This window comes from Panthera tigris, chromosome B1 (genome assembly GCF_018350195.1).
Source record: "Panthera tigris isolate Pti1 chromosome B1, P.tigris_Pti1_mat1.1, whole genome shotgun sequence".
Taxonomy (NCBI): Eukaryota; Metazoa; Chordata; class Mammalia; order Carnivora; family Felidae; genus Panthera; species Panthera tigris.
Window position 1 is genome coordinate 184,148,965 of NC_056663.1, and position 143,417 is coordinate 184,292,381.

At 46.9% G+C, this 143,417-nt stretch overlaps 2 protein-coding genes across 6 annotated transcripts; one reads left to right on the forward strand and one right to left on the reverse strand.

Annotated features, from left to right (window-relative positions):
- The first annotated feature begins 17,285 nt into the window (after nt 1-17,285).
- Nucleotides 17,286-109,725, forward strand: CCDC149 (coiled-coil domain containing 149). Of its 5 annotated transcripts, none has more exons than XM_042984842.1 (13): nt 17,286-17,395; nt 50,159-50,320; nt 52,552-52,590; nt 57,393-57,452; nt 65,918-66,025; nt 80,346-80,462; nt 81,257-81,429; nt 82,173-82,245; nt 83,662-83,746; nt 85,793-85,937; nt 95,482-95,558; nt 102,681-102,797; nt 109,096-109,725. In XM_042984842.1, the coding sequence occupies exons 1-13, from the start codon at nt 17,348-17,350 to the stop codon at nt 109,527-109,529; spliced, it is 1,638 nt and encodes a 545-aa protein (XP_042840776.1). In that variant the 5' UTR covers nt 17,286-17,347; the 3' UTR covers nt 109,530-109,725. The 5 variants fall into 5 exon arrangements, with proteins under 5 accessions (XP_042840776.1, XP_042840778.1, XP_042840779.1 ...); XM_042984845.1 differs by lacking the exon at nt 17,286-17,395 and adding an exon at nt 26,409-26,710; XM_042984843.1 differs by lacking the exon at nt 17,286-17,395 and adding an exon at nt 33,517-33,796.
- A 7,541-nt stretch (nt 109,726-117,266) lies between these two features.
- SOD3 (superoxide dismutase 3) lies at nt 117,267-122,428 on the reverse strand. Its single transcript, XM_042984847.1, has 2 exons — nt 122,238-122,428; nt 117,267-118,642 (listed from the first exon to the last, which is right to left on the reverse strand). Exon 2 carries the CDS (start codon nt 118,624-118,626, stop codon nt 117,886-117,888), a length of 741 nt encoding a protein of 246 aa, XP_042840781.1. The 5' UTR covers nt 118,627-118,642; nt 122,238-122,428; the 3' UTR covers nt 117,267-117,885.
- Nucleotides 122,429-143,417: the final 20,989 nt, after the last annotated feature.

Below are 143,417 nucleotides of genomic sequence, written 5' to 3' on the forward strand. Positions count from 1 at the left end.
GGCATGTGAAAGTAGTCCTGGACTTAATTGGCCCTTCCCCTCCTGCTGCAGCACATGAGAAGGCTTTGCATCCCGGATTTTGCAGCTACAGATGGTGGAAAGTCTATCACCCTGGGTTCCTGAATGGCAGTATCGAGGAGAGACACCTCCTCTGACCGAAACACACATTCAACCCCCAGAATGGATGTATAGCATGGCCAAAGAGAAATCTTTCGTATGAAAAGCCTACTGGGAGGCTTTTACACTGGGAGTGTAGGCTTCATTTGTCACTGTAGGGTAACCCAGCCTGTCTTGACTATGTATATGTCTCTCTGTGTGTATAATATGTGGGCCTTATATGAGTAGACAGAAACAATTATTATATATACAAATATATAATTAAAATGATGTAAAATTCAAATCTATATACATAACATGGCGGTGGAAGAACCCAGGGAAAGATGGGAAGGATGACAAAGTTTACAACATAGTGAACAAATGTTTGTTTGATTGGAAAGAAAAACCGGGGTCAGATCATGGAGGGCCTTACAGTCCGGACCAAAGAGTTCAGACTCTATTCCAGAAGGCAACAGGGCACCATTCAGCATGTTTCCTGGGATAATCACACCAAACAGGCAGCACCAGTGAGAGCTCTTTGAAGAGCAAGAGACTTCCATGAGGTCCGATAGTCTCAGGTGGTACCTGCTTCAGCCAGAGAATCCCTCCCTTCCCCAAACAGCTCAGAACACTACAAGTTTGTTCTCTACGTCAACACCAAGAAGAACGGGGGGCTATGATCGCTAAGACGGAAGGTTTTTTTTTTTTATCATGATCCTTAACCCATCTCCATAAACTCTCCCCATCCAGGGTAGCAGGATGCCCCCTCTGCATTGGCTGTTGGAACTGGAGGAATATCTCAGACAGCTTCTGGAAAGAACCAAAACTCTTATGCTCCCCTTCATTTATGGAAGTGGAATGGTTTGAAATACCTTGGCAGCCAAAATTAAAAGAGGGTATGTTTGTGCCCCAAGTGGAAAAAAGCCAATTGCCTAAGAAAACCAAGAATTACGGTTTTTTTGCTTTTTCGGAGAAACCCTAACACCTATGATATTGGTTAAGGCAATCATAGCTACTATAACAAATAAACCCCTCACTGTGTAATGGCTCCAACATGGTAGACATTGGTTTCTTACATAAAATCCTAAATGGCGTTTCTGATTGGTAGGTGGCTTCTCTCCATGCGATGGTTCAAGGATCATGGCTCCTTCTATCCTGTGGCTTCGTCATCTGCCAGATGTAGCGCCCAAGGATACCGTGCTAACCAGCACCAAGCTGGCAGAAGGGGCAAGAGAATGGAGGGTCAGGCATGGGGGTTTCACAGACCAGGGAGCGTCATTTCTGCTCCCTTTCCACTGGCCAGACCTCAGTGATAGGGTCTCCCCTAACGGCAAAATAGGCAGGTGTCACCCACCTGTCCGTCCAGGAAGAAGAGAAAAGGTGTTTACAGAATAATAGCCATACCTGGTATTGTTGCCCTGGGCACCTTTCCTCCTGATCCATGTCTATGAAAAGAATGAGTTAGTGAATTAAACTTCTGGCTTCTCATTCTTTCAACAGATATTTATTGAACACTCTTTGCGTCCAAAGCACATGCTTGGTGGCTGGGGTTCCGGGGGATGCAGAAAACGTGACAGAAAGCCTCCGTGGAGGAGCGTATGAGGCGGAAAATGACAAAGTATCCAGGAGAGGTTCAGAAGGGCTTTTTGTACGCTCGGCAGAGGGGACAGGTGGAGGCTTCTGCGATGGGAGTGGGTGTCGCAGGCTAACGCGAGCAGAGGCACAGAGGTAGGTGATCATACAGTCCTCACCGGCAGGAAGGGGGAGTTCAATCCGACCAGAGCGAAGGGTATAAGAAGGGGAGAGAACAAGTGTAGTTTGGACAAGTTTGCCAGCGTCCACGGCCCTCAGACGCTCTCTGATCACAGGTGATGATGTGCATTCCCGAGAAAGGCCATTCAATCACCTCTCTGTTTTTCATTAAGCAGGGACCCCGCTCTCTTTCCACTTGAAATAATTATAAAGATGATTATGGAAATGATAGTCGTGGTGGTGCTAATGATTAGGAGGGAGAAGAGATTTTGTAAAAATTTCCTAACCTACTCAGAAATCTCTGTCTCCCTCAGAAGAATCCTTGAGATCATCATTCATAAGCTGTCGTGGGCCGATTTCCACTCCCTGGGAGCTCACACGAGAAGAAGTCCAGCGGATTCGGGACTGCTTTTGAGAATCAGCAGAGCAGGGCATCTTGGCAATCACTTTGGAGAACAGAGAAGTCACAGAGCAGCACATTTAGGCCACCTCTGAATGGGCCCCAACAGCTTCCCCAGACCATGGGACTGAAAACCATGGGCGTCGTGACTAGTTTTCCCCACCCTCAGCCTTTCAGAAAAACACCCCTGGATAGAGGTAGAGTACTGTGCTAATCAGGGTGCTTATTCTTCATGTAGGCAGACGGACCAGCTAAGTGCATGACACGGTAGCAACCTGGCAGATGGAGTTGAGCAATAATTCAAATCACTTCAGTGGATCACAGATGTCAACGAAAATAAAAGGGGGGTGTGTACTTCCCAGCCTGTTCTGTGGAGTGCGGCCTGCCCCTCTTGCCCCCCGCCTGCCTTCCTTTCTGGACTCAAGGCAGCTCCCAGATACATTAGGGGATGACAGGAAAATGGCTCTATCTGATGCAGACCACGGGACACCTGTCTGCTAGTTTGCTAGGTCAGGCTGCCACAACAATGAACCGCAAACTTGGGGGCTGAAAACAAAGGCAACTTATTCTCTCGCAGTCTTGGAAGGGCGTTCAAAATGGAAGACACAAGAATTGCTAAGGCTCCGGGGTGGGAAGGTGCATAGGCGGTATGATGGCCATTCAGAAAGTAGGAGAAATACAGGAGGTCAATGTCAAGCCTTCTTCCACTGAGTCCACCATCCACTCTGTTGGCATTCCTAGGCATCCTTCACAATCAACCTGTACCCACTTCCTTTGGTTCTGCCTCCACCACTGCCTCCTCCTTCCTGGGCATCTACTCCGTCTAGGCACACACTCCTAATCTTGACCTCTTTGATGCCAAAACATCCAATGCACATATCTCCAGGAAAGCACCTAGCATGTTGCTTTGGACACAGCAAGCACTGAGTGGCGTTCCCCCTTTATCTCTTAAAATCCTTACCACAACGTGAGGGGTTTTCATTGCAAATCAAATTTGAACTGAGTTTTTAGAGAAGATCTGGTTTATGTGCAAAGACACAAAGGTGCGATAGAATCCTTTCAAAGAGCTCTCTTGCTAATGCTAAATCGTGGGGAACGATGCATTTCCTGACATTTTTGGACTCCCAGACCAGAGATAGAATATGATAAAGCGGGGAATAGGGGTGAGCGGTTTTATAAAGGTTCTTTTGTCCCATCTTTCTTCCAGACTATATTTTTATTTGTGATGCAAAAGGAAAGAATTCACTTACAGCTCATGGATGTGCACAGGTGTGCGTGCCCTGACTTTTGTCCAAGTCAAGTCTCACCTAAGGAAAACATAGCTGCCCTGAAAAGAATCTAAGGAACTCTAAAGAACTTCGGGGAGATAGAAGATAGTCTGTGTGTGCATATGTGTGTGACTGTGAGTGTGCGGTGAGAGAGAGAGACAGGGAGAGAGAGAGAGAGAGAGAGCACAAGTGTGAACAAGCTTGAATTTGGGTATGTTGAAGAGGGGAGGGTGTGGTGGATCAAGTTAACATAAGGAAATTTAATCCGCATTTGACTGCTTAGCCAAACATATAAGTAGTACCTAGAGAATGACATCATTATAGGGGAAGGGGATTGTCTGTGAGTGGAATACTTGAGGCTTGGAGAAGATTTCAGCACCTGCTTTAATCAACCTTAAAACTATTTTTATGAAGATTTATACTTATAGAAATTTGAGTAGTTTTCCTGAGTTCCTTCCTTTTGCTTATAGTTTGGAACCTTTCCATGGTTTTGGACGCAAATAAATGCAGCTGTTTGCTCTGTGAGAGCAAGGGAAAACATATTTATGCTGCATTTGTAATACAGAGAATGTTCAGTTGAGAGTGGATGCGGCTTCGTGCCTTCTGTTTCAACTTTGCTTTTTAATAACATAAGATCGTTTCTTCATGCGAATGATGCTGTTGACTCGTCAGCATGGCAGAGTGAAAAGAAGAGGGGCCTGGGCATAAAAGCAACTGAGTGTCAGTCCTGCTGTATCGGGAATGACCTTCCTGAAAGTGGCACGTTGTATTTTCCAAAGCTGGCCCCGAAGTCTCACATCTGTGGGTCTGTGTCCCTGTCTCCACGGTCCAAATGGGCTTGCCATTTCCCTGTAACCAAAAGAATGCCACGGAAGTGACCATCACGTGTCACTTCCGAGGCTGGGTCATAAAAGACAGAGCAGCCTCTGCCTCATTTCTAGAAAGGGAGCATGAGGAGCTGAGCGGCCAGGGGAGAAGTTGGCCTCTCCTGAGGTCACTATGCTGTGGAGAAGGTAAGCAATGTGTCGTGACCACGGACAGGCACTCCAGCCAAAAGTCCTGGTCGTCGATGGGCGATATTTGGAAGCGTGGAATCACTACATTGTACCCCTGAAACTAATATAACACCGTATGTTAACTGACTGGAGTTAAAATAAAAACTTAAGGGGCGCCTGGGTGCCTCAGTTGGTTAAGCGTCCAACTTTGGCTCAGGTCATGATCTCGCAGTTCGTGAGTTTGAGCCTGGCATCCGGATCTCTGCTGTCAGCCCGGAGTGTGCTTCAGATCCTGTGTCCCTCTCTCCCTGCCCCTCCCCCACTCGTGCTCTGTCTGTCCCTCTGTCAAAAATGAATAAACATTAAAAAAAAAAAAAAAAACTTGAACAGAGTCCTGGTCTTTGAGAAAGAGAAACACCATATAATTTCACTCGTGTATAGAATGTAAAAAACAAAACAAATGAAGAAACAAACAGAGGGTGGCATCGGACCAATAAGTAAAGAGAATAAACAGATGGTCACCAGAGGAGAGGGGAGTGGGGGGGATGGGCAAAATGGGTGAAGGGGAGCGGGAGACACAGGCTTCCGTTACGAAATGCACAAAGCATGGGGCTAAAAGGCACAGCATAGGGACTATAGTCAATGATATCGTGAGAGTGTTGGATAGTGACAGAGGGTAGGTACGCTTGGGGTGAGCGGAGGGGAATGCACAGAGAAGTTGGATCACTCTGTTGCACCCCTGAAACTAATGTGACATTGTCAACTATACTCACATAAAAAAATTTTTTTTCAAAGTCCTGGTCTTTGAGTTCTTGAAGCCCAGGTGCTGGACAGATGATTGAAGAAGCCTTCGGATGATTCAAACTCTCAGTCATGAAACTTCTGCAGACCTTCAAGTATTTGCAGCTGAGGAACCAGACCTGCCAGAAACCAGCTACCCCCGTCATGCCCTTTCTGCCCGGCCAGCCTGCCACGGGAAGGAGAAATTAAATTCCTTCCTATTTGAGTCCCTGTATATTTGGCTCTCGATTACTCAAGCTCAGCTTTAATCCTAATACACCCTTCAAAGGCTGCCGGTACTTGTATGATAAATTCCCGCTTCCAGAATGTGGCTAAGGCTCTGGGCCTCCTTCTAGCCTGATCTCCTGTCACACTCTTTCCCTCCTCTCTGTGCTCGGGTTCAGCTAGTCTCTGTGAAGTTTCTTTGTTTTCGTGCAGTTCTTTCTACCCGGGTGGCCCGGCTTCTCAGCTTGTCCTCTTGGCTAGTTCACCAAGTCTGATGTTAAATGACACTTAACATGGATTCCCCTACAATGTACTCTTATAGTGACCCTGTATTTTTCTTTCGTGGTGCTTATCACGTTGGTGATGAAATAATCATTTGCATAACTGATACCTGCTGCACCACTCCACTGGAGATATTATGGGGACAAGGCTCCTGTCCCTGTTTCCGGCTCTGTTCCCAGTACCCAAACAGTGCCTGGCACACAGTCGCTACTCAAAGAGTATTTATTGAATTTTACTGAATCAACTTGTCAGACAGCTGACCAAAGTTTACAGGATAGGCTTGTGGCCGTAGAAGTAAGCAAAAGATGAACCTGCCCATATCGGGAGCAACCTACAACCTTGACTTCTCAGTTATTATGCTCACAAATCAGCTGAGCTCACCCCACTGGGCTGCGGGCCTCCTGAGTGTGTTCCCTATAGGCTATCTTGAGTGTCATCGGGGACACGTCGGATAATAGAATCTCTCTCTTTAAAAAATTGGTTTATGGATGAAAAAGTCCCAAGTATATAGGATGCTGAGTTTAGCAGAATCTGTATGTAAATTGGTATTTTGCTGGTGATCAATCTTGTGCTAAAAATGGAAAATCAATAAAAAAAAAGAAAATCTAAGGGGAAAAATAAGTTGTAGACATTTTTGGTCCAATGAGTTTCCAAGTCCGAGGACACCGCATCTGAGACCAAGGTTACTGTCTATTTCGAAGGGGTGTGCAAGAACACTGGACACCCATCTCGTATACACAGAATATGGCTGAAGCTCTCAGTGAGAGAAAAGTTCAAAGACAATGCTTCCCACCACACTTCCTGGGAAAGGCCCTGGCAGTATCTCCTTGAGACTGAGAAGGAATTCATCATACGTGAACAGCGGTTCCGGAATCTCTTGAGCTGTAGAGTTCACCCAACTGTTGAAGGACAAGAGTTGACTTCACGTGCCACGTAGTGGCGACAGAACCAGCAGTGAACTTAAGGACGCTGAAGTCGCACAAAAAATAATAAAAATCAGTAAAAAAAACCATTTCTTCTCAGATCTTTCAACTAGATGCTAAAATGGATTGGCACAATGGAAAGATACGGGCGGCACTGAGCAAGGGCAAACGTTGCCAAGTGGCACCGATTCAACCCACTTCTGACTGAAGTAAGGGGGGAAAGCCTCGGGGCTGGTTAAGCATTAACGGGAGAGCTGGTAGACCTATACATCATGAACTTTCTCCAGATAATTTATGTAGACACCTAATTAACTTTGTTCTACATGAGGGAAGAACATGGGGGAAAGAACATGGGGGAAGACATGGGGGAAGTCTCAACAACAACAAAAATAGTTGTTATGAGCTGAACTGCATGCACCCTGCCCCCCAAAGCATATGCGGGAGTCCTAACCGTCAGTATCTCAGAACGGGACCTTATTTGGAAATAGGGTCATTGCTGAAGTAATTAGTTAAAATGAAGTCATTCTGGAGCAGGGTGGGTCCCTAATCCAATATGACTGGTGTCCTGTTGAAAGGAGAAACTTGGACGTAGTGACAGATACGTGTAGAAGGAGACACAGAGAGAAGCTGGTCACCTACAAGCCCCAGAGAGAAGTCTGGAACAGATCCTTCACGGTCAATTTTGATTTCATACCTCCAGCCTACAACTGTGAGGCAGTAAATTTCTGTCGTTAAGACCACCCGTTCTGTGGTCCTTGGTTACAGCATCCCTGGCTAATATAGTAGCAAAGCGCCATAGCAGAGTGTGCGGAGCTCAGAGAAGGTCCTGGATCCACCCTTACTAGCTATGTGACCTTGGTCAATCATTTAAAAACTCTTTAAAATTCTCAGCTTCCTCTTCTTTCAAATGTACATCATCGGGAATGATAGTCAAAACATCCAACAACCCAGAAGGTACAATACAGAGGCTGCCACTCACACAGGCAGCCACGGGAAAGCCACTGCGGACGCGTTCACTCTTGAAGACTCGTTACAGCCTTGGACAGCTAGATGGGCGCCAAGCACTTAGCGCCACCCGGGCTCTGTCTACCCATGGTCAACTCTGGCTGGGAAAACCCACGGGGATCGAGCCACTGTGGGGAACCACACAGGGCTCTCAGAACACAATAACAGCTCCCTGGAAGTGCCCACCTGGGTCCCTGCTGGGCTGGGCTATCAGGTGAGGGAGAGGTGTAAGGTATGAGGTTCATCCCAGGGGCACAAGGCATCTGTTATTTACCCACCTGCATGAAAGTATTTTACAATTTCAGGAACCTCCCTGGCTTTTACCTGCTGCATATCAGGTCGAGGATAATTACAGATATTACATGGTTTTGTGAACGTTAGGTGAAGTGACACACATCAAGTCTTCAGCAAAGTGCCTGGCATGTGGCAAATGCTCGATAAATGCTAGTTTACATTATTATTGAGAAGGATGGCATTTAAGTAGAACTCAAGGAACGTTCACTTAGCACCTACTATGTGCTGTGTTCTGTTCTGGGCACTAGAAATACAGAGACGAATGTGGTCCAGTCCCTGTCCTCAAGGAATTTATTTTTATTTTTCTAAAGGTTTTAAAAAATGTTTGTTTATTTATTTTGAGAGAGTGGAAGAGAGCATGGGCAGGGGAGGGGCAAAGAGAGAGAGGGAGAGGATCCCAAGCTGGCTTCACACAGTCAGCACAGTCAAGCCTGATGCGGGGCTTGAACTCGCAAACCGTGGGATCATGGTTCGAAGAGGTAGATGCTGAGCCGAAACAAAGAGATGGATGCTGAACTCACTGAGCCACCCAGGTGCCTCTCAAGGAATTTTACTTTATTCTTTGCTACTTCCCTGCTCTTCATAATGAAGGGAAATGGAATCTTTCAATGTTTTAGTACCTGTCTTCATAGGTTCCACTGCCCTTTCCGCACAAGATGTACTCACACCTTCATCATGAGAGCATTTCCTTAGGGACTCTCCTATGCCATGGTTTGGCTTATGGGATTCCTGAACTGATAGAATCTAAACAAAACAAAACAAAAAATTTATACTGAGGTGCCTGAACTCAATTGATTTCATTGCCATTAAGGTAAAAAGAAAAACGTCAAGCTTGGTTGATGTGTGCCCAGTATTGTTTTTTCAAAGAGGGCATCAAAGGATCATTTGTGATAAAAATCAGAATTGCTCCTGTGGTAGTTTGTTTCCAAAGACGATGGAATTCTTTGGAATCCTTTTGTCCCATTAGGCACATGGATGGCTCCATCCCGTCTTTATCTAGAGGTGAGGTCTATGACTCTCCTCTCTTGAAACTGGGCTGATTTGTGACTCCTTTGACCAAAAGATTGTGGGGGAAGTGATTCTCTGCCAGTTCCAGGACTGGCCTTTTAGAGGACCAGCAGTTTCCACTTTGCTATGGTCTGGATGCTCTGTCTCCTCAAAAGTCACCCCAAGGTGATGGTATTAGGAGGTGGGGCCATTTGGAAGGTGATTAGACCATGAACACTCAGCCCTGATGACTGGGATTAATGTTCTTATACAAGAGACCCCAGAGACCCAATGCCCCACGGCATTAAGATAACAGTGAAAAGATGGCCATCTAAGAGGTGGCCCTCTCCAGACACTGAGTCTGTCTGCACCATGGCCTTGGACTTCCCAGCTTCCAGAAGTGTGAGAAATAAATGTCTGTGGTTTTTAAGCTACTCAGTTTATGGTATTCCATTATAGCCTCCTAGATGAACTAAGACATAGCACCTGCTCTTGAGAAGCTCCTTCTGGGAACCTGGCTTCCATGTAATGAAAAGCCCAACATGGAGAGACAGGAGTAGGTGTTCAACTTGCCAGCTCCAGCTGAGTTCTCGGTTGACAGGCAGCATTGACTGCCAACATCGACTGCCGGCCATGTTAATGAGCGTCTTGGACGTCCAATCCCGTTGAGCCTTCAGGGAACCACAGTCCCAGCCTCCATCTGACCTCCACACAGGAGACTCCACATGAGAACGACCCAGATGAGCCCAGTCCACCCACAAAACCCCAGGAGACAATAATAAATCAATGTTGGAACCACCGGGTTTGGGCTGTTCTGTTGCAAGGCAATAGACGACCAGAATTTCAGTCTTCATGAACTTCAAATATTCTCAACTTCAAAGCATCGTGAAGAAGTTGGAGCATTGGAACCGGAAGCTGGGCTGCGGGCACAGCTCTGTCCCTGACAAGCTCTGTTACCTTGGACAAGGTGCTTTATCACTTTGGGTCTCTATTTCTTCCCCTGTAAAATAAAGGGTCCAGATCTCTGAGATTCCTCATATCTCTAACACTCTATGGTGCTGTCTGGGATGATGCTTAACAGCACCTTCACTAACCTTTTGGACAGAGTTCCACCCAAATGTAAAATTCTGCTTCATCTCATAGAACTATAGACCCTCAAGGTCATCTGGCTCAATCTGCTCATTGTATAGATGAGGACACCAGTTCACAGAATGGTGAAAGTGTTCCAGCTCCCACACTCACTGCTTCCGTTCTCCTGCTTTTGTCCAATTACTACTTCCTTCACCTTGAAAAGGAGTCATCGCTTTATCTTTTTCAAAATGATCTGGGATTTGGTGAGTCAACTCACCCACTCATGTTTTCTGTATTTTTGTAGTCTTTGATCCTGCCCTCTCACAGCTTTCCAAATGGACCTAGTTTTTCTTTTTTGTGTGTTTTTAGTCTTTTTTTTTTCACTTTTTTTTTATTATGGTAGAATATATAGAACATAAAATTTGCTGTATTAACCATTTTTAAGTGTACCGAATGGATCTAGTTTTCACGATTCATTCCCGATTCCTGAAAAGGGTGACTATGTGACATAACATAGCCGTGAAGGACGATTCTGGAACATTCCTCCATGGTTCTGCAGTGTTCAGCTGCTTGGGGGACTTGGCCACTAGACTAAGAGCCTTGAGGACAGAAGACAGGGTCTTAACCTGGCTGTTAGAAGACCCTCCTCAGATCTCTTATACTACCTTAAGATTGCTTTTCCTGTCTCATGGGAACAAACAGGTTAATAAATGGCAACTGTCGTGTCAAATGTGTGCATGCATGTGCCTTTTCCCCCAAAGGTAAGCTACTCAATGGAATAGCAGGGACGTGGTAAGCTCATAAATACCCTTGTTGACAGTCTCGCTTTAGAAATCGTGTCTCCTTGCCAAGTTGTGTTTCTGCTAGAGAACAAAGAGAAATCTGCCCTTTGGTGACTGAATGAGGTCAAAGCATTATAATCAGTGTCACCAAGGGCTGACAGCTTCTGCCCCGCGGATGTAATAAAAGTGAGCGGATCGCTGCCATTCTCGGAAACATTTGCTCAAGTACACCCACACACCATGGCTGTGGGACTGCAGGCAAACACCTCTTTGTCTGCCCCCAGACCAGGGAAGTGCAGCAGCTCAATCGTTTGGACTCTGAAAAGAATCACAGCTTTGGTGGAAAGCAGGAAGCAGGGCTGGTACTATCTGTCTCTGACGGGAATGACACGGCAGTAAAACCCTTTGGTTGGCCTTGTATCTTGGGGTCTTGAATCTCCTTGTCTCACCGCCACTGCAAGTTGCAGAGGAAGGCCGGGCTCAGAGAAGCTATTCTCACACTGGGAAGGGTTCTCTTTGCGGTCACGGTCATGGCCAGGCTGGAGAGGCTGCTACCAACTGGGAGAAGGCACATCATTAGACAAATGTCATGACCCCGTATGAAGGGAAAAGATAAAAATCAACATCCAGGGTTCTGAAGGACAGCCTAATGGGCAATAAATATTTTACTGGCTCCCGCCATTTATAGGGAAGGCCACCTTTTCACCCTGTCAAATTGTTTCCTTTGTGGGTTTTTCCCCCCTCCCCCAAGTCCCATTACTTTTCCAGAGTGGGGAAGGAAAAACAACATTGTTGTCACTTCACTAGTGAATTCTGTACACACAGTAGCTTCTAGATAATGTTAGTTCTCTTCCTTTGGTGTCCCTTTTCATTGAAATAAGCCTGCCCATCTCTACTGGGTAAAAACTGTCCCCCTTCCCCCCCCCCAACCCTAAGAGAAAAATCAGACCCGAGGACAATGTAGGTGATCCTATTTTAGACCATCATCAGACTTTTTTTTTCCTCTTTTTTTTTTTTTTAATAAGCCTTGCAGAGCGACAAGGTCAGTGCCTGTCTTGGCCTGCAGGAGAGGCCAGTGGCCCCCAAATCAGACGTTTCTATTTTCAGATCCCCAAGTCCGGAGAGCGCTAACCTCCAGTGTGCTGAGGGCCACGCAGCCAACCCGCCCGTGGCTCAGGCCCGCAGCCTCTCTGCATTTATATTTCCATAAATTTACATCAAATTTGTGCTGAATCATATCCCCCCCACGCAGAAGAAATGAACTACATTATCAATAAGTAAAACAAATTTGAATAATCTGAGAGCAGAGTGCCTCTCCCTGTATCTTTTCTGTTTAACTCCTTCCTTGGGCCACCTCTCACACCACTTCCCCCACCAGCCTGGGGCGTTTTTCTCCCTACTCAGCCCTGCCCCACGGTTTTCCGCCCTTCTCTCCCCTACCTTCCTGATTTTCTGGCCTCTCATCAAGAGCCCCTGCATCTCCCTTTGTCCCTCCTTGCCTCCCTTTCCTCCTCCAGCCCTCCTTGGCCCCTTCCCTGGACCGACTTCTCAGTCCCCCTTCTCAGAACTCCTCCCTCGCAGGAGCTGCCCCTCTGCCTCGGCTCATCCCCATCCCCTGCCCCGCAGCGCCCCAGCCAATCACTCCCCGCGCCCGCGCCCCTCCAGGATGGCAATTGCGGGGTCCCGGCCTGCCAGGCCATCATCAGCCCCACTCAGTCATTTGAGCACCTCAGCGGTGGTTCAGCGGGGAGTGGAACTTCCTTCCACCCCCCTGCTGCCCGGCTGATTGGCAGCCAGCGGGGCTGGAAGGGGGAGGGGAGCAGGAGCATCTGATTGTTTGCTGCCCGGCGAGCAGGGCTTAGTGGTGGCAGAGAGGGGGCCCAGGAGCTCAGGAGGCTAACAGACAGAGGATGCTCTGAGTCAGGAACCCCCGGACAGAGTCCAGGTCTGTCTGTTGTCTGGCTCCTGGCCCTGGTAGGGAAATGATGGATGAGGGGCTTTGCAGAGCATCCCCAGGTAGGGGGAAGAGAGGAGGCTTGTCTTTTACAGAATTGAGGCCAGTGGCCCAGGGGACCTCAGGTCTCAAGGCTCCGTCGGAGGCCTGACTGCTGTAGACCTGCAGACCTCTGTCCTCTCCCACGAAAATCAAGAACAAAGGAATGCACTTAGCAACCAGGCCAGGGGGACTCCTGGCAGGATCTGTCTAAACGGCCCTCCTTTGACAAAGGTGAGAATCGGGGACCCTGGCTCATATGGAGTTAATTTTTAAAAATGATATAAATATATAATGCATATATATATATATATATATATATATATATGTATATGTATATGTCAAATAGGTCACCGTAAATCACTATCGTTCTGAATCATTTTCTTCCCAGGCTCATCAGACTGGGTTTCCTAACTCAGGCCAGAGAAGAGCAACTGGGGGAAAGGAGTGGTCATGAATGTTGCCCCAGTTGTGTAGTTCGGAGAAAAGCTGAGCCAAAGATCTCAACTGGAGATTTGCTGCTAAGTTTCCTTTAATGAGAACACTGACATTTTTGCTTGGGCAGCCAGAATTTGAATTGGAAATACTGTCTGGAAAAGTTGGATCAAAAGCTTTAGGGCCTTCCCATGTGTCTGGGGCTGTTGGGACTTGGCCAAAGTCATCTTGCAAGTCAGTAGAGACGCTGTGACAAGAGGCTAAGTTTCTAACAATAAGTTCCAGTCGTCCTTTCTTTCCAGGTCTCTCCAGAGATTTTTTTGTTTTGTTTGCATCAGAATCTGCTGGCTCCGTTTCTCAGATGAAGCTATTCTGGATTGCCACATCTAAATCCCTCTCAAACTTTTGAAAGTGAGAAGCATCACTCAAAAGCATCCAAAGCATGCTCTTCTAACACTCCATGTACATATAAATAAATAAATACAACTGGCCCTGGGGCTATGAATAAATATGGAAAAATTGAGACCCTGGAGACTTTTCAGAGCGTTAGGGGTGGGTGTGGAAATAGAGGCTAAAGCCATCATTTCATTACTTAGTGCCAGGGTGGCAGATTTAAGACAAGGGCACCTGGTTATAAATTGGTCCCGTGCAAATGGACTGTGGGGCGGAACATTTAATGTACCGCTTTTTATCAGATATGAGGATAGTTGGTGAGCGGTCTTATTTTTTTCTTTGAAAAAAGTTAACCACAATATAATTAGCTTTGTTTTTGTCAGCCTGGGCTGCTGTTGATGAGGTATCTAGAGGCCTTCTGGAATAGGTGCCTAACAGCTTAAACTGCATTTAATTATTATTATTACTCAATGTCAGGCTACATAAATGAAAAGAGATAAAAAAGAATCGCTTGCAGCTACATTGCCTTGGTTGGTGATTTCATCACATCTCACAAGCTAAGCAGGTTCGAGCTGGCACTTGGGGCATAAAACCTCTAAGGAAAAGCCAGGCAACTGTAGATGCCATTTCAACTGGGTCGGAAGTTTCTCCACGCGCTGGGGACGGTAGAGGCTTGCCACTCTTTGATTTTCCTCCCCAATACCTCAATACCTCAATAACTGGCTGACTTTCTGCAGGGAAGGAAAGCACATAGGGGAAACAGAGTCACACGGAGACTTGTCTTAAAGGTACATGGTCTCTCCTGTGAAGATCCCTGGGCTCCCAACTGCTCACTGATTATCCTGCCACCAGAAATACTAGCTGAGTCTCCAAAGCAGCAGGGGTACCGTGAACCTCAGCTATACATGGTAACTGGAAAGGAAGGGCTGCTTTCCTACCTGAATGCACAGACCAGGAAGCAGCGGAAGGCAGATGGACCACGTTATGCCTGCTCTTCCTACAGTTTGTTTCATCGACAGGTCGGATGAAACCAGATGGTTTGCCAGAGGGCAATATATTGGCAGACGGTACCTTGATTCGTAGCGTAAGGCATTGATCAAGGCTGTTAGGAACAAGTGCCTGGCACCGAGTTAACCCTAGACATTCAGCTCAGGGATGAACCTTCTTTCTATCCCTTTGGATTAAAAAGAGAGTGGATTAGGTGGTCCCAGCATGGTCAGAAAACCGGAAGCCTTAGGCTGCATTCCAGCCTCTATTTTCTCTTCTTGTTCCCTAGAACATCCGCTTGCAAAGCCTTGATGGTAAGGCTTGCAAACCCTCCAGGACAGGGCCCATGGTCTACAATGTCGTTGAACATTCCCAGGATGTGTACGGTATTTGTACATAAAAGGCACTGGATAAATGTGCGACCTGGCAGACTGGCTCCTTGTCATAGCCCCTGGCCTGCCAGATTCTATTGCAGAATCTTCTCTAGATGAAGGCCCAACAGGTCCTGATGGCAGAGGCTGTTGCCTTCTACGGGGCCACCAGGGAGAGTTCAGACCATCCAGGCTCCTCGTCAGGAGTAACACCATCCACGTCAGTTATCTGCTGATGCATGGGTTGCAAACCACCCCAAACCCTAGTGGCTTCAAACACAACAGCCATGTGTTTCACCATGTGGTCTGTGGGTCAGCAGATTGGGCAAGGCTCAGCTGGGTAGTTCGTCCACCGGTTTCAGCTGGGCTCCTGCGTGAACCTCTCATCTGTGGCACCTGGGGGTCACTGGCTTCACGCACAGCTGTGGCAGCTGGCCGGTTGTTGGTCATGAGTCCATCATCCAGCAAGCTCTTCCGGGCTCGTTTCCACGGTAGTGATCACAGGTTCCCAAGAGCTTAAGCAAGGAGCCCCACTACACAAGCGCTTCTTCACGAGCTTCTTTGTGTGCACAGTTGCAAACACAGCAGTAGCTAAAGCAGGTCACGTAACTGAGCCTGGAGTCAAAGTTATAGACAGTGGCTGGGACACCGGCAGGGAATTATTAATGCCGTTTTCTGAACAATGTACCGTGCCAACAAAACAAGGCTGACAATAAAATGCAGTATTTCCATCTCCCAGGTGTGGTACTTCTTTTTCAGGCTTCCAAGATGCTGAAGAGGCCCTCTGGGAGCCAGAAGTCCTAGCTGAGTCTCTGTGTCTCCACGTTTCAGATCTCGGTAGCCACATCTGATAAATGAAGAAGACAGCCATCTCACAGGGTTGATCCAGGATCCACAGGGAGCTAGAAATCATAAAGCAATGTTGGCAGTCAGGCTTCCACAATTGTGCAATAGGTTCACAACTCCTTCTCAATGTACCTGATCATTTGCACAGGTCGCACTTCCGCGACTGGAAAGCTCACCATTGGTGGTGGTCCGTGAGAGTTTAGGAGACCTCGGGAAACCATCTTGAATAATAATGATTCATATGTTGAAGATTGCCTGCCCTCTGTAACTCTCTTCGGTCCTTGCTCTCAGGGGAAAGTCTCGTTTGATGCCAGTAGGGTTTTGTTTTTCTTTTTTTAAGCTTATTTATTTTGAGAGAGAACGAGAGAAAGTGACTGCAGGCAGAGAGAGAGGGAGAAAGAGAGAATCCCAAGCAGGCTCTGCACTGTCAGCGCAGAGCCCCTCGTGGGGCTCGAACCCACCAACTGTGAGAGATCACGACCTGAGCCAAAAACTGAGTCTGAGGCTTAAGTGACAGAGCCACCCAGGCGCCCCATGATGCCAGTAGGTCTTAAACACCTCTCCTGACACATGTGCAGCATCGTGCTCAGAGCTTTTAGTCCTACTTAGAATTCATAGTGTTTTATTTTCAATATTTTCGTTTGCTTCCTATTTATGACAGCTGATAATTTGAAAAATAAATATAAGTAAACACTGGAAGCTTTGAAAACAATGTTAACTATATAATAACAGGAGGTTCGCTCATTCATGTGACCAACACATACTTGTAGAGCACCTACTATGTGCCAGGCCCTACACCTAACATTCATTAGAGAACAAGGCCACCACCCTGTCCCGGTGACGCTTACTTTCTGGAAGTGGGTCAGGGGCTGGTTAGACAGTTGGGGGGGGGGGGGGGTTGGTTCTTGCAGGGGACACGCAGGTGTCTGTTGAGCCCGCCTCCGACCCAGGGAGAGCAAGGCATCCAGGACACAGGAGTCACCTGCAGGTTGAGACCGCCGGCTGCCGTCTGTCCCTTCCCTTCGAGGTCCCGCACGAGGGTCGAGGGTCGGGGGGCCGGGGCTGGCGCAGGCGTCAGGGGTCCCGGAGTGGTGGTCAGGGGTCGGGGGCCGGGGCAGGGGTCAGGAGTCCCGGCGCGGAGGTGGGGGGTGGGGGGGTCAGGAGCCCGGGCGCGGAGGTGGGGGGTGGGGGGGTCGGGAGGCCCGGCGGCGCGGGGCGGGCCGGGGCCGGCGGGGCCTTGGCTGCGGGCCGGGAGGCCGCGGCTCCTCCTCCCCTTCCTCCCGCGGAGGCGGACGTTGAGTCAACAGCGCGGGCGGCCGCAGGCGGCGGCGCGGCGGCTCGGAGGCGCCCGGCCCTCTCGGGGCCGCGCGGGGCGCGGGTGGCGGCGGCGGCGGCGCGGCGGGAGGCGGAGGCGGAGGCGGGCGGCGTCCACGAGGCCGGCCCGCGCCCGCAGGAGGAGGCCATGAACGGCGACCGGACCGAGAGCGACTGGCAGGGGCTGGTGAGCGAGGTGAGGCCGAGGCGCCGGCCAGGCGGGAAGGGCCGGGCCGCGCGTCCCCGCCCCGCGCCCGCAGCACGTCCCCCCTCCCCCGGCCCGCGCCCCCCTGGGTGGCCGAGCGCGGCGCGGGGACGCGCGGGGGGCGGGGGACGCGCTGCTCTCCGCCCCCGCCAGGTGCGCCGCTCCTCGCGCGCCTCCCGGGCCGGCCCGGCGCCGCTTCCACGCCATCTGGTGCCGGCTTCAGGGGAGGGGCCTTCCCCCTCCCGCGGGGCTCGGCCCTGGATTGGAGAGCGGAGCGCGGGGGACCCGGCAGGAGAGGAGCCAAGCCCCACCTGCCTTCCCGGTCACCACCGTTGTGGAGCCCAGCGATTGGACGGCCCGCGCTGAAGCGGAAAGGTGGTGCCGGGGAGGGGTGGGGGGAGATCCGGGCCCTGGGGTTCCCCCCCGGGCCAGGTGGAATTACCTGCGGTGGAGGTTTGGGTGGGGGGAGTTCGGGGTCCTCCGTAGCCTTCATTCAGTCACTTACTTCTGTCAACAGTGTGTCTTGCGGGCCTACTCTGGGTAAGGTGGAGAGCCATTTATCAAAGGAGCGAACGACAGGTGCGAAAGGCACTCGATTCCTGCAAGCAGAAAACACCAGCCCTCTTCCCCCCAAAGCCCTTTGTCACAACCACCCCGGGGTTGGCTTTTAGTCTCCTGAGCTATTGCCTCTTCAGCCCAGCCTGAGTTTTTTGGCCTGGGAGGGGCTGTCCGGCTTCTGCAGGTGACAGTGAGGGCTGATGTCTCCCTGTCACAGGTAGGTCGCTCGTCCTGACTTACCGCCATATGTGATGGCAGTTCCCGGTGCTACCTAGCCTTGCTGAGCACCCCCCTCCCCCCAGTTTTCCATTCTCTCCGTCGGGAGAACCATCCCTTTGCCCAAAGCCAACTTGGGGCCTCTTTGACTTTACTCCTGTGCACATAATGCAGGGTGTAGTGATTTGCTCTCTTCCTTCCCCTGTGGGATGTTAGAAGGGAAGCCCTTATACTTTCTCCTGTAATCATTTCCAGGGCCTCCAGGTCAGGCGGATAACAGTACTTCACATCTGGTGTGTGCAAAACGTTGTATTTCTGAAGAGGAATAAGGTGTCATAAGTTCTCCCTGGTTTAGTTTGTTTACTCTTGGTTTAGTAGCTGAAAACTCCTAACTAGACAGTGTTCGGATGCATTGTTTTGCGGCCTGCGCCCTCCTGTCTCCTCTAACTCCCTGGCTCTATGTCAAGGGACAGATCCTCCAGGGAACTTTCAAGAATCAAGAATCATACCCAGTAGTCAAGGAGGCTTGGGGTGCCTCTTCATAAGAGTCCAGGGTTTGGCTCTGAAATGGCAGCAGAATGTTCTCTACTCCAACAAATATGTATCGAAGGTCTATTAGCAGCCAGGTATCTCGCTAGGTGCTTGGGATTCAGCGGCAAAGAAGGCAGACAACCCCTTCTGCTCTTAAAGAATTTCTGGAACCTGTGCTACAGTTTGGGAGAGTTACGCGATAAACATGAAGAGAATGCTAAAGGGTGGAAAACCAGAGGAAGGAAGTGCTTCATTGCATCTGAATATGCCTCCCCGAGGTGGCCTTCCTTCTGCCTTGCACTGACCACACTACTGTGGCCTGGTGGTCTCCCCACCGGGATGTGTGTTTTACTTGGTTTGATCCAGGGTCCTACACACCGAGCTCCATACACAGCAGGTGCTCAAAAAAATGCTTATAGAATAAATCAAGATCCTGACATGTGCCTTTTAGGAGTTGCCTTGCCTATCCCAGCTGGATTTCTTCAGGGTAGTGCATTCGTGCCTTCCACAAACACTCAGTAAAGGCTCTAGGGCGTGGAAGGCACACAGCAAGGAGCTATGCTTGCCCCTCTCCTAATACCTCATGGCTGTTTCTTGAATCCTTCATCAGTGTTAAGTATTTTACATAGCCTCATTCTCATAATGTTATAAAGTAGGAATTATTTCTCATTTTGCAAGTAAGGACACTGTGGCTCAGATAGGTTAAGGAGCTTGCCAGAGCCTCACAGCTGGAGCGGGCAGAATTTGAACCCTGGTCTGACTCCAGAGCTTGGAATCATTAGGCCATACTTTGTATGTTAATCATTGGTTCATCTCTGTGTATCTTCAGCTAGACAGCAGGTTCTCCAAGAGAGAGGACCATGTTTTATTCACCTTTGAATCCCCAGCGACTAAATCAGTGTTCTTCAGAGTACGATCTACAGATCACCTGCACCCCAGTCATTTGGGGAACAAAGAGCGCAAAGAGTCACTCTGCATTTTTGGGAAAAATGCAAGTTTTAAAGTCTCTCCCCGGATCCGTTGTGCATTCCCCCCTCTTCACCGTGGATCCTTCTAAGTCTTAACCCCCCAGTAGCTGTGAATGGGACCTTATTTTGAGATCGGGTCTTTGCAGATGTAATTACGTTAAAGACTGTGAGATGAAATCATCCTGGATTTAGGGTGAGCCCTGAATCTAATGACTGGTGTCCTTATAAAAGAAAGTAAAGATAGATTTCAGACACAGAGATACAAGGGAGAAGACAATGGGAAGGCACAGAGAGGGAGGCCATATGAAGATGGAGATCGAGATCAGAGTTGCACATCGAAAGTCCTGGAATGTCAAGGTTTGCCAGCTGCCACCAGAAGCTGGAAGAGGCATGGAACAGATTCTCCCTTAGAGCCTCCAGAAGGAATCAGTTCTTCTGACACCTCTTGACTGTGGACATCTGGTCTCCACAGCTGTGAGAGAATACATTTCTGTGTTTTAAGCCACCCAGTTTGCGGTAACTGGTTATGGCAGCCACAAGAAACTGATACACCGATGGCATGAAAATGCCCAGGGATATAGCCTAAAATCTACTCTTCTCAGACACTGAGCTACCCACGGGATTCCCCTGCCCCACTCAAGTTTAGCTGGCCAGGTGCGGACTGGGCCTGGCGTGGAGATGCCTGCTACGTAGCCAATAGGATCCAAGGGAGAGAGTGGTCAGTGGCTGGTGGTGTTTCAAAGTGATTTTGGAATCCAGCCAGAAGAACTGGGGAAGACAGTCACCAGACATCTGACCTGAGCTGAGTGGGCCTTTTGACGGCTCACATCGATTTCTGCAGAGGACCTGGTTTCTGCCTCCCGCCCTGGACACGCACTCCATTGCCCTTCCTGCCCAGAGCCCTGTGCTGCCTTTCCATCGGTCTGCTTCCGCGGCTCGCCTCTACCAAGCCGTCTTCACTTAAAATGATCCTACAGAGATCAGTTTTATTTTCATATTTTTAGTATAACTAGCTGAAGTTGCAGCCCACTCGTAGGCCCCAAAGTAAACACGGCCATGCATGTGAAAGAAGCCTGGCTGACGTTCTCTTTTAGAAATTAAATGTCTGGGGAGGGGAAATGTTCTTCCTAGCACCACCTGAAGTGATCTTCTAAAAGATCTCTCTCTCTCTCAGGGAGAGATCTTGAAATGCAGCCATGCAGATAGTCAGTAATTTTTTATTTCTAAAATAAAAATCCTGGCCACCTCTTGGCCCGCTGCCTTATGATAACCCATGCCTAGTTCAATTTCACTATTTTCACCATTTGAATTTTGGTTAATTAATTAGATAGCAGTCAGCGTCGTATTCTTTGAGTGTGTTGTGTAACCCTGCACCTCTACCCAGAATAGAGCCACTGACATTGGAAAGACAGAGATTGAATAGGCCCTATGATTAATGGTGTGGCTTTGGGTCTGCGTTGTTGACTGAGCTCTGTGGGTGAATCTTGGCTCTACTTCTCTCTGGGTGCAAATGATCAAAAACCCAACCCAAAGCGGTTTAGCTCAGGGAATTTATCGGCTGATGTTGTGGGTTGAATTGTGCTTCCCAAAAACATATGTTCAAATCCTAACCTCCCAAAGCTGTGAATGCAACCTTGTTTGGAAATAGGATCTTTGAAGATCAAAGTTAAGGCAAAGTCATTACAGTGGGTTCTTAATCCAATGACTAGTGTCCTTACAAGGAGAGGAAAATTTGGATGTAGGGATGCACAGGGAGAAGACACTGGGTGAAGTCACAGAGGAAAGGCCATGTGATGACAGAGGCAGAGACCAGGAGTTATGCAGCTAAGGAGTTCCAGAGATTACTGGAAACTACCAGAAGCTAGGAAGAGGCAAGGAACAGTCCTCCCCTGGAGCCTTATTAGGGAGCATGGCCCTGCTGACACGTTAATTTTGGACTTTCAACCCCCAGGAGTACAAGAGAATTAATTTGTGTTGTTTCAAGCTGACCAGTTTATGGCCGTTTGTGACAGTGGCTGCAACAAACCAATACAGCTGACCTGTCTAGTAATTCCAAGAGAGGAGTGGTTTGGGCCCCAGCTGGATCCCACACTCAAATGGGCACTTTCTCTCTATCCATGAGTCTCCTTGCTGTTTGTCTTAAGTCTCAGCCTCCCGTCCTTTTCAAGTTCAGAGAGGAAGACAGCAACCCTTATGTAGTACGTCCCATACAACCGCAGGCGTCCCTCCATTTGAACCCACCTAGATCACTCACCTGGCCTGGAAGACAGTGGCTCAGGAGTGTGGTAATCTGGTTGTGGGCCCTGCCCAGGAAGGCCACGTGGCCTGAGAGCAGGCAGGCAGCAGGGGCTATTTGCCCGAAGCAGAATGGACCGGAAAAGTCCCTGCACTGTGCAGCTTCTCTGAGCCTCGTTTTCCTAATCTTCAGATGGGTAATGAGTACGTACCCTGTAGGTGTGTGAGGGGCTTGCTAGTCCTTGGCCCTCTGCCTGGCAGGTGGTGTTTAGTGAACGTTAATACAATGAGCATGAACCTCAGGACAGAAACTTAGGCATTCATGAAATGAAAACGTCTATATTTTGCTACAGCATGTGAATTTTGATTACACATTCCCATTGTAAGGGTGATGGAAATGTACTTTGGGTCGGAGTCCTGTGTCTCCCTTTCCCCCAGCCTGTGTTTAAGTTGTAGGGGGCTTAAGTGGTTCTCAGCCGCTGGCAGGGGTGACGGGGTAGGGGTTACGCATCCCGTCTGGGCTACTTTCATATAGTCACAATCCCCTCATGTTTCATCTAGTATCTAGTCATAGGTCACGGTTGTGTCTCTCCTTGTCCCCCTCTCAGCAATGGCTTGTACCCCACCCGTGCTACTTTGGGTGAACGAAGAACAAGTTGATATATTTGCTCCTTCGCAGCTCTGAGCCTTGCTCAGAGGACCTTGCTGAGCAAGGGGGACCTTGCTTTCTTGCCCAGGGTAAAGGCAAGGGATTCATATTCCGCTGCCCCCAAATCACTCCTGAGCTGACGGAAACTTTTGGAAACTATTGTGCAGTTGTCTGCATACATACACCACATGACACTGGGTGGGTCCAAGACCCTTGAGGTTATTGTCTACTTCCCCAGAAAGAAGGGTGAATTTTTTGGGTTAAGTTTAAGCTACTTTAACAAAGATACCTACCCTCAAAATATGTTGTTTTAAATAAGGTGGATCTGTTGGTCTCTTTCATGTTACAGTGTGGTGGTCCAGTCTGGGAGGCCCTGCTCTGTGAGTCATCTAAGAACTCAGATTTTTTTTACACCTTCTTACTCCAGTGTGTCTTAGGGGGTGGTCCCCAACTGTATGTATGAAGCTGGTTGTTGCCATGTTTTTGTCCCAACCCATGAGAATGGGGGAAAAAGGGCAGGGGGAGTCCAGGGTGAGGGGCTTTTTAAAATTAGGGATGACTTCTGCTCACATCCCATTAGTCTGAGTATAGTCACGTGGCCACACCTAGCCATGGAGGCTAGGGAGGCTAGGGAATGGAACCTTATCTGTGCCCAGCTTGTACTTGGGAAGGTTCTCTTATCACCACTGAGATGGTTTTTCACAGTTTGGGAGGTTCAAGAGTAAGAAGGGTACATAGGACATGAAAAACATAACCACAAAAGGAAAAAAGAATAAATTGTATTTTATCAAAACTTAAAACTTCTGCTCTTTGAAAAACTCCTTTAGGAAAATGAAAAGATAAGCCACAGACTGGGAGAAAATTTGTGCAGAACAGAAGTCTTATATCTAGAATATATAAAGGACTCTCACAACTGAATAATAAGAAACAAGCAGCCTAATTTTTAAAATGGCAAAAGAGGGGTGCCTGGGTGGCTCAGTCAGTTAAGCATCAGACTCTAGATTTTGGCTCAAGTCAAGTTCATCGTTCATTAGTTTGAGCCTCGCATCGGGCTCCACGCTGGCAGTGTGGGATTCTCTCTCTCAAAGTAAACAAACAAACTTTTTTAAAAAAAGAAAATGGCAAAAGAGTTAAATAGATTCTACACTCAAGAGATTTGGATGGTGGGGCACGTGGGTGGCTCAGTCGGTTAAGCATCCAACTGTTGGTTTCAGCTCAGATCATGATCTCATGGTTTCATGAGTTCGAGCCCCTCATCGGGCTCAGAGCCTGCTTGGGATTCTCTCCCTCTCCCTTTCTCTCTGCCCCCCCCCCCCCACTATCTCTGTCTCTTTCAAAATAAATAAAATAAACTTTAAAAAATTAAAAAAAAGAGATTTGGATGGAAAATAAGCACATGAATATATACTAAACAGTGTCAGTTAGAGAAATGTACATTGAGACCGCAATAAGGCTCCACAACACAACCTGTCAGGAGGGAAAAACAAACAGATAAAAAATGGATAAACCGAATGCCGCCAAGGATGCAGAGCACTGGAAGCCCCATGCGTTGCTGGAGGAATAGAAAGTGGTTACGGCCACTTTTGAAAACAGTTGTGCAATTTCTCATACAGTCAAACAGACGCTTAACCGAACAACCCAGCCGCCCTGCCCCTGGGTGTTTACCCAAGAGAAGTGAGGACGCACGTCAACACCAAAGCCTGTATGTGAATGTTTACAGCCCTTTTTTTTTTTTTTTTTATAATCACTGAGAATGGAAACAGCCCTAGTGTCCGTGAACTGACGAGCGGATAACTGTCGTGCGTCCATGTAATGAAATCCTGCTCAGCGTTACGAGGGGACAGGTTACTGATCCATGCAGAAACATGAATGAGCCTCCACAACATTTGGTACACCTGAAGCTAGCGTAACATTGTGTGCCAACTATACTAAAAAAAGCAAAAAAAATTGGCAAGTGATGGAAACCAGAGGCTCGAGCCAAGCGTACCTACTGTAAGATTCCATTAATACGAAATTTCTGGGGAGGCGCAGCTAGAAGGACAGGAAACAGATCAGTGGTTGCCAGAGCTTGGGAACAGGGTGAGCAGATTGACGGCGGGAGGGCACAAGGGAACTTTGTGGAGTGATGGACATATTCTGTGCCTCAGCCGTGGTGATGGCTATGTGACTGTACAAGTGTAGTGAAATTCATAGAGCGGTACACCCAAAAAAGATGAACCTTTCTCTGTGTGAATTGTGCCTCAAGAAATCGAATGTTTTCAAAATCTTTTTTTAATATTTATTTTTGAGAGACAGAGAGAGACAGAGCGTGAGTGGGGGGGAAGGGCACAGAGAGAGAGAGGGAGACACAGACTCCGAAGCAGGCTCCGGGCTCTGAGCTGTCAGCACAGAGTCAGACGCAGGGCTTGAACTCATGAACCGCGAGATCATGACCCAAGCTGAAGTTGGACGTGTAACTGACTGAACCACCTGGGTACCCCGAAATCTAATTTTTTTTAAAGGGGAGAGATGGATATTTGAGATAGACATTGCTCTGGAGAGCTTTATTCCTTACCTCTTCACATCCCACTTCATCAGGTTTCCAGCACGACTAGCCGTGCTCCCCACCCTGGTCCCGGGGTTCCCCCTCCACTGCCCTCACCCAGGCGGATTAGGCAGAGGCTCTGTGCTCATTCTTAGAGACTCACTGATAGCCAAACTCTCTTTCTTTGCCCTCTGATTCTGCCCTTTCCTCAACTTTGGAGATCTTTCTAGTCTTTTGGGAAGCCATGGGGGAGGGAGCTCCTGGGGAGACTGTTCCATGCCCTGATGTCTCAAGGACCAGACTTCCAACACTGAAGAGCCAATCGCTTTGTTACCTGTGTTTTGCTGGATGCTCCCTTCCTTGGAACACAAAGGCAGAATGTCTGGTTTCTTAAAAAGGCAGAGGGATGTGTAGGGAGAAACAGGGTAGGAATTATAGGAAATGGAGGCAAGGTGGGTAGATAGGACATCAGTTAATATTTCAAAGTATTCTTCATATTAATAATAGTATTAAATGAAAAAAACCAGTACAGAATAGCAGGCACATATATAGACACTTGGTCAGGCTTGAGAGGTGGGAAAAAGCTTCCTAGAGGTAGTGGAACTTGAACTGGGTCCCTCCCCTTTGGTTGAAGAGGCCATGGGTGATCATGATAGAAGCAGGCATGAACACTGGGCTGGCAGTTGACCTTTGAGGAAATGCTTCTGACCTTTGAGGAAAGGCTGGAACTAGTGGGTTGAGGTATAGCAGACATGAAGGTTGGAAGAGCCAGGGTGGACCAGATGGTGAATGACCTCAAAAGCAAGACAGAGGGCGTGCTCTAACATAGCTGGTAATGGAGAGGTGCTGGACACTTTTTTAGCTGGGGTACAAGTCGATGAAACTATCTGGGATAAATCTGTTTCCACCGAACTCAGTGATCACTGAGCCTCTAACAGAGTCTGCGAGGCACTATGCCAGGCAGCGGGGATGTGCAGACAAATTTGGTAACTTTGCCAGGAATCGGGGACAGACAAGATGAGGGACTAGCAATCTAGTGTTTTCTGTCACCATCAGCATTTCCGATTACTCCTTTGGCACCGAAGCCATGCCACTTACATGGTTGTCTAACTAACCTATAACGTGTCTGTCTCTCCGCTGAACCCAAATGATCTTGAACTCCTTGAGAGCAGGAACCATGTGTTGTTAATTTGTGGCCTTAGCTCTCTTTGCACTGTGCTTTGCCCTTTATAGGAATTAAGTAATTGTAGAATATATGAATCTGGATGTTTGAATAAATGAAGTGGTAAGGAGATAACAGCGTCCGTGGGAATAGAGGAGAAGGGATGGCTAAGAGAAATATTTTGTTTTTAATGACCCCGACAGGATTTCATAGCCAACTGGATTGGGAAGATGAAATGGAATGGGTCCAAGATGACCCGTGATGGGTGGCTAGAGAGAGGCCGGGCTGGGCATGATAGAGGATTGGGAGTGGCCAAGTCTGGTGAGAAGAGATGAGTTCCATTTAGAACTCTGCATTGTTCAGAGTTTCCTGGGAGTACTTGAACTCTTGCAAGGCGAGCTTAGTGCTTACTGGGAGCATTTTGGATGAGCAGCTATCTGCATAGTGGCAGGCTAATTTCAGAGTAAGTTTATTAAAATTAGCATGTGGGGGAAAGTGAGCACAACTGCTATTTTTAACTAATAGGATTCATGTTCTCTCCTGTGCAGGGAAATTCGCATATGCGCTTCTAAAATTGACAATTTCTACTCTTATTATGTTAAAAAATTAATTTAGTGACTTTCACATTGAATAAAATACATTGGCTGAAGATTAGAAGAGGACTTTGGCTAGTCCCTGAATGAAAATGACCAGAGTGAATGACATTTCTTACTCACCGCCTGGTTTTCCACTAATAAAACCACACTGGGGCTTTGGGTACCTCATGGTGGAGATCTTTGCTTAGTGGAGAGTCTGCATCTCTCTGTGACCCATCAGGTGACATGGTGCCCGTGGGAGGGGATAACTGGTTCCCAAGGAACGTAAACCTTGGTTGGTTTTTGTTTTGAAGTCTTCCCATTTTCATTTTCTGTATAAGTTTGTTCAATAATCTACTCTGTTTCTATCACCTTATGCTGTTTTATTGTGACGTGTCATTTATGCCCCGGATATCAGATCTTCTTCAAGACAGTCTATCCTCTGTACAACTAATCTATTATGCCACCTTAAGAAGAAAAGCACTTTTCACTAAGTCTTCTTACTCAGAAACCTTCTTGGCTCCCCATTATCTGGTATTCAAAGGCTCCCCTCAAACTGGCCTTGAGCTTTCCAACTTTATGTCTCATTGGTCCCCTCAGAAACTGAGTGTTCCAGACAAACTGATCCATCCTGCATTCTGGTTCCTACCTCATTCCCACATCCTGATCTCATCTGGGTGGGCCTTCTACTTCTTCCCAGACCACAGCCTTTACTAGGCCTCCAAAATGGAATAGAAGCCCGCATCCCTCATAAAATCGTCCATGACCACCCAAGCTTGAAGTGAACTCTTCAGCCTGTTGCGTTACATAGCTTAGACTCCAAGCCACTCATATAGCACTAAAATGCTCCCAGAGAAATATAGGGACCTTCTCTGTTTGTGGATCTCAACTCCTACACAAGGTAGTGAGCTCCTAAGAGCTCCTAAGCTCAGCTGGGTCACGTAAGTCTGTGCTTTAGGAAATGGTGCTCTGGTCTTTGGAGCCATTGCTAACTCCTTCCCACGTTTGGTGGGGTCCTGAATAAGCCTCTTAGTAGGCTGACATCAGTTCTCAGGACACAGCACTTGCTCACAAAGAACTAACAGTAACCTCCTCCCTGGAGAACATGCCTCCCTGCCTCCTGCACCCATTTCTGCCCTCCCGCCCTCTCCCTCACTGCCTGGTCAAGTGCCTGGAAGCAAAACTGGGATCTGACCCTTCCTTGGTCAAAAGCCTCCATAGCTCCTGCTGGCTCTCACTTTGTCTCAGACTTTATTGTCGTTTAAGGCCTTTCTTACTTTCATCCAAACCAAGTGATCTGGCCTTACTTTGCACATCTCCGTTTCACATGTCCTGTGTTCTCGGTAAACAGAAGCACGCTGAGTGTTTGCAGGAAGCCAGCGTTTCCACCCACCTGGGGTTTGCTCAGGCTGTGCCCTCTGGCAGGAACCCTGGTTCTCTTACTTCTTCTCACTCCTCCTTCGAGGCTCAGTCATAACCACCTTAACCTCCAACTGGAAGGTCTTTGGCCTCCTGCGATCGCATAGCATCCAGGTGCACCTCTGTGACCAGGTCGGAATTATTTACGTACGTGCCTTGTCTCCAGCCTGGAGTTACTCAGAGTGGGAAAGGGTGGATGTTTTTTGAATCTGCCATTATACCCAGCACAAAGTCCTGCTTGTAGACAAATCTGAAAGAGATGACAAGCCTATCCGGCTCTCAGTTAACACTTGCATTGAAAACCTGCTGAATTAAAACAAGGACATCCATTTGTTTGCTTGTCAGAACAACATTCTCGTGTGTTTCTCTCCCCAAAGTCCCCTTGTATCCATTTGATCTCACAGACCGTCTGACTTTCCAAATACAGACTGTGATCTGTTAAAGGTAGTAAGTCAGATCTCCTTTTAATAAGCTCCAAGGGATTTATGAATTCACTAGAAGTCGTTTCCTCTCTCTTTCTCTCTCTCTCCATCCCAACCTCCCCTTCTTTCCTTTCTTTTCTTCCAAACTGAAATTTTATCGTATCAGATATATTGCTTGACAAGAGGCAGAAGCTGTGGGTGGGAAATCATTTGGTTATAAAGAGCTACTTTCTGTAACGGGCTCTGACCTGTGTTATCGTGCGTCGTACCCAGCCTCTGCCTTCGCCCTGGACTAGAAGGGTTTGTGCCAAGGTTGTTTGCACCCACCTTTGACTCTCATGCAAAGAAGCTATGCAGTTGCTTTGGCCTCTGCGGTCACCTCATCACAGGACATAATACATAAAAACAGTACCTTACATCTGTCTTTCTTCTACTGATGCTTAAGAGGATTAACCCAGCCTCAGGCACCTTGCTAAAAGTCAGGGTGCAGAAGCCAATGGGATGCTGTCACCTTCTTCTCCATTCCTTTATCCACATAACCACCTCGTCAGTTAGAATGAGCAGGGGATAGTGTGAAGAAATGGAAATTCGGAGTCCTTATTGATGGTCACTTGGCAAGAAGCAAGTATGTGGAGGCAGGCCTTTTAACTTCAAGTCAGATGTTTCTCCCACCGGAAGGCTTGGGTTCCTATCCTCTGCATGCTCGTGCCAGCTGACCTAGATCTGAGCCCAACAACTTGAGCTGAGATAGAGACTTCTGGGGTCGGGTTCCAAATTCCCGGCCAGACTTCAGTAGAGGCTGGAAGTTGAGCAAAAGTGGCGTCGGGGATGCCTGCAGATGTGGCCATAACTGGAGGACGGTCAGGATGCCACCTCTGCTGTGGAGGCTGCAGGCAGGCGCTCCAGGTGACCCAGTGCTGTCTGAGCAGGGGCTCCGCAGAAGTACTAGAATCTAATAATGCCACGGACCCACCTCCCCTGGATCCTACCTGCCCCCATCACAGAGAGTTTCCTTGGGCAGCTGTGGGGGCCCTACCCTTGTCGGCCTGAATCTGTGAATGGAGAAAGGGTGGTGAAGAGAGGCGAGTGACTGAAGGTATTACCTAGAGATGGTAAAACTTTGGATCATGATGGATTTGACTTTAAATATCTGAATAAACTTAAGCGGCCCCCAAATTTAGAAAATATACGTATGTTTATTCATTTTTTAAAGTTTATTTATTTTTATTTTCAAGGAGAGAGAGAGAGAGCAGGGGAAAGGGAGAGAGAGAATCCCAAGTAGGCTCCGTGCTGTCAGCACAGAGCCTAATGCAGGACTCGATCCCATGAACCATGAGATCATGACCTGAGCCAAAATCAAGAGTCAGACGCTCAACCAACTGTCCCTAGAAAATATACGTCTGTTTAAAAGAAAATGACTATAATTCTAGTACCCAGAGATGACTACTGTTAATATTTTAGTGTTTAATCATTCAGATACTTTTCCAGGACTTTATTTCTAAAAATGAGTTTATATCACATGCTACGCACCTACAGTGAATGCACACGGTGAATGCTCAACGCATTTTTGCACGTGCACCACCCAGGTCAAGATATAGAACATTCTCAGCTCCCCAGAAGGCTCTGCATGCCTTTCCTAGTCGACTCTACCCACCCACCCCTCCTGCACCCATTAAGCATTTTTTTGAATTCTGTCACTGTATGCTGTTTTATAAGGTGTTCTTTTTCTTGCTCAGCAATAAGTCGTGAACAGTTTCCACGTCACTAACTCATCTCCATCGACATCAGTCTCTGTGGCAGCACGGGATTACACCGTGTCAACAAACTATACATTTGCTGGACTTTGAGCCTATGTCTTAGAAATTCTTAACTGCATTGTTTCCCACTGTCGGAACACCCAGATGTCTGACATCAGAATTCTGTTAAACTCTAGAATAGGCTGCAGGGACAGTGACTTTAAGGTTTTCCCGTGGTTTTTTGCACAGCCGGCTTATATCTTCCCTTGCTTACTTAGTTTCTGTGAATGCACATGAGTTAGGCTGAACGACCTAATAACTACCCCTGTGCGCTGGGGCAAGGGTATCTGGCATCTTCCCACTCGGTGTAAAGGTTTGTACGGGAGAGCAGATTCTAGGGTGTTCGTTCATCCTGTCCATCAACTTCTTTTTAAAAATTCATTTTTGAAAAAGGAGAGGAATTCATTGGACAATTCAAACACCTGGGTTTTAGAGAGACGTTCTTTTAAGATGATAAGATTGCTTGGTGAGCAAGGAAAATAACTGTTTTGATTACTGGAAACATTCCTGAGGATTCATGAGAAAAATTCCACACTTCTCCAGAAACAGTCTCCGACCTAGTGCTGAACAGTTAAGTTTTGATCATGTAGGTATTAACCGCACACATTTGGGGACCTTCCTTATTTTCACCCTCTCTGTTTAGCTTTTGATTATTTTACTGCCGCTGTTGCTACGACCACTGCTGTGATTGCTACTACTCTCTCAGTATCATTATTATTATTAACTGCAGTAAAGTTATTCTTTTCATTCTGTTTTGCTTTTAAGTAGGCTCCACACCCAGCAGGGAGCCCAATGCGGGGTTTGAACTCTCCATCTTAAGATCACGACCTAAGCTGAGATCAGGAGTCAGATGTTTAACTGATTGAGCCACCCAGGCGCCCCAGTGAAGTTATTCTTACAAACGTGTCCATTTATTAAGCCCTGTGTGCCATACATATAAGGTTCATCTAAGGTTTGGTGCAGGCACATATTTGAAGGAAAAAGGATATGTTTATTGGGTGCTATTTAATGTGCCCAGTCCTGAATGCTTTATATATGCATTTCATTTATACCTCACAACAGCCTTGAGAGGCAGCTAGAGTTACCACCATTTCATTTGCTGTGATCAATATGGCTAAGAGTTGATAAGTAAACATAAGAGAATATGCTGGCAATACAAGAGCTGGGATTTGAACTCGGGTTCTTTTTATTCCAAAGTCTGTGTTTCCCCTGGTCTACTATAGCCTCACCAAATGGATGAGTGAGTGAACGAATGAAAAAACATTCTAGTGTGGTGCTCATTTTTAGGAGGTGTGTATTTTGAATTATCAAGCCAAGAAGGAAGTATTCTTTCATTTAAACTCTATGAAAACCTCAGTGTAGTACTTACACAGTTTTGTATCATGGATATCCAGTGACACCTGTCAGGGGTGACATAGGGCTCTCTTATGAACTCAGTTACATATCTTACATTAAAAGGTGCCAAATTTCCTCAGTATCAGTTGCTTGGGTGTGTTGGCATATTATTTAGGATTAGTTTTAACGTAATACCAGAAACAGCAGTGGTTTGGATAAGATAGAGTTATCTGTATTTCTCTCTCAAGTACAGTGACTTTAGAGGAAGACCGTTTAAGGCTGATATGGCAGCTTACAGTTTTTCAGGGACCCAGGCACCTTCCGTTTCTTTTATCCACCGTTCCAACAGTGGAGCTTTCCATTTTTGGGATGAATATTTTGCAGGAGGAAGAAAACATGAAGAAGAATATGCTCCTTCCTTTAGGGAAACTTCCCAGAAGTCTCCTGGAACACTTCTGCTTCCCTCTTCTTGGCCAGCACTTTATAGGAGATGTAGGGGATCATAGTCACTCCTACCTCCTAGGGCCTCATTGTGAGGACCAAATGAACTAATGTGTGTGAAGTGCCCAGAACAGTACTTGGCACACAGTCAGTGGTGGAGGAGGGTCTGCCCTTAGTGTTTTGTCTGATGCCTCCATGGCCATATCTGGGGTCTAGGCCCATCAGGCTTGATAGGTCTTTCCCAAAGACTTGTTTTAACTACTTTGGTCTTTGCACCCTCCTACACAGTACGGACAGCAGCAGTCCTAATGATATAGCATGAACATGATGATGATGATTGATGATGAGGAGGATGATGATGATGATTATAAAGATAAAAAAAATAACCTCTTAGCAAATGCCAGCTTCACGCCAGTGACTGGACTAAATACCTTGTCCCATTACCTCCTTTATGTCGCAGACCCTACGAAGGACACACTATCATGGTCCCCCTTTTACAAGTAAGGGGTCTTTGGCTCAGCAAGAGATGGATTAACTTGCTCAAGGTCATTCAGCTACAGGTGCAGGGCAGGGACTGGAATCCAAGAAAGTCTGACCCCCCCCCCCCAAAACGTACTTGGGATATCCACTGCCTTCCGTGAGCTTTTAGGTCTCTCTGCCTCTAAAATTTCATCTCCTTTTGGAATGGTTAGCCTGGTCACATATTTAGTCAGTCCTATTGATGCTGCTGTCTGTAGTGACCTTGATTATCAGTGACTTTCCTTACTGAAAGAGAAATGCCCACGCCTTGATGCTACCTGCATCAGTGATGTCTTCTCCAAAGGAATCCTTTAAGCGCCAGGTCTTGTGTCTGTACTTGGCAGAGGAACAAACTGAAGCAACCCATGTTACTGTCATTTCAATGCTCTTCTGATGAACCGTGATTGTGGTGGACAAATGGGCTGTCAAGAGAAGCCATAAAATTATGCCCAGTGTTGGCTGTTGGCTTGTTGGTGATGTGGAGACAATGGGGACTTTGCCATCCTCCCTGAAAGCCATACTAAATTGAGATCATCCGTAGGAGCCCTTTGCTGGCATAATCGACCCAGTTGCACCATTACCAGCCAGGGAAACAGACCTGGACAGAGCCCTCGCCTTAATTAGTGTTTATAGTTTAGTCTGCCCTCTGAATAAGCCTGCGATTTGAATCAGCAGAACTGCACATCCACCCATGTTCCAGAATGAATCTCCACCTAACTTGTTGCCGTGGGGCCGAGTTCTGAACTGACAGTTCTTGTTGAGGAACATTTCTCACTAATCAGTACTGCCTGGAGGTGGTGGTAAGAAACTGATAATGACAAGCTCAGGAGCAAATTAACAGTGCTCAGGAAAATATGAGCTAGGCATAGAGAGAAGGCAAAAACAGCTCCCACTCACAAGCTTCAGCTGGGGACACCTTCATCCTGTAGGCGGAAATTGGGGCCCAAGTGGCCCTTTAATGATGACTCCGTGATTCTCACGCAGAGAGAACCGCTGGGGGAGCCGTGATGATCACGATTGGCTGGCATCTTGGCAGATGGTGGTAAGAGCTCTACTTCCTTGGATAATTAAAATAGTGATGGATTTGCATGTCTGATTTCAAGATCTCTAGTCTGCAGATGACTGCCTTTCGGGGGCAGACAGGGACGGAACACCTCCTCGCCTTGGAGTATCTGCACCTGACTCTAGTTGGAAGAGATGGAAGCCAGGGAATAGTCCCACAAACGCTCCATCTTGAGTTGAGTCTTCATCTGGAGCACTCTGACCCTCTTCTGGAACACTTCATCCCAGCAGGGAGATGGTATTTTTCACAAAGGCAAGGTCTGCTGACAAACTTAGGAATGGAGATTGGTTTTCTTTCTTTGAATAGGATGAACGCAGTTCTTTGGATTATTGTGATTATTAATAAGATCGGTGCCTTTAGAATTTATTGAGTGCTTTAAAAAAAAAAAAATGCATTGTCTTATAGAGCCCCTATGACTCTCCTGCGAGAGAGGTGGGGCAGGCCTGGGTTTAAATCCCACCATTTCCAGGGTGCCTGGGTAGCTCAGTCAGTTAAGCGTCCAACTCGTGATTTCAGCTCATGTCGTGTTCTCACGTTTCATGGGTTTGAGCCCTGCATTGGGCTCTGCGCTGAGATCGCGGAGCCTGCTTGGGATTCTCTCTCCCTCTCTCTCTGCCCCTGCCCTGCTCTCTCTCTCTCTCTCTTTCTCAAAATAAATAAACATTAAAAAAATAAATCCCACCGTTGCCACTGGCAAGTTGCATGACTTTGTTCTTAAGTTTATTTATTTATTTTGAGAGAAACAGAGACAGCACGAGTTGGGCAGGGGCAGAGAGAGAGGGAGAGAGAAAATCCCAAGCAGGCTCCGTGCTCTCAGCACAGAGCCCGACACGGGACTTGAACCCACAAAATGTGAGATCCTGACATGAGCTGACATCAAGAGTTGGATGCTTAACAGACTGAGCCACCCAGATGCCGCACAAGTTGCGTGACTTAAAAAAAGAAAAATCTCCTAGGTCCTCAGTTTCTTCATCTGTAAAAGGGGAGAATGTCTACTTTTTGGGGTTGTGATAAGGATTAATGACTTATATATGGGAAATACTGAGTCACCTTTGGGCACTGAGTAGAGTCCACTATGGTGATGGTCATTCACCCAGCATTTATATAAGAGGAAACTGAGATACAGAGGGGGTGAGTGGTAGGTGATGGCCATGGAAGCCACATAATTTCACTCTAAATCCCAGGTGCCATGTCGTGTCTATCAATAGTGCCTTTGTCTCTGTGCCTCCCAAATTCCTTTTTGTTAAAGGATAGTCCTGGAATCAGTTGGAGTTCTGCAAACAACTTGAGCCTCATCTGGGAAGTGGAGGCACTGCCTCATGGTGTTTGAGGGCAGATCTGAGAAGTCAGGGGCAGATAGATATACAGCGGTCACTGTGGCTCAACAGTAGTAAGGATTTTAGGGGTTTTTTTTTCTTATTATTTTTTTTAATGTTTATTTTTGAGAGGGAGAGACAGAGTGTGAGCAGGGGAGGGGCAGAGAGAGAGGGAGACACAGAATCCGAAGCAGGCTTCAGTCTCCGAGCCATTAGCACAGACCCCCACGCGGGGCTCGAACTCATGAACCATGGGATCATGACCTGAGCTAAAGTGGGAAGCTTAACCGATGGAGCCACCCAAGTGCCCCAGGGTTGGTTTTTTTTTTTTTGTTTTTTTTTATGATTTCTTTTTGAGACAGGGGGAAGATGAGCCACAGCAATTTTATAGCTTTCAAAGACAGTTTGACCAAAATGTTGTCCATGCTTTGTTGGCTTTTTATTGCTACCCAGCCCACAAGAAAAGCTTTCTGCAATGGAATTGAATTATTATCCCATAATGAAATGCCTAGTGAATCTCTCATTCCATTCCATGTGTGACTGTTACATGTTTTAATATGTCATTGTATATGTGAGCGTTTGTGATGTGGGCTGTCGGCTACAGCTACGTACCCCAGGCCTCTGGCAGCCTGGATGGAAAAGGGTGAACCTCAGATGTGTGGGCGATTTTAGTGCCCCATCCCGAATCCTGGATCTCTGTGAAACAAACCTGAATTGCACGCCTTGCCATCAGCATCTCGGCCGGAGGCAAGGTCAGATCAGCTTAGCGCTGGGGAGAGAGCAGAGTTGCTCTAGGCAAACAATGGTCTTTAAAAATATATGCCGTCTTCAGCAAATGAGAGGGATTTCCTAGCCCATTTATGGCCGACTAGAAGGAAAGCAGTCTTTTTTCCTTGCATTTCCTCCTAATCTTTATTGGCCTGAAAAGATCAGGGGTGCACTCAGATGGTACAGAGACTGAGAAGGTGGGGACAGGGAGTAAGGAAGGAATAACAGGAGGGAAGGATTGAAATAGATATTCAGGCAAACCCTCGTTATTCCTAACTTCACTTAACCAAGACTGTCAGTGAATTTCACATACCCCCCAGCTACCATAGTTCACATTATAAAGTCTTCCAATTACCTGAAATCTCAGTTAACTTAAATTTCCAGCACATCCCCTGGGGCATTCAAATCATCAAAGTTTGCCTGTCGAAAGTAATACTGAAGAGGGGGAAGCCGCCATGGTGACTCAGAGAAAGCTAGATCATAAAAAAAAAAAAAAAAAAAAAAGAAGTCATCTTAGAGAATGGCATTAGAATCATTGTTACCAACCTGAAATTGCTGAAATGTTATCTAAAAATTACAGAGGCGAACACAGATTTGGAACAGGGCTGTGGACGTGCTTAGGAGACTGGGGTGTGATCGTGGCTGGCAAAGGCTGCTCCCACGGGTGAGTCAGTGTGGTGTGGTCACGATGGCCGCAGGCTGGAGGACCTCCGTGAGATGACTGTCCACGTGGGGTTGGCCCCACTTAGCATCTTACTCCACAGATGCCCAAACTCTGCCTGGCAAGGTTCAGTGTGTCCCTAAGTGACAGTCCTGTATATCTGGAGTGGTCAGTCTGCAAGATTTCAGAGAATGAAGGTGTAAAGGAAGTTTATGCCCCTGTGATATGGGGAAGCTCTCGTTTTAAGGAATAAAAATGAGGTGAAATTACAAATGCCATTATGGCAATTCTATAGGAACTGTCTTGTGACCTCTCCATACATATCAAGTTCTTGCAAGCAGATTTCTTTCTCTAAAATTTTTTTTAACGTTTATTTTTTATTTTTGAGAGAGAGAGAGAGAGAGAGAGAGAGAGACAGAGTGCAAGTAGGGGAGGGGCAGAGAGAGAGGGAGACACAGAATCTGAAGCAGACTCCAGGCTCTGAGCTGTCAGCACAGAGCCTGACGCAGGGTTCGAACCCACAATCTGTGAGACCATGACTGAGCTAAAGTTGGACGCTTAACTGACTGAGCCACCCCGGCGCCCCACCAGATTTCTTTTTCTAAACGATGCTAAAAATGGACTTTCGAGAGTTAAGCTTAATAATAAATAATAATTGATTAGCTTCCTAAAAAATATATTACAAATAGGTAAATATATTTCAGCTTAGCAGGAATCAAAATTCATTTACATCTCAAATGTAAAGTGTATTGAGCACTCAGCTCTTGGTCAGGAGCTTGGCTCTAGAGACGCAAAGGTGAATGAGTTGGACCTTGGCTGCAGGGAGGCCTCAGTTGGTGGGGAGGCAGATGGGTGGGCTGGTGGCTGTGATGCCCTACTTCAGGTGTACCTGGAATGTCACATGGTTACCAGGAGTCAGGAAGAGGGCAGGAGGAGTCCGAAGCGGACTGCAGCCAGGTACCGCAGAGCTCTTGTTTGCCAATCTCCATAACAGGGATATTTTTAAAGGTGAGTGAGTGGCAGGACCTGATGTATGGTTTTCAAAGGGATTAGTACCTGGACCAGACAGGTAAGGAGGCAAGAGGAGGCTGTCGTGATGGTCCCGACCAGACATCACTGGGCAGGGCAGAGTAGGGCTTCTGAGAATGGAGGGAGTGGCTTATTGGAAGTTGAAGTTATGTCGATTGTCGGATACTGTTTGCCCGAAGCCACATATTGGGTGAGAAAGGAGGTATTCCTGGGTGGAGGACGGAGAATAGGGTAAGAAGAGGGCAGTGAGAAAGCAGGAAGTAGAGGAGGACCAGAGGGGGAAATCCCTCTCAGAAAAGAGGGAGCCTACAGTTGAGAAGTTTCTAAATTATTCCTGAACACGAACCCTTCAGCCACACGAGTTTATCAGCACGTTGTGAAGCCTTTGGGGATTAGCAGGTAATATTCTTGCAGCGGCTAACGAGAGCTAGCCTGACCCCATCCGTAAAAATCGCCAAGGACCACGAGTCACTGTTCGAGGGAGAGAGTCACTCGGTGGAGAGAGGCTCCCTCCCTGACAGCCTGGCCACCTTTATCTCTCATCGCATTTGTCTAGCTGTAAAGCCATCTAAACAGTAATGTGGTATTTCAGATAGTCGTTTAATTATTATGATCTTCCTTATAGCAAATTATGATTTGCTTTATTGCAGATAACAGTAAGTGGGTAGATAAAAGCCGCTCAGTGGTGAAAACTGTAGGTCTCAGTTCTTAGGATGAGAGCACAAGGCTACCTACATGGCGTTTGTATGCAGGTAGGGATTGACATCGACAAATGACTTGTGAGTTGTGCTTTAAAAATACAATTGAAATGCGGTTCAAAAGAAGTCTGTCTTGGAGAGGATAATAAAAGTGTTTCACGAGGTCTAGCATACGTGCCGAAAACCGGGCATATTTTACCGTTTATTGCATTCACGTTCACTGATTACCCCGTGTACTTGGTGTGTGGTTTTCTCCTTTCTCCAGGTGGTAGGTGTATACCCCACGGCAGCGTGTAGACTTCACCACTGTATATGTGTTTCTGGGTGTGATTGATAGAGTCTCAGAGGTTAATCAGAATAAAAGGAATTGTTATTAAATGTGCACTGTTTCTTTTTCAACCTTTATTCACAAGCCACCAGAAGGAGGACCTTAGCAAAGTTGAGGAATAAGCTCAATAGAATGGATCTACCCAGGTTAGTGTGGTGAACAGTCGTTGTTTTCTCACTCCCCAGCATTCATTTCTCTTTGCACCAACACCCCGGGTGGGAGGGCATTACCCCTGGGTATAATCTTCAGGGACAGAGCACAAGACTATAATGTGGGTGTCCTGTGCTCCCCCAGGCAAAGGATGGCACATGATCTGCTTTAGGCCACCCCTTGAGGTGAGAGATAAAGAAGCTGAAACTTTACCCCGTTCTGCCCCGATCGGTGGCCTGTAACCTCATCTTTCCTGCACTGAGACCTGGTGGTTCCTTGTCCTGCCTGCAGCCACCAGAGTCATCTCGCTGCTTACTTGTTTCCAAGTCGACTTCTCTGTCCTTCTGCCAATTCTATGAGTGCCAATATTCTTCCAGTACATTCCTGCGTTAGAGTATCAGTTACTGTCACTTACAGCTAAAGGGTCCTGTTGCTTAGAACCCAACGCAGAGAACAGTCTGGCTTTGCTACTGACTACTACTTTAGGAATGAAGGATAAATTGACCTCATTGGGCTTCAGTGTTCTCCTGCCTAAAATGGGGCTAATCCTACAACCTATGTCATAGAGCAGCTGTATGGATTGAATATAATGTTTCAAGTTGATCATTGTGTACAGTTTGGAACAAAATGTTCACTAAATAGTGGTCACTATGTCACTAATTACTATTGTTAATGAAATAAAAGTCTACACTTCTCATCGTTATTACTCCTAACAGTGCCTGACACATAGTAGACGTTCAAAAAATACTAATTTGTTTTCTCCTTCTCCTTTACTGAAAACAAACCTAAACCCTCCTTTTCTTGGGCCGAGAAGAGAGCAAATATCCCCCACGCCACACGTGAAGAGGGGACGTGGCCCCCACGCCACACATGAACTTAACAGGCAGAACTACGCCTTGACTGGGGAGCAACGATGGAAGACAGGGAGAACCAAGTGTGTATCCCCTGGCCAGAGCGGCCGGTTTCGTGAGGTTTGCCCCGCTCGTCTCCGCCCTTTGACCTGCGGTTGGGCAGCCACGTGACCCGTCCGCCCACTGATAAGATTCTGATAGCAGCTGCCGTGGCTGAGGCTAACCCCCTGCCTGCAGCCGGTTGCCTGGGTAGCACCCCGCCTAACAGAACTGCGTTAGACAAGGTGATAACAGAATCCACATTAAGAAACAGCAAAGCCAGTGTGTTCTTTGTCGGCCTGACAGATCAGATCAAACTGCAGGATCCAAAGGTGTGTCTGCAAAGCGGGGCCCTGAACCCCAGCTGCCTTCCCCTCCCCCCTGCAAGCTTGGCAGCAAATTTTACCCAAGCTGTATAGTCAAAGATAATTTACACCGCATTGATGTCAGGCCGAAATTGTCTTCCTCAAAGGATTCTTAATGTCACTCCCCTATTCAGAGACCCTCGGGGCTCCTGCTTGCTGGAAGAATCGAATCTGAACTCCTCAACACCACTTCCAGGCCCTTTCTGACCTGACCACCCATCTGTCTCTCTTTCCAGCTTTATCTTAGGTAGCTTTCGTTCCCACTCCTCCGCCCAAGACAGCCCAGCATGCTGCTTGCCATGCGGACAGCCTGTCTTCCGGCATCTCACCTCTGAGCTTTGCTGGGACCATTTCCCTGCCAGGAGTACGGTTTTCCCATCACCACTACCTGTCACAACCTCAGCTACCCACCCCCCCCCCAGCAAAACAATCCTTCCACCTGTCCTTTGGGATCCGTCTCAAACATTCACATCTTCCTCTGACTCTCTGAGCACCTTCTTTGCCGAGCTGTGATCCTCTCCTTGTGATGAAAAATAGAATAGCAATGCACATACAGCACTTACTATTGTAAATGTTTCACACATACTAATTCTTTTAATTCTCACACTAGCCCTATGAAGATACTATAATCATACCCACTGAACGGATGGAGAGACTGAGGCACGGAGAGGCTAAGTAATTGGTCACATAGCTAGTGAGCGGTAAAGTCAAGATCTGACTGCAGTGTCCCAGTTCCTTCTGCCATGGTCTCAACCATTGCTTTAAGCTGCCTTTCCTGTGTCTCTGGGAACTTTGTATGTCTTTATAGCATTTAGCATACTATAGTTCGTGACTATTAATGAATGATGATCAGGCTACTTATTATCATCTATTACTCTCTCTTTTATTTTATTAATAATTTTTATTGCTATAAAAAGTACCAGGCACCATTCTACGTTTATAGGCACTTATGTCTCGCCAGGGATGCGTGCCTTAATTTGGTGTGTGGAGAGAAACGCACTGGGCTGAGAGGAACCCTCAGCTTAGGTCCAGCCCTGGGTCCTACTAGTCAGCCCTGGGTAAGTCAGTGCACGGTCTGGGTTCCAGTTTCCACACCTGTATGATTAGGAGTCTGGTTTAGGTGATTCTTGTGGTCTTTACCAGCTGCGAGTTTGAGAATCCATAAAATGGGGATAAAACCACACGTGTCACACAGACCGTTGAGGCTATAGTGAGATATAGTAAGATAATGCATGACATTTTCTCATTCGTTATATGTATGTATTGAGCACCAGCTATATACCGTGCATCATTCTGAATGTGGGGCACCTAGAATGAAAAAGCAAAGCACTCGTGGCCATGGAGAGGGAGATGTTGAAAATAAACCAATAGTCATCAGTTACATAACTGAAGATCAAGTATTAAGTGCAATGAAGGAAAGTAACACCGTGTAAGAGGATTGAGAGTCTGGGTATTTACAGACAGGGACGAACTTCCTGAGAAGGAGACATTAACAACAGATCTGAAGGAAGCCAGGGAACAAGTCTGCAATCCAAGCAGAGGAAGCAGCAATGCCAAGGCCCTGAGGTTGGAGTGGGCTTGATGTGGTCATAGACCAGCAAGGTGGCCAGTGAGGTTGGAGAGCAGTGAGCAAGGGTAAGTGGGAGGACTTTGGGTTTTGTTTTAAATGTGATGGGAGGCCGTGGGGGACTTTGAGTCACTACATGTCACCATCTGCTTTCCGTTAAGAAGCATCATTCTCATTATGACACGGAGCAGGGACTGTAGGTGGGTAGAAGCAGACAGTGTGAAGCAAGAGGCTGGGGCCACGGTCTAATCAAGAGATGATGGCGGGGGCGCCTGGGTGACTCAGTCGGTTAAGTGTCTGGCTCTTGATTTTGGCTCAGGTCATGATCTCCTGGCTCATGAGTTCGAGCCCCACATGGGGCTCCGTGCTGACAGTGCAGAGTCTGCTTGGGATTCTCTCTTTCTCCTCTCTATTCCCTTCCCCGAATTGTGCTCGCTCTCTCTCTCTCTCTCTCTCTCTCTGAAAATAAATAAACTTAAAGATGATGGTGGCTGGAACAAGAGTGAGAGTGGGGGAAGTGGGTAAGCAGTACCTGATTCAATATACCCTGTGAAGGTAGAGCCCGTGGCATTAGCTGATGAAGTAAATGAGGGCTGCGAGCAAAAGAGAAGAAGCAAGGAGGACTCCAAGGTTTAATGGAAAACCAAACATGATTTGTACCACTTCCCAATGGGGAAGATTCAGGGCAGGGAAGTTCAAGGGGATAGTGAGGGTTCAGTTGAAGCTGCGTCTCAGATGTTCAGATGGAGACACAGAGTTAGAGACGAGAGTGAACGCAGGTGAGAGGCTGAGCTGGTGACACCAACTTGGATGAAACCAGCAAGAGATGACGGGAAAGCCCATTGGACTGAAGGCGATCCCCTTGGTTGAGGGGGGTAAGGTTTTGAGTGAATGAAGAGAAGAGGGTCCGGGGCCTGAGTCACAGCTTACGTAACCGTGTGCAAGTGCCTTTTGAAAAACTATGCGTCTCATCCACGTGACTCAGCCGGCGAAGAGCCCAGTGTGTTCATCAGTACACAGGCGGCCAGAACTCTCCGGGACGGAGTTGGTTGGTGACCGAGCAGATGGCTAGGTGGCCTCTTGCGCCTCAGTCCTTCCCTGTGGAATATGATTGAAAAGGGTCCCAGGAGGGCCACCTGTCTTCCAAACGAGGCCCCAACACACTATGAGTCAAAATGCACCACTCCGAGTACACAGTTATCTCTGAGAGCGTTTGGTTAAAAATGTAGTTAGACCCTGGGACGCCTGGGAGGCTCAGTCGGTTGAGGGACCGACTCCTGTTTAAACTCAGGTGAAGATCTCACAGTTCAAGAGTTCGAGCCCCACACTGGGCTCTTCACTGTCAGTGTAGAAGATTCTCTGTCTCCCTCTCTCTCTGCTGCCTCTCCCCTGCTCTCTCTCTGTCTCTGTCTCTCTCTCTCTCTCAAAAATAAATAGACATTTTTTTAAAATATGGTTAGATCTAAGAGAGGTAATGTGTGGACCTGCTACTAATGTATTTGGGACCAATATAGCATACTAAAAAGAGCCTGGAATTTGTACTTCAGAGTCCTGGTTTGAGCTGACGGTAGTTAGTTCTGTTACCCTGGGGAAGACAATCTCAGCTCTTTTTTAAAATGAGGAAAACAGTTTTTGTCCCACTTGTCGCACAATGTTGACCATCAAATGGGAGAATGTCTGTGAAAGTGTTTCGTTCGCTTTAAGTGCCATGAACGTAGTACCTTGAATTTTGAAAAAGTGTACAAAGTCCAATTTTAGCATGGCACCTTCCGTTTGAAGCCCAGTGAGGGGGGCAGAGCAGGTATTAACTAATCAGGGTTGTGCCTCAGTCCCAAAGAACGAATTATCTCCATGACATAATGGCCTTTATTTGGGCGCCATGATGCCCACTCAACTCTCAAAATGCATCAAGTGCCATCTCCTGTATGTAGCTTTCCTCCCCTGCCCATAAAGCCAACCTCCATCCCCCTCTTGCCTCCCTTGGAGGCCTTCGTGAAACATCCATCGAATGAATGAACACATGTGCAGGGTGGCTTTTTACAGAATAGTGGTTTATAGGCTTTTAGAGTGGCAGTCCACACTAAATGTGTGAAGATACGCAGATACGTGTGTTTATTCCTACACACATGCTCCAAAAGAAAAGCTTGGTGAAACAATGCTTACCTTCATGGGATGCACACGGATATCTTCTGTTCTGCATCTTTTTTTTTTTTTTCTTTTTAAAGAAAATGACATTGCAGGTGAATTAATTTCACTACCCAGACTAATGTGTCGTGACCCACCACTTGGAAAACACTATTAGGCCAGAAACCTTGTTCTTTGCAGTCGGGCAAGTCGCTTGGGTTACCTGTGAGGTTTATCCCAGCTCCAGCATTCAGTGCTAATTCTAAATAATAAAGAAACTAGGAGGCTGTGGCAATAGACACATAGCATTTAAGGCAGCTTGAAGATTTTCTGCATGTAATGTACTTTTAGTTTTTCCTGGCCTATGTGAGGAAGTCAATATCCAATAAATGCTTACGTTTGGGGCAATTATTGTCCAAGAAAGATTGGACTTTAGTCACACACATGTCATCAAGACTATGTAGAGATTTGCAAGGGTGACTTTTAAATAAAAGTCAGGTTCCCTGTGTCTAAACTCCTTGGGCCCCAGAGGCGTTTCAGTTCCTGAAGTTATTGGAATCTGAGAGGAAATGCCTTAAGCATATGGTACATTGTGTATTGGCCCCAGCAAACTCCAGGGCAGTGACTAGTCAATAATCAAACACATTGATTTGTCTTCAGCAAATGTATGAATATTGACATTTAGTGGCATAGAGACCATAAACACCTTCACATCTAGGGCACGTGGGTGGCTCAGTCGATTGAGTGTCCAACTCTTAATTTTGGCTCAGGTCATGATCTCACGGTTCATGAGTTTGAGCCCCACATCAGGTCCCACGCTGACAGTGTGGAGCCTGCTTTGGATTCTCTCTCTTTCCCTCTCTCTCTCTCTCTCTCTCTCTCCCTCTCTCTCTCTCTCCCCCTCTCTCTCTCCCCTCCCCCCCCCCACCTCTTGTATACATGTGCTCTTTCTCTCCCTCTCAAAATAAATAAAACTAAAAAAAAAGAATAAACACCCTCATATCAGCTGAGGTCACTAATGGGATGTGAACATGTTCTCAGTTTTCCGAACGTCGGGGGATTCAGAAAAACCCATAAGGGATTGTGGAAATAAGATTTGTAATCCAGGTATCATGTTTTCCATTTTCAAAATCAACAGGACCATTTATCCCTTGGGGAGACCAGTGTTTGGCTCAGTGCCTCCCACAGAGAAGGCACCTAGAAAATATTTGTTGAATGAGTGGCTGAGACCAGCTACAGCTTACACAAGACTGTTCCGACCAAGCCTCTTTGGAGGAAACAGCCCTCTGGTTCTTTTCTGACACCCTTAGTTTATCCCATTTCTTGTAAGTGGATAGAAAACTCATTGCTTCCACTTGGCTCCCTCCCAAAAAGCACAGGGGAGAGATGCTTGTGGATCCTCTTGGTTTGGGTTTTTGTTTTTTTTTTCCTTCTTCCTTCAGGCCTAGAATCTGAGGAAAGAAGAGGCAGGCCCCCTAGATCTAGAGGGGAGTGGGCGAAGAGATAAAGGTTTCACTCATTTGTTCTAGGTCTAAAACGTAGCCAAATTCAGAACTGCCCTCCCATAGCTCCTTGTGCTGGGAATACCGACTCAACGTAGTGACCAACTCCATGAATATTCTGAGGATTTCTTTCTTTCTTTCTTTCTTTCTTTCTTTCTTTCTTTCTTTCTTTCTTTCTCTTTCTTTCTTTCTTTCTTTCTCTCTTTCTTTTTCTTTCTTTCTTTTTCTCTCTTTCTTTCTTTCTTTCTTTCTTTTTCTCTCTTTCTTTCTTTTTCACAGAATGCTTAGTTTTTCAGGATTTGGGGTTTCAAGGGGTTGGCCCTACAAAGATCTAAGTTCAAATTCTGACTCTGTCCATCCCTGGGCACATTACATGAACTCTTTCATTTCAAGTTCATTTCCTCATTAGAAAATGAATGTGATGATAGCAGAGTAACCTCACAGAAGGCACACATACATGGAAAGCATTTGTCACAAAAACTTTGGTTTTTGTTAATAGTGATGATAATAGTACTTGTGTGTCTTCATCGTTGTGGTGATTCAGCAGCAGTACAGTGGGGGGTGGGGTGCACAAATATAATCTCCACCAGGCTCCCTGTGCTCCTGTTCTTTGACATGGGCTGTATGAGCCAGGATGGGCTAAGTTATGCTGCGGTAACAAACACCTCCCCCAAATCTCTGTACCTTAACAACCGCAAAGTCTTACTTCTGGATCATGTAAATTTCTCCGTGGACCCAGATGACTCATCAGGGCAGTTGTCTGCCATGTGGGTACCACACTGCAGGCTCTTTTGTTCTTGTGACGTCTCCATAGCAATATGTGTTGTGTCAGGGGAGGAGAAGGCTTGGGGATTCTTCCCTTGGCTCTTCAGTGCTTTCACCCTGGGAGTCCCTCGTGCCCCTTCCAGGCCCACTTTACTGGATAAAGCAAGTTACATGGCTCTGTCTCACTCCAGAGCATGACGAGGGACAGTCCTGCCATGTGCCTGGAAGGAAAGGAGAACTGGACATGTCAGAGGGAGACACTAACGTCGACCACATAGACATTGGCCTTTTCTCGTTTTATCGTACATCGTTATTGCAAACACAGCTTCAGCCCAGCACCCTTTGCAACCAGGTAGTGTCCTTAGCCTCTGCTACCTAGAGATTCTGGAACTGCCACTGTCCTGGCCTGTCTCTGGAAATCGTTGAGCCAGCTCCATCCTAGATAAGGCAGAAGAAGAGATTTCTGGGTGCTTGAAGTGAGTCGTACTTCCTGGACGGGAGCCCCTCACCCCCAGTGTTTTCTCAGACACCCTTTACCCCCAGTGCTATTGGATGGTGGTGTTAAAATCGTGGGTTGCTCAAGTTACAGGGCACCTGGGAACCCCTCTCATTTTCCAAGGGAGGAAACCGAGGACCAGGCAGTGTGTGTTTGTTCTGTGGTTCTCCCAGGGTCCCCAAAGTTCATGATTAGCTCCTCACTAGACCTGCTTCTGGATGGAGGCCTTCTGGCTCTGCCTGGTGATTTTCTGCTGTCCACCTCCTCCATCATCCTCCTTTAGGAGCTGAAATGTCTCAAGTATGGTAACTTGGCTTGTCTGGCTTTCTGTTCTATTTTTGCCCCCCCCCCCCACCCCGCCACCGGGGCTGGAGTCATGCACTTGCTGGTTGTTCACAGCTGCCAACAAGGAGGCTCTTGGGGACCCTTTCCTTTCCTTGCAGTTTTTGTTGTTGTTGTTGTTGTTTGTTTCCAATTGGAGGGATACGAAATGGGTCATGTTAACAGCTGCCATAGGGACTAAACTATCACCATTTTAGAACAAGTACAAGAAATTCCATCCCATTCCCCAGTGTTATCCCCTCCACACACATAACCCTTCCAGAGTTTTCTGTTGTTATTTTTTCTTAAGTGTTTATTTATTTTTGAGAGAGACAGAGCGCAAGTGGCAGGGGGGTCAGAGAGAGAGAGGGAGACAGAATCCTAAGTGGGCTGCAGGCCCTGAGCTGTCAGCACAGAGCTGGATGCGGGGCCCGAACTCAGGAACGGCAGGATCATGACCTGAGCCGAAGTCGGACGCTTCACCAGCCAAGCCACCCAGGTGCCCCTCTATTGTTATTTTAATAATATATGTAAGCTCTTTGATCAGATGCAATAAAACATAGTCCATGCTTGTACTTATTCAGAACCCTTCTCTTCTACACAAAGTGGCTCAGATATCCCCGGAACAGTCTGAGAGCCTGCCTCGCCCTTGGACCCATGGGCTGCCGCTGGCTTCTCAGGTTCTCCAGACTACTGTAGTTGGGGTTCTAACTTCCAAGATGCCACGAGGCTGGAGGTCCCCGGAGCCTGTGTTTTCCAAGTGTAGATGAAGTCAGAATCACCCGTGCCGTGTGCTAACGATGCAGATTCCTGAGCCGGTTCCAGATTCCAAGTCAGTGGGTTCCCTGAGCTGGGGCCGGGAACCCGCATTTTCATGAGCATCCCAGGGGGACGTAGACCAGCATTTTCTAGTGTTCCTTCTTGGTGCTGCCACACCGGGGTCAGGGCGCTGTGGGGGAGGTGTCCCCACCTTCGCCAGGGCAGCACCGCTTTGAGCTGCTGCAGCAATGAGGCTTCAGCCTGAGGGTTCTACTGATAAAAATAAGTGACACAATGCAGTTTTTGCAGTTGGCTGTTCTAGACCATAGCAGAAGGAAGAGCAGTCCAGCAGCGGCTTCCTCGAGACCACCCTTTTGTTGCTGGGGCTCTAGGTTCCGTACAGAATGAGTTTGCTTTCTTCCCCTTTGGTGAAGGAATAAGTGTCCTGTTTTCCATGCCCTGAAGGGACTAGAACTGTAGGACTGCACTCATCAAATCCCAGGTCACGGGGCCTTGGCAAAGGCCTCTGTGCCTGTTTCCTGCCGGGCACCTTAGACCCAAGGGAAGGGAGTCCTCTTACTCACAGCTTCCGAGGCCTGATTTGGACCTTGCCTTGGGAGAGAAACAGCTTCTCTCTCTGATCCCATCAGACTGCAGTTCGAGGTCAGGAAACTTGAATTTCCACTTTGCCCTTAGGTGGTGGCCCTTCCCTGTTCTCCTTCAGTAGACCGGCTGTTACAGCCAATCTTGCCTACAGCACCTTACGGCGTCTCCATGCAAACTGGGGTTTTCTTCCCCAGAGTTGGGAGACTAAGTATCTTTGGGGCCTCAGATTTGGATCTGATCAATTGAAGGGACAAGGGTGGCCATCTTCCTGCCACCAGGACTAACAGCACTGACAACCCAGGCCTCTGATCTCGGCCGCAGAACTGGAGGCACAAGGGCAGATCGGCTAAATTGTGTGTAAATGGGATTTTTCCTGTGAAATCTCAATACCTCTTTTAGGATGTTGCAGTTTAGGGTTTTTGAGCCACTCTCCTCTGATATTTACTCACTGGGGATTTTACTCTTGAAAAATCACAGTGGCAATACAACCATTTTGCTTCCATGAAGGCGATGTCAAAGTCTTAAAAATCCAGGACGTTTTAAGGCAGGATTCCAACCTCATTACTGCCAGGAATAAGATTCACCCAAGGTGGAAGTGTCCTCCCTTAGAACGCAAATCCGTCTCAGAATGGCTTTTCTTTCCCCTTTGTTTTTAAAGCTAAGCAATTACTTTTTTTTTTTTAAGGAAAAAAAAATTGTGCTAATGCACAAAACTCTCTTTTTCCCCTTTCATTTATTTGAAATTGAACTTAACAAAGTCAGTTCCAGGCAAGCACTATATATGAGTAATGCTTTTTGTCCATAAAAGAGCATTGACTCCAATGGTACGGGAGCGCTGATTCTCTGCTTTGTGTGAGCGTCCATAATGACAAAGTGCTCATGTCAGAGTGTATAATGAAACTATAAATTGTTTTCATGAATGCTCTGAATTTGGTCTTTTACGGGGCAAATTCAAAAGGTATTTAATGCCACATTTCACATATGTGAGTAACGCCAGACGGTGTAATATATCCAATAAAAGTAAAAGAGTCCCAGTCGGGCTCACAGTGGCCCAGGTGGTGGATGATTATCAGGTGAGGGTAGTTCATGGTCAGGGTGGGGGGGGGGGGGCGTGGTGATGGGGAGAAGGAGGGACAAAGATATCCTGTATGTCTGAAGAAGAGTTTCAGCTAGGTACACTCAACTGTTTGGGGGTAATTCAAAGTGTGGCTAAAATACTTAGCTCACAGAGTGGGTCTCTGGGGAGTGGGTCTCTGGGGAGTGGGTCTCTGGGGGTGGGTGCCTGCATTGGAACCATGGGAGTTGTACATATCTTGGTGGAGTTAGTGAACAAATGTTCTCAGGTGAGAAAATGTCTGCTGGGCTGAATGGACAAGTGAAATCTATTGCAGTGATATATAGTTCAATTAAGTTATTTTTAATAGCCATTTTTGTATTTTTTTAATTATAGAATAGTCATAAGGGCTTATTCTAGAGAACACAGAAAAGCATAAAGAATAAAATCTTTAAAAACACATGCAAATACTTTTGTTACCAAGAGTTGTTAATAACATTTTTTTTCAAAATTTGTATTGAATAGTCTCTCTGTGTATATCATTCCATTACATTTTAATACGATTTTACATAATCTTATCTGGATATATACATCCTTTTAAAACAAAATTTGGTTCCAACTATCTATCTGTGTCATTTTTTTAAAAAATATTTTGCGTTTTTCCGTTATATGTCAGTTAAATTATTTTATCTATTTACCCCAGTTTGCCAAAGTTCACAAACATATAAGGCTTTTTGGTTCTGTCACGAGAGGAATACATCATGTATCGTAGCCATCTTTAGGTGCACGTGTCATTCACTGATGTCTCTGGGCATATGACCTCTAAAAATAAAAAAGGCGACAAAACAAAACCAGCCCCACGGGGTCTATCAAATACGGCGTGTGGCAAACGGAGGTCCATTGATGTTTTTGACCAACAGCTTGGATTTGTTTGTTTTGCAGTACCTAGTGTGTAAAAGAAAGCTGGAGAGTAAAAAGGAAGCTCTGCTGATCCTCTCCAAGGAGCTGGACACATGCCAGCAAGAAAGGGACCAGTACAAACTCATGGCCAATCAGCTTCGAGAGCGCCACCAATCCCTGAAGAAGAAATACCGAGAGTTGATCGTACGTGTTACGTCACGGTGACGTCCTTGTCCCCTTATGACACAAAGTGGGTTACACTGGAATTAAAATTTTAAAAAATAAATAAAGCAGGGATTTTGACATGCCATTTCTTTAAAAAAGAGGGGAATGGGGCGCCTGGGTGGCTCAGTCGGTTGGGCAACTGACTTCGGCTTAGGTCATGATCTCTCAGTCCGTGAGTTCGAGCCCCGCATCGAGCTCTGTGCTAACAGCCCAGAGCCTGGAGCCTGTTTCAGATTCTGTGTCTCCCTCTCTCTCTGACCCTCCTCTGTTCATGCTCTCTCTGTCTCAAAAATAAAATAAAACGTAAAAAAAATAAAATAAAATAAAAAATAAAAATAAATAAAAATGAAAAAAAAGGGGGGGGGAAAAAAGGATTGCATTCAAATAGTTCCAAAGTGGAAATATTAAGATGTGAAAGTTGTCACCCATTTCCTCCACAGCCCAGCCCTAGTTGCTAGCTGACGTATATGTGGTTCCAGGCCACCTGCTTTGGAACCCGTGAAATAGGCATATATACCTATGTGTTTATGTGTGTTTATATGTGCTTACTTATTAATTTATTTGTATTGGACTTTTTATCTTTGTTTTTTTTTTTTTTCGTCCGTAATCTCTATACCCAAAGTAAGGCTTAAACTCACCAACTGGAGATCAATAGTTGCATGCTCTACCGACTGAGCCAGCCAGGCACCCTTTTATGGGGCTTTTAAAATAGGATGCATATTATAAATCTGCACTAGAAGCCGCTAGTAACATGTGATTATTTAAATCTCATTTCACATTAATTAGAATCCAATAGAATTGAAAACTCCCTTCATCAGGCTCAGTCATCACACTTCATGGGCCCAGTCACCATAGGTGGCTGGCTGATGGCTGCCATATTGGATTATGTTGGTATAGATTTCCACGATGGCCACTGTATTGGACAGTTAGATCTGGGACATTTCCATCATTGCAGAGCGCTGTTAAACAGCGTTGTGTGAATATTGTTCCAACATTTGCTCTTTTCACTCAGTACTTTATTTGGGACATCTCTCTAGGCCACACGTACAGATTCAATTCATTTTTAAAAAACAGTTGCAGAGTAAGTTTCCCATAATTTCTTTAACCTTTCCTTTATCCTGAGCATTTAGATTCTCTCTGGGTCTTCATGTGGCAGGATTTTTAAGGATACAGATCACACTGAAATGGAAGATACCAACTACAGAGTCCTATTTTGCTTCCTACTTTTTTCTCTCACAGATACAGTCTCTGTTTTGCGGTGCTAACGCTGTTGCTAACGTTTAGCTGTCTGCACTGAGATCGTTATCCTGGAACAGAAATAGAATAGAAAGATTCTGCAGGTTAAAATAATGTCGACTTACACACGGGCAGCATCAGATAGAAGAGTTTACTGAACATTTACACATTCACCTGAACCTGAATTCTCTTTATTCCCAGGTGGCCCAAGAGGGAGAGGAATCAGGTCCTTTTAAGACAGAAAGCCTGTGGACTGGAAGAGCTCAGTTAATTCTTGCTTATTTTGAGCATATCCCTTCTTCCCTACCCGCTAAAAGTGTTCTGCCAGTAGAGCAAACTCAAGCATGTGTGGGTCCACTATTATTCCTTTGGATCTAACTATTTAAAAGACGAATTCAACTCAACCCAAATGAAATATTATCTTAGTTTTGGCTCTGTTCAAAAATAATTGTGATAAATCCAGTTTATTTGTTTGTGTCACATAGTTTTAGAAAGTATAGGGATGGCTGGATGGCTTAACCGGTTGAATGTCTGACTTTGGCTCAGGTCGTGATCTCACAGGTCATGAGTTTGAGCCCCATGTTGGGCTCTGTGCTGACAGCTCAGAGCCTAGAGCCTGCTTCGTGTTCTTTGTCTCTCTCTCTCTCTCTCTCTCTGCCTGTCCCCCGATTATGCTCTTTCTCTCTCTCTCTCTCTCTCTCTCTCTCTCTCTGTGGAAAATAAAAGTAATAAAAACATTAAAAAAAAAGAAAGTATATATGTTTCGTTGGAACTGATTTCCTAGAGGTTTTTCCAAAATAACTGGTTCCGTTTATACTTTTTTCTTAAAGTATATTTGAATTTGGCTCAGGACACTATTGACTGCAGAGGGCAGGAGCGGGTGGGTCTGAATTTAGTTCATAGTTTCGTTTGGTTTTTTGAATCCAAGCACATATATTGTTTTTAAGTAAAATGTAATATTTGTTTCTTTGTAGGATGGAGATCCATCACTTCCCCCTGAAAAAAGGAAACAGGTAAGACTTATTCCTGAAGCTTGGTAACTCTTGGATTATTCACACTGACGCCTTACAATGACTGGGGGATCAGGGAATCCCAAAATGTGTAGAGAGCTTCCTTACCAGCAAAACTCCCACGCCATTTATGTTCTTTTCTCCTAAATGGTAGTCAATGTTCTTTACTGATGAATCCATTCCCCCGCCCCCCACAAATTTTAGGTGCTTACTTTTGTCACTGAACAAATCCTTAGATATTTGTGGATCTGTTTATGAACTTTCTGTTCTGTTCTCTTGAGCTTCCTGGGTAGTTCCGGGGTTGTACCACACTGCTCTAGTTGTTTTGACTTTATAATACTTGAGACATCTGCTTTGGTTAGTCTCCTTCCCTTTGCTTTTGCTTTTCACAACTTTCTTATTTGTTACTTTTTCCAGATGAAACTTACATTTTATCACACCTTTCTCTGATCCCACCCAAATAAACAGACCTATGGGTATTTTGATTGGGGCTTTGTTAAATTTATAGATTAATTTGGGGACAGTTAAAATATTCATAACATTAGGGGTGCCTGGGTGGCTCAGTCGGTTAAGCGTCCGACTTCGGCTTGGGTCAGGATCTCGCGGTTTGTAGGTTCAAGCCCCACGTTGGGCTCTGTGCTGATGGTGCAGAGCCTGGAGTCTGCTTCAGATTCTGTCTCCCTCTGTCTCTGCTCCTCCCTCGCTCACACTCTGTCTCTCTCTCAAAAATAAACATTAAAAAATTTTTTAAAAAAAGGATTTTCATAACATTATGTTCAGGAATATTATAAATCACATTTCTTTTAATCCAGTTGTATACACCCATACATATATATATATATATATATATATATATATATATATATATATATATATATATGTTGTTGTTTCCCAAACATCCTGTTTTGTTCATTGGTGACATACCTGGCATCACATATAAATGTGTTGGGTCCATTTCCCTGAGATTTTTTTTTTTAATTTTTTTTAATGTTTATTTATTTTTGACAGAGAGAGACAGAGCAAGAGGGGGGGAGGGACAGAGAGAGAGAGGGACACAGAATCCGAAGCGGGCTCCAGGCCCCGAGCTGTCAGCACAGAGCCTGACTCAGGGCTCGAACTCACGCGAGATCATGACCTGAGCTGAAGTCGGAGGCTCAACCGACTGAGCCACCAAGGCGCGCCCCCCCCAACCCCCGTGAGATTTTTGATGCTGAGTAAATAGTATGCCCAAGGCGCGCGCGCGCACACACACACACACACACACACACACACACACACGCACACATACGGGGTATTTACCCTTAAACACCAGCTCAGTCCTATGGTTACCCATTTGGTTATTTGGTTCTGCTCATTCCTATACTCTCTTCCTACTTTAATTTGATTATTCTGCAATGCTCCAGGTTTGATCTAAAGGCAAATTTTGCTATGGAGCTAATTGACTTTTTTTCCCAAACAAAATTACAAGGAGATTTGTCATGAACGGTTTAAAATTGGGATCCTCAGTCTGGAATTGCTAGATGTGTTTGTGTTTTTGGTGTCTACGAACAGTTATCTTTGTTGAAATTTTAGGAGTTTGTTAGTATTCATGAAGGGGTTTTACAGTTTAAGTGAATTCGCGTTCCGTGACTTTATAATACAAAATTTACATTGACTGAGGAGAATCTGATGAATTCCAGTAAGTCTGTCAAGCTGCATTCTTACGGCTCTGAAAAAAAACCAGTTCAGGTCCTAAGCACTGGCTTTTTTAGATTTGCATATGGCGTTCAGTTTCTGTCCCTTTAGGATTTGTGTGATGGTGTGACTGGCTCTGCGTCCTTCCCGCCTGGCTTAGAACCTCTGACTTGCTGCATGGGCTAGAATGCGTTGGGGCACAGGTGACAGAAATTCCAAAGTGTTCAGTGAAGAAATCGATGACCTCACATAACCAGAAGCTCAGAGGTAGCACGTGCTGTTTCTTCTCCATCGTGTGGACACCTTCTCTCCATGGTGCCACACTTAGCAAACAAAAATACAAATAAAAATACAGGACACCTGGGAAATTTGAATTTCAGATAGACAATTGGTACTTTTTTAGTATAAAAGTGTGACCGATGCGGTATTTGGGACAAATTTATACCAAACATTATTCATCATTTATCTAAAATTCAAATCGAACAGGGCTCCTGTGTTTTTTATCTGATCACTCTACCACTGTGCCGATTTTAACATCAGCTTTCTCTTGACCTGAGTATCAGCTTTCTTCTCAGGCAGGTTTCCCTAAGCAAGAGAGGTAGAAACCCCAGACATGGAATAGAAGTCCTTCTCTCCAGTCTGACTGGGCGAGTGTAGGACATGCTACCATTTCTGGTCTACTAACATTCACTAGGAGAGTCTCGTATGGTTTTTTTTGTTGTTGTTCGTTAGTTTGTTTAATTTTTTTTTAATTTATTTTTTGAGAGAGAGAGACAGAGAATGCGAGCAGGGGAGGGGCAGAGAGAGAGGGAGAAACAGAATCCCAAGCAGGCTCCACACTGTCAGCACAGAGCCCGATGCAGGGCTCGAGTTGACGAACCGTGAGACCAGGGCCTGAGCTGAAACCAAGAGTCGGACGCTTAACGGACTGAGCCGCCCAGTTGCCCTGAGAGTATCATATGTTAATTGGCTTAGATTAATCACCCAGGATAGAAGGGCTGCCAGGAAGCCGGCCGTAACACCCACGAAACTAATTGTGTGGCCTCGGGAAGGTTCCTTTCAGTGTCCAATTCTCAGCTTTCTCATCCATAAAATGGGAATCCACATGGTACCCACCATACAGTGTGGCTGTAAGGAACAAATGAGAGAGTACAGGCAGAGTCCTCACCACGGTGCCTGGCACTGGGTGAGCACCAATAAATATTTATCATCCTTTCCTCCGCCTTATCCTCTTTTTTAATCAGTTGTATATTAGTGTGTCGAATCTGTCTACCACTGCCCTTGTCGGGACCCTTTTGTTTGCCTTTGACAGCTTGAAGTAGCTCGGGCCACAGAGGAGGTTCCTGGCTCATAGGGCCTCAGAGGGGTTGGTAATTAACTGGTGTTGGAGCAGAGTTTGAACCCCTGCAGTTTACTCAGAGCAGGTGCTCAGAGCCACCGTGACTCAGTACCTATTTATTAAGCATCTCATGGGTGTCTTGTGCTAATTTAGACAGTGGAGACACAGGTGTGAAAAAGTCAGAGCCAACTCCCTGAGCTTATAGAACTTGCATTGTAGTTAGAGTGACCATACCTTCGTTTTTCCAAGAATGTTTCCAGTTTATCCTGGCATAATCTCTATTAGTGCTCCTTTCCTCTCTCCAAAATCTCTTGGTTTAGACAATAAGTAATATCATCACCCTAATTCTAGTACAGATGCTATGAACAAACAATACAGAAAATAATTAAATATATTGGATGTCAATGGCCACTGGTGCGATGGGGAGAAATGTAGAACCCGATGCAAGAGAGAGAATTCTGGCTTAGTATTGCCAGGAAACGTCTTGATAAATATTGGTGTGGGGGGGGGGGGGTGATGGAGAATAGTTCCATTATTTGGAAAAATAAAGAATTTTACCCATTCAAAATATATTTTGTCAATTTTATTTACTTTTGGTTATTTTATTTATGAAAGCATGTGACTGGTCTTTGGGGAGTTGGTGTTAAGATGCCTTCTTCCTTAGCTCCTTGTGGGGAAGAAAATGCACCATTAAATGCTTAGTCACTGGTGACAATGAAACTTTCCATTTAGCCAGAAGCAAACAGCTTTGGCATACATGTGACAGGATTGGAAGGGAGAAGCACAATGATTTCCTTAACTTTTTCCTCTGGGAAGAAGGGGTTAGAAGCATGCACTCTGACCTAATGCCTCCTATATCACATTACATGCTTATCCCAAAGGCAAACCAGTGGGTGACGTATTTACCCCTCTCCCTGCAAAGCAAGTACATCTTATATAAGCAGAAGGCACTGGAACAAGAACGAGCTGTCGGGTTAATGGATGGGACATGGAGGTCAAGAGATCCACCTCTTGGAAAAGGAGGAGAGGCCACACTGAGCATCTCATTGCCCATCAGCCTTGTTTCTTGATTTAGGAGGAAGAATCTCTCTGGTCTCTACTTACTGCCCCCTTCCCCCGTTGATTGCTCAACTCAGAGGGACAGATGGCTTGATCATTCTGTTATGGACTGGATGTTTGTATCCCCCCCGTTTCATATATTGAAATGCTCCTCCCCAGTGTGACGGTATTAGAAGCTGGAGCCCCTGAAAGGTAGTTGGGATGAGATGAGGTCCTGGAGGTGGAGGCATCACAAACGGTATTAGTGCCCTTACGGGAGTCATGACAAAGCTCGCTCTCTCTGCTCTGCTCCCCGCCCTGTGAGGATACAATAAGGAGTCACAACCAAAGCGGGCCCTCACCAGAACCTGACCATGCTGGCACCCCAGCGTCAGCTTGTCAGCCTGTGGAACTCTGCAAAACTAAATTTCTGTTATTTGCAAGCCACCCAGACTGTGGCACTTTGCTATCGCATCTTGAGCTGACTATAAACGTATTTGAGGGTTCTTCTCGAATGTAGGTGGAACCAATACCACATCCCCAGCCTTTGTAGTGCTTTGTGCTCTTCAGAGACCGTAGAGGCACACGCGTTTGTACACACGTGATCTCCCAACTCTCTCCTGAAGTCACACGGGCAAGTTAGGTCTTCCGCAAAGTCGCAAGGTCGCATCGTTGGGTAGCAGTAGGTGGTAAGAGGCTGGGTTCTGGTGTCCAGTCATACTGATTCGAATTTCACCCTTCCTTCCACTTGCAGCCTGGGGGAGTACAGGGGAGCTGCCTGACCTTTCTGAGACTCAAATTCCTCCTCTCCAAGGTGAACATCATGACGAGGCGTATTCACAAAGCTCTTATGAGGCATTGGTATGATAATGCTTGTAATGCTCATTGCCTGGTACTTAGTGAGTGCTTGGTGAATGTTTTCATGTTTCCTGTGACTCGTCCAAGGTCACACAACCAGTTAACAGAGCAGAACTAAAATCCACGTCAGCTAACTCGTAGTTCAGTGCTCTCGTTCAGGTTTCTTTGTTCTAGATTCGACTCTTAGACTGAGTGGGGAGGAAGCATAGTCAACATTTAATCCAACCCATTTTGGAAGTCCAGACATTCAGGTGCTTTAATCAAAGCCCTCTCCTTAGAAGTGGTGGAGAACCAGAAGCAGCTAGGAATTTCTACCTGGGAAGCCAGTGTTCTTTCTTGTGGCAACCAGTGTCTGGCCATAGATAACTTTCCTGCTTCGTCTCCTCCACAGAGGACAGACCAGAACTTTCGTGTTTGTAGTTCTAGAAATATAGTTGTCGAGGCTAAAGAAAGCCTTAGAACTTAGACTCCTTTTTAAAACAACTCAATTTCCAATGTCGAGCCATCCATTCCAGAAGCTGTGAAGAAATCGTGACAACAGCGATGGCCTAATCACTTCTCCTGGGATGTCGAAATGAAAATTTGTTCTTGGTGCCCCCAGCACATCCGCACACAGGGTACCTCTCTGCACTGCACTGAGAGATCACCAGAAGATCTCAAACAACCTTTGAAATCTTTTTCTTCTGTTAAGCAAGCAGTTCCTCCAAAGGAGACAAAGGGAATTTAAATTATCTTGGGTTAATATTCTTAGAAGATGGGACTCTTTGGGGTCACAGCAGCACATTTTCCCCATTCAAACTCCTCCTTGAGTAAACAATCAAACGCATCTTTGTTTTCCCCTGTTTTGATTTTGAGCTGACACATCACGGGAGATAATTCCTCCTGGCTTAAGGGGGAGTCTCTGCTTTCTTCCCTTGTAGAGTGATGGCTTCTTTAGACGGTGACATGTGCCAGAATTCTGACTCTGGAGAAATCAGAGCATGCAGGGGCCCTTTGGGGGATGGGAGGGAGCCTTTTATTTCAGTAGAAAAGTCTTCTTGGTCAACCTTTTTTTCTTCCCCGGTGACTGCAAATCAGAGCAACTTTGTATACGCGCCCTGGTTTGATGCTCAGAACCTAAAACTTCCTTCAAAGATCTTGAGTGCTTTGAGATGTTTCTTTTCATGACTCTTTGAACAGCACGACTTTCCTGTCCCACCAGGGACACTGGGAAGAAGTGCAGGCCCAGCCTGTGGGAGCCCTCCCACATCTCCGTGACAGCAACTCTGTTCTGAGCACCAGTGCATCTTGCTGTCGGTTCTGTGAATCCTTGCGAGGGGTTTGGGAGGAAGGTGAGAGCACCCCACCCCCATCCCCCAGTTTACAGATGAGGAAATGTAGGCTCGACAAGTCCAGACAACTTGAGAGTTACTAAGGGGGGCGGGGGACACTAAGTGGCAGGCACAGAATCCTAATGGCCAAGATGAAGCAAACGTTCATCGTAACAGCAGCCTCCCAGATCTATTGAAGAGTGTGTTTGCCTGTGGGCCTGGAAATGGGTTCCTTCGCAAGTGTGTGCTTTGAGATGATGAGGTCAGAGTAGGCTGCTGAGGGCCCCTTGCACAGCCAAAAACTATGTATGGAGTGAGCTTTGGCTGGGTAGTTTTTTTTTTTTTTTTTGTAAATAAGAAAACTGTCACTGTAACAGAGGTTGTCATCTTGGCAGTTGCTATGAATAGGGGGTTCCTTGCTCAGCAAAGCGAGCTTCAGTCTGTTACTATTAACACAGGAGCCGCCATAGACCAAAGCAGCAGAGTAGAAATTGCCATTAAATTTGCTGTCAATCACACCGCTCAAGTATACTTGATGTTTCATCAAACTTTTTTTTTTTTTTTAACTTTCTTGTTTAACCTAGCACTTTCCCCTATCAAAGGTGTGGGTGTAAGGAGTCCAGAGCCTCGGACTTTTTAACACCTTGTCGAGCAGCCTGTTCTAAGTCTGGTCTCTGTCTCTTTCCCACTCACCCTCTCTTTTCCTTACTGTTCTCCGGGAAGTGCATAGGTCAAGGTTTTACTTCTCTGACTTTTACTTATTTTTTTTTTCCCTCCCGCTTTTAAATTGTCGTTTTGATATGTCAGTCAACTGAGAAGTAAGTTTTCAGAGTTTTTGGTATACATCATTTCTACACTATGATGGTGACTAACTTTTCCATGGCTAGGTTACTGCAACACTGTACAGCTAATAAATTACCGAGATTGAGGATTGTGTGAGAGATTGTTCCTGGAATGTTGCCCCTGCCCCCTTGTTGCTGATCTGAATCATTTAAGGACTTCCTTGGAAACATGTGGCTCCTCCCCTTTTTCTGCTCTCCCCAGCGTCTGGGCTAGTGCAAGTTTAGAAAGTTAACCTTAAGCTTTTTATCACTTTATTTTGCGTTGCTTTTCCTCTGTCCTGTTAGGTTCAGTACACAAGGGCCTGCAAATTTAATCGACAAAAGACAGAAGAACAAAAGTATACAATTTTGTGAATATTTATATGAATGGGAAAGTTCACAGATGAAGTGAGACTCAAAGAAGTCGTTGACTCGGGGCTTATATACCGTTTTAATAAAAGAAAGGACGTCTGGGCTTCAAGGGATGATAAACTGTGGGAAAGTGACTAGGAAATGTACAAGGAAACTAATAGAAGCTAAGGGTTATTTTAGTAAGGTTTGTTTATGCAGACTCATCGGTGTCAGGGGCTGCTCTCTGGTGATGAGTCTCTTGCTTCTTCCTGGTATGGAAGAAGATGGAATACTTCACAAAGGGAAATTTATGCCCTGCATTTAGGCAGACATGGGGAGGACGGAAGGAAACTGTCTCTATCTGTGGACTCTCAATTGCCTTCAGCTCAAAATATCCTTATGGCAAAGTGGAATATTTTGTAATGGCATATTCTGATCCCCTTCATATCCATCTTTTCTTACGTCAAGGAGAATGGTATGTAGTGGATCCTTTTTTTTCCCTCCCATAGAAAAGATCCGGGGCTGTTTCTTACAACTAGTATCCTGAAAACCTTCCTTGTGCATGAGTGTCGATCACTTGATCATTGAAAGCAAGAGTCCTTAACAGTAATTGTCATTGCCAAGTTATATATCATTTACTTTTTAAAAAATCTCCCTCCCATCACTTCTGGTAAGTTTAAAAAAAAAAAAAACTGTATTGCATCTAGAATGAACTTTTCTGACATATTTTATGGCACGTAGAGGGGAATTGAGACCTAGTGGCAGAGGCACTAAGCTAAGCTAGAGCTTAGGATACAGTGGGACTTGAAGAAAGCCGGAAAAATGACGCCCCCCTGCCCATGGGACTCTGCCTCGGTGAGAATTTCTGCCCCCAAAGGCGGAAAGGTTGGGGTATGAGATCCACACTGCTCTCTCAACTTCCAGATCTTTGCCTTCACATAACTATCGGGATCTGTGGCCCTCACCTCTGTGCAGAGAGAATTTCCATGAGTGCCATGGTGCCCACACCAAGGATTGGCTTTGGAAGCACGCTTCTGCAGACATCGCTTATAATCGGGGGTTGAATTGTTCGTTGATGAAGGTGTGTCAGAATGTTCCAGCTATGTCCTCATCAAATCTCCCTCTCCTCTCTTCCCCATCACAATTTTACTGAACTTCCAGCCAGAAAGAGTGATTGCGATATATGGGTCCTATGATACATTCCACTGTATTCATTCCCCTATTATCAGAGCTAAAATGTCAACCTTTCACATCGGCCCTGGCTAGATCTGAATATTTAAAAGAGGCTTCTCTTTAAACCTTTTTATGTTTTGCTGTTTAAGCTACCTCCTGCCCCAGAGACTTAGAGGAAATAATTTCTCAGTTTGGTTTTCCTTCCCAGTGTTAGCCTGTCTGCCACGCTTTGTCTGACATTTCCTTTCTATAGTGCTGCTGTTGCAAACTGATGGTCACAGAGTCCTTCTCAATAACACAGAGACAGAATGCTCTGCATAGCTGATAAATTATAAGCAGGAGCCACGTGTTAGCTTGATGGATTGTTATAGTGAGTGTGTGTGAGTCATGGGTGTTATTTTTGGTCAAAAGAATTGTGTGAACTTTTCTCCTCTATTTTGAGTGCTTTGATGAAATGTACTACTTTCTTTTCTTTTCTCTCTTTATTTCGCCCACCCCCCTTTAAGGTATACGCAAGGGATTAGGTACCATATCAGAACAGTCATGTTCTGGTTCCCAAAGTTACTGTTTTGGAGTTGAAGAGGCAGGAGGACTAAACAGACTGAACAGGAAAAAAGAAATGTGTTGACAGGAAACTCAGCCTGTGAAATGTGAAATTACAGTCTCCCTGCTTTGAAGCAGGGTGCCTCCCCCACCTGGCCCTCCCAGAGAAGTCAGTTTCAAAGCTGGGGGAGATTTACTAGAACCTAGCTTGGGGGCGCCTGGGTGGCTCAGTCACTTGAGCTTCCGACTCTTGATTTCCGATCAGGTCACCATCCCAGGGTTGTGAGATTGAGCAGCGTCAGGCTCCATGGCGGGCACAGAGATTGCTTGAGATTTTCTCGCTCTCGCTCTCTCTGTCTCTCTCCCTTCCTCCCCCTCTCTCTCTGCCCCTCTCCCCTGCTTTCTCTGTCTCTCTCTCTCTCTCAAAAATAAAAAAATAAATTAAAACTTAAAAACCTAGTTTGGAGGCTGTGTGCTCCTAATTCTGCAGCTACCATAGAAATGCCTGACTTCGCTTTAGTAGATTGCTTTTCGGCTGCCTACAGAGCAAATAACTGTCCCATCACCAGTTCTGCAAGTCACTATTTGCTAAAGCAGCCCTGTCCTCTGCTTCATGTGGCACTGGAACCTCTGACGGGGGTCCAGGGTCCCTGCCCTGTGCTAAGGAGAGCTTGTTAAGCTCAGTGCTTTCCAAAGTGAGGCCCAGGGACCATGCCAGGGGGCGGGATAAGCACAGAGATGAAGTGTTCAGAAACTCATGGCAATTTGACAGCATGATTTTATGTCCGTTGAATCTAACGAACACTTGGGGTTTTATCCTTTCGTCTTCTTAAGTTCATTTTTCTGGTAATGGATTATCGTACTTTACAAAAGTTCTGGTCTGGGTCAGGTTGGAGGCTGAGAGCAGGCCATTCACCACTGACAGATGGACTTGTACCCGTGTAGCTGCTACATCAGGCTTCGGAGTGAACACCAGGCTGCCCACTACCGGGGGCTCTCAAGCCACTGTTGATCCAAAAAGGAAAGGGGGTTTTTTTTGTTTGTTTTGTTGTTTGGGTTTTATTTATTTATTTATTTATTTATGTATTTATTTATGTATTTATTTATTTATTTTTGGAGGGGTGGGGGTAGCCTTTTATTAAGTTTCCACTGGCACTTTAATTTTAATTTTAATTTTTAAAACTTTTAACGCCAGTATAATTAACACGGACTGTGACATTAGTTTCGGATATACAGTGGTGATTCAACCATTCCATACATTACAACCTGTTCGTCGTGATAACCGTTGGTGTCCTGATCTCCCCCACCAGTCCTCTTACAAGCATTTCTCTCGGAGAACCTCTTCCGCCGCCTAAGAGGAGGCAGGTCCCGGGAAGGTGAATTTTGCTGTGTCTCCTGCAGAGGGGGTGTGAGACGCCACTTCCCCGCCCCTCCTCCGGCGGCTCCCCTGCCTGTGGCGGAGGGATCATGCTTGCTGAGCTAATGTCTGGAAGACGTTCTGGGGTTCCGTGGAGGGGAAGTGGGGGCGGCCCCCTCGGGGATAGCTTCGCTAAGGAAGGAGAGCTGCGGCCGGAGGGGAGGGGCGGGGAAAGGAAAAGCAACAACTGAATCATCACTTCACCCTGGGGTCAGCCTGCTCTTGCGGCCTTGAACTGCCCAGCAAAATGGAAATCTTTGGGGCACCTGGGTGGCTCAGTCGATTTAAGCATGCAACTTCAGCTCAGGTCATGATCTCACGGTTCGTGAGTTCGAGCCCGGCGTCGGGCTCCGTGCTGACAGCTCAGAGCCTGGAGCCTGCTTCGGATTCTGTGTGTCCCTCTCTCCCTCTGTCCCTCCCCCAGTCGCTCTCACTCTGTCTTTCTCAAAACTAAACATTAAAAAAAAAATTTTTAATGGAGATCTTTGATGTGACGGGAGAGGGAGAGAGGGAAGCCAGTGCCATTCCCCCCTATCTGAGACTTTTCCCTTCCCACCCACAAGGCTCACACTTAATCTTTTTGCTCTTTTAGTCTTGATTTAAATGTGGCCCTTTCCTCAGACACAGTCTGTTCCGTCTGCCTACCTCATTTTTCTCCATAGCACTCATCATGCAACCCTGGGTCATTATGTATTTTATTGCAAGATAATATAATTAATTTAACATCATCTATTCAAACGTACGTTTACAAGAGCAAGGGGTTTTGTCGCTCCTGCTCGGTGCTGTATCCCCAGAGTCCAAAACAGTGCGTGATGCATGCTAGGTGCTCAATAAATACTTGCTGTATAAGTAAATGGACGAACAGGGAACAGTGAAGGGGCAGGATCGCAAAGGAGCCAGTTGTGTCCAAGGATGCATTCGGCCACGTCTACCCAACTGTCCGCCCAGCGGTTGAGTTGGAGCCACTGGACAGGCACAGTCAAGGGGAGCTAACCACCCTTTAACCAGCACCTACTTTACCAAGCACTGCGGTAGGTGTCCTATGTTCATTATTCAGCTTAGGGATCACATGAAGCATGTATGGTTAGCCGCATTTACAGACAGGGAAACCCCAGAGGTTGAAGAATTCCCACACGGCCACCCAGCCCAGTAGGTGGCAGAAGGTGGGATTCAGCTTAATCCATCCGGTTTCCACAAATTTCCCAGAATAGTCAATTGGCCGTAGTATCTCTTGTCTTTTTGCTTTTTTACCTGTAAGATGGGAATTAATTTTCCTGGTAAGAACAGCGAGCTGGGGAAATCAGAATATAGTTAGTATAAAATACGAACTTTGCACACATGCGGTTGAAAATTAGATCGCGTTGTTGAGTCACACGGACTTGGTTAAATCCAGCCAGTGGGGATGAGTCCAGTTTTCATGTAGGACTCTGTGCTTAGCACTGGCTTCAGTGTTGGTACGTATTGTGGTTATTCCAAATTCCCCGCTAGGCTGAGACCACAAACTCCAGACTCAGCATATTGTCTCTCATTTAGAAAATATTTATGGAGCACCTACTACGTGCTTGGGGTAGATCCATCGAGAGGACCAAGTTCCCTGCCCTTCATGGAACTTCTATTTTTGTAGGGAGAAAGAGGCAGGAAGTAAGTAGTCAGCAGCAATCCATGAACTACATTACATGGTGTGTTAAAAGGTAGCATGGGCTATGAATGAAAAAATTAGAGTAGGAGAAGGGGCTTGGAAGATCAGGGTGGAGGCAGGCAGGTTGCACTGTTAGATCGAGTGGTCCAGGTGGCTTTTGAACAAAGGCCTGAAGAAGGTGAGAGAGGGAGGGAACCAAGAGGTGTCCTGGAGAGCATTCCCATCAGAGAGTACAGAGCAACCGTGCAGGGATGGGAGCATGCCTGATACGCTTGGGGAACAGCGAGGAGGGAAACTTGGTGGGAGCTGAGTTGGAGTGGGGGAGACCCTGAGGGTAGAGACAACCTGATACCCCAACAGATGGGACATGGGAGATGAGCTAGAGTGCGGGGTCAGGGGTGAGCCAAGCCAGAGCTTAATCTTCCTATTCTCTCACCTTCATTCCCTTTTTATAAAAGTACGTGATGTACGTGAGAGCGGGAGGCTGGTGAATGGAGAGCCATCCACATGGGCCAGAGGGATTTGAGTCTGAGCTGGAGACACATCCTAGGGAGGGGGTGACATCCTCATGCTGGTACTGCAGGACTAGAAGAGGAGAATAAGGAGGTGAGAAAACCAGCCCAGGAGACTGGTGGATTGCCTCTGGACCCCGATTCCGGAAGTGGTCGCTCACCCCTCGTCCCCTCTCTGGCTGCCTCATTTTGTGACCGAAATTCTAGACCCTGAGGTAGCACAGAAAAGCTCTTTAAACCAGTTCTCTTTGAAGGGGAAGAAAACTACCTAAACAAGGAAATAAAGCTTTTCCTGTATCGTTGGCTCAACATTTAGAACTGACCTCTATGGCCATTGCAAGATTTTTAGTGCAGAGCTCTTAAAATTGTTTTCTAAAAAGTCGAATGTGGCAGACTCCCCCCGTTGCTCGTCTGTGAAGCTCTCCTGGAGACCGAGCACGTCCCCGCGCCGAGGTTCACAGCCAACGTCGTTTGCCTCCATGCAGCTGTAGAGGCGTGATTTGCACCCTTGCTACATTCGTGCATGCGTTTACTCTAATGGGCTTTGTGTGGTTGTGCTGGGCCTGGACGCCAGCCTCAGTGAGCCTCGCAGAGCCCCACATTTTATCCACTCCTGTGTTTCTGAACGTATTTCATAATATGTTGATATTTCCAGGCTAATCTTGCACAGCTACTGAGAGATTCTCAGGACCGAAATGCACATCTGGGAGAAGAAATTAAAGAACTTCAGCAAAGGCTTGCAGAAGTCCAGGGTGACAATAAGGTACCGTGAATATTTAAAGGGAAAAAGCTCTGCCGTGTAATTGTACACTAGAGGTTTATGTAGAGCACATCAGAAAAATGTAATGCAGCATTTGCTGAAAAATTTGTTATAGATTTTTACATTTGCAATGAAAATTCACAGTTTAGCATTTCTTATCTTTATTACATTGCCTTTGTGTGTGCACGCACGCGTATGTGCGTGCTTCTGGGTTGCTCTAAAATATTGCCACAACCCATTATAGAAGTTTCATTATGTTCAGCTTGGTGGTGAATAACATCGCGGTTGAGGGCAAAATAAAACCCCAAACGCTATACTTTCCCCCTTCTATACAAATAATGGATTTGTGGCTCAGATGATTTGGAATTATTCACATTCAGTTTTGAATTTTAAGCAGTCATCCTACTAATTATGTTCACATAACCAATTTATTTTATTGCTAAATTTGGCAATTTGTATGGAACATTGCTCAAAATCCGCTGCGTGGTATTAATCAAACTCCCCTGTTGGCAACGTTAATTATAAAATATGAACTCATAAACTCCAAACTGAATGTGTGCGCTCTCTCTCCCAGCTGAAGCTATGAACAGAAGTACAATTGAGAGAAAGGAAGAGAAACTATCAAAGTTTAATTCTGTCCCCCCAAATAATTTTCTGTTTGGCCACGATAGATTGATGTTCAGCTCCTTGCCAGAAGCAGCTCTCCTGATAGAGATGGCCACTGGAGTTTCACGCAAGAAAACTGCATGGCAGGGAGGAGGTCCTTTCTTGGGAAATGCCTCTTAAATGTTACCAAATTTCCTTGACAAATGGTGGAGGCATTCACTGTTTCTGGGAGCTGTTGGTTATTGGAAGGCGCCATTTTGAAAGACGCTGGCTCGTAAAAAAAAAAAAAAAAAAAAAAAAAAAAAAAATGCACGAAGTGTCTTGAGTTTTCCAGAGACTTCTTCATAACAAAACAGAGAGGGTTTTACGCTCCTGCTGGCTTGAGAGGCTCAGTCTGAGGGCCAAGTGGCAAGTCTTCCTCTGTAGTGTCTTCTCCACTTAACCTGCCTTTAAGTATTTTTTGAAACCTCTTGGATTTAACATATGTATTTGAAAAATTAGGCTTTACTATTCTGGGTCATGAAATTGGGGGTGGGAGAGAATGCCTAAAGAAGGGTTCTAATTAACACTGGACAAGCTAATCAGGCCTCTGGTATGGCTTTATTCACCACTAAAAGGATTTAAGTTCTGTAACCTAGGTGTTCGGTCCATAATTAAGGGCCAGACCTTCTTAGTCACTTCCTCAAGTGGTAACAGGAGGACAGGGTTTTCTAGAGAATAAAATGAGATGTGTTTAACAGTTTCCTTTAAACCCATGAAAATACTACAGGAATTTTGGAGACATAATAAATCCACGGAATACTAAAACATTTTGAAGATGGTATTTTTGGATTTATAGCCCTTCCTGATTGATTTTTTTTTTTCTTACTTTATTTCTTTCCCCCGCCCTTACATTAGCTCCCCCCACCCCCCAACTTTCCTAAATATACCTTCTGCTTCTCGTTTTGGTCACTTTTAATTCTGTCACCTTTTAGACACGTGGTATTTTAGGGATCGATGTTTGCAACTGGTATTTCAAGGGAAAAGAGGGTGCGTGTGAACGTGACTGTGTATGCGTGCACGTGTGAGTAGGTGCAGGACTCAGTCTGGGGATGTGCATGCATGTGCACCAGTAGGCACAGGTCCGGGCCTCCTTTTGCCTTGGCACAGTCTGAACTTCGTGATTTGTTTGCGCTCTGGGTCTTTATTCCAGTAGCTGGACACATTTATCAGACTTTGTTTTCTTGCTCAAGGTTTGGAATCTAGTGACTCATATTCATGGCCTATGAAGTAATTCGCCTGCCAAAAGGTACAGGAAAGATGTCATAATGTTCAGCAGACCCCCTGTCTCAGTATCCAGCCTCTCCTCAAAAAAACACCAGCTTCAGTGAGCCCCAGAGGTTCCATTTATTCTCATTTGCATCTAAAGTTATAGGGCTGATTTGTTTCAGATCCCCGTGAATCATAGCCACCCTCCCCCCACCCCCACCCCCACCCCCAGTTGTCAACATGAAAGCCAGATTACTCATTCGATAATGACACCAGGCATCTTGGGAAACTCCGAGGCCCCTGTTCCTAGGTGTGTGGTGTAGAATGGTTAGCCCTTCATTTATTTTTTTCTAATTCATCATGTCACTAGCTGCTTCAACCTTTCCATTGCCTTCCAAATCCAGTCCAACCTCCTTGCCATGGCGGGCTAGGCCCTCCAGTATTTGGCCCCTACTGATTTCTCCAGCCACATCTCTCGCCACTAGTCACCTCATGCTTCAGCTCAGCAGCACTAATTTCAGCCCCTTTGTTGAGCTGTACTGCCTTGTGCCTCAGGGCCTTTGCACCTGCTGTTTGCTCTGTCTGGGATTCTCTTCCCTTTTACTCTGCTCACAAACTCCTGCTCATCGCTTAAGTCTTAGGTCAAATGGAGCCTTCTTCAACTCTTAGGGGCCCACACTGCTCTGCTCTTTCCCCTCTGCTTACGCTTGTGTGGCACCCTCACCCCCAAGAGTAAGCTCTTTGCAGGCTGAATTCCTGACTGGTATACTGCAGTATTGCTAAGAATTGGCGCTCTGAGTTCCTGATACGTGAACATTATTTGATAAATCTTTATTGAAGACATGGAGTGGAATAAATGAATGAGTGAAGGAATAAAACAAATGAAGGGAATGAAAAGGAGAGCAAAAACGTTCAAGGAAGAGGAAAAGGGAGATGTAAAGGAAAAAGCATACAAGAAAATATGCAGACTGAGAAAACAAGCCCTGGTCGTCATCAGTAACTCTATTTGTGGGGTGAGAATAGTTTAGAAATTTGGAGAAAAGCAAACCGCTTCATCCAAATAAAAGCAAAAGCAAAGCAAACCCCAGGTATGAGACCTTGGGAAGCCCTTGTGGAGAGAGCAGAGGGTCTGAGGCTGAGCCATCGTGGGCTCAGGGTGAGATTCCTGCTCAGAGGTTGGCTCAAGCCTGTCAAAATCAAGAACACTCAATAACTGCTGTTGTTGGGCTCCTGACTCCTCCCCCCGCCCCCTCATTCCAAACAGAAGGGCCGATGGCATCATTTTATGAGCAACTGTTAAAGTACAGGATTTTTATCTCCAAGTTGCCATTTTAACTGATGATCCTTATCCGTATTTTGGGAAGCCCAGATTCTAGATGTTAAGTACATTTAAGAAACAAGGTGATAGGAAATTACTTGCCTTGGATATTTTAAGGTAGACTAATTTTTCCATTTGTTCAGCTAGAGCCTTGTAACCCTATGTGCCATAAAGCATTTTCAAACAGCCTCTTGAAAGATTTGTTGCCACCCTGGCTTATAAGCAGCTTAGCCCTCCCATGGGGTGGGGAGGGTGGGGGTTTCCGTGATAGGGTTGGGGGGGGGGTCCCATGATCAAATACCACCTGCCATCTCTCTGAACTGTGCCCAAGAATTTCTCGGGGCTCCTGGAGGGATGCAAACCCCTCATCCGAGCTTGAAGAGAGGTGTGAAAAGGGAAGCCTAGTGGGCACCCTCCATTTCCCTGATAATTCTAGTTCTGAAAGGTTAATGAGGAAAGAGGAGGCACGTGGGGAAGCAAGGACTCACACTTTTACAGATCACCCTGGGAAAAGCTTTTCATGGGTGGTAGATTGCCCCGGGCTCTCAGTGAGTCAGTCTGTGAGGCATAAGGACCAATGATGCGGAAAGACCCGGATGAGGCCGGGGCCTCCAGTCTCAAAAAGCAGCCCGCTGAGAGAGAGCCGTAGCTTTCCTTCTTACCTCAGAGGTCTGCCTGCTCCGAATCTTCTGGCCACTAAGAAAAGAGTGGATTCAGGCAGAGGGGACCGGGAGGAAGAAGGGGTTCTCTGAGAAATTTAAGGAATGGTAAGAGGCAGTCAGGAAAACTAGCAGAGTGCATTTGGATCCGATAGCCAGAAGTCAGCTGGTAGACCAGCTCTCTAAAAGAGGAAGCCGGGCTGATAGTGCCTTGCCAACTTCCATGACAAACCAGGAGGCCACCGAAGTGAAGGCACTGACCTGGGAGTTGGAAAGATTGGCACTCCTGGAAAGGCCAGCTGCAGCCTTGCCCCTGTCAAGTGGCGTCAGGAAATACAGCCCAAGGGGTCCAACTTTGGAAATCAGGAGGCCCCAGGTTTATATTCTGGCTCCACCAGTTACTGTTTTATGGGCGCGAGCAAGTTGGCTTTCTCCCCTGGCCTCAGTTGCCTCATCTGGAAAATGGGAGTAACCGCACCTCTCCTAGATTTGTTGTTAGGTTTTATCAGGTATTTCATCAGTGCATGGTTGGGGAATGGCTACACCCCGCTTAATGCTCTAGCAGCCGTGGATACATCCAGGAATAAGAAAGACAAGGTGCTCATTCTCAAAGAGCGTATATTCTAGTTGGGGAGACACACGGTAAGAAAATAAAATACATAAGATCATCAGACAGTGGTTAGTGCTGGGAAGAAAGCAGGACGATGAGATTTAACGTGTGTGCGTGCGCGCACCTGTTTGTAAGGGTGTGGCACCCAGTAAGTGTTCCATAAAGGGTTAAGTGTTGCTGGTATTTTGGCATGACCTGGGGCCAGATTGGCTTACAGTTTTTTTGTGCGGGTATGCCACCAGGAAGCTCAAGGTCTTTCTTTCTGTTGATCAACTGTTTCCAGCGCACTGGGTACATGCCTCCCAATAGAGACAGAAACTGTGGTAAAGAGGGTGGCACCTGCAGGGTGGATCCCCCAAACTCAGCACTCCTTGTGGCCACCCCAGACTTTGCCAGCACCAAGCATTACTGCTTTGGTACAGAGCTTCTGGAAGCTTCCTTGCATTTTGTGTGCCCCTTGCAGGGTAACCACCTAACAGAATGTGCCAGGAACAGGAACTCAGGTTCCCATTGAGCACTTGGTTTTCTTGTCCACTTGCTTTTATTTTTCTTCATTTTACAGATTATGGCACTTGGGTGCAGAAGAATAGTCACAAAATGCAAGTGTCCAAAAGCAGGGAAGTTCAGGTGGACATCTGCTCCCAGCAGTGTTCCACGTCCACATTTCCTGGGCCCCTGCCGGCCACTTTAAACGTAGCTGTTTGTCATATTGCATAGACACGAGGTTTTGCCCTTAATAATGAGCTTTATGTTACACCAGCTGACGGTCTTTAAGCACCTCTGTTTTATCTGGCGTTGGCACCATAAAACGATGGAGCCCTTCTGTGAACATACCTCTATTGACGTGGGACTTGTGGATGGATTCGGAGCGCAAACCAATTAAGTCAAAGCCACGAGCCAATAAAGACAGACCAATGAGCATGCAGGTGACTAATTAAAGTATACTTTGTTTCAAAAAAAAAAAAAGATAACAACAAATGAGTGCTCAGCTGTGGCTGTTTGTAATGGTCCAGGATGAGGAATCAGAGAGCTCTTTGTAAACAGTTCCTCTTTATGCTTCAGAGGAGCAGAGAGATGTCCTAGTCTGTAGGAAACCCAAATGAAGAGAGCGCACTAATGAAAAGCTCTTACCTTGGGGCATTATAGAAATTAATTACAAAGAATTAAAATGAAGGATGAGAGCCCCTCACCTGCTTCAGCCCCACCGTATCCTGCTCTAACTGGGATCTTGATAGTGAACTAGAGGCAACGCTCAGTTCAGCCAGCAGCTGATTCCCTAATGTTCAGGATTCCCTAATGTTTTGCTGTCAGATGAATTAGACACATTTGGTCTCAGAGACTGTATTTGAGTCCATGCTGCCTTATTTAAGCGTGTAGCTTGGGTGGCCCATGAGACCGGTGGTTTTGAACAGTCATCCCATAGACCATGTGCTTGTAGTTACTTTTTAGTAGAGAGCAGGCTCTGAAAGCGATCTCATTTTACAGCCCACCGTATCCAAACTACACTAAACTACCAAGAAATTGAAGCAGCCTTAAAACTGCTCGGTGGGACCCTATAAAGATTGTGGCTCCGCGGTCAGTGTGTACCGAACTGTCCGAAGGTGATTCGGGGGCTTCCTGACTGTGTGATCTCGGGCCAGTCGCTTGACTTCTCTGTGTCACGGTTATTCTCATCGGTACAGTGGAGATGTCAGCAGTACAGCGGATGGTTCGGTTCAAATCATTTCACCACGTCGTTATTGAGGACCCAACCACGTGCTCTCTGGATAGGGCAGGAAATAGTGAGTCCCTGCCTTCACAGGGCTTCCACTCTAGCAAGGGGAGATGAACAGTAACCAAATAAATAAATAAATTGGTATTTCACAGATCCGGAGATGCAGTTTTTCACATTTGAACATCTCTGACCTACAGTCACTGGTATCATGTTGTTACGATTGCCGATTTTTATTCTTTTTCGAGACACGTCATGGTGGGTCTTCAACGTTGATGGAGTTTTATATTTGATGAAGCACAGCATGAGATGTCGGAGGGTGTTTTAGCGCTACAGGAGAAAATTACTCAGAGCACTGTGGAGTGCAGCCCGGGGAAAAGACGGGTTGGTGGGGGGAGCACCGCTTATATCGGGTGGTCGGGGAAGGCGTATCTGTTCACGTGCCCTTTGCCCTGAAGCTGCAGGGCGTGTGGGGGGAGGTGGTCAGGTAACCGAGGGACGAGGTGCAGAACCCGGAGGCAAGAACAAGCCTGGGATGATAAAGTCGTGGCAGGGAGGCCATTGGACCTCTTAGGAGAATCACATATGAGAAGTTATACAAACGGTTAACACAGAACTCGCTCCGTCGGGGGAATGCTGTGCAATGGCTGCCATAGTCGCCGTGGAGAGAGCCAGCACCGCATAAACTCCAGAACCCTAGACTGCCAGCCAGGGTCGACCTCCCAGCCCTGCCATTTACAAGGTTGGCAACGTGGGCAGGTCGCTTCACCTTATCTGAAGATGGGGATGTCACAGTACCTCCCCGGGTGCTTGCTGGAATTACCTGGGTTCGTGTGTGTCAGCACCTAGGCCGGGGCTTGGAGTGTGGGAAGAGCTGCATGTGTGTTTGCTGTAAGTCTTAGGAGACTAAGACCTTCGGAGAGGGAGCACTGGAGCCCAGGAAACCGAGCATGGACTCCTCGACTTCACGGCCTGTGTCAGCCTCCCTCGGGTGGCAGGGGAATCTCTCCTGTAGAGGACACGACAGTATCTGTCTCCTGGAGTTGTGACAGCGTGGAACGAGAGGCTTCCTGTGTTTAAGAAGTATTCAAGGACCCCTACGGTTAAGCCAGACGCCGCTATGGGTGCTGGGTATTCCATTGCGTGTGATAAGGGAGGCTCCCGCTGGGGTGGAGCTGACGGTAGGGAGGGTGCAAGAGACTGACGAGATCATTTCTGGTAAGTACCATAAAGACAGTGGGGCAGGGTGGTGTGAAGGAGAGCCATGTAGGGATGAACGGCTCCAGCAGTGGTATCCATGGAAGACTTCATAGAGGGGAGTGACCTTTGATCTGAGACCTGAAAGAGTTGAAAGGAGTGGGTTCTGGACAGACCAAGAGGATGTGCAAAGGCCCAGAGGCAGGCACAAGCCTGTGTGTCTGAGACATTGAAAGGAAGCCGGCGAGGCCAGAGAACAGAGAAAACGCAAGCGGCTGGAGATGGAATCAGGAGGCAGATGGGAGCAGCTCACGTCCTCATGTTGTGCCTCATCAGCCCCGCTGAAAACTTGGGCATGGATTCCAGTGCAATGAAAAGCCACTGACGATATGGGTAAGAAGAGCTTCTAGCACGTTTTTGGGTACTCAAGTTGGGTGCTGGTTAACTGGGAGACGCTGATATACATAGACCCCAAAGAGCTCTTTTGCCTCTTCTGCCTCGTGTGGATACAGCAAGAAGATGGTTGTCTGTGAATGAGGAAGCAGGCTCCCACCAGAAACTAAATCCTCTAGAGCCTTGAGCTTGGACTTCCTAGCCTCCAGAACGATGAGAAATGCATTTCTGTTGTTCAGAAGCCACCCAGACGATGGCATCCTATTATAGCATCCCAAACAGACCAAGGCAGGAATTGGTACCAAGAAGTAGGATGTTGCTATAACGAATACCTAGAAATGTGGAAGTGAATTTGGAACTGTGTAAATTGGTAGGGCTGGGAGAGTTCAAAGTTGCGTGTTAGATAAAGCCTACGTTGCTGTGAATGGACCATCACGGGCGATTCTGGTGAGGGCTCAGGAAGAAAAGAGGCGAGCTGCAGAGAAAGCCTACATCTTCTTGGAGAATACCGAAGTAATCCTGAGCAGAATATCGGTGGAAATGTAGACAGTGAAGGTCATGGATGATGTATCGGAAACTGGGGGGGGGGGGGGGGGGGGGAGGGCCTTCTTTGTTATGAAGTAGCCAAGAACTTGGCTGAACTGTGTTCGAATCCATTGTTTTATGAAAGGTAGAACTTGCGAGCAATAAAATTTGGTATTTAGCTGAGGAGATCTCTAAGCAAAGTGTTGGAGACATGGCTTGGTTCCTCCTGATTGCTTATCAATTACAAGAAGAAAGAAATGATTTGAAGATGGAATTGTTAAGCAAAAAGGAACCAGAACTTAAGGATATGGATAGTCCTCAGGCTATCTGTATTGCAAAAAAAAAAAAAAAAAAAATCATCAAGCGTGTGGCCAGGTGACCATTTGATAAGGAGATTTGTCCTGATCAACCGTCTCAGACAGAAGCCAGGTGCTGTTTTTCACGACAGTGGAAGAATGACCATGAAGGCACATCTGAGGTCACCAAGTCTGCCTGGTGTGCATGGGCCTGGAGGTCACGGCAGCCTACACCTGGTTATAGAGGATGGGGCCTCCCAGAACTGCAAGGCCAGCAGAGAGCCACCGTGGGGCTGTCCTGCCAAGTCATGGGGTCACAGAAGTGACATTGCCATCCCAGTGAGTCCAAAGGCAGAGCATCAAGCCAGAGAGGATTATCCTTGAGCCTTAAGGTTTAACATTGTTTGCTCTGTTAGGTCACCTAGGACCTGTCACCTCTTTCTTCTTTCCTAGTTCTCCTTTTTGGAATGGGAATGTCTATCCTGTGCCTGTCCCTCCTTTGTATGGTGGAAGCACACAGCTTGTCTGGTTTCATGGGTTCAGAGCTGGAGGAGTTTACCTCAGGTCAAATCATACCTAGAGTCTCACCCATATCTGATTTAGACGCTATTTCAGTGAGGCTTTGGACTTTAGAGTTCATGCCGGAATGGGTTAAGACTTTGGGGGCTGTTGACATGGAATGAATGTATTATGTATGTGAGAAGACTGTGAATTTTAAGGGGTCAGGGGTGGAATATTGTGTCCCCTCCCCCTCCTAAATTTATGTGTTGAGATTCTAACCCCCAACGGGATGGTATTAGGAGGTGGGGCCTTTGCAACATTATTGGGTCATGAGGGTGGAGCCCTCATGCCTGGGATCAGTGTCCTGATAAAAGAGGCCCCAGCAGCTCTGTCATCGCCACCACCATGTGAGGACACAGCAAGAAGATGGCCCTCTGGGAACCAGGAAGCAGACACCAAGCCTGCCACCACCTTGATCTAGGACTCGTGGTCTCTAGAACCGCAAGAAATCAATGTCTGTTGCTTATAAGCCACCAGTGCATGGCAGTCCGTTACAGCAGCCTGGATGCCCTAAGACAATCCCCATTTCCAAAAGGACGGATGTCCCCTGGGGCCCAGCAAGGGCTGGGTGACTTTCCCAGGATGCATGACAGGCAATAGCAGCATCAGGGTCTGAACAGGTGACACCCGGGGAACAGCAGCCACTCCTGCCTCTGGCTTCCTCTTCCTGTCTCATGGGGAAAACGGATTCGGGCAGGTGGAAGCCAGGTGAGGAGAGGATATGGCGGGCCATGACGGCAGAAGCCTGAGAAGAGATGGTGGAAAGGAGTGAGTCATTCCGACTGGGGGAAGGAGGACCAGAGTTTGCAGGGGGCCTCGGCGGAGGAATTGACTCAGGGGGCAGGGTGGGGGAAGGGCACCCAAGAGTCATTTAGCCGCATGGTTTTGTGGCCACGTCCCCCAGCCACATCCCAGCTGCAGCCGTTCCTCATCCATAAGCTGACGACTCACACCCGTAATTCATTCATAAACGTTTATTTCCATCTAAATCAGCAAATGAATACATCTATTGGTGGCGGGCAAGTGCCTCGCGGGGCAATGATCCACTTCTGGGGCTGGCGCAGGGAGGCTGGCCCCGGAGTTTTGCCCACCCTGTTTGGGGGAATTAAGTGCCCGGAGCAGTTGTAGCAATAGCCATTTCCAAGGTGGGAAATCAACATCATCGCCTGTAGTCTGCAGATAAGGTTGGCCCTGGAGCCCTGCTTCCTCCAGCTTGAAGGAAAGATTGGACTTCCCCAGCGGGCGAGTGTGGGGGGAAACTTACGTGGAGGACAACAATGATGACACTCGTAACAATAATCGTAATAGCAGCTAACACTTCTTGCACACTTCTGTTGTTCCGGGGGCTGTGCTAAGGATCACAGAGAAACCCATCTTCTCTTAGGATTACGTTCTGAAGTCAGCATGTGAGCGGCAAAAACTTGTGTCTAGCCACAGGTTCCCCCCCCACCCCCCCACCCCACTGCCCCCACGATGGTCCCTGAAATTGTCCATCAAGTTCAGGGCACGTGGCATTTATGTTCCCGAACACGGCATGATGTATTCGTATGAACAATGCGATCGTGCCTGAATGTGTTACCAGCCACGTCCCCACACCCCTCTGTCCGGGGCATTGAACGCAGGAAGTGGGTAGTCACCCAACTTAAAAAAACTTTCTCTCTCTCTCATCCTCTCTTCCTCCTTTTTTTTTTCTTTCCCTCATCTTTTCGCCAAGAACGTATGCTTGAGCCCCTAAGTGAAATGTTCACTTAAAGCAACCCCATTCCTTCTCACTGCATGCTTACAGCAACCCTCCAGGGAAGCTATACCATTACCCTTGTGTTGTTTCAGTGCAAGATACTGCAGCCCAGGGAAGTTCCGGCGTGTGCCAAGGTTGCACAGCTAGCAGACTGTGGAGCCAGGACACAGACCCCAGCCAAGACAGGCTCCGGAGCCTGCGAGGCTGGTGCCCTGGAAGGCGGGTGAACTCTGCCTTCGGCATCCCTGTCGCAACCCCCTCCTTGGCCCCTTGCACTTGACTTGACTTGCACTTGACTTGACTTGCACTTGGGCTGCTTGCACTTGAGTTTCAGACCAACTAATGATCCAGCTATTACCAGTTTGGACCTCACTTTAAAAAAAAAAAAAAAACAAATGTTTCAACCAGTCCAGCCCTGCAGTTTAATAGACAATATTGTATGCATATTAAACACCAAATGATTGTTAACATATTTATTGAGGCTTAACAGGCATCCGGCATATAAAAGATGACTCTCTTATATGGCTGTCAGACCTCAATAAACATGTTTAATAATTAATTGGCATTAAGCAAACATAATTGCGTGATTCTAAATTAGGTGTTCAGTGAAGCGTACTGCGAATGGAAAACCACCGTAGTGTTTTATTACTTAAAGTTCAGGCTGTCAGTCTGGCTTTTCACAGATCAAGAGAAGTGCCCTCCGTACAAAGCCTGGTCAAAGGCCGCCTGTTGCCTCGTGCCAAAAAAAGGCACAAGCCTTCTTGCTCCTAGACCCTTTGCTCCGAGAAATGTTTCTCATTTGGTTAGCTGTTTGTCTTTCTGTATGCCCTCTTGGGGTTCCGAAAGTTCTGAACCGAGAAGCTGTGTGATGTAAAAGATGGTTTCACGTGTCAGCTTTCAGCTGAATTAACCAGTTCTGCCATAAACTCCTGCTTCCCCTAATACAGACGATTCTCATTATTTGCTGTAGTTCTGCTCTCTAAATTCTCCACGAACAGTGAATTAGCAAATACTGAACCATCGCTCCTAGGAGAAGCCCAAGACCAGGTTCCTTGGAGCCTCTGGCCACAACGTTTTTATCAATTAACACATAACTTTGCTTTATGTGTGATTCTGGTTAAAGCCACCTTATTTAATTTATAGTGTTGGTTCTGTGACATTGAACTCAGGGCCCGTCGTGCTGTAACTCATGCCCGACACGTATTCTCTGTAAGGCACCTCACAGCCTATCTAGGAACAGTAGATAACACTTCAGCACTAGGTATTTTACGTAGCAAAACACCAACAAAAAACACGAAAGGATGAACAGTCATGGCACTAAATAGACCACGAAAGGAGTATTTATTCACGGTACCAGAACTGAAATAAGGCAACACCCATTGCCTTGTTCTACCTCAACTGGGAATGCGCCTGTTGGATGATTCACACTTTCTGCACCTCTGTACTTCTCTGCACATGTCTGCCCATGATGCAAAAGCACCATGCATGTTGATTTTGAGATTACAAACACATTGGCAGTAGGCAAATTCACAAATACAGAATCCTCGAGTAATGAGGATCAACCGGAAGCGGGTTCCATTAAGCACAGCCATCTGGATACCTACGTGCCATACGTCCTCCGCCAGCTCTGTGTGCAGACTTCCTGGAACATGGTCTGCTCAGTATCAGTGATGCTTTGGCTCGTAGTAGGTGCACAATATATGTCTGTCACATTCAATTGAGTGGTTTTCAAATAAGGACCCCAAATAGATGTCACCTGAAAATGCTCTTTGTGGGGGACCTGGGTGGCTCAGTGGATTCGGCGTCCGACTTCGGCTCAGGTCATGATCTCATGGTTCGTGGGTTGAAGCCCCATGCTGGGCTTTGCACTGACGGTGCAGAGCCTGCTTTGGATTCTCTGTCTCGCTCTCTCTCTGCCCCTCCCCTGCTTATGTTCTCTCTCTGAAAAATAAATAAACATTAAAAACAAAAAAGAAAATGCTCTTTGCTTTTCTCTGGGCATCATTACTTTCAGCGTTCACTGCTGGTATATCTTGTTTCAGTCTTGTTAATATTCTACCTTGGCTTTTAACTTTCTATCTCTCACCTGCCCCCAAATCCTTTAGAGACTTGAAAATCCATTTCTTTACCAGCAGTGAAGCCCTTAAGATCCATGCTGGAACAAGGAAGAGCATGCCCCAAGCAGACCCTAATGGCTGGGTTGTGAAAACCTGTCTCCAGGATCTCATCCATCTATGAAGCCCATCTACTCACACCCTACAGGGAGGTGGGGGAGTCAGGCTTACAACCTTTTTAGAAGAAGCATCCGGAAGAAGTGCCATAACTTGAAAAATTCACTCTAATGGCAACCTGTTTGGCACTGAGATAGGCACTTAAGGGATGTTCTGGCACCGTGGGATCATCCTGGGGTCACAGTTCCCATCGCGGCTCTACAAGAAGGTTTGCGGCTGTGCGTAGAGCTAGGTTCCAGAGTCCGGGGCAGCTCTAGTTTCTCCAGGGACCCTTCGGAAAAAGACATTTTGAAGACTGGAATTTTATCTATAGGGATTTTTAAAGAAAAGCCTGTTATGAAAGTTGTGTGTGCTTACTTGAAAAGTTAGAAAACAGAGATCCAAACAGAGACCATGCAAGCTTCACCATTACCTAAACGTGCACATTTAAAAATGTTGATGTATTTGGTCATTTTTTCTTTTGTGCCTGGGTTCTGAGTGTAATTTCAATTACACTGCAAATGGAAGTTAGTCGTCTGCTTTTGGTTCCCCGCTTAGCATGCTATCATAAGCATGTTCTGCGTTATTACACAGTTCATCACCCTTGTGTCAAACAGCTGCAAACTAGCCCATTGATTGATTGCTAGCCATTCCACTCTTGTTAGACTCTGTTTCTCATTTTTTAGCTCTTTCTGTGAAGGACAGTGCCATCTACTTTTTCTCTTTTCCTAAAGCATGTCTGGGATTGCTGTTAGCCCAGGTTTTCAGAAGCAGGGTTACTGGGTCATTAGTGGGGGCATTCTTAAGGCCCTTGATGATGTAGCCTCAGTGTTCAGAGCATGGGAGTATGCCCGACTCACCAGACCCTTCTTAACCTTGTGTTACCATTTTTTAATCTTTGATCTTTGACCCAGAGTTTTTTCCTCACTGTGGCAGGCTGTAAAGGACATTCACCTTCAAATGCCCAGGACTGTGTTCCTGTTAGACTTATACCGTGTATGCATGCACATGCATGTGCGTACAAAGTATAATATATATTATATTTGGTTTTGTAAATTCATGATACTGTCAAGAAGTTTCTTTGCCTTGTGCCCTTCCTTAGTATATCTTGAAAAGTCTTACCTTCCAAAATTTTCTGCCTAATATGCTTGAGTATTTGTTTGGATCTATTCATTTTAACACACACACACCCATTCTCTCTCTCCCTCTCTCTCTCTCTCTCCTTTCCTTTGCTACCAATGGAAAATGCAGCTCTTGAGAATGACAATTGCCAAACAGAGGCTCGGAGACGAAGAAATTGGCGTGCGACACTTCGCAGCTCACGAGCGTGAAGACTTGGTTCAGCAGCTGGAGAGAGCCAAGGAGCAGGTTATTGCTAACATCTGTTACGAGTGGGGGATGTGTTTGTACGGTCGGACTCTGTCCCCTGTTCCTCAGAGAGGGTGACGTGCCTGGGATGCTAGTCAGAGGCGGAAGAGGGTGTGATGCGTGCTTTTACTTCCTCTGTGCTCTGCGAGTTCCAAGCCTCCCTCTTGCGGTCCGGGCTTCCTGCACGTGTGCCGTCCTACTCTGGATGCCATTGTTCTGAACGAAAGAAACGCAGCCCCCCACACACACACACACTCACACTCAGTATAGACAGGAACAAAACGTGACCCCCTGACCTTAGTCTGCAAGTTTCCTGAAATGCCGAGCGATGCTTTTCAGGTAGAATCTCAAAGGGTACAGAGCCCTATTTAGGGAACGAGGAAGAGAGGCTAGACTTCCTTTCCTTCTTTTGCTCATTGGTTTCGAAGAACAGGACAAGATTTCTGCGTCTCGAGAAGCTTGAAAAAGTATGCGTGTGTAAGACACCGGCTGCCCTTCTCAGCGTCTGGATTTGCCCCCTCGGAGCCTCCGGCTTGGAGGCGAGCTGCCGCTGGGAGGGGGTGGGTTCTGCTTCCAGGTGGCACTCATCCTATCTCAGACATCATGAGTGTCGGGCAGGAAGTCTGTCCCTTCCCTTAAGCTTTTATCCCGTGGGGTGCTTGCGGTTTTACAACACGCGGGTGGGGGCACGAATACGCTCTGTAAAAGTCAGCCAGCCAAGCAGAAGGCTCCGTCTCTGGCCATGAAGTGACATCTGAAGACCATCGTAAGTAAGGACACTCCCTTGGTTTCAGATTGAGTCTCTGGAGCATGACCTACAGGCCTCTGTGGATGAGCTTCAGGATGTGAAAGAGGAGCGGTCTTCCTACCAGGACAAAGTGGAGAGGCTCAACCAGGAGCTAAACCGTATCCTGGGCGGGCACGAGAACCGTCTCATCGACGTGGATGCCCTCTGCATGGAGAACAGGCAAGTGGCCGTGCCCCGGCGGGCGCTCTGGGGGCCGTCTGCAGCCCTAGTGACGTTTGAGGGAATTGCCTTACAATGGAAGGGAAGTCTCAGCGCTAAAATGGTGACGTCAGTGTCATGGATGAGTTCTGAAAGTCAGAAAGGAAGCACCACATACCTATATGCCTACATGCGAACCCCCTTCTCTCTCTCCTCTCTCTCCCCCTGCCCTCCCCACTCCCCAGCTGGGCAGGAGGGGTAGGGAGCCAGCAAGAGCTGCTCGGTATTGCTATCAAGGAGGGGGAAACGAATAAGAAAATAAATTGAGAAATTCCCGTAGCTGTTTCTCTTCCCCGAGGCAAGTTTCAATGCGCGCGCGTGTGTGTGCGTGTGTGTTTGTGCGTGTGCGTGTGTGTGTCTAACTTCATGTTGTGTCTTGTGTCGCCTCTTCCTGCCTGCCTTCCCAGTGGAATCATCTTAATGAGAATTATGTGGAAACTGTGTTGATATCCCGTAGGGGATCTCTGCAGAAGGCTGTTCTAAAGTGGGGTTTCTGTGATTTGGGCCTATTTGACCTTGATCGCATCCATTTAAGAAGAGGTCACAAAGATGCATTTTTCTCCTCCTTTTGGTGGGGAGAAGGCATTATATGTAAAAGATGGCTCTTGGGATGTGTCCTTTTCTTTTTTTTCCTCTCTCCTACTTGAGTGTATTTTTTTTATCTTGTCCCCAAACACTCCCTAGTTGAATGTTTTCTTTTCTAGGTACCTTCAAGAGAGACTAAAGCAACTTCATGAAGAGGTCAACCTCTTGAAATCAAACATTGCCAAGTACAAGGTAGAAAGTCATGGTGACACTAGTGATGATTCATTATCGCGCATCTAAATGCCATTCTATTTTAATTCCCTTTTATGTGCCAAAGACGTTTGAGTACTTGCCTGCCCTCCCAGACAGAATAAGAGCTTTAACTGAGGTAACCAGGAAGAATTATACCCCAAACGACAAACACAACAGAAACAGCTCTTGCAAGAGTCCCTTCTGTTGCCGTTACTGGGACAGGGCACACAGAGACCACCCGAATCTGGACACGGCCACGTTACGGCCTCGGTGCACGTAGAATTAGCTTTTTTTCCCCAGCTTTTCTGTGCAGTATGCTGCCATCAGACGCTATTTGTCGCATAATCATCCCTAAGAAAATGGTTTCTGAGCGAGAAAGAAACAGAGATTGGGAAATCACGATCCGAGAGACAATGTTCACGTCACACCAAAAGGACAGAATGTTTAAATTCTCCCACTGTTGTTTAGACTAATTCCGGCACCATTAGTTTGATAATATCTATTTCTGCAGATGTTCGTTGTGAGCGTTATAATTAGAAACGTCTCCTGGGCTTCTCTGCTTTGAAAATAGATTGATTTCTCTTCCTGAGGGTGAAGTTTTACAGCAGTCTAGATGCTTGGGAGAACCTTCTCGTTTTGCTGGCTTTTGACGTTAGCTTTTTGCCTCAGAAGTCTCTACACTGTTCGTCCTCTTCCATTCTGTGGGGGCCACACTTTACGTCAGTCTATATATACACATGGAGCCAAAGAAGAATACAGCTTTTAAAGTTGTATAATTAATACCTACATTTAAAAAATGTGTGTATGCATTCATTTAACAGCCTTCATTCGGTTCTTCTACGTGCTAAGCATTGGCTAGACAGTGCATATCAATTTTAACGTAAGGGTCTGTTGTCAGAATGGCACTCTGGTTCACGTTCACACTTCCTAATCTTGTATCCGTGACCGATGTCATTCTTTGACCATGTCTTCTTCCATCCCAGCCACGGAAGCCTTCCAAATACTAATAACGATCTTTTGGCATTGGTATATGGAAGTAAACCTGTTCTCCATCTCATGTCTATTCAGAAGGGGTTTCCATAACTAGTGACTTCACACATTAGATGGAATTCTTGCTTCAGATTTGATTTAATTTAACAAATATGCACGGAGTGCCTTTTATATATAGGAGAAGGTAATTACTGTCATTCTGCTGGGCACCAACTTAAAAAAAAAAAAACAAAAACCCTCTTTACCAGATCCATACATTTCATAACTCTTTGGCAGGGACTCAAAATTTTAAAAGTTGGGTCAGCATCTGGAGTTTGCCAGGGTTCTTGCGTGCCAGATGGGAGGATGCGTCTACTATAAGGAGGTATTTTTCTATTATTTGGCTTTTTTGATAGAGATTTGTATTTTCTCCCAATGCTGCTTTAGAATGCTCTCGAGAGACGGAAAAACTCAAAAGGCCAGAGTAAATCTAGCAGCAGTGCGCTAACTGGAGTCTTGTCTGCAAAGCAAGGTATGGTTCGACCTCTGATGACAATCCGGTGCTGGGGCTGTGGGTCTACATCTCGGTTTATGGGTTGGGAACCAAGCGGTTCTTAAAACAGCCTTCCCAAACCTGCCTCTGCATCAGCATTGCCCAGAAGGCTTGTGAAATCACAGATTACTGTCCCCTCCACACACAGAGTTTTTGATTTAGTAGGTCTGGGGGGGGGGGGTGCAGAAAATATGCATTTCTTAAGTGTTCCCAGGTGATGCTGATGCCTGTTCCGGGATCCTGCTTTGAGAACCTCTACATTAGATGTTTTTCTAATGACGGGACCCCATTTGCATCTGTTCCCCTCCACTGTGCTCTTCTTTCAAGAATGCTTCCCCCTACCCTCTCATCACCAGTTTAGCATCACTGAGTACATGTTCCAGCCTCATCGAGTTTCTCCTTTTCCTGGCCTCTGTGACCAGAATAGAAAAGTCTCATAGCTGCTGAAATCATTTTATCATGGAACATGTGCCTTTTTCAAAGAAGCTTTTATTGATTGCAATTTTGTTCCTCCTCCTTGTCGATTCTGATGAAAAATAATGATCTTCCAGGAACAGTCCAGGGGAATAAATAGCAGAGAGCTTGCTTCTGACACTTAATATTTGGGAATTCAGTTCTCAACGTGAGCCTCAGGTTGAACACGCTCGACTGGCCCACTCTCGGGCTGCCGGCCGTGCAGACCAGAACAATCAGGCGGCAGTCTTAATCAGAGCTACAGTGGCTGGGGAAAAAAAAAAGAAAGAAAAAAGTGCTGAATCTCCAGCCCACCTAATAACCAAGGCACTTGTCCAAGCAACTTTTGTTTTTCCACTTGACTGAAAAAAGGAAACCCTAGAATTGTTTTTAAACAGAAAACCACAATACTCCGCAGAAATATGGAGTGGCTCATGTGAGGTTAGCCCTGGGTACCCCTGACAGCCAAACATGTTTGAATGGTGAGATCCAGCCTTGCACTGATGTGGGGAATGCCAGCCATGGCCAAGCAGTAAACTTGGCACAGCCTTTCTAGATAACCCTTTGGCCACCTATATCGAAAAGCCTTGAACTCATCCCCTTTGAGCAGCAAGAAATAATGACAGATGTATGAAAAACTTATTCCTTGAAGAAAGCTCTTCCTGCATTACTTAAAATAAAAACAAAACCAAAAAAAAAAAAACCCACATAGGAAATAACATAAATGTCCAACAGTAATTAAAGAAGTTACTCTATATTTTATATATGGGCTACCAAGCAGCCACTCTATTTTATGTTTTAAAAAATATTAATGATGGGGAATAGGCTTAAGTGCAAAAAGAAGAGCTTTTTCCCATTTTCAAAGAAAAATGTATGAATTTGTGTACCTACATACAAGCATATAGGAAGTGATGCTCAAAGGTAGACAGTGAGATTTATTTGTTTCTGTCTGGTAAACAAGTCCAAGTGGTATCTCTTTTGTGGTGACTCTTAGTTCCTAAAAACATGCATGCACAAAATATATTTTGTATTTTAAGTAATGCCCTATATGATCTTCCCACCCACCGAGCATACCACATCGTAGGAAACTTTGCCACAAAGCGAGGAGCTCAGGACCAGAGTCATTACCATTTGCGAGGCTGTGTGACCTTTAGCTAATATTTTTAACCCATTACCACCTTGCATTCCTGTCTGTGAAATGGGAATACATAATACTTCCCAGGTGAGTTTTTTTTCTTTTTTTTTTTAATTTTCAGCCTCAAATGAGTTAGTATGAAAATGTTTTGAAAGGGCAAAAGACTGGACAAATACAAAAGATTATTATTATCCTTTTAAAACATTGTTGGTAAAAGTCCACGAGAACTTCCTCCTTTTACTTGCCGTTTACCCCTCATGCTGAATTTTATTTTGTTTTACTTTTGACACTTGATGCGGATTCTTCAGTACAACATCGTAGCATTTAGGAGCTGGGAACGTATCCCAGCTTTGTTATCCAGGAAGAATGGACATTGGTTTGCATTCCAGCGTTTCAGAAGGACGTAACACTGAGTTGTAAACTTTAATCCCACCTAGTTCAGGATCTGTTGTCTGAGGATCACGGGTGCAGTCTCCCAGCTACTCCACAGTCCATTTCTGATCTGAAATCTCTGGCAACGGCCCTACTAGAGACAATCCACGAGAAAAACATGGTCATCCAGCACCAGAGGCAGACCAGCAAGTATGTAGATAAACCCTTGGGTGGGCGGTGGGCGGGAGAGAGGTGGGACACTGGCTACCTACCAGCAGTGGGTGGCGGCCGGGTGGGTCTGCAGGCCTTTGGGGGAAGCGGGGGAGCCCTCACGTTAAGGAAACTCAACTAAACTGGAATGGTCCATCTGCATTATGACAACATCTTGGCCATTCGCCAGATTTGGGTGAGGAAATACTACCTGTCATTACATATTGAACACTTACTCTGAGCCACTCGCTGAGAAATGCATATTACACGGGTGATTTGGGTAGTGCCATTGCCTGGGGAATGTAACCTACCTCTCCTGCAAGGTTTCCTTCAGGGGAGGCACCTCCTCAGTGCCGTCTTAGCCTCCAGCATGACTTTGAGGGGTTCGGACAGAGAGGAACATCAAGCGTCAATTTCCACAGGCAGCCAGCCGGGCCCAGAAGGGAGTGTTGCGTCACTCTTCCAGATAAGCAAAAACGGTGGTGGGACAGAACTACAGTCAAAACAGAGTGTGTTGGTTTTTACAAACATATTGACTACGAGGGGCAACATCAAGCCAGTTAAAATAGCAATTAGAGACGCATGAGGAATTGGAGGTGTTCAGACGATGGTGAATATACAATAAGTTAAAGCAACAAACGTGGCAAACAGAGCTGGTTCCAAGGGCGGGCGGCCATGCTCAAGAAAGGCCCCACACTTGGTCCAGGGCCCCCCTGTCGCCCTCTTGAAATCCTTCATCATTGTCTAACGAAGAGGCCTGCGTTTCCATCTTTCACATAGCGAGTCCTGCTTATAAAACCTACTCACAGAACCAAAATGAAGGCGTGGAACGAGTGAGCAGGCTTCCAGCAAGGAGGAGAGAGATGAGGGAATCAGGGTCCTGGCGAGGGCGGGGGGCACAGGGAGAGAGGCAACCGGAAAATGATTGAGAGCATTGTAAAAACAAAATAGAAAAAAAAAAAAGAGAGAGGGAAGCAAGGAGTGAAGGGAAGATCACGCAGGAGATGAAGATATATATAAAAGAAGGCAGAGAGCAGTGGAGGGAGTCTGGGCAATCTCAGAGGGATGACAAGGGTAATTTATTGACAGAAGAAGTTTTTAAAATTCTTTTAAAAGAAATCTTAACCAAGGAATGAAACAGTCAGGTGCTAAAATTCAGATACTTCTCAGGGGAGGGAGAAGAAATGGAAATCTCCCCAGAGTAGGTACCACGTCTATTTTATTCCGGAAGAATCCCCTGCAGCCACCAGTGTTCCACATGAGCCTTCTTTGTCCTCACTGACTCCTATAAAGCACCCACTGGGGCTCTTTCAAAACTTGTCAGGTCTTCTAAACCCTAGACTATTCTCAGCAGGCAGCCTCGGCTTCTCTTTGACCGAGAAAATAGATGCTACTCACCATGAAGCCCAAGACTTACTCACCATGAAGCCCAAGACTTACTCTCGGATGGAACCAGTGCCTTCCACCCTCTCCCCCATCTCTGGGAAACACACTGGCCCGCCCTCCTGTTGGTCCACACCGTCGTCTCCTGTGCACTCCTCCTCCCACCTGTTCAGCGTCTGCCCCTCCCCTGGCCCCTGCCTCTTCACCGAGAAACCACACAGAGCTCCCTGAACCCCCAAAGCCTTTCCGCACTCTGCAGCTCCCCTCAAATTCCACTTACCTAGCGTCCTTGTGAATAAGGACACTTTTAGTTCTTCAACAGCCACCCCCTCAAAGTGTGTGTGGGGGGGGCGGGGGGGGGTCACCTCTGTCAGAATTACCTGGAGGCACTTGTTTAGAAATGCAGATTCGGCTGGGGGGGGTCATTCTGGAGGGAGAGGAGGGGGTGTCAGGGTTCTGGATCTTAGCACACACCGCCTAGGGGGGAGGGGCTGCCGTGCAAGGGAAAGAAAGACCACCTACGCTTCAACACCTCCCAAGACTTCTTCCCAAATTTTCCACAGCAGGGTCTCCAGTCCCCGCCAAGCCCCACTTTCTGAGTATGTTTCTTTTCCAGTTTCTCTGCATCCCAGTTCCAGTCTTGCACTGCTCTCTCAGAATTCCTCTCACTTTTTCTCCACTGCCTCTTCCCCTCGATTCGCTCCGCATTCCTCCCTTCCACCCCAGGCCTCTGCCGGGACTTCTTTTTTTTTATTTTTTTATGTTTATTCATTTTTGACAGAGAGAAAGAGAGAGAGACAGAGCATGAGTGGGGGAGGGGCAGAGAGCGAGGGAGACACAGAATCCGAAGCAGGCTCCAGGCTCTGAGCTGTCAGCACAAAGCCCGACGCGGGGCTCGAACTCACAGACTGCGAGATCATGACCTGAGCCGAAATCAGTGGCTCAACGGACTGAGCCTCCCAGGCATCCCCTCTGCCAGGTCTTCTGCTCTTCTTCCCTACCTGGGAGGGGGGCATCCTTCCCCCTCCCATCTTTGCCTCTGGCTCTCTGCAGGCTGTTCTCAGAAGTCATGTCCCCACCTCACCATCAAGAGCAAGACCCACATGGCCAGCTGCTAGGTTGACAGCTTCCCCCTGATACCCTTCAGCTCCTCACATTCACCAAGTCTCGACTCTGGGCCATCCATTCCTTAGTTCGCTTTAAGACCCTTCAGGGGTGCCTGGGTGGCTCAGTCAGTCAAGCGTCTGACTCTTGATTTCCGCTCAGATCATGATCTCGGTTCATGAGTGTGAGCCCCACGTGGGGCTCTGTGCCGACAATGCAGAGCCTGCTTGGGATTCTCTCTCTCCCTCTCTCTCTCTCTCTCTCTCTGCCCCTCTGCTGCTCTCTCTGTCTCTCTCTCTCAAAATAAATAAATAAATAAATAAATAAATAAATAAATAAATAAACTAAAAAAAAACAAAAACAAAAACCTTCAAAGTGCTTGTGCCCTTTAACCTACATGGTATGCATCTAGGAATTTATCCAAAGGAAAAAAAATCGGAACAATTCCCTAAGATGCATACATAAGGTGTTCACCATGGATTTGTTTATAAGAGGGAAAAAAACCAGAAACAACCCAAGTATTTTTATGTTGGAGACCGGTTAGGCCTAAGAGAGGATATTATGCAGCCATTTAAAGCATGATTGGAAGAATATTTAATGGGATCTTCCCCCCCATCCTGATATCCCGACTCCACAAACCTCCACATCATGCAGGTTGAAGCTGTTCCAAGACCAGAATGTTTATCCATTAGAATCACTGGTCTCTCCCAGGACGTAGAATAGTGCTGGGCCCCTAGGTGCTTATGATTATTTAATGAATGGATGACGAAACCATCTTCTAATCCTTTGTACCTATTCCCCCCCACCACCTTTTTAAAATCATTTTTAAGGGTTTATTTTTATTCTTCTTCTTTTTTTTTTTTGAGACAGAGAGACAGAGTATGAGCAGGGGAGGGGCAGAGAGAGAGGGAGACACAGAATCCGAAGCAGGCTCCAGGCTCTGAGCTGTCAGCGCAGAGCCCGACACGGGGCTCGAACTCATAAACTGTGAGATCATGACCTAAGCTGAGGTCGGACGCCCAGCTGACTGAGCCACCCAGGCGCCCCTGTTCCTACTCCCTTAACACTCTTCATGGTTTTCATGCATTCAGTATGTATTTCAAGTCCTTGCCGTGGGCCTTCAGTGCACACGTCACCCCTTCCCCCCTGCTTTGTCCCCACCAGACTATCACTTGCTCCTTGGGAAGACCTTCCCATCTATCCTCCAGCCTCAGACCCCAGTTCCTCCTGCACAACCTCCAGCCCCAGCGCTCTCATACGTGCCCTCCAGCTGAACACATCACAAGCCTCCACTTAAAAGCTGGACTTTTATTTTTTTGTTTGTTTGTTGCAAGTTTTTATTTAAATTCTAGTTCGTTAACATATAGTGTGATACTGGTTTCAGGAAAAGGCTGGACTTTTAAAGCAGAGTCCGGCTGCCTGCCAAACTCAGGGACCCCAAGCCATCAGCCTGACACTCCTACCTGTTGGGACAGACTGATTCCCTAACACGTTCCTACCATAACCTGCACAGCCAGCACACCCCCCAGGCTCCGTGGGCTCTCACCCTCTGTTGAGAAACAGACATGTTCCTTTTGCCAGGTTTGCTTTTGTTGTAATGCACCTTTTCATTTTCAACTATTGTTTAATAATTTTGTGCCATCTCGTGGTGCAAATTTTAAAAGGTTAAATAACAATGTGTCTATTGGTTACTACTATCACTCAGCCACCCAACTCCTTTCCTGGAAGAAACCACCATTTCTTATATCTTACGTATCCTTTCCAAGGATGCATATGTAAGTAAGTGTATAATATATTTACATAGACGCATATAAATACTCATGTATATTTATATAGAGATATTCTTTCTTTTCTGTTCTTTCTTTCCGTCCTTCTTTTCTTTCTTTTTACAAATGGTAGCTAGTATTCACCAAAAAACATTTTTTCACTGTTTTGCCCCTTGCCTTTTTTCCCCCATAACAATAGATCTTGAAGATTGCTTCATATCAGCACATAAAGTACCTAATGTGCCATTTTTAATACTTAGGAGGTCTTAAGTTTCATACTTTCAATAAATGTTTTATTTGGGAGCATGTAAAGGAACTAATTAGACAACAAATGGAGTGGGAACTACGAATAGAATCTGAACTCGGTCTGCTTGCTGTTATCCCCGTTGAGTGGGCCCTTTGTGACTAAAGTAATAAAATAGTTTTGTGTTGGTGGAGCATTGTGAGAATATTCTGTTCTGTAAGCGTGCGCTCCCCCTACTGGCCTTCCGCTGCCCGACAGTTTCCCCCCCACTTGGAGAAGGCCCAGTGGGAGCCATCTTGAAGAACTGATGAATCCAATTTGGCTTGAGGTGCTTATCACCAAAGAGCCGGCAGTTGTCTGACGCTTGCCAAAGAAGGGATGAGGTTCGTGTGACCTAACAACAGGTAGCAAAGCAGTCGTGGAAGGGGCAGGTGTTGAAGTCCTATTTTCCTGAACGCCACGTTCAGTTTTCCAGGCAACGCTTTGCCGGTGGTTGGGTGCTGCTGGTGGTGGTGGCGGTGAATAAATAGGGACACGCTGGTCTCTCACTACCCCTCCTGCTGTGCTAACACTGTTTTCACTGCGCCGCCCCTTCCCTGGCCAGTGGCAAGTAGCTTGGAAGTTCAAGATATTGACAGCAGGGTGCGCTCTCATGGATCAGAGCGGAGATTCAAAAGGAGGCTCCCTGAGGTGGAGATGGGGGCAGGGTCATTGCCGGGCGTGTGTAGAGCCATAGTCCCTTCTTCCTCTTTGGACCAGGCTCTCCCCGGGGGCCCTCACTCTGGAATTTCTGCTCCCCGTGTTGTCTGCAGAGCAAGATGTACCGTGGTGGTCAGCTCCTGAGTTAGTTCTGTCTTTGCAGATCTCCTCTGAGGTTGTCACTATCAGAAACTACTATTGAATATCTGTCTAGAGGCCTGGCATCTTGGGGAATTTCCTAGGCCACTAGGCAAACATATGCCGAAATCCCCCCTACAACAAACCATAGCTAAATAAAAACCTTATTTTAAAATCTCCCCCATCCTACAAAAAAAAAAAAAAAAAAACCCAAAAAACAAAAACACCTCTCTCAAACCTGTGTATGCCTCGAGCTACTGCCCTAGCTGTCTCCTCCCATTCCCTGCTAAACTACTTGAAGAGTCATCTGTATTCACCGCCTAAAGTTTCTCCTAGCCTGCTTCTCTCAACCCTGTCACTTGGATTCTGGGTTTCACCCTCTCCATCATCCTAAAACATCTCTCTCAAGGGCCGGGCACATGTTCTCGGTGGACTTTTTCAGCCAGTGTGACCGCTTTCTAGAATGAGACAATATTGACCACACCGTCCCACCTGGACCACTCTCTCCTCTTGGCTTGCAGGTCCCACCTTGCCTGGTTCTCCTCTTCCCGGTCTACCTGTGCCTCTCGAGTCCCTTCTTCCCTCATGTGGGAGGTACTCGAGACTCCTATTCCTCTGGCTTCTCACACTCTGCTGGTGAGCAGACCTACTCCCCAGCCTACGTGCTCCTCTCTGCACTCCCAGACTTTCCTTCTCCCACGTGGCCAGCTGTCTACATGGATATCCTGTCGGCACTTCAAATTCCTCACCCGCCTCCATGTTATTACTCCTTTTGGTTGACTTCCCACATCCCCGGTGGCTCGTTTTGGGCCCCCACCATCTCTGACTTGGGCACCACCCTTCTGACTGGTCTTTCTGTTCCTGCTCGTATACTTGGTGCAGTTCATTCTCAACTCCACATCAAGAATACTTTCCCTAAACTCCATTATGCTGCTTCTCTGCTTAAAACCTTCCAATCTTTCCCTGTTGCCAGTGTATAAAAGTCTCACCATTCTCAACACGGCAACAAGATCGTTCATGAGCCGAGTCCCTAAAAACCACTCTGGATCCATCTTTCCTTGACTCCACTTCTTGTCTGCAGTTCTCCGTAAGTGCTTGTGTACGTTCAGGGCCAGGTTCTGATTCTGGACCTTCCACTTACCAGCTGTGTCACCCTGGACAAGTTAGCTGACCTCTTTGAATCTCAGTTCCCTCACATACAAACTAAACTTACTAAGGGCTGCCTCACTGGTTGTTGCAAAGGGCTAAGGGAGATAATATCTGTGCAGTGCTTAGAGGAGTACCTAGAAGAGGATAAGTGATTGATAAATGTGATTCAGACCTTCCACAGGCTCTGTACGTGTGTCTCTGTGTGTACACGTCTGTCTCCCACCAGACTTTTAGTCCCTCAAATACAGGGACCCAGGCTGCTTCCCTTCATCATCCCCTACCGCCTCAATAATTGTGCGTTGAATCGGTCCAATTGAATTCAAGGGACCCTGTTCCTACTTTGCTGTCTTCGTCTCTGCATACCGCCGCCTGTCTCCCTGCACCACACCACATTCAGTGGACGCCCTGCCATATTTGTTAAATGGGAAGCCAACAAGGAAAAGCCTTTTTTGTCATTTGAGGAATCTTGGGTTCTATTGTTCGGGTCAGCCCGGCTGCATCCATATTTCAATTACGAACAGTGTTTAAGACTTGTTTTTTTAATGTTTATTTATTTATTTTTGAGAGAGAGGGTGGAAGAGAGGGAGTGGGGGATGGGTAGAGAGAATGGGAGATGGAGAATCCCAAGCAGGCTCCGCACTGTTTGCACAGAGCCTGATGCAGGGCTTGATCTCACCATCCATGAGATCATGACCTGAGCTGACACCAAGAGTCAGATGCTTAACCAACTGAGCCACCCAGGTGCCCCGTGAACAGTTTTTAAAGAGTACTAGTTCCAGACGCAAGAGTGCTTGTTTTAAAGTGCCATTGTTAGGTATTGGTTAAGAGCCTGCACTTCGGCAACAAACCGAGTTGTGACTTCAAATCCAGATTCATCACCAGCCGAGTCCTGCTTGTGCTTTCAGGCACGTTAACGAACTTCTGCGCCTCTGTTTCCCAGTGGGAGTAATCGAGTGGGATGGGCTGGAAGAGAGCTCTGGGGGTGGGCAAAAGATACACCTTGAAGATAAACTGCGTGTCCTTGAGCAAGTTCCTTAGGGTCCATGTGTAAAAAGAAGATAATAATACAGTGTAGCCCGCAGGGTTTTTGTCAGGTCAGATGAGATCACGTAAGTTTAATAAGTGTTCAGCACGGGCTCTGACTCATACCCAGGACTCGGGAAAGATTAGTTCTGCTGTTCATGTTAACAGTGGTGTGGTTGCTATTGTTATTGATGATGTTATTGCTACCATTGCTACCAGTACAATTTCCACTTGGTCCATTTTATCACCTCCAGCTCTGTATCAGATGCCTATGTCAGGCCAAAGAGAACAGTCACTGCTGACAAACAAGCAGGGTCCCTCAAAGTAGGGGACACCAGCAAATTCGCCTCAGCCCATTTCTGGGAGACAGGTCTGTGTTATCCGGGAACATCAGTAAAAAAAGAACCAAATGTCTCTTCACCACGCCTTCAGACGTTGTTCTGATGGCATCCTTCAGTATACACAGAAGAGTTAAGCCTTATCTTCTGTTTCCAAGAGGCAGCCACACACAGATGACCTGATCTCGTTAAGAAACAGGCATCAACTTGAACTCTGCCGTGATTGCATCTCAAACCCATCAACTGGTGAAAAGGGAGCTTGGATCAGAAGGTCTGAGCAAAATATTGAAAGCGAGATTACGAAGAATGGTGTTTATTGAAGGGTCGGTGACACGAAAGCAGAATAGACCCAACAAATAGGGTGAAAATGGAAAGTAATTGATAAAGACCTCGCAGAATTTAAGACTTAAGGAAAAGAAGAAAAGCTCCAGGTACCTAGATGAAGAAAACCACATATAGTAACGTCAGAGTTTTCTGTGAACTTAAAGAGAATATTAATTAAGATGCTGCAAGTCAATTCAGGTAAAATAAAGATGGATCCAAAGCCATATATATACGTGCAGATATATACATATTCATGCCTCTGTATGCATGTGGGTGTGTGCAGCTATCTCTGGAATATAAAGAGAGGTAGGAGAACAATTCTGGCATTCTGATTTCTCCTGCTGAAAGGAATCGAAACTTTACCTTGAAGGTGATTTCCGCATCATTTTAGCACAGCAGGGTCAAGAAAATCCCCCAAATAATATAAAGACTGGTTTTTCAATTTCCAGGCCAATGGAAAGTGATTGAAGTTTTCGATGACTATGGAATCATTTCCCAACTATATTTAATGTCACGTAGAGTGAAACATGGGAAATATATGCCCACGTTTATGTCCTTCCATGCATGTGGACCAAGTTTGGCCTCCAAGTAAACAGCATAACTTTTTAGATCTACATTCTAGAACCTATATGTCACAATGAGCCAGAAGGGTCACCTTGGAAAGCAATATAATTAATTATTCTAGTGATTCTGCAATTGCTAGGAGTTCTTTTGCAATGCCTATTTCTTAATTCCTTCCACAGATAATTACAGGCCTTGAAAAAAGGAAGGCATTTTGTGTAATCAAATATGTTTATCGAACACCTACCGTCAACCAGGCATTACGCTAGGTAATAAGGGTGGGGACGTCAGTAAGACGTAGGTTTGGTATAAGAAGGCAGATCTTACTGTTTTTTTGACTCAAAGCAACTTTACCAAGCATGTTCACCCACCTTATTTGTTAGAGTTGGTTATTTCCAGAACTCAGATCTACTCTCAGAGAATCAGCTGTGATACTACTAAGGGTATTCAAAATGAATTGTAATCTCTAGCAATGAGAAATTCCCGTATAGAAATTGTGTCAAATATTTGGGCAATGATGGAATAATTGACGTGGGAGAGGACTCGAATGGCAACATTTTAGTATTTTTTTAATTACTTGTTTTTATATGTTTTCATATGTACTTTCAATAGAATGTATATGAATATAATATATATTCTTTACACACACACACACACACACACACACACACACACACTTTTTTTGCATATACCTTAAATATCAAAACATTTTTTATCTAGGCACTAGGGCGTTTTCCCAAGTAGCTTGCTCACAGCCCTGAGAGCTGATAAGACACTCATTAATCTGTCTGTTGCCATTTTCTCTCATTTTCCAGAATCCTAGGGAATCGGGTGGCTGAATTGGAGAAAAAGTTAAGAACTCTGGAAGTTTCTGGTTTGTGGAGTCTTCCAGGTAAGCAGATCTTCATGAAAATTCTTTTCTCTCCTTTTTTTTTTTAAGGAAGCCCTCACATAATTTGCAAAGAAGATTCTACTTTTTAAATGTCCTTTTATATGAAGATCGTTGTGGAGAAATCTACAAGCACTTTAAACTTAGAAGCCATCAATTTTGGAAAACAATCGGGAAAACTCAATAAATATACAAATTCCCATCTATGGACCTATCAAGTTTCGCTGACCTAAATTCAGAAATTGGCATTGTATGTGTCTGTGTATGCTTTATTTTTCACCTTTGTGAGTGTAGTAAATTGTTTCTTTTCTTTTTTTTTACCCATAGGTATCTTATAAAGATTTGTTCATTTTATTCTATGTTTTTAAGTTTATTTATTTTGAGAGAGAGAGAGAGAGCACACATGAGAGCAAGCAGAGGAGGGGCAGAGAGAGAGAGGGAGAGAGAGAATCCCAAGCAGGCTCCACGCTGTCAGCGCAGAGCCCAATATGGCGCTCGATCGCACGAACTGTGAGGGCATGACCCGAGCAGAAGTCAAGAGTCGGATGCTTAACCACCTGAGCCACCCAGATGCCCCAAGATTTGTTCGTTTTAAGTATGATCCCTAAAAGGAATATAAGAATGTACAAAGGTTTGTACAATTTAATCATCAATCTAAAACTGAATATAAGAACTGACAAAAATTTATTCTATTTATCATTCCTAAAAATGCATATAAGAGCTAACAGTTAGTTCCGCCTTCTTCCCTTCTCTTCCCCTATCCTATTTGTTTGTGCAGCTTGAAAATCAGAATTTTCTGGGGCACCTGGGTGGCTCAGTCGGTTAAGCGTCTGACTTCGGCTCAGGTCATGATCTTGCGCTCTGTGGGTTTGAGCCCCGCGTCAGGCTCTGTGCTGACAGCTCAGAGCCTGGAGCCTGTTTCAGATTCTGTGTCTCCCTCTCTCTCTGCCCCTCCCCCACTTGCACTCTGTCTCTCTCTGTCTCAAAAATAAATGAACATTTAAAAAAATAAAAAAAGAAAAAAGAAAATCAGAATTTCCTTTGGAGATTTTTTCCCACAATTGTACTCTGTGTGAGGAAACTCTGATGCCTCACTTTAATTAGCTATATTTATCCTCTTTGTCTTGATAAAATACCCCCTTTGTGAGACCCCCGTCAGCTATTCCCCTTTGCTTTAAACTCTCCAGAAACTTGTATTTATCATTTTCCACCACCCACTCTTTCCCTAGAAGCAACATTGTACACATATTTTTAGTTACTTAACCTTTCTGCACAAACCAGCCTCCTGTACCCTTGAATCATATCAGTTGCTTCCCGGTAACGTGTGAGAAATGAAAATTGCCATAGGGACGTGGACAACACGTTTTCCTAATGTAAACCTGAATAGCTGCCTTAGTTTGTCTGCAAGTGCGTTTCATAAATTGGAATTTTTAGCAGAGATTCCTTGAACTTGATGTCAAAAGACCTAACAGAACTAATTAGTGGCAAGTGCCATTCTGGGGATTTGAATGATCCATTTTGCACAAGAACCTTTTGATGCAGTTAAAACCTTATCTTCTCTGAAGGCCTTTCTTTCATTGCATTGAATTTCAACACAGGCAAATTTATCGTTTATTTTGTGCAGTCAGATTGCTATTTCTGTGCCTGTACTGGAGTTTTGACTTTTTTTTTTTTCTCCAAGTGATTTAGTGAAATTTCACAATGTTTTATTTCTACGATTTATGTAAAAAGATGGAAGTTGAATAAGTAAAGGAATGCCGAGAATTTTCTCTCTCTCTCTCTCTCTCTCTCTCTCTCTCTCTCTCTCTCTCTGGTGATGTTTGGTCTGGGTTAGAATGGCTGTATTATGCACTAACAATTCTTTCTTTCCTCTTTTTTGCTGCCTGAAGGCCTGAGCTACAATGTTTCAGTAGGATTCGGGAGTATGTTCTATTTAAAATATCTGTGTTTGGGTCTGGTATCAGCAGTGCGTTAATAACACCCCTGCATGTAAATAAATAGGAATGCATTCTCTATGTATCATTGCACTTTTCTGATTAGAGCAGTCAATTGAAATAGAGAATTCAATTAGTACAAAGCAAATATTGAACGGTAAAATTAGCTTTCAGGGACCCAGCTAAATGGATTTTATGCCATGGCCGTGTTCGTTCTAGTATCCGGCCCCCACATAGACACAAAGTGAGAGGACAGGGAAAAAAAAAAAACAAACCAAAAAACGGTGGGGATTCCCCAGATCTGATACAGTTTAATGTAAGGGAAAGAGCTGCTCTGGTACACTTGTGAAGGATGTTACAATGAGGCATGGCTTGCGATCATTTCTAAAGGCTGGTGAGAAATACAAGGGAAGGGCCTCTTGCAATATGAATCCAGTCAGGCCCTGCTATCGCTCATTGTTGACGGTGTGCTTTTAACACACCAAATGGTGGAGCAAGGGTCACTCTCCTCCTTCCTCTCTCCTTCTCTCCTCTTCCCACCCCCCCCACCTCCTTCTCTTCCTTTCTTCTTCTCCACCTCTTCCTCCTCCACTTTTTCCTCCTCTTCCTCCTCTTCCCCTCCCCAGGGTGAAGCCATATCAGTGTTTCAGCCACCTGGAGGGGACTGAGTCCCGGTAGTTTCAGAGAATTGCTAGCTCTCTCTTACTTGCTAGCATCTTGAAAGGATCAGTGTCTTCTCCAATATATCAGCCCATCAGCATGTTGATACCTTTTTGAGCAGCACCTTTGGGAATTCAGTTCTGTACGGGGCATTCTGGACACGCCCCTTGCCCCCTTCCAAGAACCCATAGTCCCATTAGGGCAGCAAGATGCATACACATGTGGCAATGAGAAGAAAGCACGAAGTGATATATAACTAAGTGCTGGGTGACAAAGGTGTTAGTGTGTGTGAGTGAACGATGTGAGGAGTCATCAAATGTCAGATCTGGAAGGACAGCTGAGAGCAAAGGGTTCAAGGATGGCAAATCCTTGGTGTATATTAGAACACACCCATTCCCACATCAGCGGCAGACATTGCTAATCAATCACATGACTCTTCCATACTGATCTCACATGTGGCCTTCAGAACAGACATCCCCACTGGCTTCCCAGGAAGCCACCTCTTGGTTCGAGTTGCCACGGGAGAGAAAACATTTCCCTTTCCTGATCTAGTCCAACCCCCTCCATTTTTGACGAGGCAACAAAGGCTCAGGAATTACAAGGGTACCTACAGCCACCGAGGCGGGTATTGGAACTCAGGTGTTTCCACCTGTCCTGGGGACCTGCAGTTCAGAGAAGAGAAGAATGGGGTGAGTCAGATCACCCGGGGACTGGATTTCAAAGCAAAGTGGATTGGAGAAGAGGCGTTCAGAGCCAGAAGAGTCTGCCCTGAGACTCCGAAGGACTGTGGTGAATTCCGCCTCACTCCACGCCAGGATCACCGCTGGGCTTTGAGCATGCAATGAGTTTTCTCTGAGTGTCTTCTCCTCCCTCCTCACTCTCTGCGCCCACAATATGTAGTTCTTGATGTCGTTTGATAGAGCTGGGGAAGGTTTGGGATCTTGCTGGGAAGGCAAGTTCGACAACAGCACAGCCTGCATGGAGAAATCATCTGAATAGGAGAGGGCACTCCAGACTATTTAATCGGTTCCTACGAGGCAGAAAGGCATGGGGCTCCTGCGAGAAGGAAGGGATGCTGACCTGGTCCCCCAGGAAGGAATGACACCCCCCAGCCTCAGCCCTCCAGCCCTTTGCTGGCCTCTGCAGGGAGAGGGGGGGGTGCTTGGGGGCTCTGAGGGGAGGTTTCCTGGACGAGCTCCTGCTCTGAAGAGAAACACTGAAAGCCAGAAAAAAACCTGGCAAGAGCAGAGCCTGGCTCCTTGAGTTTTTCGTTTTACTTCCCTCTTCTCCACTCTAAGCATCAGCCTGAGGAGGAAAGTGTGCATTTTGAAAGTACTTGGCACACTTTGGAGAAGGGAGAGAGGGATGTTGTGTTATAGGGAATCAAGAGCGCTCCCAGACATTCACACGCCCAGCAAACGGAGGTGCCTCTGTGGCCTTCCACACCTCCTGTGGTCTGACTCCTTGTGGGTCATCTGGCCTCACCCCTCCTCCTCCAGGTAGAGGCATCAAAATGAAACAATGAGACAGCAGACCATCAGATTAGAGCTCACATTCATCAGCATAGATGGAATCCAGACTTAGAAACGATAGGACTGCCTTCTGATAAGCCTTTGAATCCTTCAAACGCTGCAGGAATGACAAAATCTTGGCATTTTACCTCCAGATCAGGAAATGATCTCTCCAGGCAGGAATTTCAGGAAGTGTTTATCTTCTCCCCAACCCCCAGCTTGGTTGCCCATGGAGAGTGATGGCTTCAGTTTCCCTTTGCTAATGCTTGTTGCTCAGACTCTTGGAGAGGTTTCATGGTGCTGGCTCCAGCATTTTTGAGGAGCCACTGTGGAAAGGATGATGTTCTGTGGCTGGAGAGGGCCACAGAGACATTGCACCCTAGAGAATTCCTCATGCCAGGAGGAGGTGGCCCTCAGGCCACCTTAGTCACTCGGCTGCACCCAGCTCCCAGCTCAGTCGGTAATTCTGATTCTTCGGCCGCCAGGGCAGAGGGGACTTGGAAGACTGGTTGGGACACAGAGTGGCAGAGTGTGTCTCTTCCTGCAAGAACGGGTCTACCTGCTAGAGAAAGCTCAAGAAACGCAGTCCTGCTCCTAATTTGAAGATAGTAACTGTTGCCTTGATGGAGAGAAGCAAAAGCAGTTCACCCTGAGGCATCTGCTGTGGGTTCATAGTAACCACTAATCCCTCAAAGTGTTCCCAGATTGGATCTTTGCAGCACAAAGGGAGACCTGATGGTGTTTATTTCATCTGAGGGCCTGTTAATAATATCCCAACCTGTACATCTACAGTTCTCTTTGGGACACTTCTCCAGACTGTGTCCCTGAAGATTCTGGAGCTTTTTCCACATCAGACACTAGCTGTGCTGGTGGGGAGCTTCAGGATCAGCTTCTATCAGATTTCTGTTCTCCTGGGATGACCCTCCGCAGACACCAGAGTGCTGTGGCTGCTAACAACATACGCCATCTGCCCGAGGCAGCAGCAGGCACCTGTGCCCACCAAGACATCAGAAGTCCCAAGAACCCATCACCCATTTATCCAGACACTTATCAGCTATTTATTAAGCACCTCCCATATGCCGGACTCTCTACTACAGTCTTGGAAATGAAGTTCCCTACTGGGAAGCCAGTATTGTAAACAAACTGAGGGCTCAGGGGTGCAGTCCAAGGTTCAGCTGGTTCTCTAACGGAGGGAATGTCTTTATAGACATACCATTCTATATCTGCTGAACCTGAAGCAGAGTAAAATCACAGAGCTTTAGGGCCCCTGATGTGAGCCCCAGAGAGACTGAGTAGCTTGGAGTTAGAAAAGGTCTTGCTTAGAGTGTGATGCTAAGTGAAATAAGCCATACAGAGAAAGACAGCTACCATATGTGTTCACTCTTATGTGGATCCTGAGAGACTTAACAGGAACCCATGGGGGAGGGGAAGGAAAAAAAAAAAAGAGGTTAGAGTGGGAGAGAGCCAAAGCATAAGAGACTCTTAAAAACTGAGAACAAACTGAGGGCTGATGGGGGGTGGGAGGGAAGGGAGGGTGGGGGATGGGCATGGAGGAGGGCACCTGTTGGGATGAGCACTGGGTGTTGTATGGAAACCAATTTGACAATAAATTTCATATATTTAAAAAATAATAATAAAGTAGCATAAAATTAGCACTGTCCAAAAAAAAAAAAAAAGAAAGAAAGAAAAGGTCTTGCTCAAAGTTGGACTGCTAAGGCTGGATCCATAGCCCTGGGGTTTTCATTTTGGGCACTGCAGTTCCCACCCTCAGAATCACAAGGCCTCGTGGACAGAAGTCTGGGATCAGATTCTGCTTGGCGTGCCCTCCTGACCCCTGGGCAGTGTCCCTTTATGTCCACGTGTTTTGTGTCTGTGTGTCTGTGTCCATGAGCCGCACTGTGTCCAAAGCCACACTTCCCTGCTCCTAACTTCCAGAACTTGCCATGGCCTCAACAATAGAGTTGTAATGGTCTTCTTCATTCCTCAAAGTTTCTCTATCCACTTAGGGTGTTCATACTACAAGTTCCTAAAAGATGAAAGAGTTTGGCCAGTATGGGACTAGATGTTGTAAGTGAAAGTTTAGCTGTGATAATTTGGGGGACCTGACACTATCTTCCACATGACAGAGTTAGTACTCAGTCTACATGATCAAATTGAAATAAATCAAATATAGTGTATATGGCAAGTAGAGTGTGTTTATTTTTTTTAATTAAAAAAAATTTTGCTTACATTTATTTATTTTTGAGAGACAGAGCGAGACAAAGTGGGGGGGGGGGGAGGGGCAGAGAGAGAGAGGGAGACACAGAATCCGAAGCAGGCTCCGGGCTCTGAGCCGTCAGCACAGAGCCCGACTTGCGGCTTGAACCCACAAACCGTGAGACCATGACCTGAGCCAAAGTCGAACGTTTAATCGACTGAGCCCCCCAGGCGCCCCTAGTGTAAGGGTTTAGAGCGTATGTAGCTGTCTACACTGCAAAGTAATAATTTCAAGATGTGACATTCACTGAGCGCTAATGAAATGCTTAAGTGCTTCACACGAGTCAGTTCATTTCATCACAACTACCCGGCGAGGTGCGTGCTGTGCTTCCTCATTTTACAGAGGAAGGCTCCGAGGCTTAAGTCCCTTGTCTGAAGTCAGCCATCTAGCAAGTGGCGGGGTCCAGAACACAAACCGTGTAGCAGTCCCAGAGCCTGCACTCCCGAACACCCCGCAGTGGTTATCTGTGCTCTCACCTAACCCAGACCAAAGCCATTCGGTTTGTGGCCAACATAACAAACGGTGGCATTTATTGGCAGCCGTGTCCCAGCAGACTCTCAGGACATTAGACAGCTGACCCTGCACCTCCCTGCCTGGTCGTCACGCCACAGAAGGGGCCGGTCAGCCATTCCCCTTCCACGGCATGGCCTGTGATTAAAGAAAGTGCCTTGTTCACCCAAACGGCCAGCCCATTGTGTGGGGTGAATGTAACTATAACCACACTGGTGACATCCTGTGTCCATTTTCCCCTTTTCCGCGACAGGGGGCAAGGACACCATACTGTTCGGCGACCCCGCTGTTCCCACCATACAGAGATCGAGGTCTCCCCTGCTGAAGTTCATCGAGCAGCCTGCTGAGAACAAAACGAATTCCAAGGACGGTCAGTAAGCACACCTTGATTTCTCTGTCTCTACCTGATCACAGAGGAGGGGCTCAGTGGGCATCAGTTCTTCCCCTTCCTACAGCTTCTGTGGCCCCGTGGGGTCATTCCTTGCATTTCCTGTTGTTGTTTCTGTGGGTCTGTCTTGTTTGGAGCTTCCGGCCAAAGAATGCAGGCCTCTGGACTCAGAACAGTGGCATCAAGGTTAAGAGAAAGGGTTCAGGATATGAACAGGTCAGGCTCATATTCCAACCCCATATTGTGTTGGCTCTGAGAAGTGGGACTTCTAACCTCTGCACGTCTCCTTACCCATAGAATGGTGAGATGATGGTGCCAACCTCAGGGAAATCTTGGCCCATTGTCTGGCACAGGTTAAGTGTCCTGGGAATCATTTAAATGGAGAATAAAAGCTTCTCCTCTACCAGACACACTTTCCGGAGGCAGAGAGTTTTGAAGGTACCGTTGAGGGTGCCAGAGGGGCCCATCTCACAATGTGAGATACAGCTATCTTCCCATGTGGCAGTCTTGTTTCCCCAGCTAAACCATCTATCCTTCCTATCTTTCCAAGTTTCGTCTGTCTTCTTTTTTATCCCTAGTGTGATCGCCAGCTTCCAGGATGGCCCCCAGTGATCCTCACTTCCTGGTATTCATGCCCTCGCATATTCCCCTCCACATCGTATCAGGGTTAATCTGGGTGACTGATAGAATACAAGGGCACAAGTAACCTTATGTGACTTCCTAGGCTGGGTCATAAAAGACATACGGGGTCTTCCTTTCTGTCTCTGTCTTGAGTCATCCTCCCTGGAGGAAGCCGGCTGCCATGTGCTGAGCATACCCAAGCAGTCCTACGTGCTGTTCACGCGGTCGGGAACTGAGGCCTCCCAGCCACCAGCCGTGAAGCAGAATCTGCAGCCCCAGTCAAGCGTTCAGATGACAGCAACCCCAGTTAACATTTTGGTGACAGCTTCATGAGAGACCGCCAATGAGAGCCACCCCGATGATTTGCTCCCAGGCTCCTGAGTCTCCAGCTGCTACATTTTGAGTTAACTTGTGGCACAGTAGCACGTAACTCACATACCCAGCTTGCAGGAGCCAAGGGTCTCTCCCCGATTCCGGTATTTTCTCTCCGTCTCCTCTCGCTCTGAGTCATGTCTGCAACCATCAGCGCTATGAAAATATTCTCGAAATATTTTTCCAGCCGGGTCCCATCTGCAGAGTTACAGTCCCTTATTTGCCAAAGTGCAGACTTTACCACCTAAGTATTCTGTGGGCTTCTCAAGTATGCCGTCACCAACTCTCCACGCTTCCTCCCTTTTTTTGCCACCCTCTCGGCTCTGCAGCTACCTTTGGAGTCCTCATTGACCCTTGTCAGCTTTCCTTCCTCATCGCATCTGGTCTGTGGCCACTCTTCTTCAGACCTTCTCCCACCTCCATTCCTCCCACCTCTGGCTTGGCTCAACCCTCTTTTCTTCCTCCGCAGGGCTTCCATCCGGTTTCCCTGTCTTCTGGACCCTCCCTACTTCACTCCCATCCTCCTCCCTTGTGCTGTAGGGTAAAGCTTCTGGAGCACTGCTCTCCTACACCTGCACACCCTGCTCTGAAATCTTTGGTGGCTCCCCACTGTCTCCCGCTTGAAATCGTAACCCGGCAAACTGGCCTACCCTGTCTTTCTGACCTGATGATTATCTGACTTGAAAACTGCTTTTATGGAGCTGTACTAACCAGTTTGAAACAGTTGTTACCATTGTGTAACAAGCCACCCCAAAACCTAGGGCTGAAAGGAACTACTATGTATTATTAATCACAAGTCTTTGGGTCAGACCAGCAGTTCTGCTAATCTGAGCTGGGCTCGGCAAGGCTCACTGGGTACAGCTGTATTTTGAAGCTTGTCTCAATCACTTATAATAGTGCATGGAATGGGAAGAATTGGACAGGTCTGGGATTTCAACAAAGAGGATCCCCAAGCGTACGCAGGGAGAATTCTTGGAGAGAATCGCCAACTCGGGTGGGTTTCATATTGGCCAGAAGGCAAGGCCGGGTCTTTCCAGCCAGCAGCACGTGGCTGTTTCCAGATCTGGCCCGTAACACACCATGGTCCGGTGCAGTCTGGAACGTGGCTTGGCTGATGGTCACCCCGTGCCAGCATCCAGCGTCCACACTGGATCGGAAACCCTCTATCTGCTCTGAGCTTGTTTAGCCCCTGGGTGGGTGGGCCCAGGCCTGCGAAATTGAAATGAAACATGAGACCGGCTTGATTTTCACAAGGGGAGCATAAGTAATGGCCTGATTCAAAATGATAGCTTCCAGAATTCCATCATTACCTCTCATTGTTCCAACCCCGTCCTTCACCAGTGCGGTAGGAACAAGGAAGCATTTACGTAGCGGCTGTCAGCGTCTGGGAAGGTCTCATCCCCACCGCATCTCTGATTAATTCCAACCGAAAGAAGCCCACACTTGGGAGGACAAAGCCCGTCAGAGATCAGTTAACAAAAGAAGACGAATGTCCCCTTTGGGCCAATGTGCAAGGGTGACATGGTTTTAGGAGCCTAACAGCCTTTCTACAAAGAGCTACTGTTTCTTCATCTTTTTGAGAAAACATTTTTTCTTTCCTTACTATTTATACCATGAAGCAATTCTACCGGTCGATTGCGTCACCATTATTGACACGTGTTTGTTATTAGTAAGGATTAATGATACTAATTCTGTGTGCTAAAACAGCACAGAATAATTACTATTATTTTCTAATAATATCTTCCCATGCCGAGCTAGTTCAAAAATCCTTCTTTCATGGAAATGGCAGTGCAACATGTCTGTTCTCAAGGGGAAACCAAAACTCGGCACAGTTTAGGAGCCAACATTCCATAAACCCAGACTTAAGGGCAGGTTTTGCACCTCCAGCAAGGAGCGGACGTCCTAGTTATATAGATCAGCGTTTGTGGCATTTTCGGGAACTTTTCTTTGTCTCCTGACGATGACTTGCACATACTTTTTAGACATCTTTTGGATAACAAGGGAGGAGAGGATTGAAAAATCTTGCTGTTGACCTATAATCTAATCCTGGGCGGAGCCTGGCGCCTATGTTTTCATGGTCCTGAGGCTCTGAAAATCCAGACATTCTCAGGAAAAACAAACAAACAAACAAACAAAATCCCTGACCAGACCAAACGGGAGAACCACAGCCTCGCCCATCCCCCTCTTGCCGCTGTGTTTTGACCTCTAAGGATGACAGCAATGTCGCTTCCCCCCAACCCCCAGCCAAAAAAAAAAGGTTGAAAAGTTCTCCCTGGTAATCTCAGAGGTTTGCCATTTTAAAAAAGATTCATGCGTTTGGACATGAGCAGAATGTCATCTAAAGAAATGGCACGAGGCAAAGTACCGGCGACCAAAAGGCCCCCGTGTAATTTAGACCACCCTCACTTAGATGTAAATTAAGGTAGAGAAGATTAACCTGACCCACAGTAAAAACACCGCGAATGGTTTAGGGGTTAGGTTGTTACGGGTAAGGTTAATTAATTTTTCAGGGGCACCAGAATATACTATTAAGTGTCTTGGAAGGAGTAATTTCATAAGAGTAATTTCCAGACGGAGTTTATTCATCTCACGTTGGTGAAAAATTTAACTGCAGAAAGGACCATAATTTACTTCTTTTGAATACAGCTCCTTGCACGATGCTGGAAACTTGCTCGTTTTGACTCGGTGTTTCCCATAACCCCCGTACAACAACCATAAAAATTTTCTTTTCGTTAGTATGGAAATTATGTTATTGCTTCCCTGAGCTACCTCAGATGCCACTAAACGTTTGCGTGAGTTAGAGATCTTTTTTTCTGAGAGTGCCATTTTAGGAACTTTTAGGGTAGCAACCTGAGTACAGCCTAAACAAATACCATAAATTCAGTGGTTGCTCTCATTTATTTATGTGTGACATTTACATGTATGTACTAATATACTCATTTATTCATATATATGTCCCCGGATTCAAACATTTAATCAGCCATCTGGTGAGTACCCACTATAGAACACTGGCAAAGTTTGAAGCCCCTGGGTGGCTCAGTCGGTTAAGCGCCCAACTTCGGCTCAGGTCATGATCTCACCGTTCATGGACTCGAGCCCCGCATCAGGCTCTGTGGTGACAGCTCGGAACCTGGAGCTGCTTCAGATTCTGTGTCTCCCTGTCTCTCTGTCCCTCCCCTGCTCACCCTCTGTCTCTGTCTCTCTCTCAAAGGTAAATAAATGCTAATTTTAAAAAAAAATTGACAAAGTTTAAAAATTAATCAGGTAAGATTTTATACTTCAGGTGATTTTTTTATGAGCTAATTATACATAAGTAACAAGTTAGGGGTAAAAAAGTAAAAAGTACAAAGCTCCCTCGGAGGCGCAGACACAGCTGGGGGAGATGAGGGGCACTGCGGTTGGTAATATTTTGCTTCTTGTCCCGGCCGCCGCTGCTTCCGTGGGTGCATTCACAGTGTAAGAATTCAGTGAACTGTAGACATAATGATTTGCACACTTTTATGTAAGTTATACTTCCATCAAAAGAAAAAAAGGAAAGTGAGGGACTGTTTATTTTATTTTATTTTTTAACGTTTATTTATTTTTGAGACAGAGAGAGACAGAGCATGAACGGGGGAGGGGCAGAGAGAGAGGGAGACAAGAATCGGAAGCAGGCTCCAGGCTCTGAGCCGTCAGCCCAGAGCCCGAAGCGGGGCTCGAACTCACGGACCGCGAGATCGTGACCTGAGCCGAAGTCGGATGCTCAACCGACTGAGCCACCCAGGCGCCCCTGTGAGGGACTGTTTATAAACATTCTTGAGTGCTTAGAATGTGCCAGGCACTGTGAACAGGTCAGGTGAGGCTCCTGCTTATATTCTAGAATAAGATAAACATGTAAAACACTGAGCACTCAGCCCAGCACAGAAAATCACCTAAAAGTCATTAGCCGGTACGATTCACTTTAGAGAGGGAGAAACCAAAGGTCCCTGCATAAAATGGACAGCAGTGAAAGAACCATGGGAAGTGAGGCTATGGACTGAAGCAAGAGCTCATCAGTTAGGATCCTGCCAAAGACCTAAGTGAAAGGAATGAAAATTTATCCTAAAAGCAGCAAGCCTCCAGTGAAAGGTTCTAAGCAGGAAAGCGCATGGTCAGAACAGCTCAACTCTCAGGGCGCCTGGGTGGCTCAGTCGGTTGAGTGTTGGACTCTTGATTTCGGCTCAGGTCATGATCTCACAGTTCATGAGTTGGAGCCCTGAGTTGGCCTCCGAGCTGACGGCGTGGAGCCTGCTTGGGATTCTCTCTGCCCCCACCCCCCCCGTCTCTGCCCCTCCCCTACTCACTCTCAAAATAAATAAACTTAAAAAAAAAAAAAGGTCACTCCCTCTAACTGCCCTCATTTGTCCCCCAGTTTCCCCAAATGCCAGCTGTCAGCCTGAAAATATTTGCATGTGTCTGATGCCAGCCCAATCGCAGTAAGACTCCCCTCGGGCCCCCTTATGGGTACCAGGAAGTGTTCCCCTACGTTTCACCACTGTTTGGTCTGAGAGCTAAGAAAATCTTGACTTCTGGGGGCCTCAGAGTCTGGCGTTGAGCGCACATGATCGGGTGCTAAGAAGCTGCTCCCCTAGTGGGTCTCAGTCCTGCAGTCTGGAAGGGACGTCAGAGTCCCGCCCCCCCCCCCCATTTTGTGTCTGAGGAAAGGAGACCAGATGGGTCCTCCTGATCACAAAGCGATGAGTAGGAAAATGGGGCTGGGTACCAGTTCTCAGGACCCCGTTCTCTGCCATCCATCCCCCTCCAGTTGAACTCGACAATCTCTGTTATTTAGAGAAGTTTGGTGGAACAATTTAGTTAGGAGGCGTAGGGAGCTTAAAGCTTCTTTTACACATAGCATGTTATTGAAACTGAGGAAACATCAGCTGTCTGCATCGAAGAATGAGGTGCTGATGGGGAAAGGGTGAAATCCCTCCCAACTGTTCTCTTTCCTGCCCTGAAGGCAGCCAGCACCTCTTGTCATTACTAAAGGTCCCAGGTCTTTCCTGAGCCGCAGCATCTATAAAACCTGCCTCGATTTAGATATTTAACGGCACACGGAAATGATGGTTATGGACGTGGCCAAGGGCTCCCTTTCCCTCCGTGAATGACACAGAGCGGCTGCTTTCTTTTTTAATGTGAGTCCCATGGCCCCCGCCAGCAGCGTGTTCTATCTGAGAGCCCCTGTGACGTGGGCCTGGGGTTGAGAGGAGAGAGGGAGTGAGGGCTGACTTCCTGCCAGAGGTGTGATGCTGTCCCGGGTCTGTTTCAGGGGAGATCCAGACGCAAGAACGAGATGAAAGTCGTGCCGCCACCGAGGCACTGACAGCACCCGAGGACGCGGGAAGGCCCGCCATCAGCTCCCCGGCAAACCAGAGCCACGGGAACCAATGCAACCCCTTTCATCCTTCGTTACCGCAGGTACCCTCTGAGGAAGAAGAAATGAACAGGCTTGGAAGGGAAATCACGAAACTGACAGAGGCACAGGCAGAGGCAGAACCAGAAGGGGCCAGAAGAGCAGGTCCCGGGGAGGCTCAGAGGAACGAGATGGGGACAGCCACGCTGGGCCTGACCTCCAGGGGGGAGGCCCCCAAATCTTGCCAGGGCCCCACTGAGTCCAGCCAGGCAGCGGCCGAAGCCTCCGCCGCGGAGGACAGCAAGGAGACCCTGGAGGGTGCAGGCAGGAGGAGCCCCGTGAAAACATGAAGGGGAAAGGGATCCCCGCGATGTCACGTCAGAGGCACGGGGGACGGTAAAGAATCAAGCATCAGAGCAGCTTTCGGAGGCGACTCTCTCCTAAAACACTTCCAAGTCTGCAAGTGAGAAGGGACACAGGTCCTGTTGCAAACTGAACATGCTGATGATGCCAGCACAGTGCGATTTATTAAATGCCGGTCCTCAAGCTTCCAGGTGTCCTCTCTTCATGCCGCAGACGCGCTGCGGTGAACACGGCCGGGCGCAGAATCGTGTCCCCCACGCGGCTGGGTTTTGGCATCCGTCTTTCTGTCAGGCATTTGTTTTATTAGAGATAAGATGTTTTTCTATTAGCATTTAATGTTGTCGATCAAGATTATGGGAAGAGCTTGAAAGGGATGGGGTTTTTAATCAGGCCCCTGTCTTTGTAATGCTTAGGCGGCTGGAGAGAAAGGTGTAATTGAGCGTAATGGGTCCAGAGGGCCCACGGCTCCGCCTCATCATGTCAGGGCCCCGTAAGGCCTCCCAGCATGGGTGTCCTTGGCACCCTGCCCGCAGCCCTGTCTGTCACGGCCCCGACTGGCAGGTGGAAAGGGGCTTAAGCAGGCTCAGAAGGCTGGGCTTCCGGTTTGAAATCCACAGCCCCTGTTGGGCCCTGTTTGCTGACTGCTAGAGCTGAGTTTTCCAGCCTGTAATTCTGAAGGATTAATCGACCTGGACTGATGGAGTGGGGCTGGGTGGGGAGGGGGGGAGGGGGAGCGGGAGGGGGGGGGGATAAGAAGGCAAGGAAGGGGACTCCAGGGGTGTTTTGATTTTTTGTTTCTGAGATGAGATAAGAGCCAGAACCTGGAAATGCTGGTTCTCTCCACTCAACCTACGCTGCCTATAGGGTTTTATGGCCGTGTAGGGTTAGGGCAAGATAAGCAGTTTCCTGTGCCACCTGAAACCTTGAACCCTTCACCTCGCTTCCTCTGTGCTGCCACGTACTGGGATTTTAAAGACAAGACACAGAGCGGGTGGCCCTAGGGTGGAGAGAGAGGGAGGAAAACAAGATAACTTCATGACAGCCCGTTTAAGGGGGACTGTGGAGCCAAGCACCAAGCGTGGGAACAGGGGAGATATCATCCCTCCTGGTTCTTTCCTTAGCGATCAAATGAGCTCTTGCAGGTGGCATCTGGAAATTAGAGGCTCGTGGAATGAGAGACCTTTCTTTCAGCTGAACTCCGTTCATTTCCCCAGAAAGGCCCGATACCAGATCCCAAAGCTCCAAACACCCCCTGAGAACCAGAATCACTCCTTGGAGAGGCTCTCCTGCAGGAAAAAGAGAGGCTCCCCAGCTGGGAAAGTTGAAAATTCCTCCGAAGTATCAGCTGTCAATAGCACGCTTGTGATTCCGGCGGGGGGGGGGGGGGGGGGGGGGGCGGGGGGGGGGGCCGGCCCACCCTGATACCTCCCTGCCACGTCTCATCTGCGGTGTTACTCTGCTGTGCCGTGTGCTGCCTTACCCTGCAGGAGGGCGGAGTGTAGGCAAGAAGGTCCAGCGTGGGAGCCTGGGCGGGCCTCCCGCTGCTTTCTTCCCGCTCGCTTGGAGGTCACCCCAGCAGTGGGAGAGGTGGCACGGCCGAGTCGGTGCTCTGTTGCCCCTGGACACAGGAGCTGGGATCTGGACACACCACCTGCCCCTGCCCGTCAGGCCCCGATGCCCCTTTCATCCGTCTGCGCTTCAGCGCCTCCCCGCTCTCCAGACCCACCCCCTCAACTCCCTCTCCAGGGAGGTCGCTTCTGCAGCTGCAGACCTTGCACAGGCCAGCAGCCACGGAAATAATTTTCCTGCTGCACGAGGCCTTAACTATCTGCAAATGTTCAGCGCGACCGCATCGTCCGCCAGAGCCACCAAAGGAAAACACAGCCAGGTTTAATACAATAATAATAAAAAGAAAGATCTCTCCCCTCGGAAGCTCTGGTTTTGACACACGGTCGGCCAGGTGCACATCTTTAGGGCCCATTCAGTCACCTTCTGGAAAGCAGGGCTTATAACAAACTCTGTCCCATTCCGTCAGGGGCAGGGAAACGCCGAGTCCCAGAGAGAGGGGGGTTTGGGGTATGGAGGTCAGAGGGAGTGATAAGCCACACTGTGTGTGCCGAGGGTTTTGTGTCGGTGGATGGAATTGGAGCCGATGAGTCGATCCTGTCGCATGTGTAACCTTGACAATGCCCCATACACACATATGACACTCCCCCACCCCTGCTGTCCTAGCCCGACATGGTTCTCCTGTTCCACAGACATTAAAGAGGAGGTTTCAGCAGTTATTTATGGTTGTCTTCTGTCTTTGTGAGAGTCGTCGTGAAAGCATACAGCATTCTCTCTCGTCCACCAGGTAACCCTGTGTCAGAGTCCTCTCAGCTACAACTCACACTTTAAGAAACTTAATAGAGAAATGAATTACGTTGCATAACACGAAGTTCAGAAGTAGGGCATTCCTGGGCTGGTGTATTCAAGAAGTCATCGAGTATCTGGGTTCCCATCTTCCTGCTCTGCCGAACCTCAGTGTCAGCTACTCCCTCAAACTGCCAAGATGGCTGCCACAGCTCCAGCATCAGTCACCTGTTCTCACATTTGTGTCCAAAGGCAGAAGGAAGTTTCTCCCCGTGTGTATGTGTGTGTGTGTGAGTGTGTGTGTGTGTGTGTGTGTGTGTGTGTTTAAGAGCAAGGGCAAGAAATCTAGTTCTTGGCACATTTCATCGGTCAGAATTATCGCATGCCTCTGTCTACACCGACGCCTGGCAAGGGAGATGGAATATTCCTGCGAAGGGTTTAGGTTCTGTAAGATCACCATGGGAACTAGGGAGGGCCCCACCCGGGACACTCTAAAAGGGTGAACACCAAAACAAAATCAGGTCTGAAGAAGTACAGGAAAGTTAGAAATGGATTTAAAATACACCACCGACAGCATTGTCTCTGAAGTCCGTGTCTGATTTTGTTTCATTTTCTTCCCTTTAAAAGCCAGAATGTTGCTTTACTCATGGGTTTGGAGGTGGGGGGAGGGGCAGTGGTTGGTTGGTTGTTAAGAAAAATGCCATCTTCTCTCTGCTCCTCCCTGGCTTCTTTATCATCTATTCTGTTTTGTAGCTGGAACGTTCCCACCTTTGTTTACCTCTTCGAGTATGTCTGTCCTTCCATTATTTTTCCAGCTCGGTTGCCAGCAGAATGCAGAGCAGTCTGGATAAATGAAACAGAGCTGACAGGCCTCTTAATGAGAGCTTGTTTGCACATACTGCATTTCTTGTGACGGCTCTGTACCCGAGAGCCTTTAGGTGTAGATTTTTACATACGAGCGTTTGTCCTTCTTGTAATTAAGGCCCCTGGAAACGGATTGGCTTTTTAAAATCAGGCATTTCTCTTCCTTAACTCCTTTTTCCATGCCTCCTCTGTCCACTTTCCCCTCCCCCTCTGTCGTCTTCACCTCACGTGGCTATTCCAGAAGCCTCTCTAGCTAGGAGGCTCCTACTGGCATTCAGCTCAGTCCCTGCCGGGGCCTCCTCTCAGTTGGCAATCTTACGCTAAATTCATTTTCCCCTATGGGTCCTCTTGTGTCCTCGATCCCAAACACACACCATTGTGACGACGTGGAATTCTAAAAAAGGGTCCTGGCATCGGTCGTTGACATGTTGGGGTGAACTTGGGGATGTGTTATTCCCACTGGGGCATTTGTGCCCCTATTCACCATGCGACATAAAAGATTCAATCTCTTCCTCAAGGAATTTCAAAGACCAGCTACTTGCCCATTGGTGTTTTCGTCCCTGTTTCTTTAAAATTCCAGCACGCCTTTGCCACGCTTTTCTCCTGGTTCCATCACTTTCCTGTAGCCCTTGGGATGGCTTGGTATTCGACTTCTCCTTGAAAAAGCCCTCTCTTTGCTCTGCCCTCCGCTTTCATTCTGGACGCCTCCATTTGGAACAATCTCTCTTCATAACACTGAGGGTACCAGCACACAGCTCAGTTAGGATGTCAAAGAGCCAAAAGATTCCCCTTACTTAACTCACTACTTTAATATATTCCTTTTTTCCAGATGTCTTTCTGAACAGAGAAAAATTTGAAATTCCGAGATGCAGTAGAGAGCTCAGTAGTGAATCTAATTAGAAATGAGAAGCAGAAAAATAAGAAGGGCCTGTCTCTCGATATTATGATTGCTCACGAAAACAAAACAAAACAAGTTGATACAGCATGAAGGCAATTTAAGATGATAGATACAGATGTGCTGCCCTACATTTCATATCACCTCTTGAATGGGATTTTTTTTTTATAGGGAAAGTTTGTACAATACTGACAGGTTAGACTTTCTGGAATCTATGTAAACCCAGGAATATATTTTGGATCTTAGCCAAGGCCAGTGATAGCCTATTAAATTTAAAACAATTGGTGAAAGAAAGAAAAGAGAAAGAAAGGAAGGAAAGGAAGGAAGGAAGGAAGGAAGGAAGGAAGGAAGGAAGGAAGGGGAAAGAAAGAAAGAAAAAGAAAGGAAGAAAGAAAGAGAAAGAAAGAAAAAGGAAGGAGAAAAGAAAGAAAAAGAAAGAGAAGGAAGGAAAGAAGGAAGGAATGAGAAAGAAGGAAGAAAAGAGAAAGAATGAATGAAAGAAAGAAAAAGAAAAAAGAAAGAAAGAAAAAGAGAAAACCAGCTGCTATTTTGTAGTTTAACTTAAAGACAGAAGTAACTTCTATTCATTTGCAGACTTTGTGTTATTGGATTCTATGACCATCATGTAACATAACTATATATTTTTTTTGTTACCTGAAATAAACATGCAGTAATTTTCCTGATACAGATGATTATCTTTATTATTTGCACCATTCTCCCTCTCCACCCTCGCTACAGGCCAGGCATATAGACTGAGCGTTCCTTCTGAACATATTGTAACAACTTATCAGTTGCAATCTGTCACCTAAAATTATTAGATCGAATGGTACTCATGAAAATTATGGAGAATGTAAAGATTTTATGCATTCCGTCAAAAATGCCAGATCTAAAATCAGTTAGTTTATTTCCTGCAGTCTTTCAAGTTGACCAAAGCACTCACTGATTTGCTCTATTTTCTTACGTTTTTAGTATTTCTGCATATATATATATATATATATATATATATATATGCACTGAAAAGCCCCACTCGGAAAAAAATTCACTGCAATTCTGAGAAAAAGCTTATCCTAAACATCTAAAGATAGCATTTCTAATTATTGTCTACATTGTGTTTAAACTGTGCAAACTCGAGCATTATTCTCACTTTACCAGCTGTGTCTAGGTAGAGTCATTACATCAAACGCTTCTAATTTTACAAAAAGAAATCAAAACAAGTGTGTGTTTAAGTCTCAGTGACAAATGCAAACCCTGTGAGTCAAACAGGCAAACTGATTAGCAAGCTGGCTGGGAAGTCAAAACAGCAAATATAAGGAGATTAACAAAACAGATCTGTAAGATGAGAGGGGTAAAAATAGCTTCCAGGGGCCAAGTGGGGTCCAGTGGGTGGGTCTGGCCACACGCATCAAGCTCTGTGCCCAAAACCAGATGCCTGCCTGTACCACTCACAATCTTCCTCCGTCCCAGAACTCTACCTGCCCTCCCCCAGGAGCGAGGATCAAAGTTCAGCAAGCCAGCCTCTTCACCGGATGCAGAAACTTTCTTTCAAACCTAAGTGGAAGCAACGTTTCCTGTACTTGAATCTTTCTAGTTGCCGGCACTCACTAGGACACAAGGTAGTTCAATCTGTTGGTACGTAGCTATTTTTCTGACATTAGCCATCATTATTAAGTAGACATTTATTAGATACTTAGGTCCTCCCTTTATACAGTTCTCACAAATAACACTTGATTTAATTCTCACAACAATACAATATAATGATCTTATTTTGCAGATGAGAAAACCCAGGCCCAGAGAGGTGAAGTGACTTAACTCAGGTCACACAGCTTCTAAAAGTGTGGCGGAGCGGGGGTTCCAAACAGGCCACTTCACCCTTCTATTATTTCCTTTCTTTGTTTTTTGCCTCTGGAGCCCCATGGAAGAGCTTATCAATCCAATTCCCACCGATGGACCGAAAGAACATGGAATGGGTCTGCTAGGTTACCTCTTTAGTCTTGGAGGGTTGAGGGTCATGAAGAGAGAAACTAAAAACAGAAGATACTATGATCTGAATGTTTGTGCCCCCCCCCCCCGCCAATTCATACATTGAAATCCTAACCCCCAAAGATGATGGTAACAGAAGGTGACACCTTTTCCCAAAGGTGTCCCAAAGTCATGACGGGGGGAGCCTTATAAAAGAGGCTCAGAGAGATCCCTAACTCCTTCCTTCATGTGAGGACAGAGTGAAAGGCCAGGCACTGGGTGTGAACCCCAAAGAGGGCTTTCACCTGACCATGCTGGTGCCATGACCTTGGACTTCCAGTCTCCAGAACTGTGAGAAATGAAGTTCTGTTGTTTATAGGCCACCCAGTCTGGACTTTTCTATGACAGCCCAAATGGACTACGACATAAGGTAAGTGATGAGAAGCACCAGCCTCCTTCTAAAAAAGAAATCCAAACCTCCCTTGATGATCCTGAATTTAACCGATAATCGGGGCGGCGAGTGGAAGATGGGGTGTTGGGCATCCATCCGTGGGGTGTTCGTTCCTCTCCACTGTGTGTCCTATGTGCTTCCTGCCTCGTTTTCACCACTTTTAACTGTGGGGATAGGCAAACACATCTGTTGGGATCAGGATATTTAAAGAAGCAGTTTGCTAGTCCCCTTTCAACGCTGATCTGCACAGTTCAAGCGAACGCTTCAAACCAGTGCGAACCAGTTGGTGGAGCAAAGTCACCAGGCAAAACCCTTTCTCTCCAATTGTCACTTGGGTTCAAGGAAAGATTTGTAAATAACAAGTTAGTCCTAGTAAGCGGTAAAAATAGCCACCGGGGATGGGTTTCTGGCGAAGGTTCCGTTTGACTCACTGCCTCGAGTCTGGGAGGAATGGAAGTCGCAGCTAGAAAGCGGGTCTGCCCAAGGAGCCTAAAAAGTTGTTGCGTGCTTTTATTCCACAAATGAAGGTGGCTACGCATTCTAATCTAGTCTGTGTAGAGATTATAATTTTCAAAAAGACAGGCTGAACATCCAAGTCTTAGTCAATATCAGCCTGCCCATGGGCTTCATTGTTCCAACCGCCTCTGTGTCAAGAAGTCAGGAGAAGCCTTGTCCTTATCCTGACTGCGGAGAAGGCCAGCAACTTCAGATCCCAAAGCCAACCGCCCTGTAAACTGCTCTGTCACACTGCTTCACTGGCCCTCTCCCCACCATCTGGGACCTCAGGCTGCCCTCAGAGGCACATGTGAGGAGACACAGGGCCCAGTGAAGTGGCATTAGCCTTGTGTCACGCTGGCGGCCCCAGCATCAGAGCCACCAGGAAGCTTGTTGCAAATAGCTGTCCATCTTTCCCTTTGGATTCCAGCCCAGGATGCCCAGGGTCTTTTGGGTTTTTTGTTATGTTTTGTTTTGTTTTTTTTTCTTTTCTCACTTTCCTGAGTGATCCTGGTGCCCTCCATCTTGGGAGCCACACGGAAGGACAAGATAACCAGAGACCCCACGTCGTGGTCAGCAGATGTAGAGAGAGGAGGATAAGGAGAAATCCTGCCTGTTTTTGGAAAATATCTTTGCTGTTTCCAAATAGTAGCTGAGCCTAGGAGCAGAGCCTCAAACAAACAAACAAAAGTAACCAAGGCCCCAGTGCAAGGCTGAATTGCTGAGTTTTAATATGCAACACGAAGACTGCCAATCGGCCTCTCTGTGGGTGGCAGCGGGCGAGCAACAGCCGAGGACACGGGGAAGGGGCGCCTAACTGCAGGCTGCATGTGCTGGCATGGTGTGTGAGAGGTCGGGGGTCGGCGGTTGGGGTGAGGGGCTAGGTGACCTCAGGAAGGGTCTCAGAGCTCCTAGAAGGACTCTAAGGGGTGGGAGGAGTTGAGTCCTTAGGGCATAGCAGGATTGGTTCAGGGCTCCTGGAATGAGGGTAGAAAGGAACCTGGGGTGGGGGTGCGGGATCCGGGAGGGTAGGTGGGTTATTTCAATACGTCCAGGGCTCCTCAGAGCTCGAGATGGGGGTCTCAGAGGGCACGGCCTGCCCTCTGGATGCGGAGGGGTGTCACCGCATACGTGGTTGGAGGCCTCAGGGTGCAGGGGATTTTCGGGGAGACCTCAGCCGCGCAGAACTGGGACCCGGGGCGAGAAGGTGTCTCTGGGAGCTGTGGGGAGAAAGTCAAGGCCGGCAGGGGGCAGGTGCCTGGCGCGCGGAGGAGCGGTGGGGCCCGCAGGGGGTCTCCGCCGGCCCCGCCCCGGGCGAGGGGCGCGCTCAGACGGCCTTGCACTCGCTGTCCCGCCGCCGCTTCCGGCGCTCGGCGTGCTCCTGCGCCTGGCGCGCCCAGGGCAGCGGCCCGCACACGCCCACCACGCAGCAGGCGAGCCGGGGCCCCGCGTTGCCGTTCTCCACGCTGGCCGCGTTGCCGCCGCGGCCCAGGTCGTCCTCACCCGCGTGGACCACCACGGCGCGGCCCACGATCGAGTGCGGGCCGAAGAGCGAGGCGGCCAGGCCGCCGCGGTACTTCCAGAGGCGGCCGTCGCGCACGGCGAAGTTGCCGAAGTCGCCCGGGTGCTGCGGGTGCGGCACGGCCCGCGGGTTGTAGTGCGCGCCGGTGGAGTCGCAGCCCTGGCTCAGGTCCCCGAACTGGTGCACGTGGATGGCGCGGCTGGAGTTGTTGGGCTCGGCCGGGAAGCCCTCCAGGTCGAAGAAGGCCTCGAGCCGGGCGCCGGGCACCTGCTGCCGGAAGAGCACCAGGCCGCTCACCCGGGGCTGCGCCGCGTCCAGCGTGGCCGACGGCTGCACCCGGCAGGCGGCGTGGAGCGCGGCGTCCGGGCGGTCGCCCGCCGCCTGCCGCTGCGTCATCTCCTGCCAGATCGCCGTCACTTTCTCGTGCATGTCGCGGATCTGCGCCGCCGTGCTGGAGCCGGGCTCCTCCGGGTCCGGGTCGGACCAGGCGCGCGAGGCGCGGGCCGCCAGCAGCAGGTAGGCACACAGCAGCGCCGGCGCCAGCATGGCCGGAGTCGGGCACCTGCGGGCGCCCCCAGGGGTGGAGCAGAGCGAGCCTTAGTCCCTGGCAACGTGAGGACCCCCGACCCCAGGGGCTTCCTCGCCCAGCGCGCATTCCTGCCTTGGCCCCGTGCCTTTCTGGGCCTGCTATGCTCCGGGACCTGGATCAGGTGCTGTGCTTGTAAAGATGGCTTTGACACAGTCTCAAGCAACTCATGGGGATCTTTTCGAGCCGCCGGGGTGATCATGGCCCTCTCAAGTCCTGTCTGCATCACTTGGAGGAAGTCATGGGGCAATGGGGGGAGAGTCTCAGGGCACATAAGGATGACCCTTCCAGACCTCCCCCCCCCCCCATCACGCCACCCCATCCCCTGCCACCCTGGCTGAGCATCCTCCTGTACAGACCAGTTAAGACTTGCTACCCCTCATTCTCGGCCCTTAGACTAGCCGTGCCCTCTCCGAAGTGTCCTGCCCCCTCTTCTCTGCCGGGCACAGCAGACTTGAAGACAGAAACTCGGTTTTCCTCCTCATCAGCCCCAGCACCTGGGCCCACACCTGGCTGTGGGAGACATTTAATATGTGATTGTTGAATGAGGACTTCACCGAGGGACAGGCATGTCATCAAGTCATTCTAACACCATCCTGTGATTGGAGATGGATGAGCTCTGGGCTGGGGAAGGACAGAGAAAGTAGTACCCATCCTGCCAGGGGAACGCCAGGAACGCTTCCCCAGAGGAGATGACATTTGAGCTTGGTCTCCCAAGACAAGCCGTTTTTGAGCTGAACCAGACTGGAGACTCCTTTCAGGCAGGAGGCACACCCTGACCTGTTCACAGCCTGTGAAGGGACACGGCATGTCTAAGGGACGGGGGGAGATTTTGTGTGGGAGAAGTAGAGACAGACGGAGGGAGAGGAGTTGCCCAGTTGCAGCAACCCCGATGGGAACCAGTGAAGGCTTTCACCAAGGTGGAGGCAGCAATGCGGGAGGGGTATGGACTTGAGAGACATCTTGGATAGCACGGACAGTCGGGGGGGGAGAGGGGGGCACGAGCCGGCGCGATGACTGAGTAGCCAGCAGGGGAGACTGGGCTGGGCCCATGGACAGAGGCCCCGAGAGGACAGCAGGGAGGGTGAGTTCAGCCGAGCCCCCGGGGGTGAGAGTCTGGTCGGTGACGCACGTGGGGTGTTTGGTAGACATTTGGAAACACGGGTCTGGCACTTGGAAAAGGCAGCGTCACTGGGAGGGGTTTTCCGTGTCGACTGCACGTCACATTCCGGTTCATAAAAGTCACGTGCCCAGGCCTTGCCCGAGAGCTTCTGATTCAGCGGGCATGGATTATCATTTTTGTAAAGCTCCATCAGAGATTCTGGGACCCAGCCAGAGCTTGAGAGTCAAACACAGGTTCAAATCCCAGTTCTAACGTTTGCTCATGGCGATACTGTGGGGGAGTTACTGGCTCTGTCTTAGCTACCTGTAAAATAGGGTGATGTCACCACGGATCACGGCGAGGATTAAATGAGGTATTATACGGCAGGCCAGTTTCATGTTTTTAAGCGCATCCTCAGGGATCAGGTCAGCGGCACTTTCAAGGGTCTTCTCCCACCCCACAGCAGGTACCATTTTAAAAGCAAACTCTGGGGTTGAGGATTTTTTTCTTCCCGTAACCGTTACAGAAAGGCAATCTAGTATGGTGAGTACAAGAAGGGGTTCTGGAACTCACTGTCTGAAGCCTGCCTCTGCCACTTACTCTCTGAGGGTTTAGTTATTTTTATTGCAGAGTTAGGAAGAGTAACTGCCGGACTGAAAACTGGTGGGGCTCCAGCTCTTTCCTGAGCCTCAGTGTGTTTTTTGTTTTTTGTTTTTTGTTTTTATCTGCAAATGGGGATAATAATACATACCTCAGGGGCTGGCTGAGACTTCAGGGAGACAGTTCGAATCGTTAACGTTTATCGAACACGCAGAAGCGCTGTTAAAAAGCACTTTGGATATGTTAATTCGTATAAGTCTTCCAGGAACTCTATGGGGTAGGTGTCACTGTTATCCCCATTCCAAAGGGCAGGAAACTGAGGCACAGAGAAGCAAGTGTCTCGCCCGAAGTTACACAATGAATAGCTGAGGGCAAGATTTAAAAGTGTGTGGTCCAAGCCAAGGTTTAGCCACTACACCGAATGGCTCTCAAGTCGAAGGCACTTAGCATAGAGCCTGGTTGGTAGAAAGTTCCTAGTATATGGCGACTCGTAGCGACCAGAGGGAAGCTGCTGATAGAAGTTTCGGGACAGGGGCACCTGGGTGGCTCACTAGGTTCGGCATCCAGCTCTCAGTTTCAACTCAGGTCATGATCTCACAGTTTGTGGCACCGAGTTCCTTGTCGGGATCTGTACTGACAGCGTGGAGCCTGCTTGGGATTCTCTCTCTTCCTCTCTCTCTCCCTCCCCTGCTCATCATGCTCGCTCTCTCTCTCTCTCTCTCTCCCTCCCTCTCTCAAAAATAAGTAAACATTAAAAAAAAAAAAAAGAAGTTGTTTCAGGACAATCAGGTGAGAGATGCTATTGAAGCCATGACAGGAGGACATGATGCCCGGGAAGCGCTCCCAGGAGGAGTGGCGGGAAGGTAGGAGAAGCCCAGAAAGTGAGGTCCAGGGAACCACCACCTCAGACACGGCCTGGTAAGGGGTTACCGCCCTGGAGCCCCAGGGAGCAGGAGCGGAAGTGGGGGACCGTCCCAGGCCTCAGCCTCAAGCTGTCCACCATCAGCAATGATGGGGCTCCCCCAGCCCCGCTGGCCGTCCTGCCCCCCAGGACGGCTCTGCCAGTTGGAAAACTCTTCCTTAAAAACAGAACAAAAACAGATGGGCGCGGGGTGTGTCGATGAAGCTTTTTTTCAGAATTGGCTGGGTAATAATTAACATTTTAAGGAGATTCTTTTCTCTTGAGAGAAAAAACATATCTTCCTCCACCTCAGGTGAGCCGGGACTCCTTGGTTCTCAACCTGGACTTCTACGTCCTGAGGCCGGTCCCCGGGAGGCTCCCCTTTCTCACACACACACCGTGTCCCCCTGAGATCGAGCTGTGAAGGACCAAGTGGTTTCGGGGGGCCCTGCTATGTGCCTGGTCTGGAAGGGAAGACAGGTCATTGGAGAAAGAGGTCAAAGGAAGCCACCAGGCCTGTGCCTCCTTCCTGGGTCTGGATCTGGGAAGACGGTGGCCCTTCTGACCTCTTCCCCGTGTTCCCGTCCCTCGGCCCACTCCCAGAAGGAGCCCTGGACGTGAGCCTGAACCGGCCAGGAGCCCCCCCTCTGTGCCTCCGCCAACCGAGCAGGTGGTTCTGCAGGAGGAGGTCCTGGGAGAGGCGGCCTTCCTCACTCGGGATCACTCCTGACCCTAAAGTCCACTGGGACTGGCCTCCGCGGTGCAAAGGACAACAGTTCCTTTCTCCCCGGAGGCCTCCCTCACCCCTTCCCCACCTCCCCGCTCGTCCCCTCCCCAGCAGCCAGGTTCTGTCATTAGATGATCAGTCGCTTTCCCAAGAAGCGCCCCCCCCATGCCCCGCCCCAGTTTCAGACTCTTAAAAAAACGCGCTCTGGGAAGAAGGAAACGAACTCCAACTTGGCACCCACCTTTCCCGCTCTTCCAAGAGAGCTTTCCTCCTGAGAAGCGGGGAGCTGCACCCAGCGTTCGCAGGAATGCAGGCTGGCTCCTGAGGCCGGGCTGTTTGCGGGCAGCGAGGGGAAGCCGGCCCAGGGGAGTGGTCACGGCGGGGAAGGAAAGAAGGCCATTGGACTGACTTCGCGACGGAATGTAGGCCAGGTCCCTCGTCCGATTGCCTCACCTCCTCCTCTGACTCCACCCGCCTCCGTCTCCACCTCCGCCCTCCCCAGCCCCCGGGCTCCCTGGCCTGTTGTTCCTTCCTGTGACTCCACTGAGTGGCGCCCAGACGGAGCCAGTGACCTTCAGCCGGCAGCAGGGGGATAAGAAGTAGACAGAAAGCAGCCTGTTTGGAGAGATGTACAATGGTCTCTTTCTTGAGCGGCCTTTAGCTCTTCCCTGATTTCCTCAGCTGTTGACTTATTTTTGCTCGATGCTACCAAGAAGGGAATGGGCCCCTTGCAGATACACGTGGTGTTTTCGTCCCAGAGCCTTTGAGAGGTGAGAGGCAGGAGGGGGGGGGGGGGCATGCACTCCGGCTGCCCAGGCCCCGCTGTGTCACATCCTGACTTTGCTCCCGGACCAGCTCCCCCAGGACCTCCCTTTCATCATCTGTAAAATGGGGATATGATGTCAACCCGGCGGCTGGCACACAATCAAACTCCTCAGCAATCATCATCACTGTTGTCGCTTTATTATTAAAGTTCTCGAGGAGTCTTTGGAGAGTATGCGGCCCAGGGCACCACGAGCCTTTTCCACATCCCCCCCTCCCCCAGTGGCCTTCCTTCCTTTGCTGCCATCATCTTTTCTCAATCACAGCAGCACTTTCCTGAAATAGCAGCTTTTCTCTCCCAGAAAAGCCCACATGGGAGAAGGCAGTCCTGTCTGCCTGCTTGTCCGCCCTCCAGCCTTCTTTCCTTCAACAAATGTTCTGTGGGTGCTCACTCCATGCTGGGTGCCCAAACCTGCAGGAGCCCCTGCCCTCTGGGGGTTTGTAGTCTGGGAGGGAACAGTGGTGTCGACAGATCCATCCAGTACAGAGTGAGGAGTGAGGCTGCAAAGGGACGGGCAGGGCCCCTAGAGACCCAAATACTAGTCCTGGCAGCCGGAAAGCTTGTTCAAAATCTTAGATTCTGGGCCCCACCCGAGGCTGAGTGAATCAATTGCCAGCTTCCTAGAACTGTTTGTTTGTTTGCTTGTTTTTTCAAGGTGGTCATTCTGGCGGGCAGCCAGCTCTGGGATCTTCTGTTTGCCCCCACCCTTCCTTTGGCAATGGCACCTCAGTTTTCTGCATTTTCATTCCATGCAGGTGGAATTGACTTCATCCCTCACTCCAGAGGTGGGCTTGTGACTCATCAAAACATTGCATTGGTTCCAGGATAATTCACGCAGAGCCAGTGAAATGTAATGCCACTTCTGCCGGGACTTTTAGAAAGACTGGAGTTCTAGCCACCCCCTGGCCCCCACTGGGGGAGAACCCAGCTGAAGACTGGGCCAATGTGGAGGGCAGTGGAATAAAAGGTGAGTGAAATCGTGACTCAGGGGCAGAGTTTGCACCCCTGGATCTAGCCGTACCTGAAGCTCTGTTTTTTTACGTCAGTCAATACGTTCTCATTTTGCTCAAGTTGTCTGGGTTGGGTTTTCCGAACTGGCAACTGAACACTTTGCGGAACACTTTCTCATACGGTATTTTATGTAACGTTTGTATTCGTGGTGTGGGATGGGCGTTAGCTTGCCCACTTGGTAGATAAGGAAAATGAGGTGCGGAAAGAATCCGGAAGGGGCCTGAGGTTGCAGAGCCTAGAAACTGGCAAAGTCGAGAGCTCAACTCAAGACTCTGATCCCTAAAGCCTGCCTCCTTAATCGTTACACTTTACTACCTCGCAGGCTGAGAGATGAAAGAAAGAGACAACAGGTGAGCCGGCCCCCCACGGCTGTCTCCTCGCATCAGTGACTGCCTTGCAGCCAGACGCTGAACTGCTGACCTCTCTTTCTTTTCACGTCGGTTAATGTCTAATACAACAACCGAAAAAATCAAGGGAGTGTTGTAAAAGCAGCAGTATTAGAAAATGCAGTCCGAGGTACTCCTGTCTGTGTAGAAGAGATCTCTGCTAGAGAACTTTGAACTTCTTTTGTGCAGGGACACCGATTATAGTTTCCTTTTCATTGTGTTCAGAAAACGCATAGAACAAAATTCCACCAGGAAATAAAGCGGTTCCCACGAGGAGAAAACTTTTCGAAGCAGTGATTAGGGTCTCCAGGTGGCGTCCCTAAAAGGCCAGATTCTGTGTGATGATAGTTTAACCCAACCCGAGTACTTTAGACACGCCTGAGAAGACTCCCAACTGTGTCTTGCCGCCTCAGGTTGGCCCAGACACCCCAGAGGGAGGGAAACGGAGTCAGGGAACGACAGGGTCTAAGTTTGGATCTGGGTCATTTTGTCCAAACACATCAGGGTAATACAGGGGCAAGGAGGTCCTTGTTAGTAAGGTTGGGCAAAGAAGCATCATTCTTAGTGATAGCAATAAACTAATAGCATCTAGCATTTATTAAAGTGGCTCTTGTGTGCCGGGCACTTGTTAAACAATTTGTGTGCACCTTTGCGTCCCCGTGAATAGTGAAAGGGCGGGCCTACGCCGCCGGCTGACTCCATCTTGTTCTGTGTCCTTCACCTAGACCACGCCTCCTCCCCTTGAGTAACCTCCCGCTCACCTGTTCAAACTTCCTGATCAAAACACGCCCAGCGACCTGCGTAACAGGACTCCGACCCTTCCCCAGCCAATCGGCCGAGGCCACGCCCCTTCCCCAGCCAATGGCTGAGGCCACAGCCATTACCTCACCAACTGCCCCTAGACCCCTATAAAACCTTTGTGCTTTTGAAACTCGCTCTCTCTCCCCGGTATCTCACCGCTGCGTTGGTGCAGGTAGGGGATTGAGCTCGAGCTAGCTCGAATAAGGGCTCTTTTGCTTTTGCATCGGACTCGGCTCCCTGGTGGTCTTTGGGGATCAGGAATTCTGGGCATAAGAAATAGCCCCGCTCCTCAGTGAAGAAGGGAGATTGCATTCTGGGTCCGTGGAGCATTCTGGCAAGTTTCCTCTTCCCTGTGAACGCGTCACCCTTCCGCTCACAGGTCAGGACAATGTGTGCGAATCAGAAGGTAATGAAAGCCAGTCAGAACCAGGACCTTCTCAACTAATTACACTTGGCTGGCCATGTGATGAGAATGACCAATGACAGGACACGACAGCGGTGCCTTTTCCGACCAGAAGGCTAGGGTGTGCGAAGGAAGTTACTCTCAGGAAAGCACCAGAGTGAGACCCTTCCAGGCGAAGCTCTGCACGGGCCCTGACCCTGCCTCCGGTTCCCCTTCCTGCCCATATCTGCGAGAGGAAACAGGTCATTCCTGCTTTACCTACCGTCTGAAAACAAGATAGCAGCGTGAATAACCAAAAAGCACATCGGGCGTGGTGCCTCTTTCCTCAAAATAATCGCACAGTGTATTCCTCTTGGGAAAAGGGAAGCATTTTCAGCTTACTTTCTCGTCATACTTTAAAAAAAAAACTTGCCAAGAGCAACAGCCACACCTGCCCCTCCCTCTTCTTGCTCCCCCCCCCCCCCCCCCCCCCCCACTGTAGAAGCTGGAAAGTCAGACACTTGCTTTCACCCAGGGGCACTCATGGGACCCAGTAATCCGGCAGTGAGATCCAGAACCTGATGTCGCTTTGGGGAAGGCAGAATTTTAAAAGGGGCAGAAATGGTTGGTGCCGCCTCTTTGCTCTTGCTCTTGCCTTGAACGTGGGTGCGACGTCTAACGACACCGCAGCTACGTTGGAACTGCGTGTCGGCAAGAGTGAGAACAGAAGCCAACAGAGGGGAAAGATGGAAAGAATCTAGGTCCTCAGAAACCTCATTGAAAACGTGGTGAAAAAAAGAAAAAAACCTAAATGAAACCCAGTGCCCCACTGAGCACCTTAACCAACACCCGTGCAACTCTAGTCTTCTTGTTCTAGGAGAAAAGAAACCTCAAATACGTTCTCCTGTTAGTGAGATTCTGTTATTTGCAGCCAAATTCATGCCCAACTGATATGGTTAGATGCCAGACCCTTCGGTGGGCATCATGACTAGGAACTTGTAGAAATCAGAGCCTTCCTTCAAGCAGCCTGTAGTCTATTCGGAGAGACCTATATATGAGAGACCAAAGCATATTCCTATAGGGAGGATATGGTCACTCACATATTTTACAGATAAGGAAATAGACTCACAGGAGTTAACTGACTTGTCCAGTGTCATACCTGTAGGTACAGAGGAGGGACTCATGACCAGGTGGCTGAGCTGTCAGGCTCTTGACCTTGTACCTCACCAGTTTTGAGGCTCTGTTCACCATCTCTTTACTTTTCCCATGCTGTCACACACACACACACACACACACACACACACACACACACACACACCCCCTGCAACCTCACCCTGAAGAAGCAATACTGTCCTCACTCAAGACCCTAGAATGACCAAACTAACAGAAAAGATGGGCAGAAAAACTCCTCAGGAACTTATGCAAAAAGCACAAACGTCGTGACATGTAGAGAGTGAAATCTAGAGACAAAGGCGATAGAATATTCTCTACTGCTAGGGTTATGGAAAATTGTTGCTGGAAGCAGCTATAGAGAAAAGAGAGGTCCTCTGACTCAGCTTCTGTCCTAGAAGAGAAATTAGAAAATCTACATGCTAACAGGATTCAAAAAGCCTTAGAATCAAGGCCCGGGAACGAAAATAGGGAAGCAGCCATGTGATTCATTCAGAAAACAAATCCAATATGGTTCTGGCCCTTCTTAAGTGATGGTTCCAAAGGGAGTGGGTTGGAACCCCCATCAGAGCTTCCAAATCACTGTCGCCCACCAGGCCCACTGATGGGGGCAGCAGCATCTGGAAGATTGGGACAGTTAGAGTAGTTAATAAATTGAATTAATTTTGGAGCAATCTAATAAAGTCATGAACCTCCTCATAGTGCTTCTGGGCCCTGGCCCAGATGTACAGGGCACCACCTTGCCCTCTCTGGAAAGAACAGGAAAGATAAAGTCGGGTCTTAATGACATTCTGCTCACAATGGAGAGGTGAAAGGATCTACTGGTGGCTCCAACCAGGGACCAAGACATGGAACTTTTTGAGTGTTTCCCTCAACTTTTGTCCATCACGGTGTAAGAAGGTTTTCACGTTGGTCTTTGTCCACAAAACGTACATCAAATATAGGAGTTTATCTCTCATTGGCCTATTTCCCTCAAAAGCCAAGGCAAAAGAGATGGGATCTAACTATTGGTTCAGCTATTTTATTTTACTTATGGAGACATGCTTAATAATCAGAGCATTGTTCTAGTTGGGTTTTATCTATCCGAATAAAGTTGTCTTTTCATTTGTGAGCATATATTCATTATATAATCACTAGTATAGACTTGAAATTGCTTTTGCAGCTGAGAGCAGCTATTTGTAAAAGAAAATGGCTATGCATAGCCTGAAACCAGCCTCCCTTTTCTTAATTCTAACCCTCAAAGTTAGATCATCTCAAACGGAACTTGAATATTTACTGTAGCAGGAATTGAAAATTCCTGTGGGGGCCAGACAGGTTATACAATGAATAAAATAGGCCAAGTGCATGCCCTTTCCTTTTTGCCTTTAAACACACAGCCTTCTTATTTACCTCGTGTCTTCATATTGTAGTGGAGATCTTTATCTGAAGAAATATTTGCAGCTCGTTGAAAAATAGCAATCCAGCCCCCGGTGCGTGGGCAGAACGCAAGATGCCAAGTCTGTTGGGGGCAGGGGCAGCCCAGCCATGTGCTGCCATATTGGAATGCAGCCCATTACCGCCAGATCTTCCACTCCTCAAGAGACGCCAGAGATTCAGATTTCCACGTGATACCTCTCATTTTTTAGAAAGTAGTTAAGGGGCACCTGGGTGACTCAGTCGCTTAAGCATCTGACTTCGACTCGGGTCATGATCTCACCGTTCGTGAGTTCGAGCCCCACATCAGGCTCTGTGCTGACAGCTCATAGCCTGGAGCGTGCTTCAGATTCTGTGTCTCCCTCTCTCTCTCTACCCCACCGCCCCCCTCACACTCTGTGGCCCCCTCTCTCTCTAAAACAAATAAACATTAAAATTTTTTTAATTAAAAAAAATTAAGAAGTAGTTCATTAGGATTATTTGCTGCCTACAAGAGTTACATATGAAATATAAAGACACAGATAGGTTGGCAGTAAAAGGATGGAAAAAAGATATACCATGTGAACAGTAAGCATAAAATGAGCATGGTTGTCTTAATAGCAGATACGGTAGATGTCAAGGCAAAGACTGTTGCCATGGTCACAGAAATTGAACAGCTCATGATGATAAAGGCACATTTATCAGAAAGACAATAATCCTCAGTGTTTATCTCTCTAATAGCAAAGCCTTGAAATACATTAGGCAAAAACTTACAAAGCTAAAGAGAGAAATAAATCCACATAGTTGTATATTTTTAACATACTCTCTTACTAGTTGATAGAAGAAATAGTATTTAGATTATCTGAACATTATCAACCAACATGACTGAAATGATATTTTCCCAAGAATTCAGAATAAGTGTTCTTTTCAAGTTTACACGAAATGTTCACCAAGATAGACCATGTCCTAGTCTGTCTTGTTTCATTAAATTTGAAAAGGTTAAGGCTTTACAGACTATGTTATCTGGTTGCAATGAAGTAAGAAATGGAAATCAGTAACACTGAGAGATCTAGAAAATCCCCAAATGCATGGAAATTAAATCATGCACACTAAATAATCTGTGAGTCAAAGAACCCATAAGAGAAATTAGAAAAGATTTCTGAGTGAGTCATAATGAAAGGAACATACCAAAATTTGTGGGATGTAGCCAAAGCAGTTTTGAGAGGAAAATGTATAATTTTAAATGCCTAGAAAAATACAAAGGTTTAAATGTTATGAAGCTATAAAAGTAGCAGCAAATTAAACCCAATGTATATAGAAGGAAAGAAATAGGAACGTAAATCAATGGAATTCAGAACAGATAAACATTACAGAAAGTTAAAAAAGCCAAAAGTAGCTTCTTTGAAGATTATACAATTGATAAAGCTCTAGCAAGACTAATTAAAAGAGAGAGAAATCTGAATTACCATTGTGAGAAATAGAAAAGGCATATCACTTCATGTCCTATAGCTAACAAAAGGATAAGGAAATATTTTGAACAAATTTATGGTTATAAATGCAATATAGCCCCATATATTTAAAGTCTATTTCCTAATTAAAAATTTTTTTTCCCACAAAGAAAAGTATAGTCCACATGGATTCACTGGTGAATTCTACCAAACGCTTATCAAATATTTGAGAAGTTACACCAAACTTACACAAACTCTTGCAGAGAAGAAAGGAGAAAATTCTTCTCACTTCATTTTATGAGGCTCGCATAACCCTGAAACCAAAATCTTGATAGACCAATATCCCTCATGGGCCTGAGAAAAATAATAGCAAAAGAAATCCAGAAAATATATGTGGAAAATATATCATGGCCAAGTACAATTTATCTCAGAAATGCAAGATTGGTTTAACATTTGAAGACTCACGGATGCAATTCACCACATTAACAGAATAAAGAAGAAAAATATTTTATTTTCGTGATAAAAAACTGTTAGCAAACTAGAAATAGAGGGGACCTTCCTCGATTTTATTAAAGGCAGCTATGAAAAACTTACGGGTACTAGCATACTTACTGGAGAAATCTTGACCGCTTTCCACTTAGATAGGGAACAAGGCAAGGATATTTGCTTTCTCCACCTCCATTCAACATTGTAGTAGAAGTCTAGCCAGGGCAATATGACAAGAAAAAAAACATAATAAAAAAGCATGGATATTGAGAGAGAAGAAAGTAAACATACAAACGTCACGACTATCTACATAGGAAAGTCGAAGGGCTATTAAAAAAACACTACTATGAATAACAAGAGAACTTAAGGTCATGTAATACAAAGTCAGAAAATAAAAATCAGTTGGAACTTTATATACTAGCAACAAACAATTGAAAATAGAATCGATACTATTTATAACAGCACCAAAGAAGAAAATACTTAGCGATAAATTTGGGAAAGAATTTAAGACCTCTGTACTTAACATGTACAAAATGCACACAAATGCAAAATATTTCTGAGAGATATTAACGTAGATGTAAAAGCGGGTATTCCATATTCACGAATGATAAGATTCAGTATTGTCAAGATGTCCATTATCTGACTGTAATTCTAGTCAAAATCTCAGCAGACTTATTTGTAGAAATTGAAGAAGTGGCTTCACATCGTACGTAGAAAAGCAAAGGATCTATGGGGCGCCTGGGTGGCTCAGTCGGTTAAGCGTCCGACTTCGGCTCAGGTCATGATCTCACAGTCTGTGGGTTCGAGCCCCGCATCGGGCTCTGTGCTGACAGCTCAGAACCTGGAGCCTGTTTCATATTCTGTGTCTCCCTCTCTCTCTCTGACCCACCCCTGTTCATGCTCTGTCTCTCTCTGTCTCAAAAATCAATAAACGTTAAAAAAAAAAAAAGAAAAGCAAAGGATCTAGAATTGCTAAAATAATTCTGAAAAAAAAAGTTCACAGACTAATACTACCTGACTATTGTAAGACTTTAGGAGGTAAATCTTTGTGACCCTCAAGAGGGTAACGATTGCTTAATAGAAGGACGACAAGCAGAAGCCATAAGAGAAGAAATGGACAAACGGACTTCATCTTAAGTAAAAATGACACCCCTGTGAAACTGAAAAAACAAATCACAGCCTGGGAGAAAATATTCCTAATACCTAGATCTACCAAAGGATTTGTATCCAGAATATATAAAGAACTCTCAGAACATAAGAAGAAAAAGAAAGATGACCCAATTTTAAAAACAGATCAAAGAATTTAACCAGTGGCTTCACAAAAGAAGATATATAAATATAAGTGTCTTTATTGGTCATCATGAAAATGCAAAACAAAATCACGATCGAATGCCCCTTGATCAGTGTGCCTGCTAAAAATAAAAAGACTGACAATGTAAACGTTGGTGAAGATGTAGATTAACTAAAACTTACATTTTGGTGGGAGTATAAAACAGTACAACCACTTTGGAAAACTGCAAGTTTCATATAGGGTTAAATACATATTTAACATGTGATCTGATTTTTTCCCCTAGATATTTACTCAAGGGAAACAAAAATGGATGCCTATACAAAGACACAAGAGTATATGTAAGAGCTTTAATTGTAAGTTCTACTGGAAACATCACAAATGTTCATCAGCAGGTGAATAGATCATTTGTGTTATATTTCCACAGTTGAATGTTGTTCAGAAATAAGAAGCTGTTGGCACATACAACAATGTGGGTGGACCTCAACACTATTTAACCCTGAGTGACAGAAGCCAGACACAAAATAGTGCATACTGTATGATTCTGTTCACATGAAGTCCTGGAACAGCTCAACTAATCTATTATCGTAAAAGTCAGAATCGTGAAGGGGTTAGGGTACAGGGGCATTGGATATGAGTGTGTTAGACTTGGCTGCAGAGGGACTTGAGAAGTTTCTCTAGGGTGATGAGGTGTTCTATATACAGAATATTGAATATGGGATGCTTACGTGAGGGTTTCCATTTGCCAAAGATCATGCATTTTATTGCTTGTAAGTTATACTTTAATAAATTTGGAAAGCAGAAACGTTTGCAAATGGCCTGATAACAAGCTTGGCAGCTGTTGGGCTGACCTCATTGGTGTGAGGATCGCCTCAAGTTCAAAGTCTTTCCAGGCAGAGTCATTCAAATGGAACTTTGTATGATACGTTGTTGGTCCTTAAAATTCAGTCTTGCAGCGTTTGAGATCAGACCTCTAATGAGCCGGCATTCTAGAGTAAAAAGAGAAGACTTCATTGCGGGGCTGGGTGTCTTGTTGAGGCATAAAAACAACTGAGGCTAGCTGGACCCGCTCTCCCTGAGACCTTAGGAGAGGTGAGAGCACTGCTCTTGACCTCATGCTGACTGAGTTGGCACCCCTCCCAGCATCTGCCCACTCTGAACCCTGGGGTTCTCACACGTAAGAACAGAGACAGGAATTGTGTGAGGATTAAAGGAGATATGGATGTAAAAGTAATAAGAGAGTGTGTGGCATATGGTAACCACATTATGTAATTTTATCACTTGTTTTTGAGGACGTCTCATTTTCTGCACTGAGCTAGGAAATAGACGAAGATATTAGGGTGGAGTTAGGAGACGGTTGTGAATATAAAATTAATTTTTTTTTAAATTTTTTTTTCAACGTTTTTTATTTATTTTTGGGACAGAGAGAGACAGAGCATGAACGGGGGAGGGGCAGAGAGAGAGGGAGACACAGAATCGGAAACAGGCTCCAGGCTCCGAGCCATCAGCCCAGAGCCTGACGCGGGGCTCGAACTCACGGACCGCGAGATCGTGACCTGGCTGAAGTCGGACACTTAACCGACTGCGCCACCCAGGCGCCCCTAAAATTAATTTTTTTATATAGTCATGGGTGACTGTCTCCTCTTTAAGACTCAAGAGACAGGCACTATGTGTTTCTTGTATTAACTGGATCTCCTTACATTGCACAAATGCAACTCATGTCAAATTCAGTAATTGGGGTTTTATTTGTTCATGTAACTAAAAACCCCAGGAGCTTACATTCCAGTAGCTCTGCAACCCCTGATAATTCCAACAGAGTCCCAGGTTGAGTCTCACAGAACCTATTTGGGTCATGTTTGCCCATCAGAACCAACTACTGAGGACGGAATACGAGATTGTGTCATAGACCCATCCCTCTAGCCAGGAGTTGGGCCAGCACACCAGAACCACACGGGGAGAGAGGGAAAGACAGGGTTCCCCAAAGGAAAACACAGGTGCCTCTCTGTCCTGTCCTGGCTCTGTCCGTCTGGCAGGCGGTTCCTGGTACAACTTGTTCTCCCCTGGTTCTCCACTGAATACCATGGGGCTTTATGCGTTAGCAGATTAGCATTCTGGGGAGGAATTAACTCTTGCGAAGCTACCTATACATCATGTGATCCTGTTATCACTTTTCACATCCATTCCCAGTGAGGCACCGGTTCTTGAAATTCCTAAGAACATTAGCTCCACACTGAAAAAAATTAAAAAAAAAAAAAAAAAAAAAAAAAAAGACTATTTCCAATAAGCAACCATGATTTTGCTTTGTTATTAAACAGACTTTGGAATCTTTTTCTTTCCACTTAAACAGAGTTTGGGTTGACTTTAGCACGCTCTAGTAGAGTGAAGGTGACTCAGTTGGGAGGAAAAGAAGGGAGGAATTGTGTTTTTTTTCTTCAAATATTCCGTTTTTACAAGTAGACTGTTTGGTCCCTTGGGAAACTTTAATTGCTTCCTGTTATGAGACCAGTCAAATAGGATGAATGAATTAGACCATTCAGTTGGAACCATAAATGTTAGCTGAATGGACAAGAAAACAAGCCCTCCTTTTTTAAGTAGCAGCCAGACAGTGTTGAAACCAACGTTGGCAGTAAGCTGGTAGAATCATCGTCGTCATTTTGTACTTTGGGGTTTTCTGCATTCACAGATGATGCAACATGTGTGTAGAGCCCACTTTGGTTCCCTGGGCTGATCGATCCCTGCGTTTCCTTTCCTTTTGTTCAGGTATCCAGCTCTACCCCACAAGATGCAGGGGCTCAGCAGGGAAAGTTTCTGATTAGTCTAGTTTAACTGGCACACAGGGTTCCCCAAGGAAGGCCAAGCGGAGGGATGGAATAATCTGGGTCCCTGAGGCTATGATGGTTCTGCACCTGTGTCTTTTTTACCTCTGGATTTCCCCCTCTGTGTGATTTGTTACGTAAATTAGCGCAAGCCAGGGGTTCCTTTTATTTGGAGCCCAAACTAGCACAGCCATACCCTGCAAGGAAGTGGCCTTTTATGCAGGCGGTGTTCAGCAAAAAATGTTTCTTCCCTTATCTCCTCTGGGCACCAGAACTCAGACTGCAATTTGCAATTAGCTCAACCCAAGAGTGACTGCCAAGGACGGCTTTTGGCTGCAACTAATGGAAAATATGATAAAAAGTTGTTGAAACACTTAGATGTTTGTCACATAGAACACAAAGTCTAGAGCCGGCAGGGTGGCTCCTTTATGCCGTCAGGGCGCAGGGCTTTCCCGCGTGTAGACTTCTGACCTCACGCCTGTTGCCGCGTGGCTGCGCTGTGGCTTTTGCACATCTGGATGTTGACTCTGATTTCAGGCAGGAAGAAGAAAGGGGAGGAGTAGCAGCCCCCTACTTCCCAGGCTTCTTTGGCTTATGTCTCGTGGCCCCGGGGCATCCCTCGAAGCTTCAGAATTTGGCAGAGCAAGTGCTCTCAGCCGAACGTGTTGCTACCCTAACAAAATTGAGTTTTCCTTATTAAGAAGGAAGGGAGGATGCGTACTAGGTAGGCAGCTAGCCCTGTCTGCCACACGGGTCCAGGTATTTATCTTTAGTTCTTTACGGCACTAAGGAAGTTCTGTAATGTAGGATTTTTCTAAAGACAGCGAGAAGGTCAGATGAGAAGGGTTCGTCTCGGTCCGTGGAATTCACTGCTGCTGGTTACCTTGAGCGTGAATAGAGGCTGCCCACTAGAAACTTGGGTTCCTTCTCGCAGTTGCTGTCACTGGGCAGCTGGGGCTGCCACGAAGCTGGATGTCTGAGCCTCGGGTGCTCAGGGCATGGCCACAGCTTCCCTGAGCTCAGAATTCCTGGAGCAGCACCAAATGCCATTGGTCAAAGCATTCGGGTGGCCAAACTCAGATTAGGTGGAAGGGTGTGTGTAAACATACGAGGGGAGCTGTTAATGGCTTTGAATTCCACGAGGAGGGGAAGGGAAGGGGCTGAACAAACCTTGCCTGTCTCATGACTTGCCTCCTAGCCAGCACCAGCGCCCGGCCCTCACCCCCACCCCCACCCCCGTCACGTTTATTTAGGAGACAGCCTTGACGCAGGAGGCAGGCCGTGTGGCGAAATAGGGTTGCGTGCAATTTTGGAGTCTGGCTCAGAGTCAGAGAGACTCAATAATACACTTATTCCCACTCCGTTATTCCACATGTGTTTTTAATCATCCATCCTGCGGAATGAAGGCAAAGCCTGCTCTTGAGCATTTGGAGAAAAGCTAGAGGGATGGTCTCACTCTGCTCTGGCCAAGGCTGACCTCGTGGCCACGTGCAAGAGCACCTTATCCAAGCAAAACGTGTTGATTATTTTTAGCATAACTTAAGCCCCGGGAGACTAATGAGGTGCTAACAGTGTGTGTTAATTATGTGATTTTCATTGTCTTCATTAAAGTTAAGATTCTCAATCCTGTTTGCCACCTGAAATCCCAGAGGGGCCCCATCACTCTTCTGACCCTGGCATCTTTTCGCTTCCTGCGGTTCACACACAATCACGTAAACATATTGTGTTCCCCCCGCGGAGAATCCGATGAGCGCGGCTCACACACCCGGAAGACCTCGGATACCCCCGTTCTAATCCCTGTCCGTTTTTCATCTCCATTGCTGGTTGTTCGATCTTACAGTAAGCTCATGGTGCAGGAAGCGAGCGACATTAGCTCATTTTTGATCATCTAAAATTGACTGCCCTTCAACTCACAGAAAACTGCCAGAGAAGCTGAAAACCAGGAAGAGGAGAAACACAAAAATCAGCTTTCGTTGCTTTTCCCGGCATTTTAATTAACCAAGGAATTGCGTCGCATACACACGACTCTGATTATTTTAAACTCCTGCAATATACGGTATACCTCTGTCCCGAGTGACAATACATCCCACCCAGAATAATCTTTTCTCAGGAAGAGATAATCACCTATCCCAGACTCATTTGAAGCAGCAATCAACATCCCTTTCATGACTTTGTCTGCAATGCTGATGTTCTGGAGAAGCTTTATTTGGCAATGGTGTTAGGGGCCTTATTGCGAGTCCAGGAGGTAATGGGGTTCCGGATTTCAGTTGAGGGCGTCTTAATGATGGCCTCATCAGGGTGTGTGAAGTTGTAATGAAAATAGCAGGCGAACCTGAGTGGCAAATAGTACATTATGAGTCTTCCTAGTAATTAGGGTTGTCTAAAAATGGAAGGGGCTGTCACATGAGGTGGTGAGCTCCCCATCACCGAAGCAGGGATGTCTAAGCAGAGGCCCTTGTCAAGTGGGGGTTAGGCTCCATACTCTTTTGCGCCCCTTCCAGCTTTCGTCTGCATTCTCTGATTGTTCTAAGCCCACACACAGAGCAGGAGTGTTGACTTTGGGAATTTGAAAGTTGGGTTCCATAGCGGGGTGTGATAAAGCAGAAAGTCAGGCACGCCTGGGCTCCAGTCTCTGCTCGGAACTTTGTTAGCACTAGGTGACCATGAGCAGGTGACTTAACTCTCTGTGCCCTGTAAAATGAAAATTGAAATATATCGCTTCTAGGGCTGTTGTAAGTGTTACAAATAATACACGTAAAATACGAGGCCCAAGGTAAGCACTCAATAAATCTCAGCTCTAGTTTACTCTGTGGAGCCTACTTCTTTCGCTTTTTTATTCACTCTCTACTTCAACGATAGTCTTGATTTGTAAAGGCAAAAGAAATGGAGGGCTCACAGATACTGGAGAAAGGTCGTGCTAGCAGCTGGACTCGTTGCCCAAAGAAGGCGGAGCAAATTTTCGTGATAAGCCCCCAGGTAGATTCTCCTGAGCAGGCAGAATCCTGCAGCACTGCCCTCTTCCTGGGAAAGAATATTGATGGCGTCGAGTGCCTGTCACATACTAGACATGCCCATATTTTATCTTAGTTATACCACTGCCATATCAATTCTGAAAGGCAGGTCTGATCATCCCCATTCTACAGAGGAGAAAACTGAGGCTCACAGACATCATGTGCCTGACCCAAGGACATATGGCCGTTTCCCAGATCCACCTCACCTACCCCATTACCAGGCCTCCCGAGCATTCTGCTGCGTCCTCCATTCACGGCGCAGAGTAAATCCAGAGGTCCAGTTGCCCTCCGGAAAAGATACTCCCACCTGCTGGAATATGGGAGATTTAACCCAACCAACGGGCGCCTGGGAAGCTAGTGTTTGGAGAACTGAGATAGGACCTTAGTTTGTAGATTCTGAGCTAACTGTGATCTGCCACTAACTTATGCTTTACTTATTTATCTTGCACTTTGTAGAGGGTGTGCATATATCCGCTGCATCTTCATAGCCTCTCTTGGCCACAGGCTTCGACATTTTAAAGTACAAAAAGGCATGGGGCGCCTGGGTGGCTCAGTCGGTTAAGCGTCCGACTTCGGCTCAGGTCATGATCTCGCGGTCCGTGAGTTCGAGCTCTGCGTCGGGCTCTGTGCTGACAGCTCAGAGCCTGGAGCCTGTTTCAGATTCTGTGACTCCCTCTCTCTCTGACCCTCCCCCGTTCATGCTCTGTCTCTCTGTCTCAAAAATAAATAAATGTTAAAAAAAATTAAAAAAATAAATGAATAAAGTACAAAAAGGCATACAAGGCAAACTCACCCTTGCGCCCTGTTTCCCAGATACCCAGTTCTCCTCCCCAGAGACGATGAGTTTACCTGTTTCTATGTGCAGTCTCCCAGAGGTCTTTTTGGTTTCTTCAAAAATTGAAGTTCACATATAGCTATTTTAAAGTGCACAATTCACTGGCATCTAGCGTATTCATAATGTTGTACAGCCACCACCTCTCTCTAGTTTCCAAACTTTTTCATCAACCCAGAAAAAAAGACCACAAAAAATCACCGTTAAGTAACAATTAGTCCCCATTTTCCCCTACCCGCATTCCTTTGTAACCACTAAAGTGCTTTCCATCGCTATGGATTTGCCTCCATGTGTGATACATCATATAAAAGGAATCACACACAGAATATATGACCTTTTCTTTTGGGCTTTTTTTCACTTAGCATAATGTTGTCGAGGTTTTGGCATGTATCTGTTCTTTATTCCTTTTTACGGCTAAATAGCATTCTATTGTACACACATACCACAGTTATTTATTCATTCATCCGTTGATGGACATTTGGGTTGGTTTTTTTTTTAATTTTTTTTTAAATGTTTATTTATTTTTTTTGAGAGAGAGAGACAGAGTGTGAGCAGGGGAGGGGCAGAGAGAGAGAGGGAGACACAGAATCCGAAGCAGGCTCCGGGCTCTGGGCTGTCGGTACAGAGTCCGACGAGGGGCTCGAACCCACAAGCTGTGAGATCATGACCTGAGCCGAAGTCAGACGCTTAACTGACTGAGCCACCCGGGCGCCCCTGGGTTGTTTTTATCTACTGGTTATTATGATTAATGCTGCTACAAATACTTGTGTACGAGTTTCTGTATGGACGTATGTCTTCATTCCTCTTGGGTATATACCTGGGAGTAGAATTGCTGGGTCATATGGTAATTCTGTACTTACATATTGAAGAATCAGAGGTTTTTAACGTGTAGTGTCCCCCGTTGTTATACAGTTGCTAGCACACGAGGCACATTGTGCTCCCGCTTGCTTTATTTACTTGACAGTAGGTGGTGGAGATCTTTTCAGTGATATGCTAATAAATGTTTAGCACCAGCGCTTATGGGGTAAAGAGGGCTTTGATGGGGTAGCATGTACAGATTCCCATGACATAACTGCCGCCATAGCCAATGTCAAGCTGTGTGAGGTCACTGACTGCAGAATTAGGAACACAGGCTAATAATCCGCCCTTACGAACTGGTCCAAGCTACCTCCAACACACAACTGGATCGTTCCATATCAGAGCATGAAGAACTGCCTCATTCCCTTTTATGACTGCATAGCATGTCATTTTAGGATGCACCATAATTTTTTAACCAGTCCCTCGTGGTAGACATTTAGGTTGTTTCCAGTCTTTTACTTTCATAAACCTGGTTTTAATGGATAACCTTGTGTGTGTGTCATTTTTGCTCATGTGCAAATATAGCCGTAGACATGGTTCCATGACTTCATGAGATTCACTGTGGGAAGAAATTCTCAAAAGGCAATTTATTCCTTCATTGGACAGTTATGGTGTTAGGAAGAATTCTGTGCAAAGAAACTGTCTGGTTTTGCCCCAGTTTCCTTGTGAATAAAATGGATGCAAATTAACCCTCCACTTGCCAGCATTAAAAAATTAATGTCAAACTTTGAGATGAAATTTTAAAGCACTTTTTTCTTCTTGGAGGCGGGAATTTGTGTTAACACAGAGTAACGTGGTTCACACTTGGCGACCTAAAGAGCTCTCACAAGTAGGTTGATGAGAAAAACATCCATTCCCTGGACATTGTGACCCTGCTCTACAGCCTGGTACACATGTGATTTGTAGCAAAAGGATCCATTCAGCTGGTTAAGAATAGGATAGTTGAAGACTTTAGCCCAGTTCGTACTTAGATTTTTTGACCAACGGACTATAGAAAAATGTTTTTCAACCATGGATGCACTTTTGAATCATCTGGGTGGCTTTTAAAACCTTGATGCCCAGGCTACAGCCCTTGCCAATCAAATCAGGCTCTGTGGTCAGAGGACACGGGCATCTGAGTCTCTCAAAGCTCCCTTGGTGATTCCACTGTTCAGCCACGACCGTGAAAAGACTAGAAGAAGGGAATCAAATTAGGGAAATAGGAAAACACATTGGTATTAGTTAGGATTCCCCAGACAAGAACCAATGGGATATGTATACACATAGAAGGAAATTTATTTTAAGTAATTGGCTCATGTGATTACAGAGGTGACAAAATTTGTGGGATGGGACTGCAGGCTGGAGACCAGGGAAGAGCCAATGCTGTGGTCCAAGTCTAAATACCACCTGCTGATGAAGTCCCTCTTGCTTGGAGGGGTGTCTTTGGTGGATGAGGCCCACCTACTTTAGGGAAGGTGACCTGCTTTACTCAAGGTCCACTGGTTTCAATGTTAGTCCCATCCACAAACACTGTCACAGAAACATCCAGAATAATGTTGGGACCACGTATTTGGCCACTCTGGTCCCGCCAAGCTGACACATATAATTAACCATCAGTTTCACAGTTGTTTGGGGTTACTCAAAAACGTCATCTTGAGGATGGAGAGACAGGAGTTTAGTGTGCCTTTGAAGGTGTGTTTCTCTCGTATGGTTACAGATTGTCGCCGAAATTCCTTGGCTGCTGCCTCCAAGAGGAACTAACCATTTACTTGTCATTTGTAAGTCTTCCTCCCAGAGCCCGCGGATTTTACTAAAATTAAGAATTATGAGAAGATAAAGTATTTTGTTCCATCATCTTGCCATTGGATGTTTTTATTAGAAGATTATCAACCCTTTTTGTCAGCAGGAATGAGTGTCGTTAATTGTGCAAGGAGATTCACTAGAGTGGATGTAAAAAGGTTGATCTTAAGCCAGGAATATATTCCTTTAAGAAGATCTGATTCTTTCTGCTCTCTCGAAAGAACCCCAGCATCAAAACCCAGAATTAAAAGAGATTAGTGTTGAGAATTCTATCAGTCACCGCAGTAAGGAATCCGTGGTTTACTGGGAAAATCATGGACAACCTAATTATCCCTTCTCCCCTATATGTAAAGCACGTTAGAGCCCTTCCACATCACCAGCAATAGAGTTGATGTTCTTCCAGAGTGACTGGGGATTTCATCTAGAATCCAGTTTTTCTAAATAGCTGACCATTAGGTTGCATGAAAATCCCAAGGTATTTGATTTCAAGTAACGGATGAGGAGTTGGGAGGCCTTTGGCTCAGCAGCAATCTCAGCCCTGTGCTTCCAGCTGGCCTGGCACTTGCCACTCTTGTTCAAGCTCTCATTCCAGGGTGCACCCTGGAAATGCTCAACCTAGCAAGGAGGTCTAGGCCATGAGGACAGTGCAGGCAGCCCGAGGACTCCTTCTGAGTCTCTCGTAGTGGCCCTGTGTGATGTTCTGATTCCCAGGAACCTTGTGTTCTGCCTCGTGCCACTTGTAACCTGTGGAACCAGCTGACTGATAGGGCCAGGGCTGCTGTGAGTCAGCAGGAAACTGAGTCAGCCTTATTGATTGGGAGCAGGAGGGTGTGGGTTGGATTTGTCGGGACCTTGAGTGGGTTTCTGTGGTCATGGAAATAGTTTCATTTTGCCAGCTACGAATCAACTCGCATTCATGCAGGCCCAGAAGCAGAAGAGCTAAAGTTAAAAATAAGTCAACCTTTTATTTTTAGGCAAGGCAGAGTACAGCCCTAAAATGGGAATTGGGGCATGTGGACCTGCTTCTCTTTGGAAACTCAAGGGGAAGGGGCAGTAGCCCAGGGTCTCGCTCATGTAGCTTCCCTGCCTGTGCAGCAAGGTATGTCCCTCCCATGTCCGAGCACGGGAAGCGGCCTAAATTGAAGCATGGTTGCTCACCTATCCCATCCCCAGCTAAAGTCGGGGGGGTGGGGGGCAGAGCCTCAGCTTGCTATCTAAATGCTGTCACGAAACGACATCAGGGTGGGGACACGTCCGTTGTATATGGATTTCGTGTGTGTAAGACTGGTGTGCATCAGTACCCAGCTGCCCTGGTTTTCAAAACTTTGGAGTATTTTCATGCTACTTGGTAAATAGACATTGACCTAAGTCCTCTATTTTCCTCTTATTACCGGCAGCTACCCATTCCCTCCTCTGGGGCTTCACCGACTTCCCTGGTGCCCTGCAACTAGAGGGTTAATTCCTGACACAGCAGGACATCCAGAAAAACTGATTCCCTCTTTCTCTAGAAAGACCGGCAGTATCAAAATTCAGAATTCAGAAGCATTGGTGTTGAAAATTCTACTGGCCTCAGGAATGAATCTGTGGTTTGTTGGGAAAATCATGGACAACCCAATTACCCCCTTGTCTCTTTTGTAAAAGTGTTCTATAGCCTTCCCAAGTCACCGGCGACTTTCTTCTACAGTTGGAAGCTTCAGCACCAGGGCCAGCTACATCCTTTTGAACTGGTCCTTGTCAATACAGTAACACAGTGGTTAAATACAGTGAGCATCACCACTGACTGGGTAGAGGTATGTGTGTATTCTATCAAAGGGAGGTGTTGGGCTGGTGACCCAAGGGACTATTTCCATGACCCTGCCTACTTAGTTGCAGAAAATACTCCTCCATTTCATCACAGAATTTTCCGCCTATTTCAGTCCTTGGGCTGCCTTCTCCCATGTGCTTGGGCACAGACTCTCGGATTTTGCCATTCAGACCTCTTCATCATGCCACCATTCAGTGCCTTTACCCCCCCGTGACCCTCTGCTGGTGACACCACTGCCGCTGCCAGCTGACCTTAAGGAAGCGAGGGCTCCCCTTCTTGTGTCCACCAAATCCCCAAAGTAGGCAGCCACTTCCATTCGGTTTCCACAGGGGATCAGAAATCGGGATGTCACTTTTAATGAGGCCTAGTGTAGGTGAGGCAATAATGACAGGAAAGCAAAGTACAAACAAAAGTTTATAGCTCTGATGGGCCCCAGACCCATCTTGGGAGTCCCAGCAGGTCAGTTTCCCGAACATGTACTCTTTTGGCTGCTTTGTGGCTTGGATGAGCTTCACTCAGCTGCCATTAGAAAGGCCCCAGATGTTACCACGTGTTAGAGTTTAGGCAAGGCTGACTCTGCCTAGCTCCACTACAAGGAAGAAAGGATTTTCTCACCCAGCTCTAGGGCCTGCCAGAAGACTGATAGCTTAGTCAAGGTGAAACTTCACTGGATTCAGTCAGTCTCTCTGTAAGGGCCTGAGCATCCTGCAAAGGAATCTGACCCGGAGTCAGCCAGGTACAGACCCCACTTACCATGAGTGTGTTTGTTATACTGTCATTCCCATTTTACAGAAAAGAAACTGAGGTCCAGAAAAGTTTAGTAACTCAATGAAGCTCACATAGCCTGTAAAGCTTCTAAGGCCTTGTACGGGGACGATCACTCTAAAACCTGAGCTTTAGCCACTACACAAACACATTTCTTATGTGGATCTAAGAGTTCTTAAAAATTTCAATTATCAATAAGTTACAAAGGTGCAAAAGGCATATGGCACTCATGACTTAAAGAGGACATTGAGCATGAAGACCTCTGGTGGGTTTCATATGGAATAAGTCAACAACGAGAAGCTTAGAAGAGGACACACTAGCAGAATCCTTGTGAAATTGTCCAGGTAATTTCTTCACTATCTTATGGTA

Bases quoted from the DNA above. Each gene is read 5' to 3' on its own strand.
- CCDC149 (XM_042984842.1), top strand. From the start codon at position 17,348: ATGAACGGCGACCGGACCGAGAGCGACTGGCAGGGGCTGGTGAGCGAG. The intron at 50,321-52,551 runs GTACGTGTTACG...GTTTCTTTGTAG, and splicing joins AGAAATACCGAGAGTTGATC to GATGGAGATCCATCACTTCC. The intron at 102,798-109,095 runs GTCAGTAAGCAC...GGTCTGTTTCAG, and splicing joins CAAAACGAATTCCAAGGACG to GGGAGATCCAGACGCAAGAA.
- SOD3 (XM_042984847.1), bottom strand. From the start codon at position 118,626: ATGCTGGCGCCGGCGCTGCTGTGTGCCTACCTGCTGCTGGCGGCCCGC.